The 109174-nt window shown below is 55.8% G+C and overlaps 3 protein-coding genes, 2 long non-coding RNA genes and 1 pseudogene across 20 annotated transcripts; 1 reads left to right on the top strand and 5 right to left on the bottom strand.

Moving 5' to 3' along the window:
* Window positions 1-1976: 1976 nt before the first annotated feature.
* Window positions 1977-29536, bottom strand: EPHA2 (EPH receptor A2). 4 transcript variants are annotated; one of them, XM_033433042.2, is made up of 18 exons: window positions 29206-29534; window positions 24479-24546; window positions 22059-22728; window positions 13594-13749; window positions 13156-13488; window positions 12503-12618; window positions 11879-12032; window positions 11307-11406; window positions 10775-10830; window positions 10403-10528; window positions 10124-10309; window positions 9890-9951; window positions 9576-9785; window positions 9219-9368; window positions 8296-8489; window positions 7538-7693; window positions 4507-4646; window positions 1977-2921 (listed from the first exon to the last, which is right to left on the bottom strand). In XM_033433042.2, exons 1-18 carry the CDS (start codon window positions 29288-29290, stop codon window positions 2839-2841), a joined length of 3045 nt encoding a protein of 1014 aa, XP_033288933.1. In that variant the 5' UTR covers window positions 29291-29534; the 3' UTR covers window positions 1977-2838. The 4 variants fall into 4 exon arrangements, with proteins under 4 accessions (XP_033288933.1, XP_033288932.1, XP_004272491.1 ...); XM_033433041.2 differs by having other exon boundaries at window positions 1977-4646; window positions 29206-29536; XM_004272443.3 differs by lacking the exon at window positions 4507-4646 and having other exon boundaries at window positions 29206-29437.
* A 17756-nt stretch (window positions 29537-47292) lies between these two features.
* On the bottom strand, window positions 47293-54529 carry LOC117202368 (uncharacterized). Its single transcript, XR_004484697.2, has 3 exons — window positions 52679-54529; window positions 52369-52587; window positions 47293-51452 (listed from the first exon to the last, which is right to left on the bottom strand). It is a non-coding gene; the product is annotated as an uncharacterized LOC117202368 (long non-coding RNA).
* A 4896-nt stretch (window positions 54530-59425) lies between these two features.
* ARHGEF19 (Rho guanine nucleotide exchange factor 19) lies at window positions 59426-82196 on the bottom strand. Of its 12 annotated transcripts, none has more exons than XM_033433044.2 (18): window positions 81954-82196; window positions 81542-81632; window positions 80908-81039; window positions 73558-74001; window positions 72853-73137; window positions 72570-72678; window positions 72418-72494; window positions 71837-72099; window positions 70857-71017; window positions 70600-70752; window positions 70244-70373; window positions 70024-70098; window positions 69760-69849; window positions 69423-69583; window positions 67320-67478; window positions 66922-67001; window positions 65208-65312; window positions 59426-61329 (listed from the first exon to the last, which is right to left on the bottom strand). In XM_033433044.2, the coding sequence occupies exons 1-18, from the start codon at window positions 82044-82046 to the stop codon at window positions 61226-61228; spliced, it is 2712 nt and encodes a 903-aa protein (XP_033288935.1). In that variant the 5' UTR covers window positions 82047-82196; the 3' UTR covers window positions 59426-61225. The 12 variants fall into 12 exon arrangements, with proteins under 12 accessions (XP_033288935.1, XP_049555471.1, XP_049555473.1 ...); XM_049699514.1 differs by lacking the exon at window positions 59426-61329 and adding an exon at window positions 63249-63530; XM_004272444.4 differs by lacking the exon at window positions 59426-61329 and adding an exon at window positions 64143-64746.
* Window positions 81035-81721, top strand: LOC117202371 (uncharacterized). Its single transcript, XR_004484705.2, has 2 exons — window positions 81035-81169; window positions 81478-81721. It is a non-coding gene; the product is annotated as an uncharacterized LOC117202371 (long non-coding RNA).
* Window positions 82197-82285: 89 nt separating the features above from the next.
* LOC117202369 (anoctamin-7-like) lies at window positions 82286-83538 on the bottom strand (annotated as a pseudogene).
* A 9491-nt stretch (window positions 83539-93029) lies between these two features.
* Window positions 93030-100352, bottom strand: CPLANE2 (ciliogenesis and planar polarity effector complex subunit 2). Of its 2 annotated transcripts, none has more exons than XM_033433051.2 (6): window positions 99885-100352; window positions 99381-99503; window positions 97917-98069; window positions 97189-97313; window positions 96753-96889; window positions 93030-96513 (listed from the first exon to the last, which is right to left on the bottom strand). In XM_033433051.2, exons 2-6 carry the CDS (start codon window positions 99490-99492, stop codon window positions 96264-96266), a joined length of 777 nt encoding a protein of 258 aa, XP_033288942.1. In that variant the 5' UTR covers window positions 99493-99503; window positions 99885-100352; the 3' UTR covers window positions 93030-96263. The 2 variants fall into 2 exon arrangements, with proteins under 2 accessions (XP_033288942.1, XP_033288943.1); XM_033433052.2 differs by adding an exon at window positions 98985-99055 and having other exon boundaries at window positions 99381-100122.
* Between the last annotated feature and the right edge of the window lie 8822 nt (window positions 100353-109174).

The raw sequence follows: 109174 nt of genomic DNA, 5'->3' as shown, positions 1-109174 counted from the left end.
CCTGCCTCAGCCCTGGAATCAGTCGTTTCTCTAAGGAGCTCTGATTCCTTTTATTAGAGAGTGGTGTTTAGGAACCAAGATCTGGGGGCTGGACGTGCTTATTGCTACCAGGATGTCACAGCTTCTAGGCCCTTTAGAGGGGAGAACTGGGTCTGCCTTCACTTAAAAAATTAAGTTTCCCCTCTTGCCAATCGTGGGGTCTGTTGGAGGCTCCAGACGGCTGCCCACTGGCCTTTGACCCAGTCTGTAGGCCACAGGCCTGAGCAATGTCATAGGCCCTTAGTAGGCCTTACGTCCACTGTGAGAGAGTGAGCGAGGGAACACAGGCCGCCACCTCCGCAGCACGCTGAGCCACCTCTCGTGTCCACTGGTGCTCACCAGTGGGGCCAGTGGGTGGCTGAGTCGCTTTGGGAATGGGACTGAGCCTGTTCTCAGGTGCCCTCACAGCCCAGACCACTGGGGGATCATAGACTTGCTCCTTGCTGGACGAACAGCTTTGTCAACAGTGGTGGCAGTTGCCACAGCCCAGCAACAGAGCCACGGTGGCCACCTGGGGCATGACAGGCAAGGGTCAGGTCCCAGGAAGGCCTGACTCAGCCACCATGCCCAGCACACCCAGGTGGCCCAGTGCTAACGGGAGAAAGGTCTGGTGAGCTGGTCCCTGTCCTCTCTTACCTTTCCCAACCCCAGCCCTGCCCAACACTTCAGGAAACACTGATGCTCAGTGGGCCAGGAGCCAGAGCTCCCCATGGAGGCAGCTCTCCCGCAGCTGTAGGGAGTCAGGGCAGAGTAGGCATCTTGAGGCCCCAAGGCAAGCTGAGCGCCCTCCCGAATTTGCCAGGATGTCTCCTGTCTCCCCATAGCTCTAGGCTGGGAGTCAAGAGGCCCGAGTTCTGGGCCTGCCTCTACCAGTGACTTCTGTTTGGGGCACTGTAATCACATCTCTTCCTATTTAAAATCTTGAGTGTCTCCCCATCGCCCTCAACTTAAAATCCCCACTCCTGGAACTGCCTTACAAGGCCCTGGAGATCTCTTCAGCACCCTACATCACGCCCTAATAACACCAAATTGCTTGTGGTTCCTCCTTACAACATCACTCGGTTTCCTACCTCCACAGTTTACTCTGCCTGCATCACCCTCTCCCAGTGCTTCACTGGTTAATTCCTACTTGTCCCTGAGCTCTTAGCTCTGGATCACCCGCTCCAGGAAGGCTTCCTCCTGTGCCCCAGACCACTTCTGCTCATCTGGTCCTGTCTCTGGTCACCTGTGTGTGACACCTTCCTAAGGCCCACTGTGAACAACCTCTGGCATACCGGGCAGCAACCTGGTACAGTGGAGAAGGTTTGGGGTGTAATATCCGGGCTTTGGCTTCCCTCAAAGCCTCTGTTCCTTCCTGCTGTGTGACTTCGGGCAAGTCACTGCACATCTCTGAGTCTCAGTCACCCCTCTGTGAGAAAAGCATCTAACTGGGATTCAAGGCCCTGCTTTCAAGTCTGGCCTCTGCCTCTAACTCACTGTGTAGCCTTGGGCAAGCCCTGTCCCTGGGCCCGGCCTCAGTTTTCTTCTTCTGTAAAATGGGGCTACCCTCAAAACTCGGAGTGCTAAGAATCCAACAAGCCCAAACTTGTGAAAAGTTCTGTAAACCTCAGAGCCCTACATGGATGAAGAATCTATTTCAACAACTCCGTGGAGATGTGTGGGAGGGAGGCTGATGGGCGTTCTCACCGTTCTCCCCCCGCCCCACCCCCACCCCCTAAGCCCTCCAGAAGCCTTGAGATCAAAGGTGACAGAGGCCTGTTGGCATGGAAGCCAGACTCGGCAGGGCCCGCTCCCTGGCCCTCCGCCCACCTTCCACCCACCCCATTCCCAGGGTTACATGACATGCGTGCCTTGCGTAAGAAGCTGTGTTTAAACACTCTGGGTGGGGTGAGCCCTCCCCCACGCACTGCTGACACAAAGCCACTCCAACTCCACTGTTTGAACAATCTGCAACTTTATTTCAGAGCAGAAATAAGTCATTTCCTAACAATAAATATAAAAAAAATAATAAATTAAGGTTCGAAGAAAAATACGCAACAGAACAAAATCATTAATACTGACAGAGTAGAAAATGTTGTCTAAAGGGGTGAGAGGCCGGATGGGCCAGCCCCCAGCCTGGGAATGTCTGACACAGGCCGTTGTCTGCCCCCAGTCCTAGCCGGGCCCCTGTCACACACACATTCTCTCCACAAAGTACAAAATATATATTTAAAAAAAAAAAAACCCTCCACACAACCAAGCATCCTGTGAGGGCCCCGAGGAAGCAAGTGTTTGGCCCGTGGGGGCTGAGGATGGGGCCTGGGGGGCTGAGGAAGGCACTAGAGGGACGGGAGAACCGCTGTGGGTCTTGCCCAGCTGACTTTGCTGTTTTTCCTCTTCTCGTGAGGTACCCTGCTCCTGTGACTGCTGCAGGTTGACCGCCCCACCTCCTGAGACGGCGAAGGGGAGGTCAGTTTAGCAATGTCCCACGTGTGTGTCCAAAGGCCTTGGCGGGGCTCCTGCCCCAGGGGATGCTGGGAACACGATGGTGACTGCTAAGTGCTTGGCTGTCTGTCCTTTGTAGGTGAAGAGGCCCCCCTGCCCAAGGTCCCTGAGCATCTCCTCAGCTCAGGCCAAGGTATCGTCCAAGACCCCCCAGCAGAGCCCTCAGGGTGGCATCAGTAAAGAAGGACTAGAAATAAATAAGGTCCCTGGTGGCCCAGCATGGAGCTGGCAGGAAAGCCAGTCTGTTTCTTCAAGTATTCTTAGCTGAGGGGGTCACGAGGTCTGTCAGGGCTCAGATGGGGATCCCCACTGTGTTCACCTGGTCCTTGAGGCCCAGCAGGCTGTAGGCAATGCGCTTCTGGTGGCCGGGCAGCCGCACCCCAATCCTCTTGATGTCGCTGTGCGGGGGAGGGAGAGAGGGAGAGTGAGGGGCCTGCCCTGGAGAGGTGGGCAGCCGTGGCAGGGAGGTGAGGGGAGAGAGGAGGGACCGGGGAGGGGGCCTCGGTGCCTGGGGGGCAGAGCTCGTAAGGCAGAGGTCTGATGAGTGGAAGCATATCCGGAAAGCCTGCCGACACCGACAAAATTCACAAAATGATTGAAGCGCTGAATGCGAGCAGCTTTGTTTTTTTTTAAATCAAATCTGCACAAAATCTATGGTAGGTGCTGTTTTTGCCCCCATTTTGCAGACTAGAAAACTGAGGCTCAAAGAGGTGAAGTGACTTGCCCAAAGTGACCCAGGCTAAGAGGTGGAGGAGCTGAATCAAGCCAGCTGTGAACAAAGGCTTCCCTCCCCCACCCTGGGGTCTGTCCCCAGGTAAGGCTCCTCCCCAGGCAGCACTGATGCCATCACCAGATGCCAGGGACCCTCTGGGGGTGTCGTGCAAAGCTCTCTGCCCGAGGTCTCGTCACAGCCATCGCCTTATTTCACCTCCACTCCCTCCAAGTTCTCATAACGGAGGAAGGACTCAGGAGATCCTTGCTGAGGGGCCATCAGAGGTTAAAGTCCTGCTGGTCTCTAATGGGAGGGGCTTTCAGGTGACCAGATCCAGTGACTAGGTTACCCTGAGGTAGGGGTTTTCCCTTTAGGGACCTCAATTTCCTCACCTGTAAAATGGGATAACAGTGCCTAACTGGAGAGTGGGAGATCCCGGATACTGGTGGCAGAGGGGTAAGGCGGCATTAGTACCAGATAGAAAGACGCGCCCAGGAGCCCATAGCCCTTCCCTGCCCCTGCTTTCCATGCCCCTCCATCCCCTTGTAAAACCACTTACACTCCAAGAGCCCTGGAGCAGACCTTACTGCTTACTCTGGGAGTTTCCTCCTTCACCATCCTCGTCCACCAGCCCAAACCCATGAAAACACCCAGGTTTTTACGGGCCCTCTCCTGGCTGTAAAGGGAGCTAACTATATGGTGCAAGCTCCTATTTGCAGTTCCGGAGACATGACTTTCAGGTGTGTGGGAGGGCGGCTCAGGGACTGAAGCAGGAAGGCCAGGAGTCAGACATCTGGGAGAACTTCCTAACCTAACACGACAGCGCCATTTCTAACCTATGCAGTTGAGGGTGTTGGAAAAGAAGGACTGTTTTCCCCATACCTGTAGGTCTAAGTGTGGCTCCCGGATAAGTATTCGGACCAGCAGGGAAGGAGGCACTTACTGAAAAGGCAGGATCCTGGGCCCAACTCCAGACTCACTGACTTTGAAGTTCTGAAGGCGGGGCAGGGAGTCTGCATTTGATCAGATCCCTAAGACCCTGATGTATGGTTTAAGGACTAGTGGGTTATGTTAGCTATAGCAGAGCAACGGTAGGGCCTAGTGCCCCAGGCTCATCCCCTCACTCCCAGCCCCTCCCAAGGTCCAGGATAGGCCTGGTAAACAGTAGGCCCTCAAGGAGTGTCTGCCGAATGAATGAATGAATGCTTTAGTGGCGACTGAGCCATTGCCCAGGCTGCCTGGGGCCCCTCTCCCAGGTTGGTGAAGTTCACCTGACAGGGCGGGAGCTGAGGGTGCTTCTGAGGTCCATCTAGGAGGAGGAGTCCTGGGCTGGGAGGCAGGAGGCCGAATTCTAGTCCTGGATTCCACCAGAGCCTCGGGTGGGTCCTGTCCTGTCTTTGGGCCACAGTTTCTTTATACGTAAAATAGGAGCTCTGATTAGATGCTTCTAAGCCACCTGCCCCAGCCCCAGTCTCTTCCAACACCAAGCCCCCCAAACCCTCCCTGCCTCATTTCCTAACGATAAACAGGGACACACACAGGATGAGGCTCCCAGACCGGCCAATTCCTGCGGCCTCTTGCAAGTCTGTTCCTGCCCCAGCCTCAGTTCCCCCGTCGGAGATCCAAGGCAGTCACTTCCCTGGATCAACTCCCATCACAGGGGTGGGGAAGCACACAACTGAGGCCACCTTCTTCCTGAGCACTCGCAAGGCCAGTCCCGGCCTCAGGGAATTCAAAGGCCACAGTCTCCCCGGTGAGCATCAACTGTGCTCTGGCCCTTGGTGCGAGGAGAGTGGAGGGAGAGGTGGCCTGATCATTCATCCTCTCAGCAAACATCCCATCAGCGCCACGCCTGGCACTCGGAGACCAGAAGACCCATCCGCCAGTGTCCCCACGCCCTCTCAGGACGCCGTATGCCACAGCCTCGCACACCGGATGGGCCTTTTGCTGGACTGGGTATTTTTCTGGGGTGTAACATCCACTGCTTTCATTAGCTCCTCGAAACACATTTAGAACCACTCACTACTCCAGCTAGAAACTCAAGTGAGTCCAAAATAACACGGTGAATGCTCAAGACGAGAAAAGGTGGCCACTGTGGGACCATAGGGAACCGAGCGGCCAGCCCCCTGGGAGGGGCCAAAGGAAGCAGGGAGGCAAAGGCGGGGGTAAGGGCATTGAAGCCGAAATCCAGACCCCATCCCAGAAGGGCTGAATTCTGAGAGCGGCTCAGAGCCTCACACTGGGATCCACAGCATGTGTAGACAGAGCTTTCGGGGTGAAAAAGCACTTTGAGACCCCCCTTTCTTTCATTTAATTGAAGTAATGAAGGAGGCAGTGGTGTGAGTCACACAGGCCCCAGATCTGAGCACCAGTGGAGCTGATGGGAGGAGAAGCAGCGTGGAATGACTTCCTGCCTTTATGCAGGCCTTTTCAAAACACAGCACACACACCCTCCACCGATCCAAGACAGCCCCGTCCCTGCTCCTTCCTGCTCGTGGGAAAGGAATTGGCCGAGGAGCACCCCGGGCTATTTCGGGAAGCTTCTACGAACATGTGTTTCCTGTATGCACTTCTCCGTGCCCTCAGCTCTGCTCACCCAGAAGAGAAGCTGTACTGTCCTCAGTGGGAGCTCCTGGAGGGGCAAAGGGGGCCTTTCCAGGTTCCCAGGTTAGAGGAGGGAGCCGAGGAACCCTGGTATTTGCCCGCAGGCTATGGGTGGAAAGCAAGGGCATGGAGGAAAAGGGAAGAGCGACATGGGTTAAGCCCTCACTGCATACCAGGCATATCATCTGTATTGCACCCATGCAATCCCCACAACGGGGAAACAGAAACCAAGGTTCAAAGATGGAACCTCATTTGACCAAAACCACCGGCTAGGGAGTGGCCAGTGTGGACTCGAACCCAGGTGTGACTGCAGAGCCCAAGCTTTGGACCCTGCAGTTGGCTGGAAACAAAAGATATCCTGGGGCCCGTCTCTTCTCTCCACATTTCCTTGCCTTTCTCTGGTCAGCTCTGTCCCTGCCTGACTTTCATCCCAGCCTTCCCCTGGGACAGGCCGGGGCCTAGTCTGAGAGGCCTTGAGCAACAGGTCAGAAGCCCAGTTGAGCAGTTTTCAGAGGCCTTGGAGAATGTTCAGACACAGGCCCAAATCCCAGAACTGTGACCCAGAACTGTGGGACGCCTGGGTCATCCCTTCCCATGTGATTCCCAAAACCTCTCAGCCCCAAGGCTCATTCCCACCATGACCTTGGACCTTACACAAGCTGGGCTATTGGGAACTAACAGTATTTTTAGAAGCACAAAAAGCTAAGAGGGTAATGTCTTCTCCCTCCTGGGGTGGGAGGAGGTGTCCATGCCAAGTCCATGCCGGGAAGGGTCCCCGATGCTGGAGCTGGGAGGAGAGAAGAGCTCCCATAGGGCAGCCTGACAAAAGGCAGAACCCAGGGCCAGGGAAAGGGGTAACTGCCACTTCTTGCCAAGCTGGACCGCAGAGCTGAGAGTCAACCACACGGGGAGAGGTGCCTGGGATGGGCTGGCCTGGTGCCCTCTCTCCTCGGCATCAGCCAGGGAAGTCCGAGGGCTCTGCTCATTTCTTCTCAGCGTCCTGGAGAGGAACGCTGCCCCTAACTGGCTGCATGACCTCGGGCAACCTATGTAACCTCTCAGCCTCAGTTTTCCTACTTAAATAGGGAAGTAATAATAGCATCTATTCACAAGGCAAATAGGGAATTCAACCAGGTGATGGCTGTGAAGTGAAGCCTTTCTTTTCTCAGCTACAAATTGTGTGACCTGGAGTAAGCCGTGTAACCTCTCTGAGCCTCAGTTTCTCCACTAATGACCTCCATGGTCCCTGAGCTCTGGATCCTGACTGACCAGGGCTGGAATCCCCCAAATGGCCATGGACCCTGGGCTGTACTGTTTCTGACCTGCCCAGTGGGACTACTGACGGGAACCACCTGCCAAGTTATCATGAGGGCTGATTCAAAGTGCTCGGGCACAGAGCTGGCACAGCTCACGATAAATGCTATGGTTATGATCACAATTACTATTATTTTCTCACTGTGGAAAAAAGATGTAGGAAGAGGACGGAGCCACGAGTAAGTGACCAGAATTGCTGGCTGCCAGCCTGGTTCTGCCCTTCCTGCAAAGCCACCCTCCCCGAAAGAGAAGGAGAGAGAAAGAGAAGAGAGGGGAGCGTTGGGAAGGTAGAGAGAGGAGCAGATGGGTGGTGGAGCCAGAGGCAGCCTGGGGAGGCGGGAGGCGGGAGAGGGCAGGCACGGGTGGGGCCGGGCGCAGACTCACTCGTTGGTCATCTGCACCACCTTCTCGATGGCCGTGTAGCCGGCCGCCAGGAAGTGCTCAGTGTACTGCTGCATCTTGATGGATTCCAGCCACTCGGACACCGTGCGGAAGGGCACACCCTCTGAGCCGCTGGTGCTGGGCAGCCGGATGGACACCCTGCAACAGGAGATACCGGCCCGCGAGTGAGGGGCTGCAGGGTCCAGCCCACGATGCTGCTCCCTAACCCCGGCAATTCGCTCAGCTGCCCTTCGCCTCGGTTTCCTCATCTGGACAACGGGGCAGCCACGTCAGGTAGGCTTCCGGGAGTCTGCCTGATGTGTCGGGAGCAGTCAGTGTTTATAGCTCCTGCCACCCCTCTGCTTCTACTGATGATACCACCACCGGTTACTACAAAATAACCAAATGTTAAGAGAATCAGGTTTTCAGAGTCACAGTCCCAGCCTGGCCACTTGCCAGCACATAAGACACTTAACTGCCCTACGTCTGTTTCCTCATCTACAAAAGGGGGATGATGACAGGACCCAACTCCTAAGTTGTTTAAATGAGTTAAAACACGTTAAGCGCTGAGTGCCGCGCTGGCACATTTACTGTATGTGCTGATTGGTTCCGTTAGTGCCTCCTGAGCCAACCCGGTCCAGTCTGAGTAAAGCCCACGCGTAACTTCTGAGCCCCTTGCCCACCGCCCCTGGCTGCCCGTTACGCTGAAGTGGCTCAGAGGTAAAACTGGGGGCCCCCTGGACTGAGGGTATGGAACCCACCGGGGGTCGAAGTCAGCCAGGGTCTTGAGGGATTCGGGGGCGCGGATGAGCTTGTCCAAGATGCTGACAATGTCGGCGAACTTGGGGCGGCGGGCGCGCTCCTGCTGCCAGCACTGCATCATGAGCTGGTAGATGGCGGAGGGGCAGTCCATGGGTGTGGGAAGCCGGAAGCCGTCATTAATGGCCTTCATCACCTGGGGGAGGGGGCGAGCAGGATGCTCAGGGGTGGCTTCACAGCCCCCAAACTCCCCCATACACAGGGGCTGCTAGAGGAGAGAAGGGGAGCCCCCGAAACAGAGGGGTTGGCCTCCTTCCTTAGGCACGACACACAACCTTCAGCGCTACACAGAGGACAGGTGCTAAGAGGATGTCTCCAGAGGAGGAAGGGTCTCCTGACTTTGTTCCCTCACAGGGTACCCCGGGCAGCAGCCATGCTGTGTGCCCTGCAGCCAGCCTCCCCGCGGCCTCTGGGCGCCTATACTCTCTGCTCCCTTCCGCCAGAGCACTCTTCCCCTCCGTGTTCTCACCTGGCTGCTGCTGCTTTATTGTGCCTTAGTCCTAGCTGAGATGTGACCTCCTCTGGGAAGCCTTCCAGGCCTCTAGGCTGCATGAGGCACCAGGCACTTGCACACACACACACACACACAGATACACACATGCGTGCACGCACACACTTCCCCCACACCCACTACTTCTTTCCTCGTCCTTCTGCTGAGTGTAAGCAGGGACTGGGTCTGGAGCTCAGCACAAGGCCTGACACATGGTAGGCCCTCAAGAAACATTCACTGAACGAACCAATGAAGGGGTGTACCAGATGAAGATTAGCCCCCAAAACTCTTCTCTGCCCAGCCCCTGGGGTTCGAGGGTGAGTAAAGGGTTTCAGTTCAGATCCGGATGGGGCTGGGCAGGGCGAGGGGGCCTACCTCGTGGTTCGACAGCTCCCAGTAGGGCCGCTCGCCGTACGTCATCACTTCCCACATGACGATGCCATAGCTCCACACGTCACTGGCGGAGGTGAACTTGCGGTAGGAGATGGCCTCTGGAGCCGTCCAGCGGATCGGGATCTTGCCACCCTGTGGGGACCTGGCCAATCACTATTGTCCCCTAGGCCACCCCCAGGACAATCGCAGTCAGGGCCCCTCCTCCATGCTCCCCAGAGGTGTTCTTGCCACCTGAGGCCCACGCCCCAGGTGGGCAGGGGAGAGGACCCCGGAGCAGAGCGAGGGCTGCTTCACCTCACTGAGGCCCCCATCCCAGGTGACAGCCGCCCCAGCCCTTACACTGGTGGTGTAGGTGGCCTCGGGGTCGTCCTCCAGCACACGGGACAGGCCGAAGTCAGACACCTTGCAGACCAGGTTGCTGTTGACGAGGATGTTGCGGGCAGCCAGGTCGCGGTGGACGTAGTTCATGTTGGCCAGGTACTTCATGCCGGCCGCGATGCCCCGCAGCATGCCCACCAGCTGCAGCACGCTGAACTCGCCATCCTTCTCCTGCCAGAGCACAGGCCCTCAGCTGCCAGCCAGCCAGCCCCGCGCCCACCAGGGCCCCTAAGCGCCAGCCACAGATCCCGCCCCGCCCCGGCCCACGTCCTTACCCGAAGGAACTTGTCCAGAGCCCCGTTCTCCATGTATTCGGCGATGATCATCATGGGCTTGTCTGCAGGGGTGAGCACAGGTGTGAGGGGATGGCCACAGGTGGAGGGAAGAGGCGCAGGCGGGGCGGGGCTGGGCACAGCTCTGAACAGAGACCCTATTAGAGGCCCCGTGGGCAGCCCCTCCCCCACCCCCCACGTGGGTCTCCCACAGCCCACTCTGAAGCCGGGCCTCACATTTGGAGACAACGCCCTCCAGGCGGATGATGTTGTGGTGGCTGAACTGGCCCATGATGCTGGCCTCGCTGAGAAAGTCCACCCGCTGCTTCTCTGTGTAGCCGGCTTTCAGCGTCTTGATGGCCACGGGGACCTCCTTCTTGCCCGACACCTTCAGCGTGCCCTTGTACACCTCCCCAAACTCTCCTGCAGGCAGGCGATGTGGGAGACATCCCAGTCAGCCCGGGCGTCGGCTGCTCCCAACCCGTACCAGGCCCCTCGGCGAGCGCTTAACCTCACCTGCTCCGATCACCTTCTGCCGCGTGACACTGGACGGATGGATCTCGGTGGTGAACTTGAGCACAGCCTGGTTGGGGTCTTCGTATGTGTGTGGGTCCACGTATGTCTTCAGGGGCTTCAGTTGTTCTGGGAGGGGAAGGAAGGGCAGGGTCACAGACAGTCTGGGGAGGGGAGGGGTCCCTACGAGGGGCTGCCTTGGGGGAGGGGGAGGGGGAGTAGGCAACAGTCCAGGCACCTCAGGAGCCTCTGGCTCAGCCCTCTGAGCTGCCCAAGGACGCCCGGGGAGTGCTCTGGCTGCCCCCATCTCTACCACAGAGCCGGGGAGGCCCGTGGGGACAGCAGGCCAGGCATGGAGGCGGCGCTGCATCTCACCTGACTTGGAAAAGTAAACGTCTTCCGAGGACTGGCGTGTCCGCAGGCTCTTCCTCCTGAGAGACCCCATGGGAAACCAAACACGCAGGGAGGTCAGTGACCTGCCCCAGCCGGGGAGCCTCCTGACCCTACTCTGGTCCAGGTTGCGGGCCTGGTGCGCTCAACACTCTGCTCAGTCAGGCAGAGGGCATGGAAAAGGCCAGGGGGAGAGGAAACGAGCAAGCCGGGCTCACTCCTTGGGAGCTACACCCCGTAATGGCCCCTTAAGTGGCTGTAATGAAGGCTCTCCTCATTAGAGCTCCCCAGAGCTTCCTGCCCGCGTGTCCCCGAGGAAGTGTGGACGCACTGTCATAATGACCACCATGCCCTGAGCCTCGCAGGTGCTGTGCTGAGCCCTTGACAGATCATTACATCTTTACAGCCCCCCGGGAGGCAGGGACTAGATTCCTATCAGCCCCAGTTTCCATACAGGAAGCTGAGGTTCCTGCCCCTGTGTCCCACCTAAGCCCCCAGGGCATAGGCTCCAACGAACCTGCGGTGGATGAAGAAGCCAATTCCTGCCAGCACCAGAAGCAAGACCACACCAACGGCCAAACCACCAATCACTGCCATGTTGCTAGATCCTTCCACGGCTGCCAGGGAGAGACCAGCAGATGACAAGGGAGCACCCCCCCCCCCTTCAAATCATGGTAATACCCCCGGTTGTACTTTAGGGCCCCAAGACACCTGCCTAGTGACGGTCCATGAGGATATTTATTCCCATTTCACAGATGGCAAATGAGAGGGCTTCCCCAGGGAATAGAGCAGGTAGTCTCAGGTGTGTGGGACTCTCTCCACGATGCAGGATTTGAACTGGGCCCGCCAATGCCACAGCCCACATCCTTCCTTCCCACAACACTGCCCTGGATACACAGCTGGTTCCCACACCCCCAGCCTTCAATTCTGCCCCCTCCCCAGACTTGGGACTGACCCACACTGGACTGTCCTAGGCCCTGGCCGACCAGGAAGGGGACACTTCTAAGTTCTTTGCTCCATTCCCTCCGCCCACGATGTCCCAGTTGTTTCAGGACTCTGGCCTGGCCCACACCCTGGTCCCTGACTCACACAGTGTCTGGAACTCGTGCACCTTGCTGCCAGCACCCTGGCCCTCCTGCGTCAGTGCCTGCACCTGGACCAGGTAGATGGTGTCCGGAGCCAGGTCATCCAGGGTCACGGAGAAGCCTTCAGTGCGGCGCACGTTGTAGCTGTTGGAGTCCCCCTGTGGGTGTTTGGCGGGTGGAGGGACAGACAGTGAGGGCAGGGCCATCAGCTTAGCCCACCAGGGAGCAGCCCCAGCTTAGCAAGGTGACAAGCTATGTTAGCAACCTCGATGCTCACCTTACAGAGGAGGAAGCTGAGGCTCAGAGAAGTGAAGCGACTCACTCCAGGTCATAACCAGCAAATGCGTGACCCAGGACTCAAACCCGGTCTGTCTGATCCCCAAGACCTGGCTCCCCACCACCCAAGACTATCTCTTCTGGGGATTCCAGAACACTATGTCTTCTTTCCCACAAATCTCTGCTGGGCTGGCCTGGGAGAGGCAACTCTCAGGAAGACCCCAGACCCCACTTTCCTCATCTGCAGAACAGCGCTTCTTCAGATGGCTGTGTTGTGCAGTGAGCGTCTATGTGACCAGCTGGTCCTCTGTTCGAAGCCCAGCGGGGACAGCCCCAACCCTTTGAGAGTTACCTTCTTGCGGTAGGTGACCTCGTACTTCCACACGCGGCTCTGCTGTGGTGGAGGAATGCTCCAGGAGACGCTCAGCGAGGTGGTGCTGCGGTCCTCCAGCTTCACCTTGGGGGGCTCTGGGCAGGACGGTGGGGGGAGGGGAGGGGTGTGAAAAGCCACACGGGGGAAGGGGAGTAGTGGGGATGCACCCAGACGCATTCCCATCCACAGCCCAGGCTCCTTAGATCCCGACCTGGGATTCTCAACTTCCAGCTCCAGAGCACAAAGTCCCAGGCTGGGCCCCACCACAGGCTGGCACATCGGGGGTACGCTGTGAGTACTTATGAGTGCATAAATAATAAAACCAAAACAATATCTGACTCTTGCTATAACCTCTTTATGGACCAGGCACTGTTCTAAGAGCCTTATATACAAGAGTTTATTAAATCCTCTCAAAAGCCCTAGAACGCCCATTTTACAGGTGAGGAAACTGGGGCTCAGAGAGGTTAAGTAACCTGCCCACCGTCACAGATCTTGGAAGTGATTACAGGGACTGTGTCTTTATCCACTTGCTGCTGTCTCTCTCTGAACCCAGCCGAACCCTGAGTGGCCATCCTCATGAAGCCCCACCTGGGCGGGCCCCAAGGGCACAGCTGCCACCCCTGGGCCCTCACCTGTCTGGTTGATGCTGACGCTGGCAGTGAGGAAGCTGCGGCTGGTCACCAGGTCCGAGACGCCGTTGCGGGCCTCTACGGTGAAGGTGTAGTTCATATGGGGCTCCAAGTCGCTGACTGTCACGCTGGTGCGGGTCAGCCCGTGCGGTGGCTCCGAGTAGCGCACGCTGGCCTCGCAGGGACCGCACTCGCCTGACTCGGGCCAGCACTGCTCGCAGGTGACACTGTAGGTGATGTCCTCGCGGCCCCCATTGTCCTGGGGGGGCATCCAGCGCAGCTCCACTTTGGCGCCCATGCCCACAGCCGTGAGGTAGTGCGGGGCGGAGGGCGGGCCTGTGCAGAGGGCAGAGGGCAGAGCTCGGATCCAGGTAGGCCTGGACATGTCAACATCACCACGCCCAGCTCTGTCACCCCTCCCTGACCCGCTGTGAGACTCACGCGTGCAGAGCAGTGAAAGTGGGTCCTGCGGGGCCCGGAAATAGCCTTCCTCACACTCGCAGGCGGTGGCCCCCTCGGAGGACGGCAGGGTGTGTGTGGGGCACTCCAGACAGCGGCTCTCGGATGCCTCGGACTTGAAGAATCCCGGCGAGCAGGCTGGCAGGCACAGGGACAGACATCAGCTCAGCCTGTTCTCACCCCGAGCGACTTTTCCCTCCCTGGCCCTGGGACCCCTGGCAAGTCACTAAACCTCTATGGGCCTGTTTTGTCATTGGTAAAATGTCTTGTGATGAGAAAATGCGTGGTAAGCACCTAGCTCGGGCCAGACACCCAGGAAGTGCCTTGCCCTCCTGCTCCAAAGCTTTGCAGCCCCCTCCCCAGTGGCTCTTGCAAGAAGCACCATGCCCCTGAGCCTGGCATTCAAGGCCCACGTCTCACCTTCCAGCTTCCTAAGAATCCTATCTCACAGCTGGCTCAGCCTTGGACAGCGCATGCTGCCCACCTGGAGATATCCTTTAATCCGTGCGGACCAGCCTGGCAGGTCCCCACCTGGACTGAGAGCTGCCCAGGGCAGTGACTGCTTCTTCTTCGCCATTTGTGTTTGCTGACTCACAGATCAGACGGGGGCATCAGGATGCTACCTCTGCAGGTGCGCCCCCCGCCCTGGGACCCGACCGCTTTCCTGTTCCGGGGCTGGCTGACCAGGAAGCAGGAAAGGCCAGGCCCCCAGCATATTCTCTGGACCTGCTTTCAGGGACCCAGTCATTTCCGCCACTCACAAGGGCGGCCAGAAAGCAGCTCTCCCTCCCCCGGTGGCAGGTCCTGTCCTGGCCAAGCCGGGGGAGCTCAGACACCTGACTCCAGAGGCTCCTTCCTCCCACCACCCTATCCTGCCCCTGCCTGCCCCTGCCCCAAGCCCTTTCCTGGTCCCACAGACAGGAAGCTACCCAGACACTGTGCAGGGCTGTCCAGGGATTGCGCAGCTGCTGAAGTGGCCAAGATGGGGTGGGGTCACCCAGGGACCTCTTACCCAACCCTACAGTTATCGTTCCCGCCCTCAGCTTACTCTGGAGAGGGTCCTGAGATACCTCCAGCCTCAGTGTCACGTTCATCAAACACTGATCCTCAACTCTGCGTGCAGCCCAGTGCATGGACCTCGAGATGAGACAAAGCCCCTGACCTCTGGGAGCTAGAGCACGTGACAATGTCCACCATACAGGGGTGGGCAGCAAGGACCTACTGCACAGCACAGGGAACTCTGCTCGATGTTATGTGGCAGCCTGGATGCGAGGGGAGTCTGGGGGAGAATGGATACACGTATACGTATGGCTGAGTCACTTTGCTGTGCACCTGAAACTATCACAACATTGTTAACAGGCTATACTCCGATATAAAATAAAAAGTTAAAATAAATAAATAAATAAAGGGGTGGGCAAAGGGCTAAGGGGGTAGAGACAAGCTTGGCTGGAGGTTTGTGGAGTCATAGAGGAGATATTTCAGCTGGGGTTTAGAGGCTGAGTAGGAGTTCAGCAGGGCAGAAATACTGGAAGGAGGAGTTAGGGGTGAGAAACAGCAAGGCTAACACAGGAAGTATGAGTGCCTTTGTGGTCGGAAATCAGGGAAGCAGCAGGCAATAAGGCTGAGTGATCTCCAGGGACCAGATTGAGAAAGGCCTTTAATGCCCGGTCAAGGACTTTATCCTGGGGGCAGTGAGAGCCACTGAAGGTTTGATGTAGAGAATAATGGCACAGTCAGATCTACGTTATCAAGAAAAATCTGTGGACAGTCTCTCTCCTTTAGTCCTCTATGCGAGCAGAGAGAGGTGGGGAGTCAAGGGACAGGACTCAAAGGACACCCAGTTCCTAAGGTCTTGGATAGTGACTTCCCATTAATGACTGCTTGCGGGAGGCCCCAGGGGGACCATCCCAGAAGTCTCTCTCACCTCCTCTGCCTGTCCTGCCACTTCAGAATGTCAGCACAGGCCCTGAAAGAGCTCAGGCACACGCTGTAGGGAAGGGGGCTTGTCCAGGACAGAAGGGACCTGGGACCCGACTCCTGCTCTGTGCAGAGCCTGGAGCCCCAGTTACAAACAGCCACCCCTGATTCAGCAGCCGCTGTGTGCAGTTCCTGGGCTACGCACTTGACATTCATTTAGTCCTCACAATATGTCTATTATACTAGGCACTGTTATCATTCATTCCACTTTGGAGGTGAGGAAACTGATGCTCAGAGAGGAAAAAGAACTTGGCCAAGGTCAACAAGCTCCTAAGACACGAACCCAAAACCTAAACCCAGGATGCCTGACCTCGAACCTCCCTCCTTTCTCACAAACATTTCAGTTTGGAGCAAAGAGAAATCAATGTTCTGAAACAAGCCGGAAGAGAGAGGAGAGGAGGTCCGACCTGCTTCAACAGCCAGAAAATCCCCAAACTAATTTCAGAGCAGCTGAGGGGCGGGGCGAGGGGCTGTGCCCCCTCTTAACATACGTCTTCTCATACTGGGCACATTTATGTCCTATGGGGAGAAAAGACTAGAATCAAGCCCGGGGGGTGGGTGGGGGTTTGTTGGGGCCTCCAACGCGGCCTCCTTCAAGGAAGGCCCAAAGGTCTTTCAAGTCTCCTATTGTATTTAAGAAATCCATGTGAATTTTGCAGTCCTCCTCATAACTTATCTGTTACGATACAAAAATAGCTCTCTCCTCCCCCAAATCTTCAAGTAAAAATGAGACTTCAGAAAGCTGGGCTATGTTTATCCTGGGATCTCAATTCCCCCAAATGCCCTGACTTGTCCACCCGAGGGGCTTATACTCTGGGTAACTGCTGGCTCCAGGTGGTCCAGGCCCCGCGGAGTAGGGGTGCTCAGGGGCCCCTAGAACACTATCGCATCTTCCCGGCTCAGGCTCTCAGGCTGGGGAGGGACCACGAGCCCCCACAAGGTTTTAGCCACCTGCAAAACCCACAATGTCCCCACTCCCCACCACGTGGTTGCTCCCCAGCCCCCAGCCCTACGCCAAGAGGCGGAAGTGGGGGAAGAGGCGGGTTCCATTCTTTGGTCCCAGAGCCCGGGGGTGGCCCGCCTGCTGCCAGCAGGAAAGAGGGAATTTGGAGAGATTTCCGCTGCGGATGTGCCAGATATTACAGTGGAGAGGCAGCACCAACAAGGCATGTACTTGCCTGACGAGAATGTGGTGCCCCCTCCTCCAACCACAGAACTTCAAGGGGCCCTGCCAGAGTGTGCCCGTGCTCAGGGGCCCCAGAGTTCATGTGTCTGACACCAGCAGGCCCCTGTGTCTTCCTCACTTTGCCTGGTTGGATTTCCTGGCGTGCAGGGCAGGCAAGTGGGGACAGGGGTCACACTTTTGGTGTTCACACATTCTCAAACATACTCACATACACAAACTACCCATGGTGCCTTCGCCAACCAGCAAACTCCTATGCATCCTTCAATACCCAGCTTGAGCTCTTCTACACAGCCCTCCCAGACTGCCCAATTTCTGGTCCCCTTCTGACCATTAGGGCATCTATTACTCACTCTTATGTTTACCAAATAGAAATTGAGCGTTTCCTACGTGTCTGGCACAGTGCTGGGTGCTGGGAGACCATGGCAAGATAAACACTGTTTCTGCTCCAGGGGAATTCACAGCCTGGCTTTCATGCTCCATTGGAAATGATTTCTGCACATATTAGGATCCTCTATGAGACTGGCAGCTCGTGGGGAGCAAGAATTATCTGTGTCCCGTGTCCCAGCACAGGGTCTGGCATGCAGTAGGTGCTCAGCTAGTGTTTGCTGACTGGATGGATGAATGAATATGTGAGTAAAGACAAAACCCACGTGCTCATTAAACACGAGCTCTAGGGCCACAGAAATGAGCGGCGTTTCAGTCCCCAGGGAGACCCTGCGGGGGCAGTGCACCGGGACACCACCTGCCTGGCACCGGAGGCTGACTCTGACACACCTGTGGAGAACTCCTCTGACCCCGATCGCCTGGCAGGCCCGGGGCCACTCCGAGCAGGGGAACTAACTGGGGCATGGTGGCTGCACCCAGGGCTGCACCCCAGCTTTTCCAGTTCCCGATGCCCGCCCCTCAGATGGCAGCATGGGGTGTGACTCAGGGACATACACCCTCTGGCATGACGCAAATCCAGCCCCTGGCAGAGCCCCTCCCCCAAGGCCCAACAACCTCCCGGGCTGGTGGTGGTGGCGAGGTCACAGGGTCAATCACAGGGTCAAGAGGTCGCAGTGACAATTCCCTGCAGCCAGTCACCTCCCCAAGCCATGCCCAGCTGACGACCACGTGCACCCCCTCAGCCCAAGGATGCGAAGCCTGGACTTTGTCTGGTGCCCTGACGGGCAGCAAACGGCGACCCCGTAAGTTACTGACCCTGCAAATGAGGGGAACTGATAACTCCAGACCCCGGCAGCTTCTCAGTCCCCAGCAGGCCCTGTCGCCCCCGTGGAAGCAGTTGTCCCGGTGGCCCAGTTGCTGCTAGCACCTTGCCCTTTTCCCACACACCCTGGGGAATTATCTGTACGCATTCCTCCACCAAGCTGTGATAAGCACAGCCTCTGCTTCCCGCTGTCTCCCTACCACCAGCCTTTTATCTTGTTTGCTTTCCCTGCCTCCTTCCTTCCGTTCTGGGGACTCACTCACTTCAGCGAGGGAGGGAGGGGCCGCCCCATGGAGCTGCCAGCGTCTGAATTTGCCCCCAGTGTGAGCTGAGGGCAGGGTGAGCAGGGCACAGAGGTGGGAGCTGCCACCCCCAACCCCCCATTCAGGCCAGAGGAAACTCCTCAGAAATAAGGCCCGGTGGCACTCCCCAGGGAGGGGACAAGCCCAAGAGTCAGAGCGCACAGAGTTCCCCACCTGAGGATCAGCCCTGTCCCGACTGCCAACAGCCCCTGCCATGGCTCAGGGACACCCTGCCTAAGGACCACCTCAATCAGCTCCTCCCCTTCAACTCTGGACCCTGGGAGAGGCCTGGGCCACTCAGGATGCCAGCACTAGGACCCGGCTCCTTGCACACATTGTGAGGTCACCCAGTCTGCAGCTTGCCAGAGCAACCCAGGTTCTCAAAAGGAACCACGGCAGAAAGTCACAGGAGGTAGGCTCTGATCGCTAAGTCAGCAAGGCTCCAACCTACCCATTTTACAGGTGGGGAGAATGAGGCCCAGAGGGGACTCACCAAGGTCACACAGCTTGTGGGTAGAAAGATATATGCCAGGGGCACTTGGGGACAGCCCTCCCCATGCCAGGCCCCAGCTCTTTTGGTCACTGTTTCCTCTTTCTGGGCCTCAGTTTCCTCATCTGTAAAATGAGGATAAAGTCCTCAGGTTCTCTGGGTTGTTTGTGAAGACAGAAGGAAACCTCGCTTGGGAAATGCTCAGCATGGGATGAGGTGTCCATGAACTGGGGGACAGAGAAGTTGCAGGAGCGAGGGGCTGGGCCCCTGGAGGGAGCAGCAGCCTCCAAGGAGGGAATTCCTGACCCTGCAGCCCCACCTCCAGCTCCGGCCTCCCAGCTGCTGGGCTGAGCCTCTGGCCAAAGCCGCTGGCCACCTGCTCACCTGGCCGGCAGTCCCCACGGCTGAGGCGCTATCTGGGGCCCCACCAGCTCAGCTGCCGATGCCAGCACAGGAAGCAGAGACAAACAGGGAGACAAAGCCGCCCCGGGGGAGATGACGGTCAGCCTGAGTGACTCCACTGTCCCCTAGGCAGGCCTGGGGAGGGAGGGTGGGGAGTGGGGGAGCTGGAGGGAAGCTGGCTCATTCCTGACATAGCTCACAAGAGCTCTCTGGGCAGTGTGCCCACCTGTCCGCACAGCACCTGGGAGGTGCCTCTCTTCCGTTGTCCATTTAACTATTTCTTGAGCTGAGAGCTTCCTGGGGAAAGAACTCTCAGGAGAAACAAACGCTGGGAATAACCTGGACCAGGTGCTGGGTGACCTTGGCCTGCCCAGCGCCCTCTCTGGGCTTGGTTTGTCATCAATAAAAGCCACAATGGGAGAATCTGGGTCCATGGCCCCGTGGAGGGTGAGGCGGTCGGGGTGGGGGCGGGCAGACCCTGCATCTCTCTCCATTTCTCCCTTAACATGCTCAGTAAGAGCCCCTCAACTACCTCACATCCTGCGCCAGGACCCACCATCCCGGGGCTGCCCTGAGAGTCTGTCCCAGGGCCAGGAGCTGAGTCAGGGATTCCAAAGGAACTGGTCATTTCCCACCCCGTTTCCTGACCCATCCTCCAGCTTGGACGCTGCTGCATCACCTAGATTCAATCCTGATGCAACTAAATCTTAGCTGTGTGACTCCAGGCGAGTCTCTTCACGTCTCTGAGCCTCAGTTTCCTGTCTGTTAAGTGGGGCTGATAACAGTCCCTGCCTCTCACGGAAGGTGGTACAGATTCAGCAGGAACAAGATAAAGTGCTCGCCGAGCTCATGCCTGCCCTGGAAGAGCACTTTTCTTTTCTTTCTTTTTTTTTTGAAGAGCACTTTTCTACAGGAATTACTGTTATTATCTCCACTGGCATCCCGGTCAGGGGTGCTGGGGAAGGTCTGGAGGGATAAAGAGTAGCCGGGCTGGGGGTTCCCAACCACACAGAGGGTCCCTAAACCAGGTTGAAGGGAATTTTGGGAGAGGGACCCAAGGAGGAAAAGCCAAGGCAACAGGCGGCCGGCAGGGGAGAGGGTCCCACAAGCAAAGTCGAAGATTTCGCTCCTGGAAACCAGTCCTCCCTGCGCTGGGGTGGCTCAACTCTTCACAAACAAAGCCTGTGAGGCCCTGACCCCCCACTTCCTGGGGAGGGAAGCCTGCCCCCCTTCCTGGAGAGAGACACCCCTCCCCAACCTCAACTGTCCACTTATCTCTGCAGGGCCTGAATCACCAGCCTGTGGAAAGTTTTCAGCTGCCCCTCACCCCGCACCCCTGCATTCTTGTGTGAGGATGTCATGTGGGAGGAGTCTGCTCAACCCACTGGGCTCCCTCGCAACCCCCCCCAGTCATTGTCTGAAACTGGGAGTGTGCACTTGAGGTCACCTAAAGCAGGGGCCGCCTGAAGAGCAGAGGAGAGCTGGGAGGACAACAGGGTGGCGGGAAGGGCCAGAGCAGAGACTACACCACAGGCACAGAAAGGCTCTGAGGGGACATCTCATTCAGGGGTTTGCAGACTGTGTTAAGCAGCGTTCTGAGGATTTGTTTTAAGAGGCAAGTGGAGCCCATGAGAAAGGGCTTCAGGCTCCTCCAATACCTGAAACTCTTTCATGGGTTGCAGGATCCATGGCTAAAAACCAAGTATACAGTCTGCTAGTATAGTTGAACTTCTTGTCTTACGGACAAGAAGCCTGAGGCCAGAGATGAAGAGAGATTTACTGAAGGTCACTCAGTCGGTATGTATAGCTGTAGGGTCTAACCCCCCAATTTCTCAACACCCTGCTTATCTCAGCAAAGAAGCTCCCAGAGAGAGGGGATGAGCTGGCCTTCCAAAGGTCAGCCTACATTCCACAAATGCCCTGCCCCACAGCCATTTCCAGAAAAAGTCACCCATTGAAAAAATCCACGTTGCTCTAGAGCTTTCCGCTGTCACAGGTCCTGGCCGGGCCAAGCCACAGCCTCCCAGTGTGAGCTCACTAATGCCCAGGCCCTGTTCCCAGAGAGAGTCTGATTTAATTGGCCCCCTCTCTGGGCTCAATCTGTCATCAGTAGAAGCCCCGATGGGAGGATCTGAGTCCATGGCCCTGGGGAGGGTCAGGTGGGGAGGGCAGACCCTGAGTATCCCCCCCACGCAGGCATTTTCCAAAAAGCTCCCCAGGTAACTGTCATGTGCAGCCAGCGGATGCGAATCCTGGGTTCAGTTCACTCACCTCCATGTACAAAAGAGGAGCCTGAGACCCAGAGAGGTTAAGTGACCTGCCTAAAGTCACAGGGAGTTAACAGAGATGGTACTAGCTCCTGGGACTGTGCTATGTGCCCACAGTGCTGGTATATAATAGATACTCAAGATATACTTGTGGGATGAATCAAAAATAACAATCACACTTAAAAACGCTTATGTGTCAGACGCTGACCTAAGAACTTTACAAGTATTAAGTCATTTGATTATCATAACAACCCTACGAGATGGGCACTATGTTCATCTCCATTTTACAGATGAGGAAACCCGGGCACAGAGAGGTTAAGGAACTGGCTTAAAGTCACACAGCTAAATGTAAACCTGGGATTGGAACCCAGGTATTCTTTCCGAGAGTCTTCACTCGTAACCTCCATACTGTTTCTCAATGTATTCATTCTCGGTGAATGAGTGAATCCAATCATAAGGCCAGGAAGCCTCCGAGATCTTCACTAACAGAACCACTGCATGTCTGAGCAGGGACCACCTTACCAAGATCCCCACATCCCAGAGCTGAGACCAGATCCTGGACCACAGCCTCCACCCCAGTACCCCCTTTCTCTGCCACCACAGCAGCGTCACTCACCCTGGCAGGCGTCCTCCACCTTCTCGTAGCCTGCTTCGCACAGGCACTGGCCAATGAGCACTAGCCACTCGCCATCCACTGCACAGTGCATGCGGGGCTCCTCACCCCCGGGCGGCACCACAGCGTGGTCCAGGCAGGTGCCATCCACGATGGCCAGGGAGGGCGCGTCGGAGCCCGCGATGGTCTCGGGGAAGCGGGCCAGCCCCTTCAGCAGCTTGGGACACTTCTTGTAGTAGACGCGGACAGAGAGCAGTGCCACGCAGGCACCAATGTCCTGAAAGGCCAGGTAGAAGCCCTTGCGGCTGAGCGGCCCCACGGAGCGTTCCTCCACGTTCAGCTTCACGTGGCGTGCTTCGAAGTCGCTGCTGACCGTGATCTCGTCGGGCGCGATGGTGTCGATCTTGGTGAACTGGCGCTTCTGGAAGTTGGTACCATAGTCCACGTCAGACTCGGCGTAGTAGAGGTTGAAGGTTTCCTTGCAGGAGCTCGCGCCCCCAGGGAAGCTATTGCAGTCACGCACGGTGAACTTGAGCTCGATGAAGATGCGCTCGGCCTCACCGCGGTATACCCAGTTGGTGCGGAGCCAGTTGTCCTGGTCGCTGGCCACCACGTTGCACACGGAGTACATGTAGATGGGCATGTCGTCCATGATGTTCTGCATGAGGTCCCACTGCACGGGGCCGACAGGTTAGTGTGGGCAGGTGCCTGGGGGAAACTGAGGCCCAGAGGCATCGCCCAGGTGGCAAAGCTGGGCATCGGGAAGCTGCTCTATGGTTCCTGCTGTCCTCATTCTACAGGGAAGGAAACTGAGGCCCAGGGAGGGGCTTCAAGTCACCGTCACACACTACAAGTGGCTGAGCTGGATCTGACCCCCTGGTGTCCCTGACCCCAGTGTTGCAGTGCTGAACCCGTATACTATACAGTGAGCTGAGGGTGGAGGCTGGGGGTCCCATGTGACCTCAGGCAGATCACTTAAACTCTCTGAGCCTCAAAGTCCCCATTGTACAATGGGGGCAAAAACTACCTCACAGAACTGCTGTGAAGATAAACGACAGAATGTCTGTCGAGTGCGGAGCATATTGCCTGGTGTGGGTGACAGTCATACAAGGCAGCTGGTATCATTATCATTATTCTCCCTATTATTATTATCATTATAATTCACTGTGTAGACGTGTGTGAGTGGCAGGGAAGAGGTTAAGTCAGAATCAATGGATAATCCCCCATCACTCCTCAGAACATTGCTCAGCCTCCTCCAGGAAGGCTTCCCAGGTTGGGCCAAGATTGGGGCAAGTGCTTCCCCCTGGCTCCCACAGTCTCTGTTACCTTAGCACCTAAGTGGTGACAACTACACCTGGCTCCCACACGAGATTCTGAGCTCCTTAGGGCAGAGACTGCATCTAGTTCATTTCTGTATCCCCAGGGCCTACCTGAAATGGAGTAGGTACTCAGGAAAGTATTTGTTGAATGAATGAGCAAATGAATGAAAAAACCAGAAGGGGCCAAGGAAAAAGACCTGGGCTGCATTGTGTCACACGGGCCTCAGATGCCCTTGGGCCTCAGTTTCCCACTCTCTATAATGACTGGGCTGCATTAGGTGATCTGTGCTCTCTCCCAGCTGAACATTCCAGGATCTTGGAAATCCACTAGAGTTAAACTCCACGCCTCCTCGGAGCTAAGGTGACCAGGGACAAGTGCCTGACTCCGCAGATCTGGCCAGCAATAGAGACTGTCCCCAGCTATCCCCCTGGAGACACCGCTCTCCCCAGCTAAGGCCCCAGAACAAATTCAACAAGGGGAAAACTGAGGCCCAGAGAGCAGCAGTATCCTCCCCAAGGCCACACAGTCGTCACAGGCAAAGCCAGGGAGAGGACCCTGGGGTCTGGCCCACCGGTCCAGGTCACAGCAGGGCAGGGCAGAGGGAGGGGAGGGAGTGAACTTGGGTGGGAAGGAGGCAAAACAAACTCAACCCCAAGCAGGAAAGGGAAACAACAGCTGGAGGAGCGGGGAGAGGGCCCAGCAGGAAGGAACCTGATCCGGTTTCCCGGGGCTGTGGGGACCTGGGAGCCCACATTCCCTGTCTCTTCCTCACCCCTCACTTCCTGGGCTGGGACCTCAAAGGCAGGGGGAGCCTTTAACCCCTTCCCACCCAAGAGGGGAATGAAGGGAGCGAGAGGGGGTCCCTTTTGACCATCAGTCTTCTGGGGCATCCAAGGGTCCTGCTCTGCTAGGGCCTTCAGCTGTCTCCCCAGCTCTTTCCACCTCTCGGGTCCCTTCCCCACCTTCCAACCCCAGCCTGCCCAGTTGGTGTGAGAAGAAGGAACCTGAGTTTGAACCCTGGCTGAGCTGTTTGATCTGGGCCAGGCCCCATCCTCCCTGGGTCTCAGCTTCCTCATGCCCACACCCGCACCCTGAAGGCTTACCCCTTTGCCATATGGGTGTGTGAGCCAGCCGAGTTCCCCTTTAGCTGCAGCAAAGTCCAACAGGACGACTGGAAGAGATGAGAGAGGGCGCTGGGTGAGCTTGGGGGTATCTTCAGGGGTCAGGCCATGGTGGAAAAGGTGAGAGTCCCCCAGGAATCCCAAGAAGCCCTGAAGGCTTCCTCAGCCCTCAGAGAGAGACCCCACCACACAGGGTCACCATGTCCAAGAGACCCATCTCTCCAGAAACAGGGAAGCAGAGCTCCAGGCAAGGGATGGGACCTAGTCAAAGTCACAGAGCAGGTTGGGTGAGGCCTCACGTCTCCCAGCCCACGCCGCCCCCTCAGCAGCCCCCAGCTGGGCAGAGCAGGACAGAGCTTGGCCCAGCAGGGGAACAACAGCTGGGTAGAGAGCTGGGGCGAGCAGGGCTATTAAGTGACACCACGCTGCCCCATCTGCTTCCTGAAACAGGGCCCCTCCGCAGCACTTCACATGCACGTGGGCCTTGGAGGCACTCTTGTCCGCTCCTGCCACGTCCCCTCCATACACACACAGCACAAAACACCCTCAGCCCCACCCAGGCCACGTAGCACATGCCTATGCAGCACACGTATGTACACACATGTCTCATGGCCCTCCAAGAGGAGAGAGCTGTTCACAGGTGGGAACAGCTCCAGGGAGGGGAGCAGGATTGGTGGGGGGGTCTGGAAACCGATCTTCCCACCACAAAAGCCACAGAGCAGGCAGGATAAAGCCCTGAACCCACAGGGGCTTTTAGGAGGGACCCAAAGATACACACAGCTGGCGAGGTCCCCTCCCTGGGAAAATCGCTCCCGCTGCCCCCGTCCCTCACACCCTGGCCACTGCCCTGCCAGGGGTGCCTAGGGGACCAGGGATGGAAACACTTAAAGAGGACTTCCAGGCCCAGAGGGACCAGGTGCCAGGACCACACTATCCCCAGGGAGGCATCTGGAGCCCGAGGGAAGGACACATTGCCAGGGGCTTCCCTAGATCCAGCCCCACCCCCGCTTGGGCACCTCCCACTGGTCCACCCCGGGCTCTGCCAGGCTCAGGGGCTACAGCCAAGACCCAAGACCCCAGTATGGCCCCCTCCTCCATTTCCAAGTAAGGTCCAGGTAGCTGCCAATAGAAGCTGCCCTCCCTGGTGGATAACGAGATTGGAGAAACTGAGGCATGGACCCTATACAAGGGCCCTGGATTCCAAGAGTAAAGCCCTAAGGTGGGGGGGGTAAGGGACCAAGTGCTTACTTCCTCTGGAGTCTGGAGCATGAGGAATATGGCCTCAGAAGGTACATTCCTCAAGGCCTAGGCCTGGAAGAATGACTCTAAGGGTGCAATCCCAGGCAGGCGGAGATGGGCCTGATTTAGAGAGATGGGGAGGGAGGGGGAGAGGAGCCTGAGGAGTCTGAGAAACCCTTTCCTGAGGACAGACTGCCCTGCTTGCCTGGGCTGGAGGCCCCCAGGCCTAGGGATGAAGCACTGCCACCTGACCGCTGCTGACCCGGGCCAAGTCTCTCTAGGAAGGGCCTCACAGCCCAGACAGGGAGAGGAAATCCGATGTGGCACCGGCCCCAAGGCTGAGGGGACAGGGGAGGGTGGCTGGGGGGTGGGTAGGGGCAGGGATTTGTTCGGACATGCCCAAGGCTCAGGCTTGGAAAACTCACTAACTCCACTAGCAAATGGAATGTCCTGGCTACACAGGAAGGAATCTGGGGGCTCCAGCTGGGTGTGTAGGGTGGACAAAGGTGAGTGTCCCTCAAGGTCCTGCACACCCCCCTTCCTTAGAGGCGTGGGAAGCTGCAGTCTGCGCCCCTGGGGAAGGGGACTCATGGCTCCTAGGCTCTGAAGGGTTAACCTGGCACAGAGGGACCCCCACCACCCCTGCCAGAGCTCGCTCCCCTTCCAGACCCAGGCCTGGCTCTAGAAATATCACAGGGCTCATCAGAGAAGAAAAGAAGCCTTCACACAGGAAGGAGCCCCCTCCCGGGGAAATTCCCTAGAACCAATCACCAGGAACAGGCGCCCAGCCCCGGTCCCTCCACCCTGCCGCACGGGTGCGGCCTCTCCCCGAGCGGCCTCCAGGGTCTGAGGCTCCTGGAAGGGGCAGGGGCCAACAGCCCCTCGGCTGGCCCCCGAAGGCTTCACTGAGAAGCCTGGGCTAAGCAGGGCTCATCCAGGAGCCCCCCGTCCCTCCTCCCACCCCCAGGAAAACCTCCTTCGCAGTCTGAAGTTCCATCATAAATGTCATCCTTCTGGGTCCATATTGTTTTAGGGCTCTTTACTCAAAGGCAGTACGACCACCCACGCCCCTAGTGTCACCTCCCTGCTCCCCCCATCCCTCCTGAACCGAGACCAGCTAATTGCTAAAGAAGCAGGGAGGCGGGGGGCTGGGGGGCGGGGAGGGGGAAGAATGAAGAAGAAAAAGGGAAGGGGACAGAGAGCACATTGGGCTCGTAGGGAATCCAGAAGCCAAGGACTTTCCAGGCCTCCTGAGCACTCTCCAGCCCACCTCCCAGCTGCACCTCAAGTCAGCAAGCCCTGCACCCCTGCCCAGCTATTCTCCCTTCTCAGAAAAACCCAGCACACACCCAGGTGCGGGGGCCCCGGCAGCCCAAGAAGCCACATGCTCAGACCTAACCCTCCCTATACAGAGGGCCCTAGTGAGGGAGGGCTTGGGCCTCCCTGTTTCCCCATTTGTAAAAGGAGGACAGACTCAGTGGCTGTTGAGAATTTAACAGGCTCCATCTGGGTCTCCCAAGGCAGCCTGGCTCCTCCACTCACGGGGAAGGAGAAGGGAAGCGAAGAGCAGCTTCGCTTGAAGGGTTGAAGGGACTCGTGTCTCTGCACCCCCAACCCAGCCCCAGGCAGATCCAGCCAGAATGCCGGCAGCTGGGCCATCACTCCCCCACCCCCCCACTACAGGCACACCTCCTTAGGGAGTCCTTCACAGGGACTCTTGAAGCCTAGGGAAGAATGTTCCCCTGTCCTTTTCCTCCCCCCGTTCCATGGGGGGGGCACTAGTCTTCTAGGCTGGGGAGGGCTCGACAGAGGGGCACAAGGACAAGGCTGCAGCACAACAATCGCCCAGTAGCATCCCTCCTGCCTAATCCCCCCACCCCCCATGGGCAGCCTTCAAGAAAGGCCTGTAGTGAATCCAGCTGTCTCTCCCCTTCTCTCCAACCGCAATCCCCCGGGAAGGGGGAGGACAAAAAGCTGAGGGGGGGGGCGGGTATTGAGGATCACAGAAATCCCTGCCACCCACTCCTCCAGCACATTGGGACAAGAAACCCTGAGTGATTCAGGGACGGGGACAGGATGCCACCCCCGCCTCCACCCTCCAAGAGTTCCAGCTCTGGCCTCTTTGCCACCGAACTTGGAACAGCAAAACCTCCAACCCCAGTTTGGGAGGCGGAAAAGGAAGGCAAGGCTCAAGGAAACTTCTCACCGGGCCAGGGCTTCCTCCGCACTTCCCCCTGGTGGAGCCTGCGGAAACCTCCCTCGGCCCCGGCGAGCGGGCAAAACTCGTTCTCAGTCGGAAACTGAAACCGGCCTCGGCTGGATGGACAGGAAGGTCCTCGGCCAAGGGCAAGAGCCCCCATCCTCTCTGTGACCCTAGCCGAGGGGCAACGTCCCCATCCACCACCCGCCCCGCCCAGGGCAAAGTCCGCGGCCCCTCGCGCAGTGCGGCAGCGGGAGCGCTGGGGCGGGGGTGGGTGATGCAGTCCCCCACCCCCGGGCGCTCGGACTCCCTGGTGACCCTGGGGTGACGGCTCCACACCTTGGGCGGCCGCGCCCCCACCTGCCGCATTTCCTCGTTCTGAGTCACCCCTTGCTCAGAACGCTTGACTTTGGGACTTCCTGTCCGCTCTCGCGGCCCCGAGCCTTGCCCCCCGAGCCTTGCCCCCCGAGCCTGGGAGTGCGGGGAGGGAAGGAGGGAAGGCTGCGCGTGGGCAAACTGGTCCGAAGCTCCCCGCAAGCTCTCCTCCCCGACTGGAGGCATAAGGGGGCGTGGAGAAAATCTCAGGGAGCTGGGGCTTCTGCAGGGGTCTGTCTCCTCGCCTGTCGAAGAGACCCCTCCCCAAAATGAGGGGCCTCCACAGAAACGCCTTTTCCACAAAATCGGCGCAAGCAGGTTAGCGAATTCACCGTGAAGCTGAGCCGACGGAAAGGCCCCCAGGTAGCCCATTCTCCAAGGGACCCCGAGCCCCCGCCGGGACGCGTTCCTGAAACCGCCACCCTGGCTGCAACCGTGTGGCCGCCCTGAGTCCCCCTTTTCTTTCTTTCTTTTTTTTTTAAAATTCTTATTGGAGTATAGCTGCTTTACAATGTGTTAGTTTCTGCTGTACAGCAAAGTGAATCGGTTATAGGTTCATATATACCCTCTTTTTTATATTTCCTTCCATTTAGGTCATCACAGAACATTGAGTAGAGTTCCGGGTCCCCTTCTCTGCGGCCTCTGAACCCCGCGCGCCCAGGCCCCAACCTCTTAGTCCCCGGAGCCCCTATAACCCCGGGTGGGGGAGTCCCAAATTCGTCCCGATCGCAGCCAGCAAGTCCTCCCGACCTCAGCACTCCGGGACTGGGCGGCGCCAGGTCAGTTTCCAAAGTTGCGCGCGTCCAGGCGCGCCTGGCTCTGGGAGGAGCGGGGGTCCGGGGGTCCGGCCGCCGCGGCTGGGTCGGGCCGGGTGGCCGTCGGAGCGCACACTCACCTTCCTTGCCCTGCGCCGCGGCAGCCGCGGCCAGCAGGCAGCCCCACAGCAGGGCGAGGCAGGCGCGGGGTGCCAGACGCTCCATGTCGCGCTCCTTGCTCTCAGCCCGGTTCTCCGTGCCCGGCTCCCGCACGCCCGCGCGCAGGCCTCGATGTCCGGCTCCCTCCTGCCGCCTGCGCGTAACTTCTGCCCCGAGTGCTTAATGGAAGTTGAGTGAGAACCGGCTCCTGTTCATTCATGTCCCGCGCTGACGTCAGCGAAGCCACGCCCTCAGGAATGTCTTTAAAGGGGCCGGGCTGGCACCCAGGGAGAAGGGAGGGGAAGTCCCGAGGGGGTTGGAGGGGCTCTTTGGGCCCGCTGGACTCGCTGGCGCCCCCCAGGTCCTTCCAAGTTTGAGCGCCTCCAAGCGCCAGTGCAACCAGGGCTAGTCCTCGAGGATCTCTGAGCCGGGAATCCTCGGCCCAGACGTGGGGATGGTTTTGCGCTGAGCCATCCCCCACTCTCACCCTTTGCCCTCTGGGACCGAGCTCAACGTTGGCCCGGTGGCCTGAACTGAAATGGCCTGGAGGGTCAAGAAGCAGTTGCCTGCTTAGCAGCTTGCCTGGAAAGAGAGCTCCAAAATAGACCCAGATGCCCCTCTTCCTGGGATTTCTAAACTGTGCACCAAACCGTCGGAGGTCAGGGAGAGCTTCTCTGCTCAAGGGCCTCTAAGAATACAGTAATCTGAGAGCAACCTCATCTAAAAATGAGCCAGACATGCATGATCTCCTTTAATTCTCATCTGGGAGGTAGATGTCATTATCCCCATTTTACAGATGAGTAAACCGAGGCTCCAACAGCTTAAACAATATGCGCAAAGGTTGCACAGCTCAAAGGTAGTAGAGCCAGGATTTGAATCTGGGTAGTCTCTGCTTTAACCACTGCCCATATTGGGAAAGGTTGGGCAAGAGGCTGCTAGGTAGAGCACCCCTATGCCCCAACCCTGGCATGGTAGAATCAGTTGGTCTGTTTTGACACTTTGGAGGACAGGACACCTGCTTCCCACCTGCCCCTTCAAGGGGCCTCTCCCCAACGGTTCCTCAGACATGAGCTCATCTCCCCTCCTGACAGAAGTGGCTGGTGCTAGTGAAACAAACGGGAAATGTCCTCTCTCCTGCCTGCCTGGCCACCCACGGTTGCCTGTTGCCCAATCGCCATTTGGCCAGTCCAGTCCAGGAGGAGCAGCTGTAGCAAGCCTGGCTTCCTGGGAGGCTACAACCCCCTCTGCCCACCTCCTTCTCTTTCACCCCATCCTCTTCTTGACTCTCCTGGACCTGCTCACCAGACAGCCACACTGACTTACTCTGGTACCCAGGTCCTCCCTGCCAGATGTGGACATCTTGGCCCCTCGGCCTTGGCGCCAGCCCTTGGGAAGCGGGTCCAGACATCTCCCTTGGAAGGGGGTGGGAGGGTTAATTACAGGTGTTGGGATAGTATAATTAAAGCCTTTGACCAAGATGATGGGAGGAGAGCCTTGGTCTTCTGAGTGTGTGAGTGTGCAAGTGTCCATGAGATTGAGTGTGTGGACGTGTGTGTGTGTGTGTGTGTGTGTGAGCATGTGTGGACATGAGAGGATCTGTGTGTGACTGTGAGTGTGCCGTACTTGGCAGTGGTCAAGACTGTAGGCTGTAGAGTCAGCCTATGAGTTTTTGGACATTTCACTTCTTGGAGGCTCGGTTTGCTCATCTGGAAGATGTATAAACCTACTTCAGAGGGTTACTGTGAAGATCAAATACGATCATGCATGTTAACTGCAGAAGCCAGGATGACGGAACGCGCTTGTTAAACTTCAGCTGTTATTATGGTCACACGTGGTGCGGCCAGAGGAAGCAGCATCTGTAGCGGGTGGGGCGGGTGGTGTGCACAGGGCGCTGCGCATGGCCGGTGAGGGGTGTGTGTGTGTGTGTGTGTGTGTGTGTGTGTGTGTGTGTGTGTAGTACATGGTATGGATAAGTGTTTTGCATTTTGTGTTGGACCCTCTGGGCTATGGACATTGTGTGGTGAGCATAAGATTTCCTGTATGTTGTATGTAAGACTTTGTACATGTGTGTTACATACCGTTGCAGGCTCTGAATGTTGGACGCGTCACTAGAAGACGCAATCCAAGAGGGCAGGGATGTTTGTGGAAAACAGGCAGCAACTGACACATAGTGGGTATTCAGCAAACCTTTGCTGAATGTATGAACTGATGAGTGAATGAAGCTGTTGGCAAGTTCGACGTCATGTGAAAGTCGTTGTGTGGCATGTGTGGGTTTGCATGTGTGGGTTTGCATGTGTGGCCCCGCAAGGTTGAACCCACATGCTGGCGTGCAGGCAGGCCCTGTTGGCTGTGGGCTGAGTGCCTGCAGGATGTGCCCAGCTGCGGGCTGAGAGCCCAGAGCTAAGTGTGGCTCATCTATGACACAGGACATGAGCAGAGGCATGTGGGAAGCGTGGTGTGAGAGGGCAGCAGGGCGTGGAGTGGGGGCAGCTCCTTGGCCTTTAGTCACTCACCTGGTGACAACGCCCTTCCCTCTCTTCCTGTCTCACCCTGAGTCCCTCCCGCTCTGGGTGACTGGATGCTGAGAAGGAAAGTTCTTCGGTGAGTCAGTGCATCTTATAAAGCGGCACAGAAAAGTGGTATTTATAGTGACATAATAAACCCTAATGGAGATGGAATTACCCCATAAAGGCCCCAGAGAGCCCTCGGGGCCTGAGCAGCAAGTAAGCCTTCTGGTACAGGCAGGTGGAGCCTGAGAGTGTGTGTGTGTGTGTGTGTGTGTGTGTGTGGTTGCACGGACCTCACCTCCTAATCCCCACCTCCAGCCCACCAGCCTGCTCAGGTGCCCACCCTTTGCTAGGACTTGGCTAGGGGCTGGTGGCAACCAGATGACAAAGATAAACACTGAAACAGTAGTTTCACCCAGGAGGTGAGCACTGTTACTGTGCCCTGTTGCAGAGGATCAGACTTGCTTGTAAAAGCTGGAAAACAACTAGCGTTCTAGCCCAGGCAGCCTGAATGCGGCACACCCCCTCCCAGGTACCTCTTTCCACTGCCTCTCAAAACACTGAATTCCACAGAACCCAAAGCGCCGCCCCAGCCCAGATGCCTGGACTTATGCCCTGCTGGAGTCTTCAAGGCCAGTCCAATGAGTACCTCCGCAGTGAGGTCCCCAGGGATCAGGCCCTCCCTTGAGCCTCTGGAGCCCCTGTACCACATGCCCTCCAGGACCCTGGCCTCAGCCAGCTCAACTCTTTCTTGTCTTCGGAGCCTCTGAACTGTCTCTCAACTAGACTGTAAGCTCCCTGCGGCAAGGAACAAATCCAACACCCCTTTGCAATCCTGGCATCAGCTAGAACAGTGCCCCGTACAAGGAGTCACTCAAGAGGTGCTCACAATTGATGGTGACCCTCTAAATCAGTTCTCTCCATTCTTTCAATTCATTTTCTCGAAGGCCTACTATGTGCCAAGCCACCTTTACCTATGCAAACTCATCTCATCCTCCCAGAAGCCCCGGAAGGATTAATATGGTCCCCATTTTTGCAGGTGAAGAAAGTGAGACTCAGAGAGAACTTGCTTGCCTAGAGTCATACAGCCAGGACATGGCAGAGGTAGAACTAAAAAGTTAAGTGTGTTTCAGTCCAGAGCCCGGTCTAGCTGTGTTTCTTTGAACACACTATGTGTTTCATGCCTGCATCCCGTTGTCCAAGCTATACCCTCTCCCTGGATGCCCTTTCCACCTCGGCAACTCCTATTCCTTCTTCAAGGCTTACCTTGGAGCAACACAGAAGAGACACTGGAGCCCCCAAATGGAGGCGGGCACCTGGCCTACAGCATGTGCCGAGAGAGATCTGGTGGGTGAATGAATGAATGAATGAGTGATGGGTCCAGTAGACCTGGACTCTGCCATTTAACCACCTGTGTGGCCTTGGGCAAGCCTTATCATCTCAACTGCCACGTCTGTAAAATGGGCATGATAATAATGGTTTCCACCCTCCAGGACTGCTGCTGGGATTAAACGAGATTATATGTTAAACCCTTAGCACCGTGTCTGGCACAGGGTGAGTGAGCGTTACATTTTAGCTACTGTTACCTTTACAATCCAAAGTCACTTCGAAAAGCCAGCTGGGCACTCCTAGGCAAATAAATCTTCTCACCCTGGAACAGACCTCAGCTCTCACACTGTGTTATAATTACTTCCTCACCTTCCCTCCCCTTTAAGCAGGGGGCTCCTTGAGGGATAGAAGCCCAGTGTTATTCCATCCTGCCATGCCCCATGGAGACTGGCATACAGTAGGTGCTCAGTAAATGTACCTAGTACCACGCAGGTTCTAGGACTCCATCTTTCTCAAAGGAACACACTCCGCAGTTGCAACCACACAGTGGGACTTGAAGTTCAGCTTTTCAGGCAAGGATTTTGGAGTGAACTTGCCTGAGCAGAAGTGTTACTGAGCTCCCCTTCCCCAGTGAGACGGTCAGGGAAGGGGAACTTAAATGTGGGCTCCCTCATTTGGACAGGGACAGTGTGGGAGGAAGGCCTCCCATAATTGTAGGGCTTCCCCCATCCCCAGAGTTGGGTCAGAGGCTGTGCCGCTTCCTTTGGGACTTGCTCAAGCTTCCTGGGATCCTTTGAAGTGGGTTCCCTGAAAATCCTGCCTGTGGGGCCTGGATAAGGGACAGAGCCTCTGGGTGGGGTGGGGCCTCAGTTGGGAGGAGGGGCGGGAGTGAGGTGTGTCCCTGATCAGTGTCGCTTGGGTGCCCATCTTCTGCCTGCTTTGCACCTGGATTCAGAGCCCCCTTCCTCCTGTGCTTGGCTCCCGGATGACACCCCCCATTCCTCTTGGCCTTCTCTTCCCCATCTGGCCACATCCTCTTCCCCTTCCAAACTGAGCTTAGACACCCCTACCCCCCACCCCAGAAGCCTTCTCTGATCCCCGGACCACTGGCCTTTCTCCCTTCTCTGAGTGCCAGTCCTTAACCAGGTGTTTAAAAAAAAATCAAAGTAGGGACTTGGGTTAAGACTCCACGCTCCCAATGCAGGGGGCCCGGGGGCCTGGGTTCGATCCCTGGTCAGGGAACTAGATCCTACGTGCCGCAACTAAGAGCCCGCACAAGGCAACGAAGATCCCGCGTGCTGCAAACTAAGACCCGGTGCAGCCAAATAAATAAACAAATAAATATTAAGAAAAATAAACTATTAAAAAATCTAAGTAAAAGCAGAGCCCATTTGTTGAGCCCCGATTATGTGCCAGGCCCTGACCTAAGAGCTTTGTAGCACCACCTCATATATACACACAAGCACCCCGAGAAGCAGGGATTCTACCCCCATTCTACAGAGAACACTGAGTTTCAGAGAAGTCAGAGTCACTTGCTCAAGGTCAGGAGCCTGAGGGGGCAAAGCCCTTGCTGGGACCACCCCGCCTCCCCTGACCGAGTCATAGCAAGGCCACTGAAAGGGAGTCTTAGGAGATCAAGTCCAATCTCTGTATTTTACAAAGGAGGAAACTGAGGCCACAGAGGGGAAAGAACTTGCTGGAGGTCACAGAGACTGCGTGAAGACTACAGACCTGGCCTTCTGAGTCCTAGCTCGGTGTAATCACTTCTCTTTTTCTGGCAGGGGCGGGGGGGGGGGGGGCGGCGCAAGAGGCATGTGGGATCTTAGTTCCCCAACCTGGGATGGAGCCCGTGTCCCCTGCAGTGGAAGCGCGGAGTCCTAACCACTGGACCACCAGGGAAGTCCCACTAATCACTTCCCTTGACCTTCAAAGGCTATCAGCTGCAGGGAAGGTGCCTCAGCAAGACCTTTGGCATCAGTGAATTTGGATACAGGAATAGGGCAGCCCTGCCTCAGGGCTTTTGCACCTACTTCTCCCTCTGCCTGGATCACTCCCTCCCCCCACTCAGTTTTCAGGGCCGGCTCCCTCACCTCCTTTAGCTGACCGCTCTATTTAAAATTAAACAGCAACACGGGGCCCCACCCCTGGACTCCCTACTTCCCTTCCTTGCTGTTTTTCTCCATCTCACTTACCACCCGCTGCCATGCTCTACATATTATTGTTTATTTGACTATTGTCTGTCCCCCTCCCCCACCCACCTCCATTAGTGTGTCAGCTCCCAGAGGGCCGGGCTGCTGCCTGCCTTCTTCATGGTGTACCTGCCCCGGCAGCCCGGCCTGGAGCTTTGTGGAATGAAGGAGCCCACAGTGTGGCAGCTTCACAGCACAGTGTGATCTGGGCTAGCTGTTTCTGTTCTCTTTCCCTCACTTTCCTCGTGGGTACCTTGGGGGGGAAACAGTGGCTCCCCCACTTAGAGAAGATGGCCCAGGCTACCACCTGGAGCTCAGCCACACCCAGAGGCCCAGGACACATTCCAGAGACAGGACTAATGGGGGGTTCCTGCTACTGCAGAAGGTGGGGTGTGTGACCAGGGGCCCCAGTGGATTTACCTGGGTTCCGGGACCCTCTGCTGTGGCCCCGGGTGCTCAGACCTGCCAGGTGCTGTTCCTACATTAGCTCATTTCACCCTCACAACAGCTCCTGTGAGCGGCATGTTCCCCATTTCACAGACAAGGAAATTGAGGCTTAGACAGATGAAGTGACCTGCTCACGTCACAAAGGCAGGATCCGAATCCAAGCCCGTCGGGCTCCGTGGCCCCCAGTGCTAACCAAGGGTCCGGAGGTCACTCCTGTCCCTGCTCCCTGCTCTGTGTTCTGAGGGTCCCCCTGCCAACCAGAGTCCCCTGGGCAGATGTGGCGAGGCGGATCTGGCCGTGGCTGGCAAGGGGCTGAGGGTACACTTCTGGCTTTCCACAGCCACCATCTCCTGTGAGGAGCATCACCTCTCGAGATTCTGTTTTCTCCTTGGTCAACTGGAGATAAAAATAATACAATACCCACCTTGTGGGGGAGCCGTGAAAGTATAAACAACTCTCTCGGCACAATGCCTGGCACATGGCAAGTCCTCCGCAAATGTCAGCAGTGATCATTTTTATTGCTGACACTGTATTTGGGGGCCCAGGTGCACAGTACCTGCCAGGCACCACCTGCCTGCCTGAGTCCTGTCTGTTTGGCCTCAGGCCTGGTGGAGGCTCAGAGGAGGAAGGGAGGAAGGGTAGGAAAGCTGCTCTGTTTGCTTTCTGAAAACCTCCTAGTCTGACCCCAAGCCCCTTTCCGCCCTGACACCACTGACAAGCACACAAGGCTTCATTCACCAGGAACCCTGCCCTAGGTCCCCTTCCCACCATGCCCTGGATAAACCCAGCAGGACCCTACTAGCCCCTGAGGGAAGGGCAGGGACCTCACACTCCAGGCCTCTATTCTCATGCCCATCACCAGGCCTGTGTGCTCACAAGTCTACACACACACTGAGAAGTACTGTGAACACAGCCATGGCCCCAATACTGCATATGTCTGAACACACACACACACACACACACGTCCAGGCACGCATGTCTAGGGGACTCGGTAGGGACAACCTTGGGACAAGACAGGAGCTCCTAACCCACCCCACCCTTGCCCCTGCTTCCTGTCCTGTCTCCCTCCATCTGTCTAGCCGTCTCCATCAACCAGTCCCAGCAGGGCCTTGGTCACTCCTCAGCTATCTTCCCCATCCATCTACCCATCCATCCACGAGTCCATCTGTCTGTCCACCTGTCTGTAGCCAGCCCAGCAGTGAGCATCCATCCTCACCCAGTCTTAGGCATCATCTCTGGAACAACCTCCCCAGCAATACCCTGTCCCCTCGCTCAGCAGGGTCTCTCATCACTCGTCCACCCCCCACCCACCCCTCCCCCACTCCTCATCTGTCTCCCTCATCTGTCAGTCTGTCTGTCCCTCTATCCATCCTTACTTCCTTCCTTCATTCCCCAATGGGCCCAGCCCCTCACAGCCCTCTCTGTGTCCCATCCATCACTTCCCAGACAGCCCTTCCCAGCCAGGTAGTCACCTCCTGGCAGCTCCTGTGTGTCTATCTTTCCACCAGCTCATCCATCCATCCATCTGTCTGCCATCCCATCCATCATGCCCCAGCCAGTTGTCCAAACTTGCCACCACTCACATATTCCCTGGTTGGACCCCCTGAGGTGCTCCCAGCAAGCCCTAGGTAGGGTGTGTGTGTGTGTGTACGGACACACACATGCTCACATCAGTAGATAGCTCTGTGACCTCTGACACGCATTGTGTCGAATCCTGTGCTGAGCATGAGGGGACCAGAGACTTGGACACAGTCCTGCCTTGAGAAGCGTGTGTGTGTGTGTGTGTGTGTGTGTGTGTGTGTGTGTGTGGAGTGTGTGTGGAAACTGGGAACCTTGGTGGGGACCTGGGGGGGGGCTATTTTACTGTGTATTCTTCCTGTTGCAGTTGACAATTTCACCATATGCATCAGTGACCTATTCAAAAATAAGTACATAATATGAAAAAAAATCCAACCTCTATTCTTATCTCTTGATTCCTTAAGAGGTACCTGACCAGTGCCCCCAAGATTGTGGGCCTAGGCACCCGCCATCCCTGCCGTCCCAGACTGGGGCCACCCATCCATCTCCATCCGAGGGCACTCCCCTTCCTCTCCAGCTTCCGAGAGACAGAGACACGCTGAGACAGAGGTGGAAGCTGCGGGAGAGCCCGGAAAAGCCCGGAAGGAGCCCGGGCCACGTGGAGAGGAGAGAGCCGGAGAGGAGGCCGGAGAGAGGGGAAGGCTGAGCGAGACAATAGCCGGGGGCCGAGGGGGGCGGGGGTTGGACTCCGGTTCCCTGAGGGGCCGGCGCCCACCTGCCCGGGAGCGAGGCAGTGAATTAAGGGGCCCGGGGCAGGGAGCTGGGGTGGGGCGGGGGGTGGTGCGGCCCAGCATCCCCCACCCCCGCGCCCGTCTCGCACCCCGCCCGCCCGGGCTGCCAGCCCCGCAGGTGCAGCCTTTGAGGGTTGCCGCGTGCGCTTTACTGCCGGCCCGAGCCCATTCCCCGCTGCGAGGAACCGCCTCTGCGCCTCGTAAAGGGGTCGGGGGCCCGGGAGGGGCGGCCCCCGTCGCCATGGAAACAAGGGCGGCCCTGGGGACGGCGACAGGGGACGGGGCATCCGGGCCCACGCGCTCCGGTGCGGTGCGAGCTTTGCTTGTTCTTGCCTTCGAGTCCCAGGCGCTCCTCCTCCCCAAGCCTCATCACCCCAGCCTTTAAAAGTAGCCTAGGGCCTCACTGGTGCTTCACAACGATAATAATTAGTAATAAATCACAGCGAGATTCGCTGAGTTTTTATCTCTGTGCCAGGCACTAGGTTAGTGCTGCACATCCGTTTCCTTTTGTCCTCACACCAGCCCTGTGCCTGAGGCAAAGGAGAAAACTAAGGCTGGCAGAGGTCTGCTCCGGGTCTCACCGCTGGAAAACGACCTCCTGGTTCTGGCCTCAGTTTCCCCATCTGTAAAAAGGGAAGGTGGGATGGGGTTCAGCAGCTGACCAGCCAAGGGCAGGAACTAGATCACAGGCTTGTCTGGGGGGGTGGGTCTGGAGGGCTGCCTGGAAAATCTTGACTTCGAAGGTCTTTAGCGGGCACGCAGGCTCCGGTTTGTCCCGGTGCCTATGAGACACACCCACTCTCCACACGTGCCCCACGTGAGTCGTGCCCCACGTGAGTCCCGCCCCACGTGAGTCCCGCCCCTGTGATCCTGAGTGGGTCTCTCCAGGCCAAGCCCCTGGAGATTCGAGAGAGGTTCGAAGGAACCCCCCAGCTTCGACATTCCGAAGAGACTTAGGTCATCATGAGGGTGACTTGGTATACTGCCTCCCCCCCTCTGACTGGGTGTTGGGGGGAGGGAGGGTAGAGGGGGGGTTCCTGCCTCTCCCATTAGACCAAGTGCTCCTAAGGTCCAGTATGCCTCTGCCACTTCCCCAGGTCTGTGGTCACGAGAAATGTGCAGACCCCAGTGGCTGAGTTGGTTGACTATGTCTGTCCATGGCCAAGCACGTCCCAGGGGTCTGTCCCAGCCCCTCCCCGTGCCCTGAGATCTGGGCTCCACAGGACTGGGTTCCTGGTGAGGGAAGTGCAGGCTCCACCATGGAAACAGACAGCCTCATCCGAGACCCCCAGACCCTTCCCCAGCACAGGCTTGGAAGGGGAGAAAGGGGCCCAGGGGCCGCCGCCCAGGTAGTAATCACCCCAGAATTATCATCCCCTCTGCTTCATGCCCAGCACGTAACCAACAGTGAGCCAGTTATTTTCACGCCCATTTTATGAGTGGGTAAACTGAGTTCAAAGAGGGACAATCACTTGACTAAGATCACCCCCTGAAAAGTGGCACCCCTACTCTTTCCCCTCACACCCTGCTGCCTCTGTGTTTGTCTCCCAGCACACCTCATACTGACTTGGAACTGACCGTTGACACGTCATCCGTCATCCGCAGTATTGGGTGAGCACCTTGAGGGAAGGAAGGGAACAGGTTTGGTTTGGTTTTGCTTTGTTTTAAATCTGAGGCCCCAGTGCCCAGCTCAAAGCCTGGAACGTAACAGGCTTGTGGATCACACCTGATCATATCTGTTCTCTTCCACATGCCACGTAGGTGCTGCTGCCCCAAGTCAACCCAACCAGGGTTTATTGAGCATCTGCTGTATCCTGGGCACTTTACACATGTCACACTTGGTATAGATCATCTCATGTCATGCACCTCCCGCCCCGTGGCCTCTCAATGACTATTTGCACTTCCCCACTTTACAGACGAGGAAGCCAAGGTTCGGGGCAGTTGACATTTGAAGCCAGATCTATGTGTCTCTCACACACAACCTCCCCCTGGCCAAATGGGCATTAACCCAGGAGAGAGAGCAGGGGGCACTGAGCCTGGGCACCCTGCCTGGGGCATGGCTGACTTAGGGGTCCACCCCAGAGACAGAATGCTGCTGGTGGGGGGTGAGGGTTCCCTCTGCGGTCCTGGAGACCCTGCCGCAGTCCCCCAACTGCATGTACTTGTGCGTGCACTTGTGTGAAGGTTCACAAGCAAGGGTGTGTGGGCACATTGCATGTGAGTTGGGGGGGTTCTGAGCAGGGCCGTGTGGGCTCATGTGGGTGCCCGCGTGAGTGTGTAAGGACGCGTATGTGCCCACGTCTGCGTGTCCCAGAGTAAGGGAACGGGTGGGGGAGGGAGGTGCCAGGCATGTGAGCTGTTACGATCCGCATTTCACAGCTGAAGAAACTGAGGCTCAGGGAGGTGAAAGGACTTGCTCAAAACCATACAACTAGCATGTCTGGCTGCGTGTGCGCACAGATGTGCGTGTCTGTGCCCGGGTGTGTGTGTGTGCCCGCGTGCGGTGGGCAGGGTGGGGTGGGATGAGGAGGGAGGGCTGCCTGCAGCTCCATCCCTGTAACAGAGCCTCCCTGTCTCGCCGGGGCCTAGAGGAGCAGCGGTAATAACTGTCTTGCACAGCGGATCCACCTCCTGTCACATCCCGAACCTGTGCCCCGGGGCCAGTCTGGCAGAGACCCCCCCCCCCTTCCCCAGCCTGGGCCTGACCTCAGGCTGATCCCTGGTGCGGGTGGGGGTGTCTCTGGGCCCTGCCCTGTCTTCCTCGCCTCCAAATTGGCCTGACCAGGCCCAGCAGGTGAAGGGGTTGGACTCCAAGCAGGCCTGCTCGTTCGCAGCCGTGCCCGCCTGCCTCCCTCTGCCCTCAGGCTGTGAATCCCCCAGGGGAAGGGCACAATAGGTCCTCCAGCAGTTGGCGGGATGCTTTTCCAGGAACGGCCTGTGTGCCGTCTCCCGAGATGAGGAGCTCCCTGAGGGCAGGGGCTGTGTCTCTTTCATTGGAGGAGAGATATTCCCAGGGCAGGGGCCAAGCCTTCCCCCATCAGACAGGGACCCCCCAGCCCAGCCCATCAGCTCAGGGCGCACATGTCAGAGGAGGCCCCACAGACACGGCCTCTTTCAGCCCTGGGCCCCCAAATCATTGCCATCTGTTCGAGTCCCCTCCCCCGAAGCCTGAGAGGGGAGGCAGGGCAGGGGGCAGCAGGTCCTCAGACCCAGGTTGAGGCCTCGGGCAGTGGGGCATAAACTGGCAGGCAGGCTGGGAATCAGACCCACTGCCCCTCTCCCACCCCACCACGTCTCCTGCCCCCACCCCGGCTCCCACGGACTTTGACCACCCCTTCCTTCTCTTATCAAACACCACCAAAACCAGCCATTGAAACTCCTGGCCTCCTGACCCCGCCCCCCACGTGCCCCACCGTCTGTCCCAGCCTGTCTCCCATTGCCCACAACCCACCGGTTCCGTTCCAAGGGAGACCCGGCGGGGAGCAGAGCTGGCACCGTGAGGCCAACGTCCGAGACGCTTCTACGTCCCGGCCCTTCTTGGCCCAGGCTCCTCCCACCACCACTCTTGTTTCTCCTGGGTGCGCCCCCCTCTGCCCTCTGGGTGCCAGTGGGGGTGGAGGGGGTGAGGGTGGTGCCCAGGGGCATTGCCCATAAAGATAAAGGGAATCTGAAGTCAGGCACCACCAGGAGATCAAAGGCTGGCCTGGAGGGTGAGGCCAGCCAGCGGAAGTGACTTGTCCCTAATCAAGAGCAGATAGCACTGAGGAGGACGTGGCAGGCCCCCGCTTTCCCTTCCCCATCAGGGCTTGGAGAGACCCTCGCTGATCCCAGCAGAGACGGGAAACTGAGGCCCCAGCGCGGGAGGGGCTGGTCCAGGCGCACGAGGCCAGGCCTGGGGGAACAGGGGGTCCCTCCCGACCACCCTGCACGGTGAGCAAGGCTCTGAGTCACAGGCCTGGCCCTGCCCTTTGCTCACTAAGGACCTGGCTGCCCCTCAGTTTCCCCATATGAAACATGGAGGATCAGGATAGTGAGTCACTTTTATTAGAGGAGATAAGAGGCCTGGCAAAGCAGCCAGCATGGCGCCCGGCATATGGAAGGCGACACTGAAAGCCCAGATGCCCCCACTCGGGTCTGAAGTCCTCGCTCTGGGCCCTGAGCTCCACTGACTCAACTCCTTTGCCGGGAGCCTCTTAGCTCCCCACGCAGGACTCAGCCCGACTTCCGCCACTAAGGCATCTCCCCCCACCCCGCTCCCCCTGCAAGGGAAGCAGAGCTTCCTCCTCCCCTCCTGCCACCACCTTCCTGGTGATGGGGGTTTGCTGGGAGCGACAGGGCTGCGCGGCCTGCTGACTCAGCGCCTGGAGCTGGGACTTGCTTAACAACCAGCACAGGCCTCGGGCAAACAGAGCCTCGGGCCGCCACGCCCGCACCACAGGAATGCAGCGGCATTCCAGGGGGTGCCTGCAACTGGGGGCAGGTCAGCACCTTGCTCTGCCACCTTGGCACCAGGAGGGAGGAGGGGGCCTCAGACAGAGGCGCAGGGCCTTGCAACTGTCCAGGCCCTGGGGCCAGCCTGCTGGGATCCCAGCCCACAGCTTGGCATCTGAGACCTGGGGGGGGGGGGCAAAGTGAGGTCGTGAGGCTCTGACATCTTTATGAGCTGTGTGACCTTGGACAAGGCCTCTCTGAGCCTCAGTTTTCTCATCTGTCAAGTGGGGGATAAATGATTCTGGTGCAACTGTTGTGAGGATTGGATGAAAGAATGCAGGTCCAGGCCTTAGCACAAGCCTGCCTCACCGAAGGATTCAGTGAAGGGGGCCCTCAGGCATCGCCATGACAGAATGAGGAGGTCTTCTGGCTCTGGGGCCCTAGAAGGAGAATGAGGCCCAGAGAGGGATTTCTACCTCCCTGACGTCACACGGCAGGGCAGAACCTCAGGGTCCAACTGCTCCCCTCATCCTCTACACCCACCCAGAGCCCTCACTGTTGAGACCCGCACTCCCTTCTCTCCCAGGTGAGTCTGAGTCCCAGGTCAGTGAGGACCCCCAGGCCCCACTCCTCACACTGGCCGGGGGCAGACCTGGTACAGGAGACTCTGGGTGGGGAAGCCCTGGGCTTTCATCTCCCCTCGTCCTGGCACTCCGGCCTCATGGGTCCCCTGTCCCTCCTCGGCTCTTCTACCAGACTGGGCACAGTCCGGGAGGCACTGCAGCCCTCGTTCCCCAACGCCCCCCTCAGGTGCTCAGGAGGGGAAGCTTCCGCTAGGAGAGCCCCTCTCTCCTCCCTTCTGCCAGCTGGTGTGTCCTCTCCCTGCCTGCCTTTGCCCTTTTCTCTGCCTCTGGAAGAGGCCACAGGACAGGGGTGTCTTAAGCACAGAGGAAACTTGTTTCATGAAAAAAGCCCTGCGTGGGAGCTGGGTCACCTGGATTTGAAGCCTCCGACTTGCTGTGTGAACTTGGGCAAGTCCCTTCCCTCTCTGGCCTTCCAATTCCCATCGTTACCTACACTGCCGCTGGCCCTGAGGACTACGTGAGATCAGGGGGTGCCCAGCACATAGTACGGAGTCCCATGTGAGTGTCCCCAGCTCCTCCCCAGCACCCGCAGCCTCTCACTGCCTCCTTTAATCCCCCCAGATCTGCCTGCCTTTGATACTCCTGTCGGTGGCTGAGCCAGGGTTCTGAATAGGAAGCTGAGGGCTCCCAGGCTGTGGGGAAGCAGGCAGGAGCAGAGCCTGCCAGGCCTGCGCACGGGAGGGGCTGCGGGCCCCTCGCCATTCACCACTAAGCCTGGGTCCGGATGCCTTTGTGCCAAGAACAAAACCCCAGGGATCAGTTGTCCTCAGACCTGCCTCTCAGCTCCGGAAGGGACAGGAGCCTGGGCCTGAGGGTGGAGGGCGCCCCCTCCACGGGCCCTGGGATGCCAGGGGCTGGCTTCACACCCCAGAAGCTCCCCACTGTCCCAGGGTGTGGGGCTGTGGTGGGTGAGCAAATCCGGGTTCAAATCCCACATTTTACTCATGAAGAGATTTGGGTGAGCGTGTTCACTCCTCTGAGCCTCGGTTTCGTGATCCGTAAAGTGGACGGATGTTATAATGGCTCCAACCTCATGGGGTGTGAGGCTTAAATGAGACGCTGCATTCAGCGCTTAGCAGTTTCTGGGGCCCCTGAGGTGCCCTACAAACGCTAGCTGCCCTCAGACTAGCTTCACTCCTGCCTGGGTCCCTGGGGCTTCGGCCAGACCAAAATTTGGGGTCTGAGTGCAAAATATGTGCGTGTGAGATGGAGGGGCTCTGAGCAAGCCTGGCCAGGTGTGCTGGGAGACAAGGCCCCCGACCCAGCCCGCCTGCTCTTCCTCGCATAATCCCCTCCATGGTCCCCACGGCACACGGGTCACTCCCAGCCAGGTGCCCTCGACCCAGGGCTGCAGGGACCCCTCTGACCAGGCCCCAAGTTAATGCCGAGCCTGACCCTGTCCCTCCTCCTGGCCACGCTGCCCCGCCTGGCCCTCGGACTCAGGCCTCACGGTGGTTGGCTGCTCCCAGCCCGGAATGACCGCGAAGCTCTGGCAGGGGCAGCCCCCTTGGGGGGATATCTGGGAGAAGCCTCAGGGGCCCCGCCTGCTCTGGGGTCCCTCCTGGGCCCCTCAGGCCTGAGCGGTGCCAGGGGACGAGGCTCTGTGTCAGAGGTGGCTGAGAGCAGAGCCCCAGGCAGCTATGACTTGAGTTTCCCAGGCAGGGGGCCAGGAGGCCCGTGGGCACACTCTGCCTGGGGCCTGGGTTCCAGCCAACCGTCAGCAGCAGAGATTGTTGGGTCGGTTTTATTTTAAACAAAAAAGAACTTTGAGTGGAAACATGTGTCTCCCCTCCCCTCCCCCCTCCCTCGCCTTCTCTCTCCATTTCGTTCTGGACTATTTCCCTTTTGGGGGCCTCCCCTTCTCTGCTTTTCTCTGTCTTGCTCTATTTCACTCTGCCTCCCCGCCTCTGCCTCTGTCTATCTCTGTCTTTCTATCTCTTGACTGCTCTGTCTTTCTCCATCTCTTTCAGGGGTCGAGGGTGGTACCGGACTCCCTCCCTTGGGGTGTGGCCCAAGACGTAGCATCCCACCCCTCCCTACAGGTGCAATCCCCAGCGGTGCCGTGGAGGGCTGAGTCCCCTCCCCTGGTGTCTGAGGAGCTGAGGCTCCAGGACCCCAATCTTCCACACTCCTGCTGTCGGCCCCTCTTCAAACCCCAGCTTCCCCAGCTCTGTCCCTCTTGTGTCTGTTTTCTATACCAGGCACCTAGACAATCATTCTGCAGCTTAAAACAAGTTTTCAGCCACTGGTCTGGTCCGAACCGCCAATTTTGCTGCCAGAGAGACTGGTGTCAAGGGGCGGGGGTGGGGTGGGGGGAGGGACCATGAATTGCCCAAGGCCACACAGGGAATTAAGGGCAAAGCTGGGCAGACCCAGGTCCCCACCCGCAGGCAGCATCATCTACACCTCAGGAAGGGGAGTGTTCCACCCCCAGACTCACCTTCACTCCACTTCTCAGGGCCTGGGGCTTGCAGGAGGGTGGTCACCAGCAAGAGGGAAATTGTAGGCCTTGACTGGTCACCCATTCCCTCCAGCACAGCCGTGTTCCTGCGCCACTACCTTCCAGCCCCTTCCACCACTCACCAGGTAGCAAAAAAGAGACTGTCCATCCAAGGACCGGGTCCAGGTCCCAGCTCAGCCTCTGAGTCCTTGTGTGACTATGAACATGACCTTTCCCCTCCCTGGCCTCAGTTTCCCCATCTTTGCAGCAGAAGGCTTGTCTTTGCCATAGGTCCCTTTCTGCCCTAATATTTTGTTGTGTTCTCCTGTTCTTTACAAAGAATCTTTTAGAACACCTGGCCAGGAATGCAGTCTTCCCTCCCAAAGTGAGAAGGACCCTTCTCAACATGATCAGCTCCCCTTAGCTGCCAGGCTCACTGCCCCTGGAAGCAGGCGCCTTAGATGCCAAAACCAAGAGGAGAGATGCAGAGTGGGGCATGGCACCGTGATCTGGTACCCCATTGTCAAAGGAGGGCTCCCTTGGGTGCCCAGGGTCCTGCCAGCACTCAGGTAGGGATAGGAGGGGCTGCATGGGTGGCGAAGGGGAATTCCTCCCCCCTCCCATGGTACAGGGATTAAGCCAGGGTCAAAGGAGGGGATTAGCCAGACTCGGGCAGATGAGCCTGTCTTTCCAGGTTTGGGCAAACTCTGTTGTCACCACTGAGCTGCTCTGCCCACCCCCTGGCTCCACCCGCTTCCGGAAGTGGCCCAAACAGAAGGGCGGGGGGCTTCGTGGTCACCTCCACTGGGCAACCCAGGAATCCTTGGGCCGGGAATCAGAAAGGAAGGATAGGCTGCCCAGGAGTCCAGGGGTGGGAAGGGGATGAGGTGCTGGTCTCCCACAGCTGAGGCTCCTGGCTGCCCTCTGGGCCCCCTCAACACACCCCAGCCAGGGCTGGAAGGTGGGACCTTCCTTCCAGACTTGCTGATCTCCCGGCCTCTGGGTCGGAGCGTAGAAACAACCCATTTCATCCTCACGACAGCCCTGCAGGTAGGAGCCATCAGCACCTCCACTTTACAGCCGAGGAAGATGAGGCACGGGAAGGGGACGAGCCTGGCCTGACGGGCTGGAGCTGTGGCTCGTCTGGCTCAGGGAGAGCGTGTTGTTAACATTTCATGAGTGTTGTGAGCCAGCTTTCATTGGTACCTTGAAATAACCGTGAGTGGAAGCATCTACACCATAGCAATCAGCAAATGAGGCAAACCAGAGCATTTTTTTTCTCCTTTGAGAGGGCCAGTTGGTAAACATTTACCAGCTCACCAGTGGCTGGAGGCCACAGCTTTTATAATGTCTCGGGAGGGTCCCAAGCTTAGAAAGTTTGAGAGCTCAGCAAGACTGCTCCCTTGTCTCAAGATCTGTGACAGATCTGAGCCCGTCTGACTCCAAAACCAAAGAAATTCCTTCCTTCCTTCATGATGCCAAGAGATAGCTTCTCCTTCTACTCCGCCATGACAACTTCCTGTCCAGATCAACAGACTGTCCTGGCTGTCCCTTGGGGGCAGCGATTAAAGGTACTGCAGGGTTCAAGGTGCCTGGCCAGTATGCCCTGCCCTCTGACACTATGCGATCAATTCCATAAACATTTACCAAGCACCTCACTTAACCTCCCTGAGCCTGTTTCTTCAGCTGCAGAACGAGGTTCATCCACCTGACAGCATTCATTCATTCATCCATCCATTCATTCAGTCCGTGGCTCCCATATGCCAGTCAGGTAGTGTCTTGAAAAGACTGGGATCAGCATTCCTGCTCTGAGCGGTGGCTCTGCCTCTGCCTTCCTATGTGACCTTGGGCCTCAGCCTTCCCATCTGTACTTTGACATCGTCTGTAAGGGTTTATTCCAACTCCGCCCGCATTTCAGGGGGTGTTGCAGGCTCCCAGGACAGCTGTTGGTGAAGCAGCTGGAAGTGACGGTCATCAGGGTAGCTAGCCTGGCTGAGGACACAAAGGCAACAGCGGCTCATGCCCTGGAGACAAAAACACCCATGTCATTCACACCAACAGTGGTCCCTGTTTCTGTCTACTTGAATGGAGAGTTCAGAGAGCAGGGAGTTGCGGGATACTCAGGCAAGACTGCCCCATGGGGCAATAACACAGTAACAGCGAACATTTTTTTTTTTTGCGGTACGCAGGCCTCTCACTGTTGTGGCCTCTCCTGTTGCGGAGCACAGGCTCCGGACGCGCAGGCTCAGCAGCCATGGCTCACGGGCCCAGCCGCTCCGCGGCATGTGGGATCTTCCCAGACCGGGGCACGAACCCGCGTCCACTGCATTGGCAGGCGGACCCTCAACCACTGCGCCACCAGGGAAGCCCCAAAAGCGAACATTTAATGAGCACTTAGTCTGCGTCAGGGTCTGTGCTAAACACACGCTCTAGATCTCATTTAACCTTTACAGACTCGCAAGATGGGAACTCGTATGACACCCATTCTGCAGGTCAGGAAGCTGAAGCTCAGGGCAGGGAGGTGACCAAGATCACCCATTTATTGATAGCGATTTATTGTTTCATAGGGTCAGAGTTTCACTTTGGGATGATGACAAAGTTCTGCAGATGAATAGTGGTGATGGTTGCACAACGATGTGAATATACTTAATGCCACAGAGCTGAATACTTAAAGATGGGTAAGATGGTCCATTTTTCATTATACGTGGTATATTTTAACAATAAAAAATCAACTAAAAAAGTATTTATGGATCTCCAACTATGTTCCAGGCACTATGCTGTATATCTTGGACACCAGGGAACAAAGCAAATGATTATCTCTGCCCTCGTGGAGCTGACATTCTATAACAGTGCCGTCCAAGAGAACTTTCTGTGGATGGAGGGATGGCTGGATGGCAGTGTTCTATATCTGCTCTGTGCCATATGGTGGCCACTAAGCCACACGGGGCTCCTGAGAACTGGAATTGTGGCCGATGCCCCCGAGGACCTGGCTTGAATTTTATTTCATCTCAATTAATTTAAACGTAAATAGCCACCTGTGGCCAGTGCCCACTGAACTGGAAGGTACAGTTCTCAAAGGTCAGTCGTAGCACAGGTACATGGTAGAGCTGGGGTTAGAACCCATGGTTGTCCGTCTAACCTGGCTTTGTCTTCTTCAAGCTTTTCACCACTGTGTGTCAGCAGTGCGGGCCTCCTGCATCTGAATCACCAGGGAAGCACGCTCTGAATTCAGATCCCCAGGTTCTCCCTCAGATCCACGGAATCAGAAAGTCAGAGGATGGGGCCCAGGAGTCTGTATTTTTGTCGAGGTTCCTGGGTGATTCTGAGGCACAAGAGTTCAAGTTTGAGACCCACCACACTACTTGTTCAAGACTCCCAGCTGGGGAGGGTTTGAATTAGGTCTGACCTGTGCTGGGCCTCCTCAGCCAGGCCTAGGTCTGCCCAACCCGACTAACCCAGTAACTTGTTCTGGCTACCAGCCTGTGATTCCCTGAAGAGCGAAAAGATTTGGCCTTTCCATACTCTCTGCGGAGGAGCTGCGGAGGACTCCTGAGCTCCCTGTCTCATGCCCCAATCTCTGGGTTCCCCAGTCAGCCAGTTCAAGGCTCGGGACCTAGCTGGTGGGCAGCAGGAGAGACAGGCTTGGCCCAGCTCCCCAGGGCAAACCAGCCTGGTCAAGTAAGGGGAGGAAGGAAGCAAAGCCAGGCCAGGGGCCAGTGGGGACAGGGGTGAGAGGTGATGCGGGCCTCAGGAATTTGAAAACAAACATTTAGCCAGCAAAGGAAGAGGCTGCTGTTGGTTGCTGAGCTAGGGCGGGCCCAGTTCCCTCCCTCCCGAGGCAGGGGTGAATCCCACCCCTGCTGATCATGGCCCCTGGCTGGAACCAGTGCCTGGGGAGTTTCCACTCACCAGCAGGATGGGAAAGTCTTTTGGGGAGTGTGCCCAGACACTGGAGCATCCTGGCTGGAGTGAGGAGAGGAAGCAGCAGAGAGCAGGGTGCTGGCAGTACCCAGGAGGAGGCCCAGCAGCAACAAGTTGCTTCATCAAGCTTTTATTGAGCACCCATGGTATACCAAGAATTCAGAGACTAAAGCACTGCCCTACTAGAGAGGGAAGCAGGCGCAGGGGGAAGATAATACTGAGGGAAGCCCAGGAGCCTCTGCAGAGGAAATCAGAGAAGGCTTCCTGGAGGAGGTGGCACCTGAGCTGAGCCCTGAAGGACACATTTTGCCAGGGCAGAACAGAATCATAATTCTCACCCCTCCTTTTCCCAGAGCTAGCACTCAGTGAATGGATGAGTGAGTGAGTGAGTGGCCAGCAGATATGTGGAATGAATGAATGAACGACCTACGAAATAATGTGAAGTCTGAAGTCTCAAGGTCCAGACTGCAAAATCCAGCTTCCCACCACTCAGCTATGAACTCTCCTCCTAGTCCTGGGGCTGGGCTCCCATTTGGTATCAGGAGACTCTGGAGCCAGTCTGTATGGGTTCAATCCCAACTCAGTCACTTACCATCTGTATGACTTGGGGTAAGTTACTTAACTTCTCTGTGCCTCCATGAAATGGAGGTAGTAAGACAGCTTACTTTTGTGATGACTGAGTTAGTACAGACAAGGAAAGGGCTTAGAACAACGCCAGGCATGTAGCGAGAGCTACCTAAGTGTTTGCTAATATTGTTTAGGCACTAGCTTATTCATTAATTCACTCACTCACTTATTCATTAATTCACTCACTCACTTATTCATTCACTGATTCACTCTACTCAATCCACCACTCCCTTCCCACTCCTCCCGCTTCACCGGTCATTTGTTGAGCAATCCTGGTCCCCAGCCTCTCTCCCCTTCTTTCCCAGCCCCCCTTGCGAGTCCTGGATGGTGCCCACCCCACTGCTAATTACAGAACAACTTCACTAATTCCTCCCAAACCCAAAAAAAACAAGAAGACGCTGTCTGGAGCAGGGGTGCCGTGCTACACCAGAACCAGGGTGTGGGCACTACGCCTACAGCATGGGCTCCTTGGCCGGGGGCCATCACCTGGAGCTGCCCCGGAGAGGACCAGGCCTCCCCTCCGAATCCCCCCACAAGGCAGTCTTGTCTGCTCTCCTCTTGGACAGGCTGGATTCTTCCAAGTCCTGACCTCGCCCAGATGGTGGCCTCTGGCCGTGTCCATTCCCTGCCCACACCTCAGGCTCTGCTAATGCCAGGAACTCAGAGCCGGCTCAGGTGGGAGACTCAGGTGGGAAGCTCGAACCCATTTCACCAGTGAACCAGGGAGCTGTATGATGAGCACAATGATTGATGCTGATGGATGTGAGGTGGGCGAGCAGAAGATTCCACAGCTCCCTTCTCCCCCACAGGCCCTGGGAAAACAGGTCATGCTGGAGGAGAGTCTGTAAAAGCCATTAATTCCCTGAACACCTCTTGCCTGCCGGCACCCCCTGGGCCCCTTCTATCCTTTGAACAGTAAGGCCCAGTGGGGTGACAACCTGCATCTCATCAGTGAGGAAACTGAGGCTCAGAGAGGTAAAAGGACTTGCCCAAGGTTACAGAGCCGGTAGGTGTGGTCCCGGAATTCACACCCAGGTCTCCTGACACCCCCTCCTACTGCAGAGCGAGCAAGTCTGGCATCTGGGAAGTTGGAGAGAGGCTGGTTCGGGGCATGACGTGATGTTTGGGCTAGAGGCTGGGGCAGGAGAGAAGGAGAGCGAGAGAGGCAGGGCTGGTTGCCAGGTAGGAACAATGGTGCAGGGTGGGTAGCGGGAACCTGGCCAGGTCCGGGGATCCTGGGCAGGCCCTGCTGGGCTCTGGAAGCAACAGGTTCATCTCGTAGAGCTGCCAGGGTGATACCAGCCTCAATCCGTTGACTCAGCGATTGCGTCGGCCTTTTCCTGGAAACCAGCAGCCTCGGCGGGGGTGTCCAGGAGGGAGGCACCTGTTTGGGAAAAGGGGATGTGGGCCCCCCTTCCTTCCCTGTGCTCCGCCCCGAGCCCGTCCACATGTCCTCACCTCCAGGTGCGCTGACTGCACGCTTGGACCCCAAAACCACCCCCAGCAGCTCGAGTGGCTGTAGGGCTGAATCCAGGGTGCCACTGGGGCCCTGAGTGACCAGTGCCACCAGCCACTACCTCAGCCGAGAAGTACAGCCTTCCAGCACATGTCCACCCCTGCCTTCACAAAGCCTTGCTTCACCCCACCCTGCGGGGGGCAGGTGTAGACAGGCATTGAGGCAAGGTGGATGTGACACCATTTGGTGTCACTCTTCTTTGGCGGGTCACAGCTTGAGGGATATCAAAGTCGGGTTCGAGGCATCCCACTGCCCGCTGGGCATAAGATTTACCTGGGGGGCCAGGAGCACCCCCAGTCCACAGGCAGGAGGAGGGAGGGGCAGGGGGCCCAGCAGGGCCAGTCACAGGCACTTGTCACGCCCTGGAGAGGATAATAGGATCAGGGGCGCAGCTGCTGAAACTGCATCATTCCCACACCCAGGCAGGATGTGAGCAAAGAGGGAGGGCAGAGGCTCCGGGGGAGCCAGGCAGAGGGGCTGAAGCCTGGCTGGGAAGCAGAGATGGCCTGTGAGCATCTCAGTATCTTCACTTCTCTCTGAGGCTCGGTGGGCTCCTATTCATCCAGGGGTGTGCTGGTGAAGGACTAACAACCAACTCTGACGTCGGGTGGTGACAGGGATGGGGGGCAGCTGGTTTCAGTAGCGTAAATACGCCCAGCATGGCTCATTTCCAGCACCAGCCTGACATCACTGAACGCAGAGCTGGGAAGGGCTGCTCCTAAGGGCCCATCTGAGTGAACCGTGGTACGACACTGCCCCATGCTTCCCATCCCCATCTGCCCACCTTGCAGGGCTGCTGTGAGCACCGTGGTGACTGGCGGACATGCATGGGCTTCCTGAGTTGGGAACTGCTGCAGAGCTGGGAGAGGGTGGTTGTTAGAGCAAAGGACTTCAGGGAGTAGGCCCTGGGTCGGGTGGGTCTGGGTTCAAAGAGGCTCTGCTTCTTATTTGCTGTGTGACCTCACTTCCTCTCTCTGAGCCTCTGTTTCCTCCTTTGAAAGATCTGGAAGGTATATATAGAACCTGTTTGGAAGGTTGTCACAGGGGTTAAGGAGGTAAACAACGTGGATGAAATGACAAACAACATTTAGTACCTGGTGGGGGTGATTTTATGGTCGCATTGTGCAGCCAAGACCTTGGCATAAAGATTCAGACATCCCAGGGCCAAGTGGGTGGTCTCCGGAGCCTCTGGAGATAAGCATCTTTCAGTCTTAGGAATTCTCCCTTCCCCTTCGCTCCACCTTCGGGGCAGTCTCAGAAGGAAGGGGCTCTGAACCCAGCTCAGACACCCGCTGCCCACATACATGTATTCAATAAGCCTTAAGCACCCCTGAGTGCTCGGCCCATGCTGGGACCCCTGAAGGAGTCAGAGTGCACGGCCCTCGAGGTGCCGACCGTCCAAAGGGAGCATAGAGAAGGTGACGTACCCTGTGATGCTGATGCCGTGGATTCCAGGGCTATGGGGGCAAGAAGAGGGCTCCTGACCCAGCCCGGGAGTCAGCGGGGAGCTTCCTGGAGGAGGGTGTCACGACCAACCACCATCTTGCTTGTCAGACGTTTTCCTCTCAGAACTGAAGTCAGGACTGGGCATGTGCTCCTATTTCCCAAAGGCTGTGCCATCTCTTGCCCCCTGGCCAGCCCGCTGCTCTGTGCTCCTACCCTCCAGCACACAGCTAAGCATCAGGAGGGCTCAAGACCCAAGGATGTGAGAAGAGAGCAGGGCACCACCCTCAGGACCTCTGGGTCCCAGTCCAGGGCTCTGCTGCCCTCTAGTGGCAGAACTGAGAAGTACTCTGCTCCCTCTAGAGCAGCGGTCCTAACCTTTTTTGGCACCAGGGACCGGTTACGTGGAAGACAATTTTTCCACAGACGGAGGGGGATGGCGGGTGGCAGGAAATGGTTTCTGGATGATTCAAGTGCATTATATTTATTGTTCACTTTATTTCTATTATTATTACATTGTAATATATAATGAAATAATTATACAACTCACCATAATGCAAGATCAGTGGGAGCTCTGAGCTTATTTTCCTGCAACTAGATGGTCCCATCTGGGGGGTGATGCGATACAGTGACACCAGAAGTGTGTTGCTTATGTCCAGTCTACTAGGTAAGATGCAGCTTAATTGTCACTTGCCACTCACTGATAGGGTGTTTTGTTTTGTTTTTGTTTTTTAAATGTTGAGCCTTCTTTTAATTTATTTATTTTTATTTTTGGCTGTGTTGGGTCTTCGTTTCTGTGCGAGGGCTTTCTCTAGTTGCGGCAAGTAGGGGCCACTCTTCATCGCGGTGCGCGGGCCTCTCACTATCGCGGCTTCTCTTGTTGCAGAGCACAGGCTCCAGACGCGCAGGCTCAGTAGTTGTGGCTCACGGGCCTAGTTGCTCTGCGGCATGTGGGATCTTCCCAGACCAGGGCTCGAGCCCGTGTCCCCTGCATTAGCAGGCAGATTCTCAACCACTGCGCCACCAGCGAAGCCCACTGATAGGGCTTTGATATGAGTCTGCAAGCAATTGATTTATTATGGTCTCTGTGCAGTCAAACCTCTCTGCTAATGATAATCTGTATTTGCAGCCGCTCCCCAGCGCTAGCATCACTGCCTCAGCTCCACCTCGGATCATCAGGCGTTAGATTCTCATAAGAAGCGCACAACCTAGATCCCTCGCCTGCGCAGTTCATAGTAGGGTTCACGCTCTTATGAGAATCTAATGCTGCCACTGATCTGACAGGAGGCAGAGCTCAGGCGGTAACACGAGCGATGCGGAGGGCTGTAAATACAGATGAAGCTTCGCTCGCTGGCCTGCCACTCACCTCCTGCTGTGTGGCCCAGTTTCTAGTAGGCCACAGACCGGTACTAGTCCATGGCCCAGGGGCTGGGGACTCCTGCTCTAGAGGAAACTAGTTAATGAACAGCAATCACTTTTTTAAAAAAATGATGATGATGATATTCATCTGTATCATTTTACAATTTTACATTTTACAATTTGTAAAGTACCTTCTCAGTCAATCATAGGCAGCAGGGGGAGGGTGCAGGATACTGGACTGAAATCATATGGGATTTAAGTCCTGAGTCAGGTTCCAGCTGGTTATGTGACCTTGGACAAGTCATGTCACCACTCTGAGCCTCATTCACTCTGTAGAATGGGTGACAAAAATAGGGTTATTGTGGGAATTCCCTGGCGGTCCAGTGGTTAGGACTGCGCACCCTCACTGCCAAGGACCTGGGTTCACGGGACATGACCAAAAAAAAAAAAAAAAAAAATTAGGGTTATTGTTAGGATGAAATGACCTTATGCTTGGTGCATAATTTGAACTGAAAACAAAACCACCATAATTGTTATAATAAAACTTGCCCAGTCTGCCATATATCCTGCATATATCATAATGCTTTTTGTCAAGTCCTTTTTCAAACTGTCACCTCCTTTAATCTGCATTATCATTCCAATTTAACAGGGGAGGGAATTGATCAAAAATGGGAAGTAACTTGCCTAGAGCGTCATGGCTTATAAGTGGTAAAACCGGACTCAAAGCCAGGTCTGTCTGACTCCAGCTCCAGTGCTCACTTCCCCACACCCTGCTTTGGAAACCCTAAAGCACCTTAAAATTTCCCGAGTCCTTATTGCCTGATTTAAATAAACAAGCACAGCCTCTGCCCGCTTCAGCCTCTTTCTCCACCTTCTCCCACACCCACACCAATGCCGGGTGGGCCTAACAGCTGACCCCTTCTCTCCTTCCTGACCAGGTCCCTGGCCCTCAAGGCAGCGCGTGAGCCAAGAGCTTGAGAGTGGCTTCCAAAATTCATCGTGTCTGTACTCCTGCACCCCAGCCCAGCAGATGACTGTTCATCCTGTTCTTCACGCTGCTCAGGGGAGGAGATTCCATAACTCCACTTCCTCCACCCGCCCAGGTGTTTGTTACAGTTCCCACAGCTCGGAAGTTCTACTTTATGTCTAACCAGAGTCCTTCCTGCTGCAGTTTCAGCCTATTTCTTTTTGTTCTTCCTCTGAGGAGTGTCAGAAATATAATCTTGGGCGGACACTTGAGGCCCAGAGAGAAGGACCCTGGAATGGGGAAGGATCACTCAGGGACAGGAAGTGAGAGCTGAGCCCAGGTTCAATTCCAGGTCAGGGCAGCAACAGTGGCTGAGCTGGTCTCCTGGCGCCCAGGGCAGCCTCATCCGCAGCCTGAGGACACCTGTGCTCACCCCCTGCCCCACTGCCACCATGTGGCTCCTAGCAGGGGTGTGGTGTGGGAACCGAGGGGCGGAGCAGGTGCGAGGGGACACAGAGACCTCAGGCTCAGGAGTCACGTGGAGCTGGGTTCGAATCCCCTTAAGCCCCTCAACAAACATTTGCTGAGTGTCTCCTCTGTCCCAGACGCTGCATGCGGCACTGTGGCCACAGCCGGGGTCCCTGCCCTGGTGGAGCTCACAGTCCAATGGGGCAGTGACAGTCAACAGGTCAACAGATAAATAAACAAGGAATCCCAGAGTGGCAAGAGGGGAGGTAGGGAGACCATGTATGCCACGGTGATTATGGAAGGGCTCCTGAGGAGGTGGCATTTGAGCCAAGTTCTGAATAACAAGAAGGGGCCAGACCTGAATATCTGAAGGGAGAACATGCCAGAAGGAGTGAGCAGCCAGGGCAAAAGCCCCGAGGCTGGAATGAGCTTGTAGTCTAAAGACCAACTAGAAAGATGGACAGGGCAGTGAGACCGCATGGGGTTCTCGTTTCTGGACTCACATGGTGCCTTTCTCTCCCTTTTTTTTTTAAAGGACTTTTTTTTTTTTTTTTTTGGCCACACCTCGCAGCATGTGGGATTTTAGTTCCCTGACCAGGGATCAAACCCACGCCCCCTGCAGTGGAAGTGCGGAATCTTAGCCACTGGACCACCAGGGAAGTCCCCCGTGCCTTTCTCTTTGAGTGTCAGTCTTCTCTGTAAAATGGAATCAACAATACCCACTTAACATGAAGATGGACATACAGGCCTTATCCCAGGGCTTGGTAAGTGGTCAGTAAATGGTACCTGGTATTTTTTTTTTTTTAATACATTTATTTATTTATTTATTTTTGGCTGCGTTGGATCTTCATTGCTGTGCGAGGGCTTTCTCCAGTTGCGGCAAGCAGGGGCTACTGTTTCGTTGCGGTGCGTAGGCTTCTCATTGCGTCGCCTCTCGTGTTGCGGAGCTCGGGCTCTAGGTGCACGGGCTTCGGTAGTTGTGGCACGCAGGCTCAGTAGCTGTGGCTCATGGGCTCTAGACCGCAGGCTCAGTAGTTGTGGCGCACGGGCTTTGTTGCTCCGCGGCATGTGGGATCTTCCCGGACCAGGGCTTGAACCCGTGTCCCCCTGCATTGGCAGGCGGATTCTTAACCACTGCGCCACCAGGGAAGCCCGGTACCTGGTATTTTATCATTGCTCTAATAACAGGTTCATGGGTGGCATCCTTCAGGTTTAATTTCCACACCATGCCCCAGCCCCAAACTACCCACACCATGCACACGGGCTGCTCAACCATTCAGTGAGGTGTTGAAGTGTTTTAGGTCTTGTCCAAGTACACTGCACTTCACAGTTTATAAAGCATTTCCTCCCATCCTTCCAGTGCCCTGCAGAGTTAGGTGGCTGTGGAAATCTTTGGAGTCACTGGATGGCAGAGTGTCTGTCTGTCCCGGGCCCACAGCAGGTGCTCAAAGGATTTCAGGTCCAGGTCCTGCCACTCCTGCCTCCATGATGAACTTTCAAATTCCAAAGACCTTTCTTACCAAACTTCCTTCATCTGCAGAAAGGATCATTTTCCAGCCACGTAGATTCCTAATCCTGGGAGGTTCTGAATCACAGCTAAGCTCTGTTGGAATCAGAAGCTGAGCCTCCGTGTAAACCCAGAAAGAATACTGGAGCAAGAATGATCCTTGGACCCTCTCACATGGAAGCAAATCAGGAGCAGGCCAAAGTCAAGGTCAGGTCAAGGACTCGAGCCACTGACTCCTTCTCTCTTCCTGACAGGAAACAGCTTCTCCTCAAGCCGCTGGTTCCCAGAGGAGGGCAAATCCTGGGTATCTCTGCTCTGCTGTGTCCTTGTCCTGCCACCTCCATTTCAGCTTTTCAAGTTGTAGCTTGGGTGACACCACCTCCAGGAAGCCTGCCCTGATCCCTTGTAAGAGCTGGCTGCTCCCTTATTTGCCCACCCACGGCCCCAGGGTTCCTCTCACCAGGGTTAAGTTTCTGTTGAAGTTTACTCACAGGTATAAAGTACACAGATCTTGAGTGGTTAGCTGAATGGATTGTCCCCAAATGAACAGCCTGTATAAACAGCATCATCAGACTCCTTCCCCATAAGTTACTAGTCCTGCCCCAGGGCATCCCCACCCTGACCTCTACCCCTCAATTAGTTTTGCCTGTTTCTGTACTTTATGCAAAAACAATTATCTAAGAAGTCCCCTTTTGCGTCTGGCTTCTCTCTCTCTTTACGCATAGTTGCCGATGGTTTATTCTCATTACTGTTCCAATGTGAACGGTAATACTCATAGCATTCCCATGTGTGACTAGACCAGAATTTATCCATTTCACCATCGATGAGCATTTGGGTAATTTCCAGTATTTTTGCCAGTTAATGAACAGTACTGCTAAGAACATTTTAAATAGTTCGTGTTTTGGGGGGCACGTGTGTACAGATTTCTGTTGGGCGTATATGCAAAGAAAGAAGCAAGGGACTTCCCTGGTGGTCCAGTGGGTAAGACTCTGTGCTCCCAATGCAGGGGGCCCAGGTTTGATCCCTGGTCAGGGAACTAGATACCGCATGCCACAACTAAAAAAGATCCCGCATGCTGCAACTTAAAAAGATCCCGCACACCGTAACGAAGATCCCACATGCCACAACTAAGACCTGGTGCAGCCAAAATAAATAAATAAACAAACCATATATATATATATATATATATATATATATATATATATATATATATATATATATATATATATTTTAAAAAAAACAACAACAACAACAAAGAAAGAAGTGAAATTACTGGGTCATAGGGTGGGCATGTACTCGGCGTTAGCAGATGCAGCCAAACTGTTTTCCAAAGTAGTTGTGCCAGTTTACACACTGCCAGCAGAGTAGGAGAGTTCCTGCTGCCCCACATCCTGCCCTACTCTCAAAACTGTCTGGTAGCCCCCGCACTGCATCTGTTCACTTGTCTGTCTCACCAATTAGGGTAAGAGGAGGCTGTCTGAGCCCACCTGGCCCACAGGCGACACAAATGAGAGAGAGGAGAATGAAGGGGATTAGAACGAAGCACAGAAGGGGACTTCCCTGGCAGTCCAGTGGTTAGGACTCGGCACTTCCACTACTGGGGGCCCGGGTTCGATCCCTGGTTGAGGAACTAAGATCCCACAAGCCACGTGGTGTGGCCAAAAAATAAACTGTAACAAAATTAACTCTAAACAGACAGCAGTAGGGCTTCCCTGGCGGCGCAGTGGTTAAGAATCTGCCTGCTAATGCAGGGGACACGGGTTCAAGCCCTGGTCCGGGAAGATCTCACATGCCGCGGAGCAACTAAGCCCGTGGGCCACAACTACAGAGCCTGCGCTCTAGAGCCCGCGAGCCACAACTACTGAAGCCTGCGTGCCTAGAGCCCGTGCTCCACAACAAGAGAAACCACCACAATGAGAAGCCCGCACACTGCAATGAAGAGTAGCCCCCGCTCGTTACAACTGGAGAAAGCCCGCGCGCGCAGCAACGAAGACCCAATGCAGCCAAAAATAAAGAAATAAACATATATATATATATATATATATATATATATATATATATATATATATATTTTTTTTTTTTTTTTTTTTGCGGTACGCGGGCCTCTCACTGTTGTGGCCTCTCTCGTTGTGGAGCACAGGCTCCGGACGCGCAGGCTCAGCGGCCATGGCTCACGGGCCCAGCCGCTCCGCGGCATGTGGGATCTTCCCGGACCGGGGCACAAACCCGTGTCCCCTGCATTGGCAGGCAGACTCCCAACCACTGCACCACCAGGGAAGCCCAAAATAAATAAAATTTAATAAAATAAATAGACTGCAATAAGTTAAACTATATTAAAAAAAAAAAAAAAAAGCACAAAGAGGGAGAGAGGGAGAGAGAGGAGGGAGGGAGAGAATGAACAAAGAAAGGTGAATATCTCTGTGCTGTGGGCTCCATGCTGGCTGCCCCGGAGGTAAGCGCCTGCTGGGGCTGAAGCTTGGCTCCTGGTTCACCCTGAAACCTCACTGTGCCCTAAAAATGAACAATTGAATAAGTTTCTTTCTCAATTCATTTCAGGATAAAGTCTTCTAAACAATAGGTTCAGAGTTTGGGAACTATTGGGGGGGCGGAGAACAGCAGGATCCCCTCAGTCACTGCAGAAGGGGCTTGGCACTGGGCGGGAAGCCTTTGAGATGAGCTCCTGGAAGCCCACGGCTTGGACACTGGCTGAGCAGACAGCCTCAGGGGCCCAAAACCCCTGCCCCAGACATGCCCACCCATCTCCTGTCCTGCCCAATAGCACCCCCACCTCCCTCCGTCTCCTGCAGCAAGCAGGGGCAGGGCCCTGGGTCCTTGGTCAAGGCCAGATGCCAGGGCACAGCCTACTGGGCAGAGGTACCACTGAAAGAGGGGCTCCCCCAAGATGGCTTGCCTGGATATACTTCCTGAAGTAGACCCCATGGGACCCTCTGCAGCCTGCCTCTCTGCCCGGCAGCACGGCCCCAAAGAGAGCCACCCCCTGCCCCCGCCAGCTCCCAGCAGCCTAGCCCAGACTCCGGTGTCAGCCAGATGTGCCAGGGCAGGTTGAATGAGGAGCGCTTGTTTCCTCTGCTTTGCCAACCTGGTGCCAACCTTGGCTATCTCCGTGCAGATTCAGCACTGGAAGAAGCAGAGGGGCCGTTTGGTCTTTACTCAGTGCAGGGAAGTCCCATTCCTGGACTTTCCGAGTTCCTTAAATCCTCAAGAAACAGAGGCCTCACCACCTCACAAGGGCTCCCGTGTTTTGGCTATGCAGCTCTCACAATAAAAGCCACCATTTTCTGCAATTTCTTATGGACCAGGCACTGTGTCAACCTTACATACTTTATTTCACAGTGGCTCCGTGAAGTAGGTACTATTATCACCATCCCCCTTTTGCAGAGGTGGAAACTGAGGTTTAGAGCCATTATGCATCTTGCCTAAAATCATATTTTGTGTGTGTGTATATATATATATATATATTTTTTTTCCTACCTCTGTCTGATGAAAGGGCCTAGAAACAGTGACACCTCAATAGCAATGAGCACATCCAGTGCCCAGATCTTAGTTTCTAAACACCACCCTTCAGTAAAAGGAACCATGCTCCTTAGAGAAATGGCTGATTCTGGTGCTGAGAAAGGGAAAATACAACATGAACCTGGAGCATCGTGTGCCAGAAAGTAAGGAAATGCTCAAAAAGAAAAAAAAAGGATGGGGGATATCACAGACACAGGAGCTAATCTGACAGAGTTCCCAATGGCCAAAGCTGGAACAATCTGAACAATAAAATAAATAACTTAGTATTGAATTATAACCCAAAGAATAAAATAGATAAAGGCATGGGTCCACGCTGATAGAAATAAATGGGGGGAGGGGGAGGTGGGAGGAGGAAAAATCTTCCTAACAGAAGAATTCAAAATAATATATGTAGATATAGCTTCCAGGAGGTGGAGTATGGCTTCCCCCCAACTTGAGTGTGGGCTCCACTTGCTTCAAATAACAGACTGTGAAAAGGAGAAAATAGTTACTTCACAGTGGAAAAGGCTGGCAGACACCAAACTCAACCATGTAATCAAGGTTAACACAACCAGTAATAAGTCATGGGGACATGACGTGCCTCCTGGGATGATGTGACAAGAAGGGCACTTCACCTCTGTGGTCTTCTTTCCCCAAACCCACAGCTCCTGCCCAGTCACGAGCATCACACAAACCCAAACAGAGGGACAGTCTAACAAGATACTGACCAGAACTCCTCAAAATTGTCAAGGTCATGAGAAACAAGGAAAGACTAAGAAACGGTCACAGACTAGAGGTGTCTAAGGAGACGTGACAACTGCATGCAATGTGGGAACATGGACTGGCTCGTGGAACAAAAAAAAAGGACATTAGTGGAAAAACTGGTGAAATCGGAAGAAAATCTAGAGTTCAGTTAATAGTCATGTACCAGCGTTGGTTTCTTAGTTTTGACAACTGTTCCATGGTCATGTAAGATGTTACCATTAGGGGAAACTGCATAAGGGGTATACAGAACTCTCTGTATAATCCCGCAACGTTTCTGTAAACCTAAAATTATTCCAAAGTAAAAGCTATATTTTAAAAACTCATACGGGGGGGCTTCCCTGGTGGCGCAGTGGTTAAGAATCCGCCTGCCAAGGCAGGGGACACGGGTTCAAGCCCTGGTCCAGGAAGATCCCACATGCCGCAGAGCAACTAAGTCCGTGCGCCGCAGCTACTGAGCCTGCGCTCTAGAGCCTGCGAGCCTCAACTACTGAGCCCACGTGCCACAACTACTGAAGCCCGTGTGCCTAGAGCCCGTGCTCTGCAATAAGAGAAGTCGCCGCAATGAGAAGCCCGCGCACCGCAACAAAGAGTTGCCCCTGCTCACTGCAACTAGAGAAAGCCCACGCGCAGCAACGAAGACCCAATGCAGCCAAAAATAAATAAATTAATTAATAAAAAAAAAGTCATACGGGGGACTTCCTTGGCAGTCCAGTGGTTAAGACTCTGCACTCCCAATGTGGCCCAAAAAATAAAAAAATCATACAGGATATAAATGAACCAGCATTCAAATTCAAATCTGTCTGTCCCCTTAGCCCATACATTCCACCTTCCCTGCACCATCTCATGTTAGAAAGTCATTCCCAAAGCCTTCTTCATGGGTCTGAGCTTCTTCCCATCTGCCCATGTTTGCCCTCTCGGACCACCCTAACTCATTTGTTTCCTTTGCCCCATGACCTCCTCTTGAGAGATGAAGGATGCTCCTATCCCCTCAGGTGCGTACACATCTCCAAGCTCATTATTCCCAGGTCCTTCCACTCTCTTGGGTGACTTGGGTTTCAGTGAACATTGGCCTCCCTAGCACCTACTCCTCCTTTGCAGCAGCCATCAGATTCCACTTGGGGATCCATTGGGGTTCCAGAGAATATAACCTGGTTCCAGAGATAAAGCACATGACTTAGGCTAGGTCTATTAGCACACACCATTCCTTGGCCACCGTGATCAGCCCAGAGGTAGCAATGTGACCCAAGCAGGTCTAAAACATCCCGGGACTTTGACAGGGAATGCTAGGACAAAGACAATTCTCTTCCTCCATTTTGGATGTAAATGAAGAAGCCCCTGGAAGCCTTAGGATGAAGCCAATTATAGGGAAAACAGTGTAGAGAAATGGAAAAAGCTGGGTTGTCAGTGACATCAATGAGCCACTGGATCAAGCCTTGCCTGAAGCCCATCCTGCCACTACACTTCTCAGTTGGCTGAGAAATGCTCCCCCCCAAAAAGATATCCACATTCTAATCCCTGGAACCTGTGAATGTTATCTTATAGGACAAAGGCAGGGGAGGGGGGTTCTTTGCAGATGGGATTTAAATTAAGGATTATAGGATGGGGAGATTATCTGGGTGTGCCCCAAATGCAACCACATGTATTCTTTTATTTTTTTTTAAATTTATTTATTTTATTTTTGGCTGTGTTGGGTCTTTGCCGCTGCGCACAGGTTTTCTCCAGTTGTGGCGAGCAGGGGCTACTCTTCGTTGCAGTGACCAGGCTTCTCATTGCAGTGGCTTCTCTTGTTGCCAAGCATGGGCTCTAGGCTCATGGGCTTCAGTAGTTGTGGCTCGCAGGCTCTAGAGCGCAGGCTCAGTAGTTGTGGCGCACGGGCTTAGCTGCACGTGGGATCTTCCCGGACCAGGGCTCGAAGCCATGTCCCCTGCATTGGCAGGCGGATTCTTAACCACTGTGCCACCAGGGATGCCCCAACCATATGTATTCTTATAGGAGGGAGGCAGAGGGAGATTAGACAGACACACAAAGAAGGCAATGTGACCGCGGAGGCAGAGAGTAGAGTGATGCGGCCACAAGCCATAGAATGCTGGCAGCCACCAGAAGCTGGAAGAGGCCAGGGAACAATTCTCCCCTAGAGCACATCTCCTCTACAAGACAGAGCACAGCCCGGCCGACACCTGGATTTTGGCTCAATGATACTGATTTCAGACTTCTGGTCAGAATTGCGATGGAATAAATTTCTGTTGTTTTAAGTCATCTAGTTTGTGCTAATTTGTTAAAGAAGCTGTAAGAAAAAAATCCAAGAACTAATATATTCTCTTTAATATTTAAGACTGTTTGAATCTGATATTTTGTTAATTGCAGCCCGAAGCAGCCTAACTGATATAGAGCCCCTCTCTCACCCTCCTCTGGTTAAGAGGTAAACTCTACAGAAGGGCCAATGCCCAGTGGGAGGCAGCCAGAGACCCTCCTGATCTTTAGCTGGGGAAATAGGGCTGGGGTGGAGGCAGCACCAAAAGGCTCACAGACTCCAAGCAAAGGCATTATGGGACTTTATTTACAGACAGGTCACAGCAACCAGGGCCCACACAGGCTCAGGCCAGAAGACTCCAGATATATATACATGTACAGGTCCCAGTACCCAGCAGCACCACAGCCATTGCCAGCCAGGTCCCTGCCAGAGGGACCAAGAGTCAGGCAGTGTCGAGGGCAGGAAAGGGAGAGGGCCCCAGCCCTTGCCAGATATCAGAGGTCACAAGTTGTGGCCCCCAAGCCAGAGGAAGAAACTACCCTCGTCCCTGAATTGTGGACACTGAGTAGTATGACAGGGGAGAGCCCCTCCTGTGTCCAGCCTGTACTCTCAATGCTAGGTCTCGGAACAGAAGTCCCAGTGCCAGCATCTTGGGGCATGGAGACACTGCAGGCCCCCTCCAGGCCTGTCCAGGAGCCGGGTGTGGAGCAGGTGTCCCAGGCCATGGCTGCCCATCACACGGGCTCCCCCAGTTTGCTGGCGGCAGTTGTGATCCGCTTATTTTCCCGGAGGTTTCGGAGGCGGGCACTGAGGCTGCTGATCTCTTCCACGTAGGCCTGGGGCACCCACCCTTTCTCACCATCTGCCAGGCGGACCCCCTCCAGCCAGCCTAAGGGCACATAGGCCAGGAGTTGCATCAGTGGCATCAAAGGAACACCTGGGCTAGGTCTGCGAGGAAACACCTAGGCCCTGATACAAGCCTCGTCTGCAGCCCCGGGGCCGAGGTGACATCATCTCAGCATCCCCCAGATCCCGGAAGGAGCATGCCTCTAGCAGACTTGTAGATGAGCTTCTGACCTGTTTTTCCCGACATCCTCTCAGAAGGGATTTCCCACTCTCCCTCATCAGTTACTCTCAATCCTAATCTTTGCAAGCCGGAAGTTCCTCCCCTTGTCTAACTTGATTCTTTTTTTTTAATTTATTTTATTTATTTATTTTTTTTAACTTGATTCTTGAATGCTGTGGTTGACCAACACTTGCATAACCTTTTTCCTGTGCAGTCTTAGCTACCTAGCTACTTCCTGCCACCGAAGCCCCATCAGGGCGGCCTTCCCAGGAGGCCCCTCTCACCATCACTGGTCCGGGTCCTCACTGCCAGGATGTCAGTCTTCTCCAAGGTCAGCTCGTCTGGCTGCAGTGCCTTGTATGTCCTGACACACTGAACCTGGGGGCGGTCTGAGAGCCCAAGGGAGAGTGAGGGAGTCCCCAGGGTAGGATGGGGCAGGGGGAGGCAGGGAGAGGCAGCAGGAGCAAATAAGGGCTGGGAGGGTAGTCTCTGCTGCTGCTTTTCCTCTGTCCACCCTGGCCACTCTTTTCTCTGACCCTAAACACAAGTTCTAGGTGAATCCAGTCTCTCCCGGCTTCAATACTGCTTCTGTGCCTGGGCTCTCATCTTCCCAGCTCAATTCAATACTTTGTTCCTGACTTCCTGGTCTAACTGCCCCCGGAAAGCCCCCACAAAACAGTAATGGTCCCTTTGTATGTCCCCTCATGCTACTCTGGTGTTCCCTCCAGTCCCTCCTTCTCAGCTGAGATTCAAGCCACATCACTCCCCCATTTATAATCCTCCAGGGCTTCCCGCTCCTCTTAGAATAAAATCCAAAGTCCTCCCCACAGCCTACAAAGCCCTACACAGCCTGGTGTGGCCCCCCTTGCTAACCTCCTCACCTCCCTCATCTTCCCCTCTCTCCTTCGCTCATGAAGCTCAGTCACACTTGTCACCCTGCTGTCCCTCAAACACTCTAGGCTCCCTCCTCCTTCAGGGCCTTTGCACTGGCTGTTCCGCCTTCCAGGAATGATTGTCCCCAGATCTTTTCATGGCTGCCCCTCCCCATCCTTCAGGGGCCTTCCCTGACCACCTCTTTGGAGTGGGAAGTTTACCCTCCAACCCAAACAGGACCTCTAGCTCAAGTCAGAGAATCAGCTCCAGTCCAGGCCCTCAGCTGCGTCTACCACACTAGGTGGGCTGGGAGTATCGGGAAAACCACAGGCCTTGGGGCTAGACCAGCTTATTGGCTGTATGACCTTGCAGGTTACCTAACATTCCTGGGCCTCAGTTTTCTCAGATAGGAAAAATGAATAGGATTTTTGACTAATGACTAATAGGATCGTCATGAGGATTAAATAAAATAAAGGCATATACAAAGCCCCTAGCACCCTGGCACATGGAAGGTACTGGGTGGAAGTGAGTTCCCTACCTTCCCCTTCATTAGCTTAGCCTTAACACCCTCTCTCAGAAACCTTCCAAAGCTACCTGGTACCCACTACACCAAGATGCTCTCTGATTGGGCCGCACCCTAGCTTACCAGCCTCATTTCATACCCAGAGAAGCCTCTGGCTCAACAGAGCAGATCCCTCATCCTACCACCCCCACCCCCATGCCCCAGCCACTCTGGTTTCCGTCCTCTTTGCAACTGATGCAACGCTAGAGGCAGACCTGGGTTCCAGTCCCAGCTCTGCCACTTACTAGCTGAACTTGGACAAGTCACTTTACCTTTCTGAATCTGTTTTCTAACTTGTAAAATGGGGACGAAATGGGAGGATGTAAAAGGCTATGTCATCTCCAGGGTGCTACCTGTGCACGTGGAGGTTGGTCTGTCCTATGTCAAGCCTACCCATCCTTCAAGCTTTCACAGAGCTTCCCCTGCCTGCCCCAGGCCAGTTGATCTCTCTTCGCACTAGCCCTGCTGGCAACAGGACACCCGGGGCTGGAGGAAAGGGGAGAGCAATGAGGTACCCAGCCCAGGGAATGTGGCTCTAGTGGGGGTAGGGGGCAGGCTGTTACCTTCCCCCTCGCTGATGACCTCCCTGTCCTCCTGGGGGGTAGAGGGGCACATGGCTGAGATCCATCGCTGCTTCTCACTTCTAGGGAAAGGGGGGCTGAGTTGTCACAACATGCAAAGTGCAGTCTCCCAGGGCCAGGGTGGTGAAACCGGAGCTGGGAGAACTGGATACGATGTCCAGACCTGGGACCCAGAATCAGGTCTTCTCTACCCCAGGGCCCACCCACGGCCCTGTTCCCAAGCCGGTGCCCACCCAGCTCTGAGCATAAGAACGGAACAGGTGCAGGACACCCTGGATGCCAGCTCTGCCCATGTCCAGCCTTATGCCACCATCCTGAAGCCAGAGATAAAGGCCTTGTGCCTGCCGGGGGGTCCTCTCCCCACACCCAATCCCACTCACTCTGTCCGGGCCCTCAGCAGGAACTGGTGCTTAGTGTGCTGCCCATGGAGGAGCTGAAGGAGGAACACGTGGCCAGGGATGCCCTGGAGCTTCAGGCTTAGGTCCTTCACCTGCAGCTCAGCCATCCTGGCGTGGACGAAGACAGCGAATTTCCCCAGCCTGCAGGACCAGAGGAGGCGAGGTCAGCCCGGCCCCCACCCTCAGGACGAGGTGAGTTCTGATTGCAAGAGAGGAGAAGGGGTCACCTGTCCCTCTAGGACCCTCCTCAAAGAAACCTGGCTGCACAGGGCAGCCAGCAAAGTCCCTAAAAGGAACGGGGGCTGCATTCGTGCTGGCTCACTGACAGAGGTGGAAGGTGATGGAGACCAGTCCCTGGCCCCCAGGCACACTTTTCACTTCTCTCTGAACCTCTTCCTGGAGGCTCTGCTCCAAAGAACCAACTGGGCATCTCCCCTGATGAGATCTATGGACTGTTTCGTGTCTGACTCTCTAACTGGTAGAGAAGCTGAACTTTGTCTCGTTTGCCGCTGTATCCCAGCGCCCAACACTGCCAGGCCCACTGTTTGGGTCTGATAAACCCTTGTGGGAAGGATGCGTGGGTGGGTGGGTCAAGGATGTTCCATAAATTCCTTCGTCTCAACCCATCTAAACAAAACCAGTATCTCCTACCCCAAACCAGGTCCCTCCACTGTTCCCCATTCCAGTGAAAGACGCCACCAAGTTGCCCAAAAGGAGACGCAGTCCTCATTCTCACCTCTTTCCTCCCTCTCCCCCGACACCCAACCAGTAGCTGTGTCCTGTCTGTCTACCTCCTTATTGTCCCCAGAATCCAGTTATCCCCAAGCCCATTACCACTTCTGGAGCATCTACTCTCATTTGGGCAGTCACAAGAGCTTCTGGTCTCTGCCCTTCCAGCCCATTCTCCAAATTGGCCTGGAGTAAATATCACGCCTCTGCTTAACTCCCCATGTTCCCTACTGCCTTCAGAAAGTCTAGCCTCCCTGCCATGACTTTCAACATCCCAACTTCCTTCTCCTGCCCTTCCCCTCTATAAATCCAGCCATACTAGGCTTCATCGTCTCCCAAACATACTCTGCTCTTGTACCCTTCTGTGACTTGGCTATATTCCCCCAAATTCCTCTACCTGAAAAACTCCTACTTATCCTTCAAAACCCAACTCAGATGTTCCTTCCTCTGTGAAACTTTACTGATTCTCACCCCACACCACGGGATACTACAGTATACTACCCCCTTCCATCAAAACCCTGAACAGGTGGTTATCAGGATGTATTTTCACTGGTCTGAGAGCTCCTACACACTTTGGAGGGCCCAGTATAGAACAGGGATTCAGTGATGCGTCATTGCATGAATGAGTAAATCAGCAATGAACTCTTTTCACGGCATAGGATGTCCATCCTTTTCATGGCATAAGATGTCCATCCTTTTCATGGCATAAGATGTCCCATCCAGCCTTAAGGCTTACATCATTCCAGAAGTCTCTCCCTCATCCCAAACATAATAATCAAGGCTAATGCTGAGTGAATGTTCATTATGTACCAGGCACTCTGCTAAACTCTTCACATATCATCACATTGAATCTCCCTTCTATTTTACATATGGAAGACAGGACAGTACAATAGTTAAGAGCCTGCGATCTGGCATCAGACAGACCTGGCCTCCTCCTGGCTCCTGCACTTACTAGCTCCATGATCTTGAGAAAAACAAGGGAGACTACTTCTCAGGAAGATGATTAGAGGATTAAAGGGAACAATCCACATAGCATGCCTGGAACAGAATACACGCTCAGTAAATGTTGATTAGTATCATTATGACTCAGGGGAGACTGGGACTCTAGGGTTGTGCTTTTAATCTCTGCTCCAATTAGCTTAAGCTCAGAGCAGCTTCAAAGTTCTTGGCACACAGTTCAGCCCTTGATTCTCAGGTCCAGAAGATGGACTTGCCCTGGCTCTGCCTTTCCTAGGGGAACCTCCAAGGCTCAGGGAGCCCTGGGAGCACAGCCTGTCAGATGGACTGATTGTGAGCCCGTTGGCGGGGAAGAAGAGAGCTCCACTCTCACCTACACCCACCCCCGCCCCGACTCACTCCTTCCTCCGGGAGAGCAGCAGGCAGTCGTTGAAGAGGTGCAGGTAGACCGCCTTGCTGGATAGCTTCAGCTTGGAAGGGGGTGCCGCGGGCAGCGGGGCCAGCTCCGCCAGCTCCCCGTGCCGAACCAGCCAGCGGGCCTGCGAGATCAGCGGGAAGATCTGGGACGATAGAGGAGGCAAGCGGGAGCCCAGGTCAGGCCGGGGGCGGCAGGGCAGAGAGCACAGGGCAGGGGATGGGAGGGCTGGACAGTGATGAACTGGCTTGCAGCCCCCAGGGAAGGAGGAGACAGGGCTGCCCCTTCGCGTGCCCCATCCTATCGGCTGAGGTCACGCACCTTGCCCTCAAAGTGGATCTTCTTGCTCAGGTGGATGAGCTCCTCCGTCCTCTTCATGGACTGCACACTGGCATTGCACTCTTGCACCAGCTGGGGAGACCAGAGGTGGGTCACCTGCAGCGCCCCCTACCCCGGCTCCCAGAGCCCAGCCTCAGGCTCCCACCTGGGGACCAGAGACTCTGAAGGCTGGGGCTCCTTTAGAGGCACACAGGGATTCCGGGGAGGCCCTTGGAAGCCAGACATCCCCCGCCCTGCCGAGCTCACCTCCTTGAGTGCGTTGAAGGCCTTGGTGGCCATGTCTTCGTTTTCTGAACCCTGTGCTGTCCGTTTCAGGATGTTCTGGAGGGTGGGGTCAGCACAGTGAGGCAGGCTGTGACCTCTCCCAGTGACCCTGCCCAGCTGTGGGTGCCCGGAAGGGGCTGCAGAGGGCACAGCAGCATCTCCCCCACCCAGCCCTCCCCACAGCCTGGTGCCCTCTAGGTACCTCCACCAGCATCTTGAGGCGGGTGATCCTCTGAAACGGCAGGATGAGGAAGGAGGTGAGGGGCAGACGCTGGCACACGGGAGACTCCTCCAGGCGAGCCAGGATGCTGGGGAATTTGGGGTTCTCCAGGCTGGAAAATGGGGAGGGGGAGGGTCTGCGATCACAGGTGACCCTGAACTTCTGGATCCACAACTCCAGCCACCCCATTTGTCCTTGAGGTGCGTTCTCAGGAGAGAGCCCTTCTCAGGTACCCTTCCCCTCCCAGGTCACCCTTCCTCACCCAGTCCTCTGCGGCTACTGCTGCCTGAGACTCCCCTATCCTCCCCCACCTCCCCTTTCAGAGCCCCCAGCCCTACAGCAGCCGCTGGTAGGTGCGCTCCTGATAGGCCTGGTTGGTGACATAGGGCAGGTAGACGCGGCGGAAGGCCGGACAGTGGTGCAACACAATATCGCACACGCTGAAGCGCAGGACATCGGCCTCCAACCGCTGCTCCAGGTCCTGTAGGAACCTGAAAGGTCAGAGAGGGGTCAGGGCCAGCACCAGGATGAGACCCCAGATATGGGAGCCCAGGCTCGGTCCCTGACTCCCGGCGAGGCCAGACCACTCCCTCACCTCTCGCTGGTGCTCTTGACCTCGGGCAGTTTGGAGAACAGCCACTGCTTGTCCTGCACCCCCAGACACTCACTCAGCTCGGCCGAGCCTAAGAAGTGGCCCACGGCCACCGACAGGCTGTGGATGTATGAGGCCTCGGACGTAATCAGCTCAAATTTGGCCTGAGTGAGGGCGGACGCAGGATTGAAAAGGCGGAACCAGCCCACGCTGAATGCGACCGCTTCGCCCACCACGCACACCCCAAGCCCTGGACACCACCTCCTCAGACGTAGCTGCACTCCTGTGTCGCCTCCCCTTCTCTAGCCTCACCCAGGATCTGGCGCCAGATGGGGTTCGGAGACACGCCTCCTGCTTCTTGCGATTGTCCAAACCCTACTGCAGCCCTGGTTTGCGCCCCTAGCTCCGCCCATCCAGCCGGGCCTTAGTCTTCTGATGGCCCTGCCCCTCCCTGGTGCGCCCTCCCATTAGCCCCGCCCCCCTCCGACCCCGCCCCTGCTCTTCTCGCTAGGTCCTGCGCGCACCTTGCGTTTTGCGCTCTGCATGGCTCCCCCATCCCAGTCCCCGCTTTCAGTGTTCTCTGTCATAAGGCCCAGCCAGATTCCGCCCTTCCTCTGGCCCTGCCCTATCCTAGGCCTTGCCCCGTTGACAACGCCCCTCCATCGAGCTTCCCCACTCGCCTTTGACTCCAGGGCTCCTGCGTCCTCGCTTGCATCCAGCCTCACCTTGTCGTGTTCTAGACCCATCTTCCCCATTGACAGCCCCTCTTTTGTGGTCCCTCTTTCCCCGCTGGATCCCATGCCCACCTACTGCAGTTTGTAGTCCCGCTGGCCGGGTACCCCTGCGGCCCGCGTCGCCGCAGAGTCCGCGGACCACCTACTCCTGACCCCGCCCCTTATGTTGCCCCGGCCTCTTTGGGCCCCAGGACCGCCTCCCACGGCTGGCAGTCCCGCCGGCCCCGCCCGCCGGGTCCCGGCGCCCACCTCCTGCAGTTTACAGTCGCGCAGGCTCAGCGTAGCCAGGACGCCGCTGCCGCGCACGTCGGGGATGTCTTGCCACAGCGAGAAGGTGGAGCCTCGCGCCGAGCGCTGCGCCCGGAAGGAGCTGCTCGGGGAGAGGTTGGCGCGCGGCGGCCCGGGCCCCTCCTCCGCGCCCTCGGCCTCGTCCCCCGGACCCTCCTCCTCGCGCTGCTGCCGCCGCAGTTCGCGGGCGCTGGCCACGTCGCTATATTCCTGGTAGAGGACCGCTGGGCGGGGAGAGGGGCGGGGGAGGGCCGTGGGGCGCCCGCCATCCCTGCCCGGCTCTTCCCAGGCTCCCCCGAGGGCCCGCCTCGCTTAACCAGGCTTTCCGATGGTTCGGATAGCGGGACTCAGTGAATTCATTAATTCACTCACTCATTCCACGAACACTACTTGAGCACCAATTGCGTGCTAGCCCCTGTGCTGGATACTGAGAGTTCAATTCTCTCCCTCTCACAAGAGCCCTACCTCTCAACTCTCCAAACCCCAGTTTCCCAGTACACCAAAGCCCCCAGACCCTTCCTCGGTGACCCCCTCCCACGTACAGTTAAGGAGGAACCGTGACTGGCGCCGCTCGCTGGCGCTTCTGGAACCCGGAGCCGGCTCTTCCTGCGCATCTAGCCTAAGAAAGGGAGTGTCAGGGCCCTTCTTCACCTGTTCCCCGCCTCGGACCCAAGGCCGCAGTGGGAGGTGGTACCTGGGCTCGGGCCAGCTGCCGTGGCCCCCGCTCAGGTCAACAAGAGCCGGCATCGCCGTAGCGTCCACCCGCATCTCTACACTGCGCGACTCTCTTCCAGACGCTTTCCCTGGAGGGGGCAAGAGCTGAGGGAGGGTGGCCCCAAGAGTGGCGCTGGGCACCGGGGCACCACCACACTCCAGTTGACCAGGCCCCAGTCTCAGGTATCCAGTGCGCGTGAGCTGTGCCCCACCCCGCGTCTGGCTCTTGGGCTGTTCTTAGGGCCCAGGGGAGGAGGCTGTACCTTCCCGGGCAGCAGCTCCAGGGCCTGACCCTGGGGTCAGTGCCCTGGCTGCCGAATTCCGTCCCAGGCGCAGGGAAGAGTGCAACCGGGTCATCAGCTCAGAGGCTGAGAAGCGCCTCCGCTCAGGCCCCTCGAGGCCCACTCGGGTGGGCCCAGGCAGCTCCAGCGGCCTAGGCTCTGCTGTTCTCAGGGCCTGTTCTGTCGCCTGGCTTGGCTCTAGGAAGACAGCATGGGCCTCAGGGCTGCCAAGGGCCTCTTCTTGCTGGTACACCCGCATCTTGCGCCCTGCAGGGGGAGGTGGGGTGAGAGAGAATAGGCTGGCATCCACTGGGTCTCTCTTCTCCTCCCTGCCACCGCTCTGTGGCCCTGAGCATCAGGGGGATGTGCCTATGAGAAAGGCCAATGTTTTTGCCGGGTCCTTTCCCCAGAGTAATGGGATCAACAAGAGGGGCAGAGAGGAAGCAAAGTGCCTGACTGCAGTCGGCAACGGGTGGGCAAAGGACCAGGGAGGCCAGGCCAGCCACTCACTGTGTAACCTCGGACAAGTCACTTGCCTCCCCTGAGCCCCAGTTCCCTTATCACTAAAATCTATCACTTGTCCCACCTATTTGGGGAATTTGGGGGCTTACGGGTCCTAAAAGAGCCACCCAACCTCTTCCCCGTCCTCCCCACCAGGCCACCCCCCCACCACCCTGAGTAACTCACAGGCTGACTTCTTCTCCGAGCCGTGGCTGGCCCGACGCTGTGGCTGTAGGTGCTGGGAACTCCAGGGTCCCTCCAGAGCTGGGGACTGGGCACTAGGACAGTGTGGCCAGCTGCCAGCCCTGCTGGGCCGCATTCCCCCACCGGTAGAGATCTCGGTGTCTGGGCCTCCTGGGGATGGTGGCCATAGCAGCCCTTGGAGAGGAGCAGGGGTCCCCAGAGACCAGCGGCTGCCAGGTGCCTGCAGCTCCTCTGGAGCGACGGGGAAGAGATCCAGACACACAGGGCTCGGGGGCTGCAGGGTGGGCAACTCCGCAAAGGACAGACTCTCCTGCTGGCACACAGCTACTGGGCGGTGGGCAGTGCCAGGTGGCCCAGCCAGATGGGACTGGAGGGCGGGAGGTGGCCCACAGTCCATTCCTCCTTTGCTCTGCCACCCACCTGGGCCTGCAGGGGAGAAGGCATCAGAGCGAGACACAGGACAGCAGGGCTGGCCAGTAAGCACCATGTCCTGGAGACCTGGACAAAGCCTTGTGTACACACATCTGTACAAGCACACACACACCTTATTATATAGTAATAGCTAATGCTTACTTGGCACTTACTGAATGACAGGCCAAGTACTTTACACATCTTATTTCATTTAATCCTCACAACAACCCCGAGTTGATACTATTATTAGCCCCTTTTTACAGGTGACGAAAGTGAGGCACAGAAGTTGTTATTTGGTAAATAATGGAGCCAGGATTCAAACCCAGGCAGTCTAGCTTCTGAGTCTGTGCTTTTAAGCACCTTGCACATTTCCTAACTCTCACTGACATGCAATCAGACATACAGATACACACATTGTCACACAAACCCATGTCTGTTCCATGCACATCCACACACATTTTCTTCCAAGTATACACATTGACATACATACTTTCACAGATATACTCAGACATTTCTAATTCGCAGGCTCACACATTCACACACATTTTTATACAAGTACATATATTCACTCAGACTTTCACAAACACATGATGACCCATCAGACATTTCCATGTCCACTCAAGTTTTCTCACACTCCTGTTCCATTCACACTCACACACCATGATGCAGATACAAACACAGGCCCAGAAATCCTTGCTTTGGTGTTACCCAACCTCCCCTCCCGCGCCCAGAGTTGTAGCCTTTAGCGCTGAGCGGTGCCCACACCCATGCCAAGCTGGCTGGGAGGGTCACACACTGGCAGGCGGGCCACCACGCAGATCAGACTGGGCCCTCCCAAGAGACGGGCAGGGAAGTGCCCCAGCCCCTCAGCTTGGGGTGAGGGAGGGGTTCTTCCCTACCCCAGCTCCCCGCCCCAGGATCGGGCCAGGCTGAATGGGTCCTCTCTGGGCAGGATGTCGTCCCGAGGGAGGCTGCCGGAGCCTCAGGACAGGTCTACTGATCAAGGGGTCTGAGCCCCCCAGCCCTTGCCCCGTGGCCCTTTGCCGGCTGCCCTCCTGCAGCCCCTCACCTCTCCAGCCAAGGCCCACAGCTGATGTCGCTCGGCTGCTCCGGCAGGGGAAGCCCTCTCTCTGCCCAGCTGGCTGGGGGAGATCCCACCCAGACAAAGAGTTTGATTCATCAAACCCTGTGGTAAGGCAAGCGGGTAGGGAGGGAGGGAACAGGCAGCGGGCTGGGCGGGGGCCTACCCTAGCCTGGCCTCGCTGTGGGCAGGCTGGGCAGCGAGGACCCCCCAGAGGCCCCTTCAGGCCAAAGGGGCAGTGCCCAGCCTCGCAGGGCCAGGAGACCCAGGAGACAGAGACTGAGAGACCGAGGGACTGAGACCTGGAAAACTGAGACCCTTTAGACAGCAACCCAGAAACCAAGACCCCAAAGCACTCAAAACCAGAAAACCACAGACGCTGAGACATTCAGGGACCCAGAGATGGAGACACAGAGACAGAGACACTGAAAATTTCAGACAGACCAGATATTCAGAGACAGATGTGAAGCCCGGAAAAACTCGGGGAGACACATGGGCAAATGTTTCATGCCCCGCAGGATTGCCAGTCTCGTGGGGAAGCCAGAAATGAAAACAGTTACAATCCAGGTTGGCAAGAGCCAACCCAGAGGAACCGTCAGATTAGGGTGCTGGGCTCCGCTCAACCCGGGCATTCCAGGAAGGCATCCTGGAGGAAGTGAGAGTGAACTGTTCTGGCTGAAATACCCAAGGACCCAGGTCCACAGAGATAGGGAGAAAGCCTCGGCATGAGAGAAACAGTGACAGTGTCAGTGACCCTGGGAGAGAGGGAAAGAGGGGAGGACCCAGTGGAGGACAGCTGGATCTGTGACTGGGTCCCACTCTCTGCAGTCCCTCAACCTGCTTCCCCTGCTTTCTCATCCCCTGCCTGGAGTACAGGTAGGGTGGCTTCTCCTGAGGGACAGTTACTCCTCCAGACCCTCCCCACAGGGAGCAAGTCTCTTCTTATCTGGTAAATGGGACAGTCATGCTTCAAAACGCTAATAGGAGAATTAAGAATAATGCAGGGGGCGCTTCCCTGGTGGCGCAGTGGTTGAGAGTCCGCCTGCCGATGCAGGGGACGCGGGTTCGTGCCCCGGTCCGGGAGAATCCCATGTGCCGCGGAGCCGCTGGGCCCGTGAGCCATGGCCACTGAGCCTGCGCGTCTGGAGCCTGTGCTCCGCAACGGGAGAGGCCACAACAGTGAGAGGCCCGCGTACCGCAAAAAAAAAAAAAAAAAAAGGAATAATGCAGGGGGACTTCCCTGACAGTCCAATGGTTAAGACTCCTCACTCCCAATGCAGGGGGGCACAGGTTCAATCCCTGGTCGGGGAACTAAGATCCTGCATGCCTCACGGCGCAGCAAAAAAAAAAAAAAAAAAAGAATAATGCATATGAAGCACCTATCACATAGTGGGAGCTTTGCAGTTGACAGTCATTCTTCTGAGTGTTATTAGTCTTTCTCTAGTCAGATGGATGGCTTCAGCCATCACAGAATTAGGGAAACTGAGGCAGTGAGGGTGAGACACACCCTATTTTGTAGGAGCATGTGGCAGGAGACACAGGGGACCACTGCCCACCAGACAGGTCTCTTTCTCTGCTGGAATCAGAAGTCCTTAACACAGAAGTCCCACTTGCTTCTGTGGGTACACATGTGCAAGAATACACACTCTGCTCCCTTGTATTCTGGGTGATTCTCTCCACTTGGGTTCTGGAAGCCCCTAGAGGGCAGGGAGGAACCCCCTGCCCTTGTCAGTTGCAGGGATAAATGAGCAAAACATGGAACCCTTGGGGCAGGAGCACCCCCAATTGTTTTTTTTTTTTTTTTCGGTACGCGGGCCTCTCACTGTTGTGGCCTCTCCCGTTGCGGAGCACAGGCTCCGGACGCGCAGGCTCAGCGGCCATGGCTCATGGGCCCAGCCGCTCCGCGGCATGTGGGATCTTCCCGGACCGGGGCATGAACCTGTGTCCCCCGCATCGGCAGGCAGACTCTCAACCACTGCGCCACCAGGGAAGCCCGCACCCCCAATTTTTTAAAAAATTTATTTTTTTGGCCATGCCACGCGGCATGCGAGATCTTAGTTCCCTGACCAGGGATCGAACCTGTGCCCCCTGCCACGGAAGCGCAGAGTCCTAACCACTGGACCACCAGGGAATTCCAAGGAGCACCCCCTATTAAAGCCTCAGAGGAGAAGGCTGGGTAAATGGAGAGGGCGTGTAAGGCTTCCTCAGGGGCCACAAGGCTGGAGGCAGGTCCCTAGGGAGGAAGTCAGGAGTGGGTCAGCCTCCACCTCCGTCCAGGCCAAGGGACAATGAGAATGACCATCCAGCCAGGATGCCAGCCCTGTGGCCTTCCATGGATGTTGTCCACTCAGCCTCAATGCTGGGGACCAAGGAGGTGCAGAACTGTGTTCATAGTGTTTATAGCTTATCTCTGCTAGAAGAAAAAAAAAAAAAACCTCAGGAAGAGACTGGCCCCAGGTAACAGAGGGACATTACCTGCCCAAGACATTGTCACGGGATACTCTAGTGCCCACTAGGCAAGGGTTAGTCTGGAACCCACAGGGGAAAACCCCTGCCAACGTTCAAGGCCCTGCGTTGACACTGGCCTTAGGCAAATCATAGCCTGGGCCTGGGCCTGAGTGTGCCCATCTGTAGAGCAGCCCCTAGGGCCCCTCTCAGCCACCCCACCTAGGAAACTTTGGTCATCGTGAGTATCTCTGCAGGCTGAGAAGGATGGACAGGGCCAGAAAGGGTCCCATCCAGTGGGCACTGCTAATCACATGGACAATGGGCCCACTTGGTAAGGCTGGCAGGGAAGGTCCCTGGACACTACTATGGTCCGGAGAAAGCATCTCTGACCTCCTGTGCCCAGCTTTTCCCTTCCCCCTCCCTGGTGCCCCCTGCCCTGCTGCCTGAGGAGTAGGGCCCTGCCAGGGCCCCTCTTCTCCTTAAGGGACAAGGCCAAGTGGGAGGTCATGACTGGAAAGGGAATCCAGGCCAAGCAGGCTGTGGAGCCCCAAGAGGCCTTAAGTGTGTGGGAGCCAGGATCAGAGGCCAGGCAGGCTGCACAAAGGACTCACTTGGGAAGACTGGCGGGAGGAGGAAGGGGTTGCTGGCAGCCAGGTGGGGCCCTACCTCAGCCAGGGAGCTCCGTCCAGCCTCCAGCACGGTCCAGGGCTCCAGGACACCCTGAGAGCTCTGGGGATGCAGCCGGGTCCTCAGGGGGCGATGTCAGCATGGCCCCTGAGCCAGGCAATGCAAGCTCCCGGGTATTGTGTGGGGCAGGGAGAAGGGGAGGCAAGGGCGGAGGGAACCTCGCGGGCGGGCAGGCGGCTGTCTCAACGTGCCTGCTCCCCGCCCCCCTTTCCCAGAACCGGTTTGGCCAGTCTGAGGTACAAGAGGGGGGCTGGAACAATGGGAGTCCTATGCCCAGGAGAGGCTCTGAAGGACCCCAGACCGACATCCTAAAGATGGGGGAGGCACTGCTTTTCCTCCCAGGGGACAGACAGGTCACCCCTCTTCTGGAGCTTCCCAAATGTGAGATGTGCTCAGGGGGCTTCTTGGGGCTGGGGAGCATCCTGGGAGTTTTGCAGAGAAACTCCCAAGCCTTGGTCTCCTCAGGGATCCTGAGAACTCTGCAGTGTGTTGATCCTCTCTGAGCCTGCTACAGCATCTATAAAGGGATCACTCATCTCTATGGTTGGGAGACGGAAATCGTGAAAGCCAGTGATGTGACACACCTGGCACCATCCTGGCCATCCTCCCAGCATCACAGCTCCTCATGAATGATCTATCCTCCCCTGCTACCTGTAATGACCCACCCTCACCATCTCCAACAGCCTCCTCCACCAGACTTCCCAGGCTCTAGTCCACACTGAATGAGCCCTCAAAAAACCAATTCAATGTCCCGAATGGATAAAGAAAATGTGGCACATATATACAATGGAATATTACTCAGCCATAAAAAGAAACGAAATTGAGTTATTTGTAGTGAGGTGGATGGACTTAGAGTCTGTCATACAGAGTGAAGTAAGTCAGAAAGAGAAAAATAAATACCGTATGCTAACACATATATATGGAATCTAAAAAAAAAAAGAGGTTCTGAAAAACCTAGGGGCAGGTCAGGAATAAAGACGCAGATGTAGAGAATGGACTTGAGGACACGGGAAGGGGGAAGGGTAAACTGGGACGAAGTGAGAGCGGCATGGACATATATACACTACCAAATGTAAAACTGCTAGTGGGAAGCAGCCACATAGCACAGGGAGATCAGCTCTGTGCTTTGTGACCACCTAGAGGGGTGGGATAGGGAGGGTGGGAGGGAGATGCAAGAGGGAGGGGATAGGGGAATATATGTATACATATAGATGATTCACTTTGTGATACAGCAGAAACTAATACACCATTGTAATGCAATTATACTCCAATAAAGATGTTAAAAAAAAATTCAAATACCCCAGTGGTATGCAATCTTCGCATGCCTTCTTTTTTTTTTTTTGGCCACGCAGTGAGGCTTGTGGAATCTTAGTTCCCCGACCAGCAATTGAACCCCCCGCCCTGGCAGTGAAAGCGCCGGAGTCCTAATGGACCACAGGGAATCCCCTTCGCATGCCATTTATTTGAGCAATTGGTAATTGCCAGACACTTAATATGAAGATGTATACAAATACTAATACTCACGTTGCTTAACAACCCTTATTGTACACTCACTGTGTGCCAGGCACTGTTCTGAGCACTTCACATAAATAATCATTTAATATCCCCCACAACCCAGACAGATACTGTTACTGCTCCTAGTTACCAGATGAGGACATGAGACTTGTACATGTTAAGTACATTATCCCATTTAAATCTCTCATCAGTTCTATGAAGTCCCTATCTTACAAATGATGAAATTGAACTTGCCCAAGGTCACACAGCAAATAAAAGTCAGAATTCATATTCAGACCCAGGTCTGTGACTCCACCACCAATCTGTGCCCTTAACTACTGCCCAGTACTGCCTCACCAGGCTTTGGGGAGGATCTGGTGAAAAGTGTGTGGAAGTCCATTGGGAGGTGTCTCAGCTGACCTAACTATAGACACTTTCATTACTATTGACACACTACAGGTCTTGATGAGCATACAGGGCAGGAGGTCCACGCCCAGACCCTAATGAGCTCTCCCTTACCAACCGCTGGCCATTCAGTTCAGAAAGGTTAGGTCCCTTCACTCCTTCATATCCACTTCGCCCCCCAGAGCACAGTCACATAATGAGGAGACACTGCATAGAGTGGTTGGGGACCAGATGTCCATGGAGAGGTGGCACGCTGGGGCGCAGAGAGGATTATTGTCAGCGTTGCACATAGAGCAGGACACTGGAAACATGAAGAGGGAGGCAATGCAGGACTAGGGGTCTTCAGAGAACCCCAGCCCTCTCATCCCAACTCCAGGGCCGACCTTGGGGCCGCTGGCCAAGGTACTGCCCAGACCCCTAGCTGGAAGCAGAGGACCCCAAAGGAGGGAGGATCCTGGGGGAACTAGGGTCTTGGAAGGGCAGTCTCTCCTCACTCGACCCTACGTCCTGGGCTCTGGGAACAGCGCCCTTGCTGCAGTGGACGGAAAGCAAGGCTAGGTCAGGCTGAGCAGGAGGGCCCTCCAGAGCAGAAGCGACAGTGGTGGAAACAGTGTAAAAGAAGGGGCGTGGCGTGCGCAGAGCTGGATGAAGAGGGAGGCCAGGCGAAAATTTGAGGGCAAGCGGCCAATCCTCCCTCTGGGCGAGGCCAAACAAGAGGGCGGGGCAAGAAAGCAGAGCCTAGGCCTGGGGGCAGGCATAGGGGCGTGGTCAGAGGGGTGGGGCCAGGGTCCGTGGGCGGCGCTAACCGAAAGTAGCGCCTCCCTGTCGTCCTCCAGCGCCTGCTTGGCCAGGTAACGCTCGCGCTTTATCTTGGTAGCCAGGGAGGCTGGCACGTCGGGCAGGAGCCAGGCGATGACGCCCAGGAAGAACACCACGTGCTGGGGAGAAGGAGGGGCCAAAGAGAAGGACTGCTTTAGCAATCTTAATCTGCCGAGCGTTTACTAAGTGCAAGGCACTATTCTGAGGGTTTCCGGGTATTTATTCAGTTAATCCTCACAACTCTAGGAGGTGAGTAAATTACTTCCCCTGTTTTACCTGTAAAGAAACCGAAGCATAAAGAGGTCCTCATTTGCCCAAAGACACAGAGGTATAATTCGAACCCCTTAACACTAGGGACCCTGTTAGAATCAGAGCTAGAGAAAGAGGATCTTGAGCAAAGCTGGAAGGAGCTCCAGGGCTGTTGCCAAGAGACAATAATAGTAGTAGTCGTGACATTAATTCACTGAGCACCCACTGTGCTGTGCAAGTACTTGCCACTGAATCTTCAGAGCGATCCTATGAAGTAGATCCTATTCTGTAATATACCCCGTTTACAGCCAGTCAGCCGCACAGCCTGAACTTGGACCCGGGTCCGTCCGACGCACAGATGGCTGAGCCTACCTCGAAGGTGATGATGAAGCCCAGACGCACAGCCAGCAGCTTCCAGTAGAAGAGGGTGAGATTCCTCTGAGTGTCGCGAAAGCCCTTGTACCTGGGTTGAGGAGGGCGCGGAGTCCCGCGAGGTTCTCGACTCCGCGACCGGCACACCCACCCCTCCCCACCCTAGAGCCTGGCCCTGCCAGGTTAGCAGTACCCTCAGCCAGCTCTGCCCTCTAGCCGCCCCCTAGACTCAGCTTCCTGCCCTCCCAGTTAGGCCCCGCCCCACCCCTCCCACAAGCTCACTGCCCCGCCTCCAGATTCAGCACCCCGCCCCCAGCCAGGCCCAGCGGGTCCGCAGACTCAGGGCCCCGCCCCTCCCAAGCAGGCCCCGCCCCACCGCGTTCAGCCCCGGCCTGAACGGTGGTTCTCCCACCTGCAGGGCGTGTGGTTGCCCTAGGCAAGGTAAGCAGGGGGTGCGGGCGCCGGCGTGAAGTTGACGTGGCAGGAAGTCCGAGGTGAAGGCCATGAGGAAAGCCTGCAAGGGGGCTTCACAGGAAGGCCGTCCCGCCTTTCAGGGCCCAGTCTCCTAACTCATCCCCGCCCAGGTCCAGCCCCACTCCCGCAGGCAGGAGCCTGTTCCCGAGGATCCTAGCCTTCTGCCCCTATTTCCCAATCTCTCACCCTGATTTCCACCCTCAGCCCCCATTTCCCTATTCCCGAGCCTCCTCCCAGTCTCTGATCTTCATTTCCCCCTCTGACCCTGTATTTCCCTCCTTACCCCCCTCTCCTCACATTCATGATGACAGAAAGGTAGGCAATGGCTTCAAGCAGGAGCAGCCGGGTCCGCTCAGCCGCCAGCCGCCAGTACTCACACAGAACTTCTGGGTGTCCGGTCGGATCTCCACCCAGTTGTTGAGCAGAGCAAACAGGGGTGCCGGTGGGAAGGCTGCCAGGAAGATGATGATGAACCTAGACTGCAGCACTGGAGTTGGGGAGTGTCAGGCCTGGGGTCACCTCCCCTGCTGGGCCAGGCCCCCAGGAACCCTGCTGGGCCTGGTACTGCTGGGCCACTGCTCACCCATCTCCAGGTATTCATCAACCTGGCCCTTGAACTCAATGAGCTCACAGTCCTCCTCCCAGCGCCGCTGCTCCTGCCTGATCTGGGTGTCCTGCAGCCCGGCCAGGTGTCTCTTCTGCCGCCAGGTCTTCAGCTTCCTGGGACCAGACAATGCCATTTCTATCCTCCCACTCCCTTAAAGATAGGCACCATGATTATTCACACCTTACAGAGGAGGAAATGGAGACTCAGAGACCTGGCCCAAGGCTCCCCAAGTTGTAAATGGTGCAACCAGAGCTCAAGTCCTGTTTGTTAGACTCCAGAGTCCAGGGCTCTTAAACTCTGTGTTTCCTACATGGCCATTCTCAGTCTCTGAAAGCCCTTCCCCAATCTAAAATGCTAATAGAAAGCCCTCCTCTTTCCTGTTCAGCATATCATTTAATCCACTCAACTCTCTTGGAGAGGTATTATTGTCCCCGTTGTACAGGTGAGCAAACTGAGGCTTAGAGAGAAGCAAAGCCAGAGCTTACAGGAGGCAGAACTAGGACTTATGTTCCAGGGTCCTGACCCCCATGGTGGGGGGTGGTTTCTGCTTTGCTCTCATAAAGGCCCCCTGCCCCAGCCTGACTAGGCCCAACCCCCAGATCATCCCCTGCGCTCACAGCACAACGAACTCCTGCACGTTGCTGACCAGCTGTTTGCCCACTGTGATGATGAAGAGCTGTTGAGCAAGCTCGAGAAGTCAGCCTCCAGGCTCACTGTGATTGGCAGACACACAGCACCTTACTCAGGGCTTAGGGGCTGGCCCCCTACTCCTTGGAGGCCCCAGAGGCAGATCCTGCCCCGCCAGACCTGAGGGTGTAATGCCCCCACCGTCCCTCAAGAGCTGGCTCTCTAAGGATACGCACGTCCTCGTTCCACATGCCAAGCAGCCTGCCGTGCTCACCAGGGTATCCCACAAACCTGTGCCCACCCCTTCTGGAGCCAGGCCACAGCTAAACTCCATGCTAAGGCTGACCTCTCTCCCTGCCCACCCACTGAGAGATAACTCTGGTGACCGGGCTGCTGGGAGGCCTTGTCCCACCGCCCCCAACTAAGCTATGTTCCCAAGGCCTGTTGGGACCATGGCCCATATCTACTGCTCAACCCATGAGAAGTCAATTGGGTATTTCTGGCCCAGGAAGAGGGAGTCATGCTGCTGGTGGGGGGAGGGGTGGTTCTTTGGGTGATTCTCCCTCCCATTCCTGCCAAATGACAATGGCAATTACACAGTAACACCACCTCCTGGGAGTCTAGCCCTTGAGGACTCCTGACCCATCCTTGTTAAAAACTGGAAGCTCCTAGAGGGAAGGCCCAGCAATGGTTCATTTCTGTGTCCCCAGCATCCAGTCCAGACTGCTCAGTGGAAAGGCGACCACAAAGATGGTGATGAAGCCAAATGTCAGCAATGGGAGGTTGAGTGAATGAATGAATGCAGGTGTTCGAGTTTCACATTTACCAAATGATGCACTGGAATATTACAGTTGAGAAAATTGAAGCCCAGGGATTTCCTTGGGGCAGCGGTTCAGACTCCATGCTCCCAATGCAGAGGGCCCAAGTTCGATCCCTGGTCAGGGAACTAGATCCCATGTGCATGCCACAACTAAGAGTTCACATGCTACAACTAAGGAGGCTGCGAGCCACAACTAAGGAGCCTGCCTGCCGCAACTAAGACCCAGCACAACCAAAATAAATAAATAAATAAATTTTTTTTTTTTAAAAATTGAAGTCCAGGGAAATCAAGGACCAACTTCAAGGTCAAGACCTTGGTAGAGACAAATCTAGAGGCTCAAGGATGCTGCCACTCTGCTGGCAAATCATCTGAGAGTCGACAGCCTTTGTGGGGGTGGGGGTGGGGGAGTCCTCACCTGCCTTTGAAGAATGCCACAAAGAAGGGAGAGGAGTAGATGGACTCCCCTGGCGGTCCAGTGGTTAAGGCTCTGCACTCCCAGTGCAGAGGACATGGGTTCTATCCCTGGTTGGGGAAGATCCAGCATGCTGTGTGGCGTGGCCAAGAAAAACAAAAAAAGAAAGGAGAGGAGTAGAAATTGACAAACTGGAAGATGAAGACTTTAAAAGTGAAGGCATCTTCATGGAGGGTCTGGGCTCTGTGCATCTCTGGGAAAAAGGCAGAGCTGGTCAGAGTTTTATTGAGTGTAAGGGGGCAGGCCCAGCCCATTGGGTCAGCTCATATGCTTCTGTCCCCAATCCACCTTCCCCTAAGGCCAACCATGCCCCCCTGGCCACCTTCATCTGAGGTTGGCTGAGCAGGCTGGGGACACCAAGGTGGGAGCTGCAGGCTCTGAGATGCAGGGAGCCCTGCCTCAGGGCTCACAGTTCCCAAGTGATGCCAGGACACCCCTGCGATCTCCTGCCCTTACTCATCCCACCTGGTGAGTTGCTCAGCCAGTGAGGTGTAGATCTGGCCCAGGAGGAGGATCAGTACCAGGTAGAGCACAGTGCTGCCGATGTCGGCAACATTACCAGCCTAGGCAGAGTGATGGCTATCACCTTGAGCCCAGCCACGTGGAGAGGCAGAAGGAACTTGAGGATGCCCCCGTTGTGCCCAGAGTCTGGAACAGTGGTCCCACCCTCCATTGCTCCACGGGGCACTCACCTGGGTCATGAGCACAGAGTTGGCCGTGTGGAACATTGCAATGCTGATGATGCCACAGTAAATGATGACAGACACCAGGAAAATCATCACCACACAGAGCTGGGGGCCAGCAGGGAGAGCTGTCAGAGCTGGAAGGCAGGTCCACCAGGGCACCAGCGCATCCTGGAGGGCACAGTCCTTCCAGAGCAAGGGCCCAATGCCCCCTCACCATGATGAGGATGGCTGCAGAGCTGGTGAGTAGGCGGGGAAGATGGGTGTGGGGTGGGAAGTAGGGCTCCTTCAGGCCTGTCACTGGGTTCTGGGCCATCTGTGGGGCCAGGGCAGCAAACTCTGGATGTGGGCACTCCTATCAGAGGGGGCAACAGAAATGTACATCCCAGGGCCCAAGGGTCTGGGTGTCATGACCCTGGGGTGGGGGAAGCCTCCTGCCTTTTCCTGTTTGCACAGGGAGCTCTGGAAATGCAGGAATGAGGTCTGATTCATTTTTGTTTCTGCAGGGCCTTTTTTCCCTAAGGCCTGGCTAAGAGCCTGTGGATGGATGGGTGGATGGGTGGGTGAGTAGACAGAGAAGTAAACAACAAATGGATGCACATGTAGGAGAGGGCTGGATAGTCTGAAGGACGGGTGGCAGTAGGTGGACAGGTGGGTGGGCAAACTAGACAGGCAAATCTCTATAAGTGAATGCACAGATGTGTGGGTACATGGGCAGATGGGTGCATGTATGGATGGATGGCTAGGCGGAGGAGGACACGAGGGTGTGGTTGGATGGATGATGGACATGAGGATGGATGGGTAGATGGATGGATGTGTGGATGAATAGATAATGTATTAGTTATTCAATAACTATTAACCGACCACATACACTCTGCAGTAGATACTGGATATGACATGATGAACAAACTGGACAAAATCTAAGTCCTAACAGAGTTTACAGTCTAGCTGGGGAGACGGACATTAGATAAATGAACACAAATATGTACTTGTGAATAACTCATATGAAGGAAAACTGGTCTTCAGGGATGGTCACTCAGAGGAAATGACATTTTAGCTAGGACCTAAAAGACAAACAGGTGCTAAGTAAGGGAAAATGAAGGGGAAGCACGGCAGGGGTTGGGGAGGAGACTGTGTGCAGAGGCAGGGCCACTCTTTGAGTCACATGAGTTGTATAATTCACTGCTCTAAGAGGTGCCGGGGGCTTTCCTGGTGGCGCAGTGGTTGAGAGTCCGCCTGCTAATGCAGGGGACACGGGTTCGAGCCCTGGTCTGGGAGGGTCCCACATGTCGCGGAGCAACTAGGCCCGTGAGCCACAACTACTGAGCCTGCGCGTCTGGAGTCTGTGCTCTGCAACAAGAGAGGCCGCGATAGTGAGAGGCCTGTGCACCGCGATGAAGAGTGGCCCCTGCTTGCCACAGCTAGAGAAAGCCCTCGCACAGAAACAAAGATGCAACACAGCCCAAAATAAATAAATTAATAAACTCCTACCCCCAACATCTTCTTAAAAAAAAAAAAAGAGGTGCCGTTCACAACGACTTCGTTACTTCAGTTTTTCCTTCCTGCTTTTTCAGTCCTCCAGAACCTATTTAACCAATCAATACCTTATATTAAATCCTCTCTGTTGAAATAACTAGTCTCGTTTCTATCTTCTTGTCAACCCTAACTGTTGGATGGATTACATTATGGATATCTGGACAGATGGATAGGTGGAGAGAGAGATTTGTGGTTCACAGATTCACCCATCAAATGTTTAATGAGCACTTTCCATATGCTAGGGACTGTTCTGGGCCCTAGGGAGACAGCAACATCACACACAAGGTCTCTGGAGCTCACATCCTAGTGGCAGAGGACAGACAAAAAACAATAAACAAGAAAATGTAGTGATAAATGCTGTGATGAGATTAAAACAGTGATAGGGAGCCTCTGCAGATTGGGTGATCAAGGAAGGCCTCTTTATTTTTATTTATTTATTTATTTTGACCACCCCCTCGCAGCTTCTGGGGTTTTAGTTCCCTGACCAGGGATTGAACCCAGGCCCTTGGCAGTGAGAGTGCAGAGTCCTAACCACTGGCCATCAGGGAATTCCCAAGAAAGTCCTCTTTAAAAGGGTGACATTTAAGTCAAGATATGAATGACAAAAAGCAGGCCATATAAAGTCTGGAAGAAGATTCTAGCAGAGAACAGCCAGTGCCAAGGCCCTGGGGTGGAAATAACCCTGTTCTATTCAAGAAACAGCAGGGAGCCAGTGGAGGCAGTGGAGGAGAACTAGGCAGAAGCCAGATCACACAGGGTTGTGGGCTGCTGTGAGGGGCTTAGATAGTTTTCCAAGTGCATATGAGAACCCACTAGAACGCTTTGAGTAGGATAATTCAGGATGTGATTCGTATCTGCAAAAGATTGCCCCAGGGGCTTCCCTGGTGGTGCAGTGGTTGAGAGTCCGCCTGCCAATGCAGGGGACACGGGTTCGTGCCCCGGTCCAGGAAGATCCCACATGCCGCGGAGCGGCTGGGCCCGTGAGTCATGGCCGCTGAGCCTGCGCGTCTGGAGCCTGTGCTCCACAGCGGGAGAGCCCACAGCAGTGAGGGGCCTGCGTACAGAAAGAAAAAAAAAAAAAAAAGATTGCCCTGGCAGCTGGGAATGGATTGAATGGGGGCAAACATAAGAGCAGAGAGATATATTGGGAGGCTACTGCAGGGGTTCAGGTAAGAGAGAATTGTGGTTTGGACTGGGGCTAGGGGATGGGGAAAGTGAGGGTAGCAGTGGAGACGGAGAAAAGCAAACAGATTCAGGATCAATGATTAGATGTTTGGATGGACAGGTGGATGGCTAGATGGGTAGGTGAGTGGAACGCTTCTCTCCTTCTTCCCTGTTTCAGGAAGAGTTTCTCTTTGAGCCTCTAAATGCCTCTAGTATTTAACTTCACCAAACCTTATATCATCCTGATGTCAGGGGAGGGTGGGAAAGTGACCCAGGAAAATTGTAGGGAAGAGTCAGATCTGGATCCCGGGATGCTGGACTCCAGAGTCCGAGCTGTTCCCAGCATGCCTTATGGCCTCTGAGAACTGCAGGAAGCAGAGTTCTGGGCCTGGAGGGCTGAGCTGGGCGTCACTTCCTCTTCCTGGAAGTCACTGCAGTCCCAGTGGTGGGCCAAGGTGGTACTCTTGTGCTTCCAGTGCTCCAGGAAGGCTGTGGCCCAGAAGCACATGAGGATGCTAAAGAACACAGTTCCCAGATGGTCAAAGAGATAGCCCAGCTGCAGAGGAGGGAGAGAGGGCGCACTGCAGAGGGCACACTGCCTTCCCAGCAGCTAGGCCCAAGGTGCTGGGTCCCAAACACCTACCCATTCCCTTGCTCTCTTCCCTGGCTCACCTTGGCCACGGGGCAGATCTCGGAAATATTCCATGTGGCACAAGTATCACAGAGTGAGCACACGAGGAAGGAACTCCTGCTCGCACAGATCTCCTCCCTATGAGCAAGGGGTACCCCATCCTGGGAGGGTCTATCCTCAACCAGCCAGCTGACCCAGCCCATGCAGCTCATCCCCCCAGCACTCCCAGTCATCACGCTGGTACATTTGTGCCCATGGTAACTAGGCCACAGGTAAAGACCAGGGTACCCACAAGAGCAGCAACCAGGCTGTGTAGGTGACAGAATGTGGGGGGACGGAATGCTCATGAGCCTCCATCTCTGTACTCAACCCCAGCTCCCAGTCCTCACCCCCAACACCAGATGCACCAACCAAAGCAGATAGCTTCCTTGTCCCCAAAGTCCTCCTGTATGTGGTGCAGGGGCTGGTACTTTTGCCAGCAATCCCAGCAGGCCCAGTATGAATACAGCAATTGTGGAGGGTTGAGGTCTGCACCAGGCACCTGGTACCCGGGCAGATCACAGGGGCCCTAGGGAGAGGAAAGGCGGGAGGGCTGCAGGGAAGTCCCAGAATTTTCTCCTGATGCCCCTGCAGTGGAAGAAAGCTGGGTTTGTGTCATCTCTACCTCACGCAGTGGGAAGGCTGCAGTGTAGACTCCCTCGGTCAGCAGACGGGCCATGACCATCTCTGCACGTTTCTCTTTCCCATAGATTGTTCGGGCCAGGATCTCTGCCACCTGCCAGAAAGAATTCTGGCATCAACTCCGCCCCCGTAAGGTCCCAGCTGGACTCTCCCCAGGCAGTCGTCTCACCACTTGGTGCCTCTGGGTGCTGGAGAAGTAGGAGTCATGGGAAGCCCTGCCCAGGAATCTGTGAGCAGAGCAGGGGTCAGAAGCTGAACCCTCTGCCGAATGCGAGACCTAACACGATGGGAGGGCAGTCTCTAGGCTGGGGACACAGGGATAAAACGTGCCAGCTGGACTTCCCTGGTGGCACAGTGGTTAAGAACCCACCTGCCAAATGCACGGGACACGGGTTGGATCCCTGGCCGGGGAAGATCCCACGTGCCATGGAGCAACTAAGCCCGTGCGCCACAACTACTCAGCCTGCGCTCTAGAGCCCGCGAATCACATCTACTGAGCCCGCGAGCCACAACTACTGAACCCCGCGCGCCTAGAGCCCGTGCTCCGCAACAAAAGACGCCACCGCAACGAGAAGCCCGCGCACCGCAACGGAGAGTAGCCCCCGCTGGCGGCTGCTAGAGAAAGCCCGCGTGCAGCAACGAAGACCCAGCGCAGCCAAAAATAAATAAGTAAAATAAATTCATTAAAAAAAAATGTGCCAGCTGCTAAAACCAGAGAGCCCTTCTCTCCACAAAGCTCAGCCTGGGCTGGGTGTTTTGCAGCCAGGTGAGCATCTGAGGGGCATTGAACGGGTGGGAATCAGGGACGGGGAGCCGCTCGGGCACGGCCTGAACCCCAGGCTGCGGAAAGGACAAGCCTGAGACCTAAAGTGAGTTAAGCAGGAGTTGCCTCACTGGTAAAGCAAGGAGGAGCAATGGAGCCTCGATGTGGCTAAGCCTGCGGCTGGCGCCCCTCCCCTCTGCGGGAGGCCCCGCCCACCCGAGACAAGTCCAGCTTGGAGCGGCGGAAAGTCCAGTGGCTTATTGGGCATGTGTTGCTGCAGAGGTTGCAGCAGGCGAAGGCGCCGCAGTAGCTCCCCCCACCCCCCCGTCCGAGTCCGGGTTACGTCGGGCCTGCAGGACTAGGGCAGGGTCACCGGTACCTGGGAAGACTCCGCCCCCGGGCTGACCTCGCCCCGGCTCGTCCCTCCCACCTACAGCTGCACAAGCTGGCTCAGTTCCTCTGCCAGCAGCTCCCAGGGCGCACAGCTTGGCGAAGTACACGGCGAGGGCGCGGCGCTTGGCGAGACACTACTCCCTGGGGGGCCGGGGTCTCCGGATGGGCCAGAGCCCGGAGCCCCACCTCTCATGATCCCGCCTGGGAGTGACAGTTCCCGTTCTGCGCGCGCGGGCCCTTGGCCACCTTCAAAAGCGCTTTGATTTGCGTTTCCTCGTTTGAAATTCAAACGAGGGGGGAACTAGCACCCTCATTTTACAAACGTGGAGACAGACGCAGACGCTGAGTAGGCCGGAGTCATAGAGTAGCGGCTGCTGGTTCCCATTTATTGAGCACCTCCAATGAGCAGGCCCTGGGCTGAGTGCTTTGCACGCTCGCCAGTTTAATCATCACAGCCCCTCTATGGGCTGACGCTACGGTAAAGCCCATTTTACAGATGAGGTACTGAAGTCGCTTGCGCAGGTCACAAGGCTCGTTAGGGAAGCCCGCGCTCGGCCTCGGGGACTGAGCCCCCGCAGCCCGACCGCGCCGCGCTCACTTCCTCCAGGAGCAGCCCGACCGCGCTCAGGTTCCTCTGGAACTTATCGCGCCAGCTCCGCTGCAGGAGTCGCTGTCACCACGCCCGCCGCGGGGGTCGCAGCTTCTCCTCCCTCACGAGCAGGAAGTCTGTCCCATCGCGGGGGCAGAAGGGCAGTTAGGAACGGTCTGCCCCACCCTACCCCACTTCCACCCTGGGTGGGGAGTTGGGGGCTGGGTTTATCAGTCCCACTAAGGCCCAAATTAAAGGAAATAGTTCGTGGGACTTCCCTAGCGGTCAGTGGTTAAGACTCCGAGCTCCCAATGAGGGGGCGCGGGTTCGATACCGCATGTCGCAACTAAAGATCCCGCAGGAGACAACGAAGGTCCGCGTGTCACAACTAAGACCCGGCACAGCCAAATAAATAAATTAAAAAAAAAAAAAAAGGAAAGTTCGCGCCACAGCAAGAGCGACTGGGCTTAGCTCAAAGGAGGAACTGCCCATTGCAAGAAAAGGACCAGAGATGCCACGGGATTCCTCGCGGAGGTAAGACCTCTCTTTCCTCCCTGTAAGAGAGGGACTGTGGGTGGGCTACTCTGGCTGCCAGAGTGAAGCGGTGAAGTGGGGGTAAGAGTCCTGTCTGGCCCCAGTCTCACCGATTTCGGTTTTCCAGTCGCGGAAAATGTTGCCTCCGGAGTCTGGGACACAAATGCTGCAGCGGGACGCGCAGAGACGGTCGTCCTCCGGTCCTTGTCCTCGGCACCATCGCCGTCCTGGGCGCAACAGGACCGGAGTGCGGGTGAGAGGACCCCGGCGCAGGTGCAGGTGCCAGGAACTTCTCCACCAGCCCAGCTGGGCCGCCCCTCCTTCCGCCCACCCGCCCGCCCACCGCTGGCTAAATATTAAGCGCAACAGTGGAGGCGCTGTCGGCGCGATCTGCGACCCTTCTCCCTCTTCTCCACTCGCTCTCAGCCCCAGAAACACCACCACTACCATAAGTAACAACAGCGACAAAGACAGTAGCCAACATTTGCTGGGCCCTTAATTCAGTGCCTGGCCCAGTGCTAAATATTTTACACGCATTTACTTGTTACAACTCAGAAGAAGTGAGCGGGTGCTCTTGTTCTCTCCATTTTATAGATGACACAAAGGAATTACAGTGACCAACCCAAGGTCACAGCTCTTCACCTTCCTTCTGGACCACGGCCCCAAGCCTCAGTCGGTCCCCTTTGCTCCCAGGAAACACCCCTTCTTTCTAGAATAGAATTGAACACCAACTCTCCCCACTTCACCTTGCCCCCATTGACCCAGCCTCTAGGTCTGAGGTCACAGGGAGGGAGGGGCCCCCCCACCCCCCTACTCCCAGCTTGGGCCTCTGGGGATTTGCCTCCACACAGCTCTGACTTGTCTTGGGCCCTGAGCCCCATGCCACCCTCTGGGCACTGCTCCCCCAAGTCTGTTTCATGGCACGGGGTGGAGGCCGGGGGTGGTGTCATGGCTGGCACCAGGCTGCCCTGGGAGTAAGGAGATCCAGGGCAGCACCAGGGAGTCCCACCCCCATTCCGGACTCACCCAAGGCTCTGGAGGCCTGCCCAGCAGCCTTTGCAGATCTGGCTCCTGCATCCCCTTCCTCATCCTGGAAGCAGGCAACTTGCCTGGGGTTCTCCTTGTTGTCCACAAGGCCGGGCTTGGCTGGTGGCTGGCAGCAGGCAGGAGCTTCACTTACCAGCTCACTGTGGCCTGGGAAGGATGGGGGAAGGAGAAAAAGAGGAGAGGGAGGAGGGAGCCAGGCACCAGTACGGTATTTTCCCTCCTACAGGGCAGCCCCAGGCTTCTGGTTGGAAAAGCAAGACCAGGTGGGATCATGTGAGGGGCTGCACCCAGAAGACGCCATTGGGGGATGAGGGGAAGGGACAGTCCAGGGGAGAGGGGTACGGAAGGCTAAGGGCATCAGGGCTGCTCCATGGCTCTGCAACCTTGGAGAAACGCCTGACCCTCTCTGGCCTCAGCCTCCCTATCTTAGTCCATTGGACGGCTATAACAAAAAACCACAAACCGGGTAGCTTATGAACAACAGAAATTTATTTCTCGTGGCTCTGGAGGCTGGGAGTCCAAGATCATCATCACAGCCCAGTTCTGGAGAGGGCCCTCTTCCTTGTTCGCAGCCAGCACTTTTTCTCTGTGTCCTCAGATGGTGGAAGGGGCTAGGCAGCTCTGTGGGGTCCCTCTTATTAGAGCACTAATCCCATTCATGAGGGCTCTGTCCTCATGACCAAATCTGCTCCCAAAGGCCCCTAATACCATCACACTGTGGACTAGGATTTCAGTGTATGCATCTTGGGGGGACACAACCATTTGGTGCATAGCACTCCCCCTCTGTAGGAAAGGGGCTTGGGGAGGGAAGAAGAGGGGTCTGGGATGTCCTGACAAACAGCACCAGGGCTGGGCTGCAGCACATACACACCCCCACCCCTGGAGAAGCTAGTCCCTCCTCCCTCCAGCTTCCCTCTAGAGCCCTGAAGTCTGTGGGCTCCAGGGCCCGGAGGAGCAAACATGGCTACCCTCTTCCCAAGGATCCCCTCTAAGTCAGGGCTCACCCCTGAACCAGCCTGCGGGCACAGTCACCACCCCTTCCCTCCAGGTAGCCTCAGGGCCCACAAAGGGAGCAGCAGGGTATTTGCCTTTGAGCTGGCGTAAGGCTTAACCTAACGGTGGAATTTCTGGCACCAAAATGGGGAGAAGGCAACTCCCCGACTTCCGGTGGCCTCCGGACAGGCCACAGGATGGCCTCTGTCTCCAAGGCCCTGAGAGAGGAACTTTATCTGGAGTCTGGACCCTCTCCTGTGCAGGACCTACCACGTGATTGGTGGTGTCCAGTGGAAAACTATTGAAAAATTATTAAGGATTTCAAGATGGCAACAGCAGAGCATTAGACCAGGTGTGGGCCCCCCAGTGCAGAGCCCTGTGGACTGCTCAGGTGCCAGGCCCACAAAGCCGGCCTGAGTCCGTGTGTGTGTGTGCACACACATTCTCTTCTCGTTTGCTCTCCACGACCCTGCCCAGAGTCCACTCTGTGGGGACAGCCACCAGCTATTAGGAGAATTATGGCTCTGCAGCTCCCTCCTCCCTCGTGCTTCCAGTTCTCTGTACTTCGGTGGAGGCCTCTAAGGGGATAGCCTATGAAATACTAAAGTGGCACTGGGCCTGGGCTCTGAGGGGCTGAGAAGGCAGCGCTGGGACGGCAGGTGGCCGGCTCCAAGTCTTAGCACCGTTGTGGTCCCCACTTTGTTCTTACTCAGGGAGAAGGGAATTGCTTACCTCCTGGTTTGGGGTGAAAGTGTGTGAGGGGTCGATTCTCTGACTGGAGCAGTGCTAACCAGTGACAACTAGCGCCCTGCTCTGCTGTGGGGAGGATCTAGGTTACTTCTCCACAGCAGCCTCTGGCTCTTGGCTGAGCTGGTGCCCAAGAAGGATGCTGACGCTTTAAGGCCTGAGATAACTGGCTGGGATGTGGGGTAGCTGGTGCCCACAACACACACGGGTATCCATAGCTGGAAGGCCACATTCCAGCCCAGAGGCCACCTTTGCTGGGTCCTGCCTTGCTCTGCCTGGTGGGTGAGGTCTACTGGAGCTAAGACCAGAGGGAAATGGGCCAAAGCAGAGCTGAAGGCGGCGGTGGGACACTCTGCGGCGCGGGAGCAGGAGTCGGCTGGTGGGCTGTGCAGGCTGTGAGGCCTGGGTCCTGCCCAGCAACATTCCTCCTCTGGGACAAGGGCTAAGCTCAGGTCTCAGCTCTGAACCTGAGTTGGGGGTAAGAAGGTGCTAAAATCAATGCTTTAGGCCCTGGAAAGGTTGACAAACCTACAGGCAGTGCACAGGGTGGACAGACTGACAAGCAGTGCCATGCAGGCCATCAGTAAGCCTGGAGCGTAAGCCAGGGAGAGCATGCAGGAGCCTCCTGTGTGTGCCAGGAGGGAGACGCGGGGCAGCATTTTAGGGCAAGTACTGGTGTGTGTGGGCACATGATCATGCGTGTGAGTGTGGAGTGTTCAGAGCTGCTTTCTCGAGAGGGGGCTCTGAGGGTCGGCTGGCTGACCTGGGCATCCAGGGCCCTTCCAGCTGGGTCAGACTCAGGCCGGCTCTCTGCCCAGGGGTCCATCTATGGGGCTGGAGAGGGTGTCACCGGGGAGGGAAAGAAAGTATAAAGGCCGATTTTGTAGGCACCTGCCCGCAGGTGCCTACAACTCTAGCCCGCATTCACTAGTGTCTGGCTGATGGGGCAAGGGCACAAGGTCACTCACCTTCCTGCTCCTGTCCTTGCTGGCCTCCTGCCAGCTCACGCCCTGACCCCCCCACCTGGCCCAGTCCCTGCCCAGTGATACTTTCTGGTTCCCCCAGGCTGGCAGGGCCCCTGTCCTAAGCATAGCTTGACAGCTTCATGGTCAAACAAAGGAATTCCAGAGTGAGGTGCTTGCCTCCTGGACACACAGGTGGACTACATTTCCCAACTTCCCCTGCTGCTCTGTGTGACCATGTGACTAGGTGCTGGCCAATGGAATGTGGGCAGAAATGAGGCACACTGTCCTAGGCCAAGTCCATAGAAACCTGCTGGGGGACCTTCCACCTGCACTCATCCCGTCTGCTGACTGGATGTTGATGCCCCAGGACAAACTGGGAAGAAACTCATTTAAGATGTCAGAGGCTGGGTCTCTGAATCAGTGTATAGAGCAGAGCCTCCCCACCCACCTTCACTTCCACCTGAGGTGAGACATAGAAAGAAAAAAACTTCTATTAAGTTAAGCCACTGAGAGTTCAGGGTTTACCTGGTACAGCAGATGGTGTTACCTCAACTAACACGTACAGGCTCTGACTGAAGTCACTTGAGGTCCAGGGCCCAGCTGAGGCACCCCTTCTCCCCAGTCACACTCCATGGTTGCTGCAGAAGGGGGAAGGGCAGGGGGAGGCTGGGGAGACGCTTGAGCCCTCAGGCCTTGCGCATACAGTTCCTCTGTTTCCAGAAACCCAGACTCCTAGGGCAGAAGGAGGAGGCCAGTGGACAGCCAGATGCCCTCAGATGGCTGCCCTACCGAGCCTTGTGCCCCACTTCACTGCCAAGAATTCCACAAGGAAAGTGCTCTGGGGCTGGGAGCCTTCTCAGGCCACCATTCTCCCTGACTAGGACCCTCTGGCCAGCCCTCGGGATGAGATCAATATTCCTGTCCCAGCCTTCGGCCCTGGGTCCTGCTCTGGGTCAACTGAGGGTGGGGAGTGCCCACTCATCATGCCACCACCCCTCAGCTGGGGGGGTCCTCTGAGGGGCTGGGGAGCAGGCCAGCTGCCACCTGGTCCTGGTGCCACAACTGCTCTGCCAGGCCGTTGAGCACATGGGCAATGTCGGCCAGCCCAGCCCGCCCATCCAGCGTGTGTCCATCTGCCAGCCGTCGTCCTGGCACACTCTTCACCCGCAGGAGGGGCAGCTCCCAGGCCTGCCGGAAGGCTGTGAGGTCACGCTCAGGCACGTCCGTGTGCATATACTGGTCAAATCTGGAGGAGGGTCAAGGAGCCTGGCCGGGCACCTCTGCTTACCACTCCATCAAACCCAGCCTTCTCCCTCCTCCCTTGCCCCCAACACCCAGGGTCTGGGGGAGGCCCTGTTGCAGCCTTTAAGATAAAGCCCATGGGGCTGGACCCCATAGCTGGGCAGAGGCAGGCTGCCTGACACCCTTGCTCCGTGGCTTGCCAAGTGTGGCCTCTGACAGTCCTAGGGGCCACCCAAAGGATACTTGGAGCCGATGACCATCCTGACCGCACCAGGGGCCTCGCCTGCTACTCGGGCCAGCTGTCCAGGGAGGTCTTCAAAGGAGGCCCGGTCAGTGAAGGAGAAGAGGAAGAGGAAAGCATCTGTTTTCTCCTGGCAAGCCTGGGGATAGAGGCTGATGAGCGGCTCACACGAGGCTTGTAACCGGAGCCTATCGGCTGCAGGGCCCTGAGAAGTCTCAGCACCATCCGTCCTTTCACAGACCGGGAAACTGCGGCCCAGAGCAGGGAGCGGCTGGTCCCAGGGCAGAGGTCTCCCCGCCCAGGCAGCGTCCTCAGTCCATTCACGCCCGCTTCTGGCTCCTGCAGACCAGGCAGGCCAGGCTCAGACGCCTGTACTCAGAAGCCCACCTCAGGCAACCAGCCCCTCCTGGACCCACCCAGGCCCACCTTCCTGCTCACCGGCAGCATGTGATCAAACTTTTTGAGCGCAGACTCCCCGCAGTCCCAGAACTCAAAGCGGAACATGACAACACGGTCGCTGGCCTGCAGCTTGGCCGGCCAAAATACCACGGTGGTCTGGATGCCTGGGGAGGCCGGGGTCAGTCACTCAGCATGGGGGAGGCAGAGGTGGAGAGGAGTAGGGGGCCCAGAAGGAACAGGAAGAGGAGATATGTCCCTACCTTAATGGGTCCTCAGTCTGATGGGGAAGGCATAGTCCCTGACGTGGGAGAATTCTCAGTCCGATGGGGGAAACTGACCTGCCCCAGAGGAGCCTCCAGTCTACCAGGGAGAGGCGGCCCTAGCCCTAGCCATGACAAAGTAGTTTCCTCTTGTGCACTGGGGAAGCCAAAGGTCCCGGAATACTCTCAGATATTGCAACATGATGGTCAATCAGCATCCAGTAGAAGGAAACAAGAAAGGAAGATCGGTGTTTTCTGAGCACCTACCCTGTGCCAGCTCAGTGTTAGGCATGTTACCACCACTATCGCTAGTACCAACCCCACCACAACCCCAAGGGGTTGGTACTATTATCCCTTTTGGACAAAGGAGCGAATGTAGGCTCAGAGAGGTGAAGTGACTTTCCAAGGTTGCAGAGTAAATGGTAAGGCTGGTTACAAATCCCAGCTTATGTGGTCCAGGGCAAGTCTTTTCTCCACCCCAGGGAAGGCCTCCTAGGAGGGACTCACCAGTGGTCTCGTGGTGCACCACGGGCACCTCCAGGCCAGCCAGCTTGGCCACCAGCGCTGTCTTGCCCACACCACTCTTCCCAGACACAAAGATCTTGTAGCGGGCGGTGTCAATGGCCACGGGCGGGGAAAGCACTGGTCGCTCGAGCAGCCCTGGGGCAAGGAGGGATCCAGGTGGGGTCAGGGAGTCAACGTGCACTTGCCCCGTCATACCTTGGGTGTACAACCTCATCTCTCAGGGCTTCTTCAGTGCCAACCAACCATTCCCCATACAGCACTCATGACAGAGGCCTGGGATACAAGCAGCATCCCCGGAGGAGAAGCTCTGCTGGGAACACCTGTGCTCTGTGAACTGGGCCAGTGCCTACTCCAAATAACACCATTTTTCAAAAAAGTTTGATGCATGAGATGATTTTTATTATTTTATTTTATTTTTTGCCGCACCACACGGCTTGCGGGATCTTAGTTCCCCAACCAGGGATCAAACCCAGGACCCGGCAGTGAAAGCACTGAGTCCTAACCACTGAACAACCAGGGAATTCCCTGAGATGGTTTTTATTAATACTATCACATATCCTAGATTTCCCACAGGTAAAAGAAAGGTTTTTCCTAATTCTCTCCTCAGTGAAGAAATATCAGCAAAAGTATTCTTAATTAATATAAACTCCTTAGAACCAATACAGTGAGATATTTAAGAATGTTTATTTATTTATTCTTTTTTTTTTTTGATCCCACCTTGCAGCGTGTGGGATCTTAGTTCCCTGACCAGAGACTGAACCCAGGCCCACAGAAGTGAAAGCGCCGAGTCCTAACCACTGGACCGCCCTGAATGTTTTTAATTTAAAGCTTGCAAAAAATAAAGTCTACACTATGATCCACCTACAGGTGTAGGACCTGAAAGTCCTAAATTGTGGGTTGCCTGTCACTCTCTGGTCTTAAGCCTTCTGCTGTTTTGTCTCTCCCGGCCAGAGCTGGACTCCTGCAGCCGATGCCAGGCCCCTCTGCTGGCCTGTCAGCTGACCTTGCCTGCGTGAGTTAGCTTCATCCTGGGGAACATGAGTGTCTTACCCTGGAGACAGCAGGACATGGAAGAGGCTTGTCTCTACTCACTAGGGGATCTTGGACAAGTCTGCAACGTGCTGTTGAGAAGGTTAAATTGGAGTCCATTGTATAAAGTGCCCAGCAGAGGGCCTGCCACCAGCTGAGGCCTCAATCAACAGCCTCTCTGGTGACAGTGGTTCCTGGCAGGGTTTTGGCTGTTTCCATGGCTCTGATGACAGAATTAACGCTAAGGAGGTTTGGGGGTGGGGACCCCAGGATAGGGCTTCTGGGGTCCCCAAGGTTGAGAAGTGCAGTGGAGAAGGCCCTCACTGCCCTGCTTCTCTGCTCCACGCCCCCCACCACAGGGGACACTGTTCTCCCCAGGGAGTGGCAGGTGACAGGCTGGGGGAGGGGGGCACTTACCAAACACCCGCCGGCGGTTCTTGCGCAGGATACAGGCCAGGTACTCCTTGCCCTCGGCGCTCTCGTGCCAGTCTGGGACAATCACTGAGCCTGGGGCAGGTAGTCTGGCCATGGCTGGGCAACCTGACGGGGAGGGGAGATGGTAGAAAGCTGAGAGTAGGGGATGGGAGAGGGTAACTGTTCTAAGCTGTACCTGTGAGGCCTCTTAACCTGCCCTCAGACTCTCCCCTGGAGCCCCAGCTCCCTCCTTGGAGGATGGAGCAACTATGGAGCCCCACCCTCCTCATTATTACGACTAACATTTTTGGAATCCAAGCTCCCTTTCAACATCCTGAGGTGGTACACACGCCCGTCCCCCTCTTATCACCCAGAAGGTGCAAAACCATAGTCCTTTCTCCTCCGTATTGCTCCCTGGGGGACAGCCATCCCATTATTGCCCCAGAGGGCATTTACACAGTCCCTAGCTCCCTTGTCACCTCCGGGGGGTGGGGGAGTCACACAGACCTGCTTCTCCTCTGCCTCCTGGATCCTGACTCCCAAGCCCACCCAGCCTTCACCATCAGCAGTCCCCGCGGGCGCATGGGCCCGGGTGGAGACCGCCCCTTTAAAAGCCCGCCCAGCGCTCCCGCCGCCCAGCCAGCCGAGCCAGCTTCCGCCCTGCTTGCGTCCAGCTTCGGCTCAAGCCGCCAGCCCAGGCGCCGGTGCTTGAGGCGCATGTGCGGAGGCTGTTGTCATGGAGACGCGGGGGGCGGGGTTAGGCTGCCGGGTTTCACGTAGGTCCTATGTGTGCAGCCACCCCGGCTCAGAGACACCCTGGACAGGGACTTGCCCTCTGGGCCGTGGATCCTCTTCACTTTGCTCAGTCCCAGCCTCAGTCTTTCCTCCAAAACTTGATCAAATCCCCCTTCTCCAGGAGCCTTCCCTGCCTCTTTGCTCCTCAGTTTCCTCTTCCATAAAGTGGAGGTAAAATACTACTACCTCCTAGGGTTCTTTACAACACTGCCTGGTCCATAGCAGTGCTCAGTAAGTTTGCTTATTATTGTTGTTGCTTATTCCTGCTCGGCAGGAACTCGATATGAATTAAACACCACTGGCTTCACAGATGGGGAAAAAGCTGCTGAGAGATGTCAACGGACTTGCTCAAGGTCTTAAAAATGAGTCAGAGGCTCTCCAGTCACTCATTTATTGATTGATGTCACTCATTCAACAAATAATAACTGAGCGCCTATTGTATGCCTGGCCTGTTCCAGCTGCTGGGAATACAATGGCAACAAGAAGTCCCTGCCCTCCTGGAGCTGACGTTTCAGCACTGAGGCCATGAGCCCTTCTCCACTGTTCCAACACTGGGCATCAGGCCTGTTACCCAGAAGATGGGTGCTCAGTAAATGCCCATTAGTTGGACAGGACGCAAAGTGGGTCATTACTGACAGGTTGTCTATTACACTTTTTTTTTTTTTTGGCTGCGTTGGGTCTTCGTTGCTGCACGCAGCGTTTCTCTAGTTGCGGCGAGCGGGGGCTACTCTTTGTTGCAGTGCGCAGGCTTCTCATTGCGGTGGCTTCTCTTGTTGCGGAGCACAGGCTCTAGGCACGCGCGCTCAGTAGTTTTGGCTCGTGGGCTCTAGAGCGCAGGCTCCGTAGTTGTGGCGCACGGTCTCAGTTGCTCTGCGGCATGTGGGATCTTCCCGGACCAGGGCTCGAACCCATGTTCCCTGCATTGGCAGGCGGATTCTTAAGCACTCTGCCACCAGGGAAGTCCTCTATAAGTTAACTTTTATTGAAGGCCAACTAAGAGCCAGACAGTGGGGGCTTTACAGAGGTTAGCTTGTTTACTTCTATAAACAAACTTGTGGAGTAAATATTATTATCCTTCTTTTCTTTTACAGATGAGGAAACTCAGAGACAACGGGATTGTCTGAAGTCACGCCATACAGGTGGTCAGTGGGAAAACTAGGCTCAGAACCTAGGGTTCCTGGACTCTGAAGGATGTCTCTGTTCTGCCAGATTGGGTCTTGTGTTTTTAAAACTTTGACCCCAGCCACTAGGAGGGCCATTCCTAGTAAAGCTGAAAGCAGCCAGAGGGCCATGAACCCACAAATCATTGAGGTCCATTATGAGGCCCCAAGGGGGTAGAGGGGACAGGGCACTTGCCCGCAACTTGCTTGCACTGCAGCTAGGCAGAAATACAACAAATTAATAACCATTCCTACAGGATTCTGCAGCTTGAAACCATTGCCTGTACTCCCAGGTCACTCAGTTCCCCTTCCTGCAGTTCCTAGCGCATCTGCCAGAGGTGGGGTTAATCACAGCTGTGTGGAGTTCACACCGTGGACCCCGAGTGCCTCAGTCACAGGCCTCAGATCTGATTTATCTCTGGGTTTCCAGACTTCACACCCAGCCCTGCTCAGGCTTGGCTTGTGGAGGGCTCAGGGAGAGTGTGAGGAAAGGGGGCAACTCGACAGAGTGAGCTTACTAGTTAACCTGGAGGCCAGATAAGATGTGAAGTCCTCTTGGGCACAGAGAGGGAGGCTGGCGGTCAGAGGAGCTAGTGGCCGGAGGGTTGGGGGGATCAGTCTTCACTGCCCTCAGGAGCTCATGGAGAAGACACTTCAGTGAGCGTCAGCAGCCTGTTCAAAACATGGGTTCTCGGGCCCCGACCCCCAGGGATTCTGCTTCAGGGGGTCGGATGGGTCTGTGAGCCTGAACATTTAACAGGAGCACTGGGCAGCTCAGAAGCTGGGCTCTGCATCAGTCGGCTTGGGCACCACAGACGGGGGGCTGGAAACAACAGAAAGTGTCTTCTCACAGTTCTGGCAGCTGGAAGTCCAAAACCAAGGTGCCAGCAGGGTTGGTTCCTGGTGAAGACTTTCTTCCTGGTTTGCAGGCAGCTGCGGCCTCACAAGGCCTTTTCTCTGTTCACACACACCCTTGGTGTCTCCTCCTCTTTTCATAAGGACACCAGTAATATTGGGTTAAGGCCCCACACTTATGACCTCATTTAACCTTAATTACCTCCTTAAAGGCCCCACCTCCAAATAAGTCACATTGGGGGTTAAGGCTTTAACACGCGGTGGGGGTGACGCAATTCAGTCTGAAACAAGGCCCAAAGGCCTCATTGAACATGGTCACCACTGCTCGGGACAGAAAGCCAGTCGGGGGTTGCAGCCTGGGAGTGGGGTAGTTGGAATTGTGTTTCAGAAGGATGCTGTGAACATGGCCTAGTGAGTTCCTCTCTCCTGTGCCTCTTTGACCACTAAATTGTGTGTCCCCATAAGGATCTCCTCTTTGGGTCTCAAGTGAAACGGGTGGGCCACCTATCTAAAGGCCCTTCTAGTGTAGAACCTTCGGATTAATCCACTCGTTTTTTCATGGTTTGGTCTTCTCCCCAGATGCAGCACCTCCTGGACAAGGCTCCACAAGGCCTCCAAAGGAAGCTCTTCAAGGCAGGGACGCAGGTGGCTCAGGAGGGCAGACACACACAGAAACCTGAGGACCTGGAGGGCAGGGCTGGGGGTGGGTGGGACGCCCAGGGAGTGTAAGTGGAGAAGGGACACCATCAGCTTCATGTTTCCATCTCTTGCTCGGATGCTATAGCTGCTTCCTTCAGGGCTTCCCTGCTTGCCCTCAGGGACGCCACACAGGCACCAGAATGATCTTTTTGCAACATAAATCCACTAATATCACACCCATGATTACAGTCTTCCAGTAGTTTTCACTGCGCTCAGAATAAAATCCAGACTCCATGCCTTCCAGGCCTTCCATGACTGGCCCCTGACTACCTCTCGCTTTCATTTCAACTGCCACCCTCTTCCCCTGGCCTACTGCACTCCAGCGACTCTGGGCTTTTCCTGTTCCCACTTAGGGCCTCTGCGTTGCACCCCACCCCGGGAGCCCCCTGCACCACCCCAGTGCCTCGCATGGATGACTGCTCCCTGGCTCAGGTCTCCTGCACAGAAGCCTTCCTCCTCTACACTCGAGGATATGCCCGCACACCCCTGGCTCACTTTCACGTCGTCCTTTCTTGATCCTGAAATTTTAAAACGTATTGTCTGTCTCCCTCACCTAGGACATAAGCTAGGATAGGGGCCTTGTCTTTTTGTTCTGTTATATCCCTGTATTAATTTCCTAGAGCTGCAGTAACAAAGTACCACAGACTGAGTGGCTTAAACAACAGAAATGTATTTTCTCAGTTCTGGAGGTTAAATATCTGTGATCAAGGTGTTGGCAGGGTCAGTTCCTTGGCGCGGTGGTCCCCAACCATTCTGGCACCAGGGACCAGTTTCGTGGAAGACAATTTTTTCCACGGACGGTGGGAGGAGGGGATGGTTTTGGGATGATTCAAGCGCATTACGTTTATTGTGCACTTTATTTCTATTATTATTATGTTGTAATATATAACGAAATAATTATACGACTCACCATAATGCTGACAGGAGGTGGAGCTCAGGCGGAAATGCGAGCGATGGGGAGCGGCTGTAAATACAGATGAAGCTTCGCTCGCCCGCCCGCCACTCACCTCCTGCTGTGCGGCCCGGTTCCTAACGGGCCATGGACCGGTACCAGTCTGTGGCCTTGGGGTTGGGGACCCCTGCGTTGGAGGGCTAAGAGGGAAGGATCCATTCCAGGCCCCTCTCTTTGGCTTGTCGGTGACCATCTTCTCCCAGGGTCTTCACGTCGCCTTCCCTCTGTGTTAAGTCCCTGTCCAATTTCCTCTTCTTATAACGACACCAGTCCTACTGGTTTAGGGCCCACCCTGAATGATCTCATTTTACTTTAATCACCTCCGTAAAGACCTTATCTCCAGGGCTTCCCTGGCAGCCCAGTGGTTAAGACTCTGCCCTTTTACTGCAGGGGGTGTAGGTTTGATCCCTGGTTGGGGGACTAAGATTCTGCAGGCCGTGCGGCCAAAAAAAAAAAAAAAAAGAACTTATTTCTAAATATCACATTCTGAGACACTGGCGCTTAGAACTTCAACATATGAACTTTTTCCAGGGTGGGGGAGACATAATTCAGACCATAATAATCCCTATTGCTTAGAATATGTCTGAAATATAGTAAAAACTTAATAAAAATGTGTTGACTGATTGCCTGGCTATGGCTACAACATGAAGAATGGCTTGAAGGACCAGTTAGGAAGCAGGGCAAACATGCCAGGCACGGGTGGATGAGGACATGTATTTGTCAAATATTTATGAGCACTCTGGGTGCCAGGCCAGACACTGGGAAGACAACAGTGAAAGAGATGCAAGCCCTGCCCTTGTGTGTTCCACATTCTGACACAGACTGGTAAGCAGGGCAGTAGGGTAGAGAGGATTCTAGTCGGCAGATTGAAAATGTCCAGATTACTTTTATTTTATATTTTTTTTGTGGTACGCGGGCCTCTCACTGTTGTGGCCTCTCCCGTTGTGGAGCACAGGCTCTGGACGCGCAGGCTCAGAGGCCATGGCTCACGGGCCCAGTCGCTCTGTGGCATGTGGGATCTTCCCGCACCGGGGCACGAACCCGTGTCCCCTGCATCGGCAGGCGGACTCTCAACCACTGCGCCACCAGGGAAGCCCCAGATTACCTTTAGATACAGGATTTGGGGCTGGAGTTGCCAAATCATCCCCAGGGAGTTCTTTTTAGGCTGGGATGTGACAGGTTTGTGCTTGGTGGCAAGGCTGGTGTCCTTGACCTGGACAGCCTCGGGTCAATCCCCTGCTTAAAACTCTCTAACAGCCTCCCACGGCACCTGTTGTCCACACCCCTCCCTCACCATGGCCTACAAGGCCCACCTGTGCACTCTGCCCCTACTCGACACTCCAGCCACACTGGCCTTGCTTCTCCTCCTTGCACTTGTCAAGTTCACACCAACCTCAGGGCCTTTCTTCCTGTTGTTCTCTCTGCATGGAATGCTCTTCCCCCCATCTTCGCATGGCTGCTGTTTCTTACATTCACGTCTCAGCTGAACTGTCGCCTCAGAAAGGACACTCTGATGAGCCCAACCCCATCACATTCTGTCACATCCCATTTTTATTTTCTTCGTAGTATTCATCTGGAATAATCTTGCTTAGTTGTTTACACATTTGTCTGTCCCTTCTCCTGCCCCTCCACTGACATGTAAGTTCCACAGGGCAGGGGCAGGGCCTGGAAGTGCCCCTTACAGTGGGTACTCTATATCTGCTTAATGCAGGAATCCACGCTGGCCAGACACCTCCTTCTCCACCTCCAGATCCAGCTGGCCACCAGAGGTCGATTTTCTCTTTATGTTTCTAATCTCTCGTCGTTGCCACTGTCTGGGTTCGGGCACCCATTCCTGGGCTCTGCCTCTCGTCCCCCATCTCCAATTCATTCTCCAGTTCTGTCCACTCCAGTCACACTGACCTCGAGGCTCTGGAGAGGCCAGTCACACCCGGGTCTCTGTGCCTTCGCACAGGCTGCTCCCTCTACTGGAAGACCCTTTTCTTTCCTTCCTCCAGCACTTGCCAGAATCCCTCTCATCCTTGGTTCTTGTGGATCCCAGGCACTTCATCTGACTCCTCTCCTTCTGTTTGGAGCAAGTACAAGTTTTTACCTCCACTGATTCAGACATTTAAGAAACAGAGCTTTGTTTCCTCGGACTCAATTTAATCTGTCTCTGCTATGCAGACATTTTAATCCAGCAATTTCCTGGCAAACTTAAGTTCAGTGATTCCTCATTCCTCATACAGCTTAAACACTCAGTCTTCCCAAGGCTGTTCCTTTTCATCCCTCCCTCCTCTGGCCCTGGGGCTCGTGTTCAGTGGGGTGGCGGGGAGGCATGGTGGAGTGCGGGTGGGGTACACAGCCCGCAGATGTCATCCCTCCTGGGCCTTTGTGGGCCTCCTGCTCCAGAGAGAACTCTCTGTACCTTTGCCATGGCCTCGTCCATGCTGGCCTGTTAGAGGTGTTCTCTCCTCCCACTGTGGATCCTGGTCATGAGCTTCTGTCCCTGCTACATCTGAGGGGATGACCTCTGGTCACTCTGCATTGTCCTCAGCCCTGAACACCGGCTCCTCTGGACATGCCAGACTCCCCACAGCTTCTCTCACCCTTCCTGGAGCACAGGGAGTCTGTCTTCCCAGTCTGAGGCCTGTAGGTCTGCATATTCCGCATTACTGCCTGCCAGAGGCCAGGCCTGGGCACCCCCCGAGCTGGGATCTCCCAGAAAGGCTCGGTCCTCATCTGCCCTCTGCCTCAGTTTAGCAGGGTGAGGCCAGGACAAGGAGGACAATTTCCTAGTTCTCTGGCTTCCTCTCAACTGTCCTGCCCCCTGCTGGCTGTGTTGGTTGTTCTACTGACTTCACCTTCTTCTCGTCTTTTGGTATGACATAACTGGACTGTCTTTTGGCCTCAGAAGCTCAGGATTTGTCGTCTTTGTTCAGCCAAGGTGACACTCCCTGGTGTGTGATGGGGTTGTGAACTCCTCCAGGGGCAGGCCTCTTTTTGCTTTATCTGTGCCCAGTGCCTCAGGGGTCAGTCCACGTTCAGGGAACATGTGCTGAGAATGAGTGATCCCCAGGGCAGCCCTGGGCCTTCCCGGCCTTGCCGATGAGCGGGCAAGCCCAGGTCCCAGGGCCCCAGAGCAGGGGCTTCCTTCTTCCAGGGCCCTCAGCCCTCCTTCTCTTCCCTGCAGTGGGTGGGCGGACAGGCTCCCTGGTAGGGGCATGGCACACTCCGCCAGGCCTCTCAGGCATTTAAAACTTCAGCTCAGCTTTGTGCCTACTGACAGGGCCCGGGCCCAGAGCCCAACCCCATGGGGAGAACACTGGCTTTCCCACAGCCGGGGGCTGGAGCAGAGAGGGCAGGCCGGCCAGCTTCGGGATGGTGCTCAGAGGTGTGGCAAAGGCCAGAGAAGGGGTCCTCCCCAGGCTTTACCAACAGAGGTGGAGGAGAAATGGGCAGTTTTCTCCTCTAGCCCATTTAGTTTCCTTCTCAAGACTGCTTCTGATAGTGGCAAGGAGGACTTGAAGCCTTTCACAGGGTGCCCCCAGGTGGTCTTTTGAGGAATCACACCCAGGCCACAGACTAGCAATTATTGCTGGCTCCAGCTGAACTGCTAACCTGTGAAGCCAGCGGCATCATAACCGTTTTAGCTGAGGCTCAGAGAAGTGGGATGACTTGCCCCAGCTCAATGAGACAGGAGCAGCTTTTGAACCAAGGTCTTTCCTGGTCCAAAGTCTGTGCCTATGTCCCTGTCCTGCAGCCTCTCTGGGAAGTTCTAAGTCCACAGAACCACGTCTCAAGAATTAAAAGGGCATATGGAGGTCCCTTGGTCTCATTATTGATCTGATGCATAAATCATCTCTGTCATCACCTCCCATACAATTTACCAGTCTCTGCTTGAATAGTCCCATCAATAGTGAAATCATTACCTCATAAAGAATCCACAAGAATGCTGGACTGCTTTTGTCAATGGTATATTGTAGGGAGAAGGGGATAGTTACGGCCATTGAGAGCAGAAGGCAGACTTTAGCTGGAGATGCTCCCCTCTTCCCGGAAGAGGTAAGAAGGGTAAACCCCAGTCACCTGTGGTGACACTACAAGCAGACCAGCCTGCAGGATTTCAAGGTGATGCCTCCTGTACTACCTGGACCTGAGGCTACTCACAGCCTGGTCTTTCCCAGGTTCCCCGGATGAGGGTGATGTGAGGCAAAGTCTTAGGCTGAGGAGCCAGCTCAGGGTAGTAACAGCACTTGTAAGGCCTTTGTCTCCTTGTTGGAGTCAGTAATTCCTGCACTGCTTCCCCACAGGGCCGGCTGGAGAAGAGCTGTAGAGATGCGGGAAGCAGACAGGACAGTGTGGCATTGCCCTTTCACTGGCTGGGTGCTGTGATTCAGACGCAAATGTATACAGGCCTCTGGCCCTTTAGTACCCAGGGAAGTGGCCAGGGAGTACTGTGCTGGGACTGCACGGGACTGCTGGCTGCCAACTCCTGCAAGGCCTGGGATTGAGTCATGGCTCTTCTCTGCGCTGTGTTCTCCTTGACGTTAAGGTTTCTCCTCAAATTGGCAAGTTCCCTCCTCTCTGCTCCACACATCCTCTGACGTGGGGTCAATCACACTGCTATCTTCATGCTCTGACGCTTCCAGAGCAGGAGCCTGCTCATCAGTAGTTAGGAGCATGGCCCCTGGCACAGATGGACTGAGTTAGGAAGCTGTCAGGGAGCCTTATGGGACTGACCTATTCTGAAGGCTGGGCATGTGGGGTCTTCCCGGACCACCAATCACCACTAGCACCCTACCCACCGAACATCACCTCCTCTACAACATCCCATAGTCCGACTATCCAGGCAATGCTTGAATTCCTCCAGTGATGCCACACTGGTTCCTCTCATTTACGTAGAGCTCTGACAGTACAAAGTTCTTCCCAATGAGCCTTCTCTAGAGCTTCTACCTACTGGACCTTGTTTAGCCCAATAAAGCCATAAGGAGCAAGCCCAACCCTTCTGCAAGGGCAACTGTGGAAGCATCCGAAACAATCCTTCTATCCCTACCACCACCAAATCAGTACCTGCCAGCACATGGGCCCTCTGTACCCAAGACCCTTCCTCACACCATGGTCTAGTTTGCTATATGCCTCAAAGTACAGTAAACAGAACAGAGAGCATCAGACCACACGTTGTTAGAAATGGAAAAGTTTCATCTTGCAGCTTGGGAAACACAACTGTGCAGACGGGATGAGACCTGCAGGCTTACAGCACCTGAGCCTGGGATAAGGTTAACATTCAGTATGCACTGAATGAAAAGAACGTAACGGTGCTTGGCGCAAAGACCCAGGCTTATGAGAAACTGGCACAT

Source organism: Orcinus orca, chromosome 1 (assembly GCF_937001465.1).
Source record: "Orcinus orca chromosome 1, mOrcOrc1.1, whole genome shotgun sequence".
NCBI classification, from domain to species: Eukaryota; Metazoa; Chordata; class Mammalia; order Artiodactyla; family Delphinidae; genus Orcinus; species Orcinus orca.
The sequence above is the reverse complement of the archived record's forward strand: the minus strand, read 5'-3'. Positions and strand labels throughout refer to the sequence as shown.

Bases quoted from the DNA above. Each gene is read 5' to 3' on its own strand.
- EPHA2 (XM_033433041.2), bottom strand. From the start codon at position 29,290: ATGGAGCGTCTGGCACCCCGCGCCTGCCTCGCCCTGCTGTGGGGCTGC. The intron at 10,529-10,774 runs GTGAGATGCAGC...TTCCCCTCCCAG, and splicing joins CGTTTACTTTTCCAAGTCAG to AACAACTGAAGCCCCTGAAG. The intron at 10,310-10,402 runs GTGAGGTTAAGC...GCCTGCCTGCAG, and splicing joins GCAGAAGGTGATCGGAGCAG to GAGAGTTTGGGGAGGTGTAC.
- CPLANE2 (XM_033433051.2), bottom strand. From the start codon at position 99,492: ATGGCCAGACTACCTGCCCCAGGCTCAGTGATTGTCCCAGACTGGCAC. The intron at 98,070-99,380 runs GTAAGTGCCCCC...TCCTTGCCCCAG, and splicing joins GAACCGCCGGCGGGTGTTTG to GGCTGCTCGAGCGACCAGTG. The intron at 97,314-97,916 runs GTGAGTCCCTCC...CGGCCTCCCCAG, and splicing joins GGTGCACCACGAGACCACTG to GCATCCAGACCACCGTGGTA.
- ARHGEF19 (XM_004272444.4), bottom strand. From the start codon at position 82,046: ATGGCCTTCACCTCGGACTTCCTGCCACGTCAACTTCACGCCGGCGCC. The intron at 67,479-69,422 runs GTGAGTCGGGGC...CTGGTCCTGCAG, and splicing joins CTGCTCTCCCGGAGGAAGGA to GCTGGGGAAATTCGCTGTCT. The intron at 67,002-67,319 runs GTGAGTGGGATT...CCCTTTCCCTAG, and splicing joins CTGCTGAGGGCCCGGACAGA to AAGTGAGAAGCAGCGATGGA.